Below are 144179 nucleotides of genomic sequence, written 5' to 3'. Positions count from 1 at the left end.
CCATGCGGGAAAAAGCAGAACAAACGGCGCGGTTGTTGCTTCCGATGATATCAATATCATCGGCGTACGCCAGGAGCTGTACACTCTTGTAGAAGATTGTACCTTCTCGGTTTAGCTCTGCAGCTCTTATAATTTTTTCCAGCATCAGGTTAAAGAAGTCGCACGATAGTGACCCTAACCAAATTAGGATTAGACAATTACAAGTTGCCTCTGATGTATTTTGAAAAATATCTACATAGTGAGAGCTGTATATTCGCATAGCATTATCTGAGCAGTTTTTGCCATAAAGCTTTTCCTAACTCGTCTTTGAGGTTACCTGCTTTTGACAGATCGGCTTCCTAGGGATATAAAGTGATCTTTACAGCAATACCATTACAAAATCAAAACCAGACTTCCACGCAACCAAATTCCGATAGCCACTGAACGCTTTTTCGCAAATTCTTACCGGAGAATGCAGCAAGTCAAATTCCTTTTTATGCAGACTAGACTTTGACATAAATCTATATTCCATTTTACTTAATAAATTTTAAATAGTCTTGTTATACAGTATTCCCGCCTGTTAAAGCCAGGGTCTTTTATATCGGCAGAAAACGATTCAGTTGTTTAACACAGGAAACAATTCTGTATAATTCTAACCATAGATCGCTTCAGACCGAAAGGTATTCTCAAGTTGAAACGATCGGTGGAGGTCTATAGAAGTTGGCAAATTACATTTGTCTACAAATGCTTGAATGACCACTCGGTTCTCGGATAAAATTGGACTCCTCAAAAAAAGATGATATTAGTTAATCATCTAGATCTCCTAGTTCGACTACTATGACTTGTATTACTATTCGAAAAAGTATACATATATTATATATACGAGTAATTTCCTTCAACTCCTCTTCTGCAATATATGTAGCATATTTTGTTTGTGAGGGGCATACAAATAAGACATATTCTGCGTGCTCGGCGTACTCTAGAAAAAAATTTACAAGTTGTACAAGCTTTTTAAAGAAGGTCAACAAGATGTAAAAGATGACGCTCACCCTGGTCGCCCCAGCAAATCAACAACCGTTGAAAATGCTGAGAAAGTGAACCGAATTACTATGGTGAATAGTTTAATCATTATTATAGAAGTTACTAAAGATGTCGGCATATCGGTTGGCTCATGTCATGTTTTTTTCCGTAAATTTTGGGCATGAAGCGTGTGACGTTTCGTTCGAAAATTGCTGAATTTTGACAAAAAAGTCGCATGAGGAATAGTTGAATGATGTCAGCGGCGACTCAGATTTGCTTAAGAGGGTCATAATTGATGGCGAATCATGGGTATATGGTTAAGACATGGAAACAAAAGTCTAATCGTCCCAATGGAAGAGCCAAGGCGAAAAAAACTACAACAAGTAAGGAAAGGCTAAGTTCGGGTACAATCGAACATTTTATACTCTCGCAATTTTTTGATATAGTTTTATTAAGATAACACACAATTTAACCCATATATTCGGCATAAAGTCCAATAGAAAAACGAAAATCATCATATATAGTATATAGGCTGAGGTAATTCCTGAACCGATTTCACTCATTTTCATCACCAACATACATTACATCTAAAGTTATATGCTCACTTATTTTGGCTAAGACACATATTAACCGATTTATAAGGTATATGGGAGCTTCCCCCAGCTTATGACCCGATTTTATACAATTTTTGCTACAGAGATATCTGACAGATTTACCGATATTTTCGGTGAAAAATTGCCCTTAGACACTGAGTTCTTAAAATTCGATATCAGGCATTCGGATTTTGACTCGTCTCGTCACCCTGATCATTTTGATATACATAACCCTATTTCTAACTCGTTTAGTTTTATGACTTACAAACAACCGTTATGTGAACAAAACTATAATACTCTCTTAACAACTTTTGTTGCGAGAGTATAAATATTTCTGACAGAATTCAAGAGCATACCAAAAAGTGCATATCAGAAGTTCTTCGAGGATTGGAAAAAAAGCTGGCCCAAGTGTATTATATCTGAAGGAGACTTCTTTGAATGGAACAAAATTCCTGAAAAATTACTAAATTAAATATATATTTTTTCGAAAAAAAAAAATGAAAATTCACCGTTTTTTATCACACACATATGTGAAGATAATACTGAAACTGACAACTTATGTAATTCTCGGGTCAGTTTGAATAGTGGATATATTTTTTTCTTTGTCAAAATTTCCTCTTTTCCACTACCTTTCAGGACGTCTTAAAGTATATCCTAACTGACACTTGCCTGCCCCTTAAATCACATTTCCAACAGAACTACCAACACCACCACAACCACAGTAAGCCAGCTGGGGGGCTATCCATCATCCATGCCGTAACGCTTACGCACCTATTTTGCTGTAGTTAGCAATGTGTATGAGTTGTGAGCATTTGCCTTTGCTTGTGTGCGTGTGAATCTATATGTTAGTGTGACTCTATGGATAGTATATGGTGATAACTAGTCAGTATGAGTGGTAGCTAGTTGCAGCAGATGGTTTTGGTGAAGCAGAAAGAGCATGAACTTCCTGCGCTCTAAATGGGAGAACCCATGTAGTTGCTGTTTGGGTGCGCGTGTATGTGCTATATGACATGGCGGCGGCAGTGGCTGAGCATGTGGACTCATTGAAATTGCATGCAGTTTGTTTGCATTTTGATAATAAATCAAAAACAGTTCATATAAATTGGGAAATATGCACACCAGCAGCAAAGCCAACACATGCAATAATAACAACAACAACAATTGGCTGTTGGCTGCTGTTGTGGCAGTGGCAGCAACGAAATTTGCCGACTACATTTATGCATGGCTGCATATTTCATTTGAGTTCCATACATATGGGTGTGTGTGTGTGTGTGTCGAATAAACATATTTATTGTGGGTTGAAGGCGGCTAGATAAATGTAGGCAAATATGCCAGAGCACAAACAAACAAGCAAACAAATAGCAAATGCTATTATAACAAAAACAACAACAACACCAATAATAGAACTATGAAAGATGCGTTAGCCCGACACGCGTATATTCCCATAGAATTTATGGGCTTTTCGAGCTATGGGCACAATTCACTACTCCATTCTCCATTGTTGTTGTTATTGCTGCTTCTGTTGCCATAACGAATGCTGGGAACTGCCACAGTTGGTGGTCGTACACTCGTACCACCGCCGCCATGGCATACTACCAAATTTACATACGCATTCAATCACATATGCAGAGCGCTCCAAAGTGCACAAACACATATGCACTTGTAGTATATATGTGTATGTGAGTTTGTGTTTTTGGAGTGGTATGCCTGACTATACCCTGTATAGTGCATATATTTGTTTATTAAAAATTTAAATTAATAAATATGAACCAACAACCAACCAGCTATTGAATGCCTTGCTGGGCATGGGGTTCTAACGTAGGTCTATATGGCACGGAAAATCGAAGCTTAGCAAATCCTTTGGGAACGTGTGTTTTATGCATGCGTAAATGTGAGTGCATAAAATTTTGTAGCACCTCCTCTCGCCTCAGTTAGTCGCATTTATTCGTATTTACTTACATATGCATATATGCATTTATGCACTTAAGTGCACACAAATCAATAAAATGCAAGCGAGTATGGGTGTGCGGCTCGATATTGAATTCAGGAATAATTTAGAGAGATTTATTTCTTCTTTTATGTTTTGCAAAGAAATATTCGAATTTCAAATATTTATTGTATTTGCTCAATAAAGAATATGAAATTACGAGTATTTATTTTTGGATTTTCGGAAAGTTTTGTTAACAATATGAGTGCTATTACTAGAAAATCTGAATTGTGTAGTGCATTTATTAAAAATGAAAAATAATAGTTTGGAGTAGCCAACTTCGGGTGCCTCACATTGGGTACAATATTTAAAGGATAACGAATCGATGTATTAGCGCATATCTACGTCAACTATTGGTATGTAAAGGGTGATTTTTTAAGAGCTTGATAACTTTTTAAAAAAAAAAAACGCATAAAATTTACAAAATCTCATCTGTTCTTTATTTGAAACGTTAGATTGGTTCATGACATTTACTTTTTGAAGATAATTTCATTTAAATGTTGACCGCGGCTGCGTCTTAGGTGGTCCATTCGGAAAGTCCAATTTTGGGCAACTTTTTCCAGCATTTCGGCCGGAATAGCCCGAATTTCTTCGGAAATGTTGTCTTCCAAAGCTGGAATAGTTGCTGGCTTATTTCTGTAGACTTTAGACTTGACGTAGCCCCACAAAAAATAGTCTAAAGGCGTTAAATCGCATGATCTTGGTGGCCAACTTACGGGTCCATTTCTTGAGATGAATTGTTCTCCGAAGTTTTCCCTCAAAATGGCCATAGAATCGCGAGCTGTGTGGCATGTAGCGCCATCTTGTTGAAACCACATGTCAACCAAGTTCAGTTCTTCCATTTTTGGCAACAAAAAGTTTGTTAGCATCGAACGATAGCGATCGCCATTCACCGTAACGTTGCGTCCAACAGCATCTTTGAAAAAATACGGTCCAATGATTCCACCAGCGTACAAACCACACCAAACAGTGCATTTTTCGGGATGCATGGGCAGTTCTTGAACGGCTTCTGGTTGCTCTTCACCCCAAATGCGGCAATTTTGCTTATTTACGTAGCCATTCAACCAGAAATGAGCCTCATCGCTGAACAAAATTTGTCGATAAAAAAGCGGATTTCACATTTCGAACCGAACACTGATTTTGGTAATAAAATTCAATGATTTGCAAGCGTTGCTCGTTAGTAAGTCTATTCATGATGAAATGTCAAAGCATACTGAGCATCTTTCTCTTTGACACCATGTCTGAAATCCCACGTGATCTGTCAAATACTAATGCATGAAAATCCTAACCTCAAAAAAATCACCCGTTATATTAAATGTGGTTTAAGAGAATGTATAGATCGATCTCATCGATTTGTGGTTTCAAAGCAAATATTGTCTCAGGTAAAATGTCCACCTAATGAAATGAAAATATCCATATATCAATAATTATATTCGGTAATAGACTAGAAAGTAGGCGACACGTTCTTTTATATGGGTGCAAGGACTGCATATTGGGTTTAAAAAACATATCCACCAAATTTTATTAAAATATGCCACATTCTAATCGATATATTGAAATTTATAAAGCAATTTTATTAGGCACATATATAGGGACTACTGAACCGTTTTCAAACAATATCAGTACACATTAGAAGAAATACCAGGAAGAAAATGCACTCAGATTTTTTTACAAAATGGAAAATGGGAGTGGCGTCCCCCACTTATGGGTCAAAAACCATATCTCAGATATGGTCGAACTACTCGACCGATTTCAATGAAATTCGATATACATATAATATTTTCTTGACACCCTGATGACACGTGTGGAAAATGAATGAAAGCGGTTCACAACCACGACTACTTTCCATATAACTCAATTTTGAATTCTTCTGATTCGTTCACTTTATAATATATACATTAGGAACCGATGAAGATCGCGGAATAAAACTTGTATTTGAACTGTTACATCACTGGTGAAAAAATTATCAAAATCGGACCGTGACTTTTCAAGATATCGAACATGAAGACTCAGAGCCTAAGGGTAATTTTTCACCGAAAATATAGGTAAACCTCTCAGATATTTTAATGTAATTAATTCCCTGTGAATTTTAACAATTTTTCTTATAAAGGGTGATTTTTTAAGAGCTTGATAACTTTTTAAAAAAAAAAAACGCATAAAATTTACAAAATCTCATCTGTTCTTTATTTGAAACGTTAGATTGGTTCATGACATTTACTTTTTGAAGATAATTTCATTTAAATGTTGACCGCGGCTGCGTCTTAGGTGGTCCATTCGGAAAGTCCAATTTTGGGCAACTTTTTCCAGCATTTCGGCCGGAATAGCCCGAATTTCTTCGGAAATGTTGTCTTCCAAAGCTGGAATAGTTGCTGGCTTATTTCTGTAGACTTTAGACTTGACGTAGCCCCACAAAAAATAGTCTAAAGGCGTTAAATCGCATGATCTTGGTGGCCAACTTACGGGTCCATTTCTTGAGATGAATTGTTCTCCGAAGTTTTCCCTCAAAATGGCCATAGAATCGCGAGCTGTGTGGCATGTAGCGCCATCTTGTTGAAACCACATGTCAACCAAGTTCAGTTCTTCCATTTTTGGCAACAAAAAGTTTGTTAGCATCGAACGATAGCGATCGCCATTCACCGTAACGTTGCGTCCAACAGCATCTTTGAAAAAATACGGTCCAATGATTCCACCAGCGTACAAACCACACCAAACAGTGCATTTTTCGGGATGCATGGGCAGTTCTTGAACGGCTTCTGGTTGCTCTTCACCCCAAATGCGGCAATTTTGCTTATTTACGTAGCCATTCAACCAGAAATGAGCCTCATCGCTGAACAAAATTTGTCGATAAAAAAGCGGATTTCACATTTCGAACCGAACACTGATTTTGGTAATAAAATTCAATGATTTGCAAGCGTTGCTCGTTAGTAAGTCTATTCATGATGAAATGTCAAAGCATACTGAGCATCTTTCTCTTTGACACCATGTCTGAAATCCCACGTGATCTGTCAAATACTAATGCATGAAAATCCTAACCTCAAAAAAATCACCCGTTAACAGTTTGTCTCTGTACCAAAAATGGTTAAAATCGGAAAATCATAACTTCCCCTAGATCCCATATACCTAATTATAGGTAATGCTCGTTTAATTTTGTATAGTTTTCGATATATTGTATCTTGGTGTTGAAAATGAGTGAAATCGGTTCAGGAATTACCTCAGTCCCCATATACCATTTATGATAATTTTCGTTATTCTATTGAACTTATATCGAATATATGGGTCAAATTGTGTGTTATCCTATTAAAAATTTAGCAATAAAATGTTCGGTTGCATCCGAGCTTAGCCTTTTACTTACTACTAAGAATTTCATATTTTTTACTCAATTAAGTTCTTGCTCATATTAAAATTCTTATTCTTGACTGACGTAGACACCGCTTACGCGGTTATAGCCGAGTCCACACCACAACAGCGCGCCAAGCATCTTTCCTTTTGGCAGTTTGGCGCCAATTGGTAATACCAAGCGAAGACAGTTCCTTCTCCACCTGGTCCTTCCATCGGAGTGGAGGCCTCCCTCTTCCTCGGCTTCCACCAGCGGGTACTGCATCGAACGCTTTCAGAGCTAGGGTATTTTCGTCCATTCGAACAACATGACCTAGCCAGCGTAGCCGTTGTCTTTTTATTCTCATCAGTTCATCACTCCATCTTCTGCGGTATTCGCCGTTGCAAATGTTTAAGGGACCATAAATCTTCCGCAAAACCTTTCTCTCGAAAACCCCAAGAGTCATCTCATCGGTTGTTGACATCGTCCATGCTTCTCCACCATAAAGTAGGACTGGATTGATGAGGGACTTGTAGAGTTTAGTTATGTGCATATAAAATTATATTTTTCTTGTCGAAATGTGAGTGAAAATGTTATGGATCATTCTCAATATTATAATATAACCAATTAGTAATTTGTCGGCCAACGATGGGTTGTAGATTGGCTTATTGGATAGAGTGTACACTGTTTTAGACTAGATTAGACTAAACAGAAAAGGCTAGTAAATTTTAAAGGTTTAATATTAACTTTATGTCTAGCATTAGGACTAGTAAGTGTTTAGCAGTAAGTATACAGAGAAAGATTTCACCTAGAATTCATGCAAATGATCTAATTTATTTAGGAAGTATAATTACTTTTTCATAGATTCTAACTAATCAGTATTTATAATTAGAGTTCCATACCACTGATCGACATCCTAAAGTAGACCTTACAAAAATAAGACTCCTGGTATGGTTATAGAATAAAATTCCTTCGATCTAAAAACATTTATTACAGCAATTACTTCTGATAGCCGTGAAAAAGGAAGGCTTCTGTATTAAAAAAAAATACCAACGGGAGTATAACATGCTGTTTCCACTACGCTTGCAAATGGAACCTAAAAGTAGCGTACTTTTGTGCATTAAGCCAAACCCCTCTTATTGTTGGAATAAAAAGCCAGATGGATGACGAACAAGCTGCCTGTAAGTATAAAACTAAACAGCACTTGCTTGAACAATTTACATTTATAGTAGGGTGATGTTGTCCATTTTGAACTCATAGCCATATCTATACAGGTAATTTCTTTAGCAAACTGCAAAGTCTATATATGTAAAAGACCATGTTATTGAGCGCAGTAAAGAGAAATGTATCACCACACGGAAAACAATAAAATTAAATAAGTAATTACTAGTCGTGACTGTTAAATTCACACAAAGTCAGGCCTTGATCATGATATTGTCGATGGAATACAACAAATATACATACATACATAGGACCATATATTGACTATGTCTACTTAGGTTAACACTTGCCCTGTTATGCATGAAAGATCAGTACTCTACAGCCGGCAAGGACTGATAATATAAATATGGAGCTAGAATATACATTCTATCAAAGCTGCGAACATTGAATGGATACGAAATGATCACATTGGAAACTACCAAAAGTGCGATAATCTTTTAGGGACTAACGTCTGAAAAGTTAAAATATACGAGTGGTCCTGTTGGTTAACTTGGATTAGTTAAAAAAGAGTGATATATTTTTAAAAGCGATAACTAAACTACCAATTATTATTTAGAAACAAAGCGATATGATTCAACTCCCATCCGAAGATGGTCGAAATCAAACTATACTTTTTCTAGAACCAAATACCTAATCGGTTTATGCTAGAACTATATATGATGGGTCACTACTTTTTGTTTGAATTTATGTCTTATATATTGGTCTATCGAAAGAGTTAATACAAGGTTGTCTAATATCTCCTTTTTATCTTTTGAAATTCGCGGCTATGAATATGGCTATGTCTTGGCATAACCTACAAAACGACGCTATGTATGATTAGTTTGGATATTGCGTTCAACAGTTATATACACGTAAACAAGGAGTTCACTAACGCCGAAAATTTCGATATTTTAAAGTTCCTTCGTCAAAAGCAAATCCGCTAGAGAAATGTTCCGTGAGATTAATGGTATTTTAGGGGATGGTAATCTATTACTTCGAATTGCGGAGGAATGGTTTCGACGATTCAGAGCGGGTGAAGACGACACCATACCGATCAAACCATGATAAATATCGAGTTAGAGTCGCCCAGGGGATGGGAGTTACACACCAAACCATTTTAAACCATCTGCAGAAGGCTGGATACACAAAAAAGCTTGATGTTTGGGTACCGCATGATTTGACACAAAAACCCTTCTGCACCGAATCAACGACTGCGATATGCTGCTGAAACGGACCGAACTCGACCGGTTACGCCCTTGGTGGTGTAAAGTTGAACTCAAAAGAGGCTTGTGAAAAATGGCTGACCGAGTTCTTCGCAAATAAGGAGGAGGGCTTCTACGAGGGGAATATTATGAAGTTGCCGTCTAGATGGAAACAGATTATCGAACGAAACGGCGTATATTTGAAAATGGCTCTTAAACTTGGGTCGTTTGGTAACCACCGTTTGGATTATTAATTAAAAATTAAATAATTATCTAGTTATCAATTTTAGTAATTAAATTTTAAACTGTTGACAACTCTATTTACCGAATATTTTTTTTTGGTATTTTATTATTTCCTACTTCTACACATTTAAAGGGGATCTTCAGTTCAGAGCTCTCAGAAAAGTCATAACATTGTCAATTTAATCTGACAATAAAAAAGAAGGAATTCATCGAAAATTGTGGCTACTTGGTCAATATTCGAAATCATCTTTTTCAAGACAAGGAAGCGTTTAAAGTTGTGCTAGTGCCGATCTTTGAATCTGTAATGAATTTGACCAATTTAATAAAGTTTTAGGGGACAAAAGTGTACTTTAAGCAAATAAATAGATTTTTTGAGAATCGTAGACTCGTCTGCCCTCTGTAAGGTAATCAGAACCAAGGTCTTATTTGATCGTTGGAGGGATATATGAATATCGAGAAATTGTGACAAGTAATTACCAAAATCGAAACTATGGTCAGCTGAGAGTTTCTACCATAAAAAAATCAGGATAGAGGTAACGAGTTGATGTAGAGTTTTTTGCGGAAAAGTTAAATTTCAAAATTAATGATTGTGTCGATGTTGTTCTTGTTTTTTAAAGGCGTTCTAGTATTTTTTTATATTTCTCAAAATCTACATCGAAATCAAGATTTTAGTAAGAACAAAATGAGCAGACATACATGCTCACTGTAGTGTATCTCTATAAAACAATGAACAATTTAGCTATAATAACCGCTTTCAGCCACTATGCGCCTCTCAGCGAAACGTGTTACATATATAGACTCAACCATTGAATGATCACCTGGTAAGGCTGCTGAAGTGGCAATGTTAAACAGAGCAAAGCAGCAAGCTTATGTACAAAATTCCTGGAAGATGTTAAATCATGGTCAGAGTATTTAACACAAAGGCTACACATACTCAACACAAACAACAACAACAACTGAGGAGTCACTGTAACAACAGAGAGCTGCCTAAAACAGCGAGCACATACGCGTACAATAAAATCAGCACATAATATCGTAGAAGGGGTCTGATGTTGGACCGGGGATGCGCGCACGATTCACCAGCAAAATCAGCGAGTAATGTTGGAAATTTTTCAGATTTTTGCTAAAGTTCTTAGTCACAGTCTTTACGGCGGTTGGCTTATACTAATACTTGTACGGGTGTGTAAGGTATGTGTTGATGTGTGTATGTTTGTATGTGTGAGTACGTGGGTACCCGTATTTAGTAAGCAAAGCACCACCGATTGCAGCCAACAACATGTTAACGAGTCTCTTAAGCAATAATATTTAAGACTAAATGCTGGACGGACGGACGGAAAATTGCTTGTATGCTGCCCGGCATGCCATATGTGAATGCGTGTGTGTATGTGTGTGTGTTTGTTGCCTTGCTGTCGGTGATAAAAATCCTTTTTTCGTGCTACTTATGCCACCAGCGCGAGTGCCAAGACATGGCCGTTGAGACAATTGCGGCTACAACATGCCGCTTGTGCCATAGTGGTGGCGTTGCGGCGGCTTGCAGCGGCATTGAAGCGCAATGCGACAGCATCTCTCATGCCTTTTGCTTATTGTGTGTCTGTTGCCCGGTACGTGTATAATTTATGTGCGCCTGCTATGCGGTTGACAGTAAAGTCAAGATAAGATCCGACTTTGTCGTTTAAATGTTGTCGCTTTTATTGTATTTCATGGCTACCTGTAATTCCAGTGATCATCGCACAATGGCTACTTATATTTACTACCTAAACCTTAAGTTACGTTACGTTTAGTTGCGCACACACATACCATACATATGTACATACAAATGCATATATTTTATTGCCTTCACATTCATAAGAATTTTGTGGGTTTTGTGGCATTTCGTTGAATTACCGATTTTCATATTTTATATTCGCTTTGCCGCTCAGCACGTCAGCTTTTAATTGCACTGTGAACATATTTCATATCTCATTCGCTTGATTTGCTCTTATTTTCATATTTTATAGCATTACTTGGTAAGCATTAACCTTAAGCCTTTGTGTCTGCGCATGTTGGCTTCTTTTTGCTATTTTTTTATTTGATTATCATCACGGCGTTTTTACAGCATCTTTCATCTTAAGTGGTCACGCGCTGACTGTAAAACATGTTGACGGAGTCACAGTGGATCGATGGCGTTAAGTGATAAACTTTAAGTGTCTGCTTTCTGTTGAAAGAGTGACCTTACTACGGCATATCACAGGGAAAGACTTAAACTGAAAAGTACAAAACATACAAGTTTACATAAGTATGTTTGTATGTGTGCAATGTCATTTGTTCCTGGAAATTTATTTTAAACAACGCTAGAGGAAATGTATGTATCAAGGAACATAGCTTAGAAAACAGTTATTATACTCTCGCAACAAATGTTGCTAAAGAGAGTATAATAGTTTTGTTCACATAACGGTTGTTTGTAACACCCAAAACTAAACGAGTCAGATATAGGGTTATATATACCAAAGTGATCAGGGTGAAGAGTGGAGTTCAAATCCGAATGTCTGTCTGTCCGTCCGTCCGTCCGTCCGTCCGTCTGTGCAAGCTGTAACTTGAGTAAAAATTATGATATCTTGATGAAACTTGGCACACTTATTTCTTGGCACCATAGGAAGGTTGCTTTCGAAAATGAGCAAAATCGGACCACTGCCACGCCCACAAAATGGCGAAAACCGAAAACACATAAAGTGCCATAACTAAGCCATAAATAAAGCTATGGAAATAAAATTTGGTATGAAGGATCGCATTATGAAGGGGCATATTTGGATGTAATTTTTTTGGGGAAGTGGCCCCGCCCCCTACTAAGACTTTTGTACATATCTCGCAAACCAATAGAGCTATATAAACCAAACTGTCTGCAGTCGTTTTTTTCAGCCACTTCCTAATACAGTCCAAAAATGAAAGAAATCAGATCATAACCACGCCCACCTCCCATACAAAAGTTAGGTTGAAAATTACTAAAAGTAGGTTAACTCACTAACGAAAAACGTCAGAAACACTAAATTTCACATAAGAAATGGCAGATGAAAGCTGCACTCAGATTTTTTTACAAAATGGAAAATGGGCGTGGCGTCGCCCACTTATGGGTCAAAAACCATATCTCAGGAACTACTAGACCGATTTCAATGAAATTTGGTTTGTAATAGTTTCCTTGCATCCCAATGATATGTTGTGAAAATAGGCCAAATCGCTTCACAACCACGCCTACTTCCTATATACCAGAACTTTGAAGACAATCTGAATCGTTTACTTTACAATATATAAAGTAAGTACTAGTGAAGATATCGGTGCAGACCTTTGCACAAATACTATGTTAATAGTGCGGCAGCCCCATTCTAAAAATCGCCGAAATCCGACCATAGGTGTTCAAGGCCCCATATATCGAACATGAGGACCTCGTTGCTTCTAACCTAATATTATGGTTTCCAACTTTCAATGGATTTTATACGAATATGTGGGTCAAATTGTGTATTATATAATATAAATTAATAATTTAATTTTAACTTTAAATATATAAATTGCGAGAGTATAAAATGTTCGGTTACACCCGAACATAGCCCTTCCTTACTTGTTTTAAAATTATAGTTGTCTGATTAGGCGAGTGGCATTACTTTGAGTGGAAACGAAGTATAATTACTATATTTTAAGAATGAGAGATGTCTTCACTAGAACGGTTTGATAATGGTTTTCGACAGCGATGATGTACACCAACAGCAATGATGTGCTTTCACTGAACATCGTTGTAGCTCAATATGTCTTCTGACAGATACTTTGGCGAGTTCATAGCAGAGAATACAGTAATCGAATATAGAAATACAGTGGCTCATAGCTTATTTCGTGTAAGCAACATTTTTGATAATACTGATATGAAATAATTTTTTTTTGCTCTGAACTAAATGAACGAATGATGCAATTATATTGATAATTTAGTTTTAAATACAAAACATGTAAACAAATTTACAAAAGTATTCAAATTCAATATTTTATAATAATAACTATAATTCTGCGCTTTGTACGTGAAAATCGCGTGCATAACAAGGGTCGAAAGGCTCCTAATAAAAATTTTAATGAAACGGATGAGAGGTGGATTTTAAAAAAGATTAAAAAAGAACCAATGTAGTGCTCCAGCGGTGACCAAAGATGTTGAAATGTTTCTCGGCAAAAAATGTCATCCAGAAACTGTGCGCAGAATATTAAGGGATTTCAATTTTCATGGGCGAACAGCACGGAATAAGCCTTTTATAAATAAGAAAAATAAAAAAGCCCATTTACAGTTCGCAAAAGACCATTTAAACAAGGACAATGCTTTTTGGAATACGGTTATTTTCGCCGATGAGAGCAAGTTTAATCTTTTTGCGTCAGATGGTAAAGCATACGTATGGCGGAAACCAAATACTGAGCTCCAAACAAAAAATTTACGCGCAACAGTAAAACATGGTGGCGGTCATGTAATGGTTTGGGGGTGTATGTCATCTGCAGGCGTTGGTCGATTGGAGTTTATAGACTCCACTATGAATAAAGAAGTGTACCTAGACTTAATGAAGCAAAATTTGCTTCAAAGTGCAGAAGACCTGGGTATACGTGACACTTCCACCAGGACAACGACCCTAAACATAAATCTGGTCTTGTACAAACTTGGCTCATTTGGAATTGTCCACACCTCGTCCAAACACCTGCACAGTCACCAGATTTGAACATTATCAATGCAAAACCGCATGAAAGCTGTAATCGAGCAAAAAGGCTTTTCCACAAAATATTGAAATATTATTTTTGTTTACTTTTTATAACTTTTTAGTAAGAATTTTTATACCACACGAAATAAGCTGTGTGACCCATGAATTATGAGTGTTTTTGGATTTTGTTTAATAAAATATTGAATTTGAATACTTTTGTAAATTTGTTTACATGTTTTGTATTTAAAACTAAATTATCAATATAATTGCATCATTCGTTCATTTAGTTCAGAGCAAAAAATATTAATTTCATAGCAGTATTATCAAAAATGTTGCTTACACGAAATAAGCTATGAGCCACTGTATATTTTTAATACCAGACCAACTCAACTACGAATACGTCTTTCGTCCTGTTCTACCACAAAATATCGTATTTTCATTGACGCGTACAATAAGTTAAGTTTATTTAAGTCTAATATATTTATTTTGTAATCTATATCTCTTCCGTTTCAGTATATTTATTTAACAGATACAGAAAATACATTAGTTCGTGATTACTTACCATGCTATTAACAGTAAGTTTCGTTTATGGCATAGCTTGTCATCTACTGCTATATAATTTTAAGGCACTTTAAAAATCGGCGATAAATAAATTAATTAATTAATTTCGTTAATTAACTCTACTATCAAAATAGTTTGTGGAACTACATCTTTTGGTTTGGTAAAAAGCAAAATATACACCTTTTGTCAAGACCATTAAAGATTATTAATGGAAGAGCAGCTTCTATTAGACTATTTGATTTGCCGATGCAAACAATACTGACTTTATCACAAATCAGTGTGAATTATATGTAACCGAACGAAATTTCTAATCAAAAGTCTCAATGAGTAAATTCGTAAATTTCACCATATGGGTTAGCTGAAGATCAATATTTTAAAGGAAGCTTAGGAAACCATCAACTAGAAACCATTATAAAAAACCATTGAAGGTTTTGCCTAGGAGTTTTTCGAATTAGTAGTATAATGTCAACTTCTTCTATTTTTCCAGAAAACCTGATAATAATGAAATGGCCCAATTTTAATGCAAGTACAATTGTTTTAATCTATGTCAGAAAAATGCTAAAAAATCACGAACTCAGTATGATTCAGAACAACCGATTAATTTATGATTTTTTAAATTTATTATTTTTCCAATTTTTGAAATAATTTACATTAAAACTGTTATATCCACCAATTGGTGTAGTTGATTTAATAGTTTATGCGATATGTACATAAGAGGTATTAAAGTAGAGATATTTCTCTTCTTCTTTTTCCTGACTAGCGTACACAACGCTTACGCGGTTATAGCCGAGACCACAACAGCGCGCCACGCATCTCTCCTTTTGTTAGTTTGGCGCCAATTGGTAACACCAAGTGAACACCAGGTCCTTCTCCACCTGGTTCTTCCATCGGAGTGGAGGTCTCCCTCTTCCTCGGCTTCCACCAGCGGGTACTGCACCGAACACTTTCAGAGCTGGAACATTTTCGTCCATTCGAATATTTCTCGAAAAATAAAGAAATCCTGTTTAGAATTAAAGTTTTTTAGGTTAATTGGAATTAGGTTAGGTTAGAATCAAAGGCTGACTCTCCAGATAGCTACAGGTGTCGCGATTTAAATAGCTAAAGATACTAGTCCGTTGTAATGCCAAACGACTCTTAAGTATGAGTTGCAGGGAAGACCCTTACGTATCGCCGAAGCGCTTTGAGCCTATCACAAATTTTATGAGTCGGCTAATATCTTCTCCGGCAAGTTTGCATGTTTCGCCAAAAGTATAGCTACCGAGATGTTCCAACCTCAGGATAGTGGAGGACGAAATGAGTTGGTTTTTAATTGCGTTCGGCAGGATCCCTGGCCTTATCGCATGTATACCTATACCTATTGCCAAGTGTGAATACTCCCACTGTTGCGGCACCGTTCTCTTGCTTTCCACTTTGTGCCAAAAGAATCTCGCAACCGAGCAGGTTTTTGTTGTTAACAATAGTTTCCCAAGCTCGCGAAAGGTCCATTGTTCCTGGAAGCTAGAGCACAAGAGGACAATGGCGCCCCGACTCGTTCCTAGCATGGTGAAATGGGACTACGGGTGTCCTTTCTTACGAGTTCATCCTCTCTGCAGTTCCCAGCGATTCCGCTGAGACCCGGCATCCAGATGAGTATAATAGTGATATAGATTAATTGGTATGCTGACAACATTTAGTTATGAATGGAATATCTCAATTAGGTGGGCGTCGCTGCATTCTAAACCTGCCCACCTCATTCTGATCCAGTCCTCCTAAGAGTGCCAAATTGTATCATGTTTCAAAGTTACCAAACTTCATCAAGCTATCTTCATTTTTATTCAAGTTTGAGTATAGTTTTAGGGGATTGGAATAACCATTAAGTAAAAACAATTATTATACTCTGTGTCAGAGCAAATAAATTCCAAAATGTGTGCTAACAACTCATAATATCAGCTTTTCAATACTTGCTTTTGTGATAATTAAGTATTTAGTGATAAAGCGCATACAAAATACCTACTACAAATACCATCGATTTACTTTCAATGTCATAACAGCCAGCGAAACGAAACAATCAGCGAAAAATCTAAAGCTGTTATGTTCAATATATTGACGTGTTCATTATGAGCTTACCGCATTTATAACAAATTGATTACCATTTTAAATAACTTATTCAAATATGCTCGTACATATGTAGGTTAGGTGCATTAACACCAAACACCGCCTAATCAAACCGTTTTTGCCATATTGTGTAATGCAAATCAAATAATAGTGATTTAACTACGCCATTCATTAAACAAAATCAAATTTAATGAAACGACTGCATGTATGTACAATGCTTGTTAGCATATTTTGCAATTTAAATATACACATACATATATGCGGTACTGTAGCCCTCTAATATAGTTTGTACATGTATGTATATGTGTGTGGGTATGTCTGCGTGTTAAATATTGCATTGTATTGGCTAATAGAATAATCATATTTTACATTTAAAATTAGCATGAATTTGCCATTTGTTTAAAATGTGGCTGCAAATTTATTAAAACGGTCGAACGCTCGCATAACTGACCAACTGTAAATATATAAATATGTTTGTTTGCAAGCCACACTGGTCGTAGGCATTAGAGCGTATGAGTTAATTAATTATTGCATTATGCAATAACAATAATAAACAACTATACAATATGAGTTTCACAATTTCACACAGTGCGCACCGCTATCGTACTCTAATTACACGCAAATATATATTGCAATGAGAATTGTTCATAATAAATACTCAATAAATACGAGCATGTTGCTAAATAAAAGCAAACACTTTTTGTTGTTGTACACATTTGTTGTTTTCATGTTTTGTATTTGTCGTAATTTCATTTATTTATTTATGCATATAAATATTGGTGCGGTCTAATGCCTTTGGTTTGCAGCGGATAGTCGATAAGTACGGTGTCATATAATTAAGGACACTAGTTGATATTTTGAAGTTTCGTTTTTTTTACTTTTTCAATGAAAATTGAATGCAGAAAATGTATTTTTGCATTTTAAAGTATTTATTTATAAATATTTTTCGGAACACCAAACCAAGAATCTGATAGTGTTATATAGTATTCTTTCATATTTGTCGTACATTATTGAATACTTTTTTGGAATATTTTCCTAATAACATTTCCAAAATCCCACTAACCGAGCTTTAATTGGTAAATAGCCGTTTCACACAGGGGTTAATTGATCAATTAACTCGACTTTGCTCAATTAAATCAGCGATTTTTTAGTTCGATTTACCATACAAAAAATAGTGTTATTTTACAACATTAATTTCTAATCGAATACGCTATACATTTCGTTGTGGATACTAATAAAATAGAAATCTTACTTATCAATTTCTTATGAACAACAGAGACCAAAGTGTATAAAAGCTGAGCGCTAATCGAGTAGCCGGCTGTGCGAAAGGCAAAACTTGATTTTTCAATTATAATATTATGTACTAAATTTATTTGACTGCTCGAAAGACAAACTTGGTTATAATCTTAATGTACTAAATTTATTTGGCTGTTCGAAAAGGCTATAATTCAGTCTATCATTACAAAAAAAAAGATAATTTTTATTTTTTTCAGAATGCATTTTTCAAATCGCGCGACGTTGGTACTCAAGAATCTGACGGTGAATCATCCACATATGACTTCATAATAATTTCAATAATTTCTTTATATAAATATTGGCCTATTATCTATAGTATCTCACGAAATGATGGTAGATAAAATCACGAAAATGTATGTATACCGAAGCAATATAATATTCAGCATGTTTTATAAGTCGTTTATAGGTAGATTTCATTGTTCAGAAGACATCAAAAAGTTTGAATTTGTACTCGGCACTACCAAATTACAATAATATTAAGAAGATACTGCTATAATCCACCGTTAATATAAGCTGTAAGCTCATAAAGTAACATCGGCGAAATTTTGAAATTGTGTTTAATTATTTGCCCACCACTGTATTTTGTTTTTTGCGCTCTGCTCTGACTCGTATTGCAATAAATTGCAATTGACACTACAATTGCTACCATAATTTCTGGCGCTGAGTGGTTTCGAAAAAATATATCTATGTAAGTGCATGCAATGCAATGCGCATAGCTTGTACAGCAATTGTCATACAACTAATGTCATGACACTCAATTAATTGTGCGCGAGTAGGTGTGTGGCACGAATTAAAATGTTTAATTGAGAATTTAATGCTTTGTATACTTACACGTATGGCATATTTGCTGGCAGTTTATGGCATTGTGGGCAACTTTCAATAAGAATTTCAAATTAATTACAATAATAATAATTAAATATGGGTTAGGTATGGATTATTGCTCATAAATTTACATATTGAGTCAATATATTTTCCTTTTTTATCGAGTAATAAAAATCTAAGTTATAGATAAGCATGTTTATTGCAATAGTTAATGTAACTTCGTTGAAATCTGTATATAATAGTACTTCGAAACGGTATAGAGGAAATCACTGAACATGTTCGAAAAATAAATCTCTGTAGATCCAGAGTAGCGTGGCAATTTTTCTTTCTCACAATAAGGATCTCACAAGATATACATTTTCTAATACGCATACATCAGATATATAGGAAAATATTCTCATCAGGAAGATCTTTAGTTCCCTCATCGAAAGTTTTTATATGACTCAAATCGTGTAGGGGCTCACTTGAACCTCAGGAACACTAACAAATTATAATTAGTTAAATTTGGCGAAATTAACTTTTATTTATTAGCAACTCAAAAATATAATATTTTGGGAAAATATTTAGTTCTAATGGTTCATAAAGAAAATCACCAGATGGGTAAAGTCCAATACCACCAGCGAGCATCCGCTAATAATTGACAAAATATTAAAGTTGGTGGCATTATCGACAAGCTCGTGCCATGACGGGGTTTCTGAAAGCCAAAAATCCCAAGAGAATGGAGTGGATAAAGTTCGAGTGAGCAACTGTTGACCCCAAATAATGCACTCTGCATATGAAACTTGCGGTACTGTGACAAGGGCCACAGGAGTTGTTTGGCAGTCCAACGCGTGGACATTAAATATGCATGAGAGAAAGACGTTATAAATAAATTTACGTACTTCTTAACACGTTTCACAATTGCTATGAGTTGTGCATTCGCTGCAGTTTTGCATTTATATTGAAACGAAGCCAGACGAAATGAAGCTCGAAGTGAAAGGTACAGCACATGGTTGACGGTTGGTGATTGTTCCGTGCCTATGTGCGAAGGATAGTGGCGTCGTGCAGTCGTGCTAAACAGGCAGGCGTGGCGATGAAAAACACAACAGTGGTAATAACAAGTAACAGTAAATGTTATAAGACCTCTTGTAATAAATGTTGCTTAAACAGCGTTTTATTCATACCACTCAAGGCTCATATAAGGGTATGGAATTTTTAAGAGAGTGACATTAATATCTGATCGGTTAAACAGATCTGTGGCTAGTATGTTTTTCAATAAAACACTAATTGTTCATCAGTGAGCTTTCGTAAACGTTATTTTTGGAATTCATTAGATACAATAGAAGATAAACTTCATAAGCTTTACTAACTTATAACTTCTTTATAGCGTTTTTAGGCAGGAGCTAATTGATCAATTAACCTACCACTGTTCGATTAAAAGGCTTATTAAGATCGATTTACCATACAAAATAAAAACCCCATTTAATTCTAATTGAATTTTAATCGACTCGAAAATGAAATGCAACTCTTCGATAAAGACGTACGATATACGTTCTTTGTCTGCGATTGGTTGAATTTTTTGATAAAAAAGTTACGGTAGAAGTCGCTGCTAAAAATATTAATCAAACAACTTACTAAAAAATTCAAAAAGGTTATTAAAGCTGTATATATGTATGTATTTCCTATACAATGATCTACGATTATTGAAAAGTATCAAAAATTAAATTGGAGTAGTTTTGAAAAATATATCGTTTTTTAAGGTAAAAAATGGCCTTCTTTTTAATGTCAAATTGACAATTTTCAACAAATCAAAAACATCGTCATTGTATACTAAATATATTCAAGAATACTCAGTTTTAAGTCGATCGGTAAATTTCTAGTTGAGTTATGATGTCAGCAGTTTTGAGAAATGCCCTGTTGGCGGTCGCTCATTAGAACGCTGCAATTTAAATACTATGAAATATACGACCTTAACGCTTTCACAGGATATTTTTATTTTTATTAGAATAAGCAAAAAAAATTGATTTTTTGAAAATGCCACACTAGTATAGCCCCTTAATTAGGCTGTCTAAAAACGCTATAACACTTTAGTCGACAACTGTATCCTGCTGCAGCCAGGCAGCTCTTATATAGTAGATGCTGGCAACTACGAATTCGGTCTCTTGATATCTCCAGCAAGTTATCGATTTCTATGTCGTTTTTGGCTTCTTTTTTGGTTTGAATACCATACACTTTCGTACAATATTTAAATATTGAGGATTTCGTTACAATGTTTAAACATTGAGGTATTGAGAATTTAAACACATTTTTCTTTAATTTAATTATGTTTTTAGGACTATAAATATTTTTTTGAAAATCATCCACTTACTTTTTAGCGAAACATACTGAACTTTAAAAAATTACAGAGTTTGTGCTGTCAATATTATTTTGCCGATCTCTTACAAGAATACAATGCAACGCTATAGCTGTCAAACTTGTACTTGACATTTACGGGTATATTCGGTGTAGTTTGGTAAAGTGTCATGTAAAAACATAAGTTCAACCTCGTTTTTAAAACAGTATAACTTAATTCTAAAATACATAAAAAAAAATGTATCTGCGTTCTGGAGTGGATAGTATGACAAAGGTTTGGGCCTTGACGAAAATTGGTCAATAATTTTTAAAGCTCCGATCCAAATAGAGAGCCAATCCGTCACTCCCTTTACTGGAACGAACTTTAAATAATTTGGTCTTATTAAATTCTGAGACATATTGTTCTAGAATGTCAATGTTTTAAATCGATCTTGGACATTTGTGTCAACATTAACCCAACAAAATATTTGTAGAGAACTGTTTGCATCCCAAACTTATTCTCAACTGAAAATGTCACTTTTTGAGCCGAATTCTCGACATTTGCGGGAAATTTTGCTTTTCTTTTTTAATTCCAAGAAAAGTGCGGCTGAGGCTCATGGACATTTGTAACAGTTTTTATACAAAAAAAATGTAAACAGAAACAGCTGATTCTGTCCAATTATATTCGAATTGAATTGAAAAATTGATTTGAATTATTTTTTAACGTAAGTTTTCAAATACATTTCAATATTTGTTGCAAAATAGTTAATAATTTAACTTCAATTGCACAATAAATCCATTGCTTTTGGTCTAGACTTTTCTTAGGGTGCGCAAATATTCCATGCTCCGAAGCTGGCACTATTTTTCATGCAAAAGGCTGTTATTTGGATGAGTGTTTGTTTTAACCAAGCTTTCTTCAGTGTGGCTTCATTGATAAGTTTGGTTTATGATTGACCAAAGAGTTATCAGCCTATCTATCCGATTCTGATGTCGAGATATCGACTGAAGCCTTTCAGACCTGATGCAAAGTATTTGGTTTGGTTTCACAACTCCATTAACTCTATATAGATGACAGGGTTATACCTAACCAAACAGGGAGTGCCGCGCGTAAATAAAGTTGATTGATAATCAAATGGCAGAGCCTATATATTCATTTTTCCATCCCTGATCCTCCATAGTCTTTTCCTCCCCCGCAAAGCCGTAGAATACTTCATAATATAATACATATACATATGTCCTTTATAATATATTTAAAACTGTTTGGAATGCAATTTTGATTTAGTTGGTTGTTATGTTTAGCTTCAGAAAAGTTCCTTTGGGGACTACGAAATCTAAACTTTGTTCTTTGAATATATATATATATATATATATGTATTTATATATATCCATAATAAAAATGTTATACAAAATTACTGACAGCAAATGTTAACATTCGAAGCGCACTGGTCCTCCCTGGGAGCATTCATTGACTACTCTAGAGTAAGTAAAAAATTTAAGCTTGGACGGTATAAACTTAAATTGTTTTCTCGTTAGTTATAAGCCACCCAACCAATCTTTCGATACGACTATCGCGGTTACTACTGAATGCCGTTACTCATCTTCGTTCTATTGTTAGCTTGCGCATGGATAGCTAACACAACCAGCAGCGCTACTGCCAACTTTGTGGCATGTGGCAAAATTGCATTGTGCACTGATGTTGAAGTGTTTTTGCTACCGCTTGGAGGCAGAAAAAAATTTTGTCAACCACACTCGAGTAAGCGTGAATTCACTTTTTCACGCTTTTCTTATTAATTCAGCGCAATGTTTCATGTATTGTATTATTTATTGATGTTGTTGTTATTATTGTTGCTAGATTTTTTTATAATTGCTTTATGCACGGTAGAGTAGAAAAACGGCTTTGTTTTCTATTTTGAATTTGACATTTTGCATGTTGTCAACAATCCCGACTGTTTGCCTGGCAGGCAGGTAGTAAAAAGTGTTGGCCTCGTTGGCCACCGTTCGGTGGTTGGGTTGCTTAGTTGACTAGATGTTTGGTTGTGCGGTTGCCCACCGCCACATTTCGTGTTGCGAATTAATAAATGCCACGATTTTGCGTGCTTCCAGCCACGTTTCCATGCAATGTACGTGAGTACATATGTATTTAGCCACACACACACACATACCCTCAAATCTGTATATGATTCTCGCAATTCATTTATTCTTTGCTTGTTTTTCTTGTTGTTATTTTCCACCTGAAAGACAGATGTAGTTGATGCTAATCTGTGTGGCATTTGCTGTATGGCACTCGTACGCACTGGACACTGTGGTCAACGGTCGCGAATTCGTGGCGGCAACCAGTTAACACTATCAGTTGGAACCATCTCAACAAATGCAAACACACCAGTACTTTCCATGCATGCACATGTGCAGACATAGAGACAGACAGACAGCCAGGCAGCCAAGTGACTACATCATACGATTTATGCCACAACTTGAGGCATGGTGACGGTCAGCATATTAATTGCACTACTAATATGAATGTAAAATGGTTATGTGCTGAAATTAAGGTGTGACTTAAATAATGTTCCTTGTTAGCATTCATATTAATATTTTTATGCATGTCAATATTTCTTTCGTGTTATTTTACACATTTCAACTGAATTTAATGTGAACGTGTCGCTGATGCGATCTTCCATTCGTATCAGATTACAAACTTGTATTATTCTTTGTTTATAAAATAACTTCATAATCGTTAGAGTTTATTTTCCTTAAAGTATGCTAAATTAATATTTTTATCTTAGTAAATGGATTCTGAAATCAGGTAGTCAATTGACCTATTTGAGTGTTCTAGAATATATTTACTATACATTGACCTACGACTTTTTTGATCGGTTGAAAATTGTCAATTTGCCATTAAAAAAGTTTTTTACCTAAAAAACGCAATTTTTTTCGAACTCCGGCATTTTGTTAATAAGGAAGGGTTAAGTTCGGGTGTAACCGAACATTTTATACTCTCGCAATGTATTTATTTTATTAATATAACACACAATTTGACCCACATATTCGTTATATATATGGTGTAAAGTCGATTGAAAGTTGGAAACCCTAATATTATATGGTGGAAGTTAGGTGAAGTTATGACCCGTATTTTAGTCACGGAGACATATTATTAAATGAAACATATTTCCTATGAATTTCTTCAAAATATCTGAGAGACTTACCTATATTTCCGGTTAGAAAGTTAGAAGCCCTGATGTCCTCATGTTCAATATATGGGGCTTTGAAAATTGTCCGATTTCGACGAATTTTAGAAGGGCGATGTAGTATTTATGCAAAGTTTTGTTCCGATATCTTCACTAGTGCTTACTTTATATATTGTATTGTGTATTCAGATCGTCTCTCAATTATATGGGATGCAAGAAAAATATTACAAACCGAATTTCATTGAAATTGGTTGAGTAGTTTCGGAGATATATATAACCACGCCCCTTTTATATTTTGTATACCACAGCTCTTGTTTTACAGCTCTTCTGCACCTTCCTTATAATGAAATTTAAGTTTTCTATTGGTTTTTCTTTCTGAATTAAAGCCTTTTTAGTAGGTTTCAACATAACCTTAGTATGGGAGGTGGGCGTGGTTATAATCCGATTTCCTTATTTAAGCTTAGCTTTAGTAGTTTATGAGATATGTACAAAAAACTTAGTAAAGGGCGGGTCCACGCCCACTTCCTCAGAAAAATTACATCCAAGTATGCCCCTTCATAGTGCGATCTTTCATGCCAAATTTTATTTTCATAGCTTTTTTTATGGCTTAGTTATAGCTCTTTATGTGTTTTCGGTTATCGCCATTTTGTTGGCGTGGCAGTGGTCCGATTCCGCTCATTTTCGAACTTAACCTTCTTATGATGCCAAGGAACACGTGTTCTAAGTTTCATTAAGATATCTCAATTTTTCAAGTTACAGCTTGCACGGACGGATAGACGGACGGACGGACAGACGGACGGACAGACATACATCCGGATTTGAACTTTACTCGTCATCCTGATCACTTTGGTATATATAACCTTATATCTAACTCGTTTAGTTTTAGGACTTACAAACAACCGTATAAAAAATCGTACGTCATTGTTTATGAAATACTTTCAGCTTCAAAACCTTTTAGAATTTTTTGGTTTCAGCTACTCATTCGGTCGGAATCATGTCAGTAGTTGGGGAACTTTTTTTTGGCACCTCTGAAGACATAACTCCAATATTTTTGTAAAAAAATAAATAGCTGAATATATACCTTATTATATCCAAAAAAAACTTCGAATTAGTCGATCTATTACTTTCTTTAAAAAAATAATGAAAATCGCCTAAATTTTTATGGATTACACTGGTATAGCCCCTTAAGATATTGAAACTGAGTTTCGACAGTTATAGATCACAATCTTTTGCGATAAGAAAAAACACGTAAAAAGCACGTATATATACAGAAAGGAAATGTTAACTTCGGTTGAAACAAGTTTCGTAGTTTAAGAGATCTGCATGAGTGCTTTTCAAATTTTATAAACCATTGGATATACTCCTACTGTGATCTGTACAAAGGTGAAGTTATGTAGATTCGACTCGAGTTTCTGTCCCACGATTTCTTCAAGTGGGAAACGCAAACCCGATTCTGGAGAAAACGAGTATACGCTTATATTAGATATATTGTCCAAAGTTAGAAAATGAGCTTTTTTAATAACTTTTTTCCCAATATTTCATGTAGGATAAGACCCACGCGGTTTTGGTGGTGACTGTCACAGTTTTAATTGATGGGTTGCTAATACTAGATCGCAAACTCCTGATGCGTTAACCACTGTGGAGGGCGGAGAGAAGGATATATGTGTAGTGGAAATGCATTTCAATGCACATTATCGCTCTTCAGAAATAGGTCCAGATAGAAAATTATGCTTTAGCGCTCACACAGACTGTATTCAAACACCTTACTTCCCCTTGTTACACTAACCTATTCGAACAAATCGAACTAGTAGTATTGATTATTATTTGCAGTTTCATAGCATACAATTAGCGTTTTGCATTTATATAATACTTAGAACCGATCAAATTTGCATGAAAACCACATGCAATATGTACATATGTCGGCAATGACTTGAGACATTTACCGCCAGACGTACACTGTCAACTTTGCAAAAGACAGTGTCAAAGTGACTATAAACACTCACGTTCGCAATAACAGCGTTCGATCATTATTTATTGCGGTAAATATTAGCAAGAACAAGCTTAAATTAGCAGGAAGCGTTGACAGGCGACAAGCATTCACTCGATGTCGGTTGGCGGACTCTTGTTACCGAACAGTGACGACAGCAAAGCCACCCAAAGTCTGAACTTTGCAGAAACAAATGTGCGTGAATTGCTAGCGAAATGCGTACACCATAACGGACTACTGACGGCAAAGCAGGGTTGCATAGAAACTGCAACATATTCACGTTGCCGCAAAACATTTGAATTATCATAAGCACGTTGCAGTCTGTCAACATGCCTTAACATTGCAACATGTTGCATGTGTTTTAAAAATGGCGAAATTCATCGAGTACTATGTATTCATGCCCGATGAACTTTTTGATTGACACAAACGTGCAACTGACGCTATGCAACGCGAAACGAACGCAACAGCAGCAACTCTGGCTTATTAAAATGTCATAAACAGACATTGCGGCAGGCGGCAATTTATAATAAAGTGTGCGTTTGTTTTTCTTGCAAACAGACGCCTGATAAAAAATAAAAGAAATTACCGCAAAGCGTGGAGAATTTGCAAAAATAATTGTTTAAATATGCAACATAAAAACAACGCGTAACTGCCCTGAAGAAATTACTGCACTGTGTGGTATTTGTTCTTAATTAAGGCTGTATCGTGTTGTAAAGTCTGAGATCATTTTTCGGTTGCACCGGAAACACACATTGCCTTCTTCTTTTCGCTATTTCTCTGTTCGCACTCCTTTAGCTTGCTAGCAATGTTTGCTGATTTTCGACCAGTTTTACTACTGTGACCAGCCAGTGTAATTCTACGGAACAAGAAATTGTTTCCAATGTTAAAGGTAAAGAGTTTTGGAAACATGTTTCGTAGGTTCTACTGTACTGAAATCTATGATTTTGAGTAGTAATAAATATAAAATGCAAAAGAATTTTACAAAAAATTTCGTTTTTTGTAATAAGTAGATATAGGAACTCAGAAGATTTCTTAGGTTTCGATTCAGCGTAATGTCGTTAATGAAAAGCTTGGATCACAAAAGAGTTGTTTGCTGACATAGCTTACTCCACTTTCGTCATTACTGGTGTTGCGGCATTTTACTTTTGAACAGCAGTCGAAAATTCAGTTTCTTCCAAAAATGATGATATAGTACAACTTTAATAAATTTGAAGAGCTGGAGTGAACGATATAGAATATCAGTTGGCAGTTTTGATGCGTCTTCGTGAATAAATTTGGTTGTCAAATATCGCCTTTTTTCCTATTGAATTTCGTGGCTATGTATAAAGCGCTTCAGAGCTCGTATCTGGCAATACTATAAATCTTTGAAAGGTTTTGACATAACGTACAAAAATCCGTTAGAAAAACGTTCCGTGAGATTAATGGTGTTTTGGGGGAAGGTACTCTATTACTTCGAACTGTGGAGGAATGTTTTCGACGATTCAGAGCGGGTGAAAACGACACCATAGATAAGTCTACCGGCGGCAGACCTGTGACGATGAATACCGATCAAATCATGGATTTGACGCAAAAAAAAAATTCTTGGCCGAATCAACACCTGCGATGTGCTGCTGAAACGGAACGAACTCGACCCATTTTTGAGCGGATGGTGTGTTGGCGACGAAAAATGGATCACATACGACAATATCAAGCGAAAACGGTCGTGGTCGAATGCCGGTGAATCGTCCCAAACAGTGGCCAAGCCGGAATTGACGGCCAGGAAGGTTTTGCTGTGTGTTTGGTGGGATTGTAAGGGAATCATCCATTATGAGCTGCTCCCATATGGCCAGACGCTTAATTCTACCAACTACAGTGAACAACTGGACCGCTTGAAGCAGGTGATCGACCAGAAGCGTCCATAATTGGCCAACAGGAAGGGTATTGTGTTTCACCAGGACAACGCCAGACCACACACTTCGTTGATGACTCGTCAGAAGCTACGGAAGCTCGGATGGGAGGTTTTATCGCATCCACGATATAGCCCGGACATAGCGGGAGATATTTGATAACCTAAGATATTTCCGGGATGGATTGATCGATTTTCCGCATATGTCCTCTTCGTTCAACTGACACTGAATCACAACTTTATAGATTAGATAGATTCAAGGTTTCGAGATTGTTGTCAAGCTTATCATGATATGCTAATACAGCGATCACAAAATACTTGAAATTGGGGGTACCACTGGCAAATATATATTTCTCGTAATGGTTACTTGAATTAAATGTGGAAAGAACAGAAAAGTGCACTCTGTGAAAGTAAATATATAAGGATGTTAGTTGTAGCGCCAAATAGCTTCTTGACCGCTTAAAAATCCGGGTTAGTCCTGATTATGTAGATCCGATTCTCTTGTAAACCGAGGGAATCGATACTATCTGTTGTGCGTGTTCAAAAGTTCAGGCGTTCTAGAAAATTATATTCCCAGATATCTAAAAACGGGATCTATGTACATATATCGAAAATATAATATCAAAATTATAATATTGAATGTTTTTTTCTAAAATATGTCATATCATACCCTTACATTGAAATAAATCAATTTTTGAACCGAGTATATATGTACTTATTAAAATGAATAATAAAGAGTAACCACATTTTCTATTATCTCACACCACTGTAATAATTGTTGCCACATTTAAAGTGCAACTCATGTGCGTATTAGTTATGTTTGCCGTGGAGACCTCACAAATCGTTTGGCACTAATTGCGATTTGCACTTGGTAAAACACCGTCAAGGATCCCTTTCTCCTCCTCCATTTATTTTGGACGCATTTCTATGCATGTATGTGCTCAGCATTTCTAGCACTTGCTGCCGCCTCAGCAGCGTCAACATCGTGGCTGCCACATGACATTTTCGTAATTAGTCAAGCGTATTGCATGCATTTGCTGCACGGTTGCATTAATGTTATTTGCGATGGCGCGATTGTCACGCCCCGCATATGTTGTTGCTGATGGTGTCGCTGATGTGGTTGGTCGCCATTCATTCGCGCATTGCCACTTTGAAACATTACTGAGCATTGCAAGTTGCTGATGACTATCGGTATTATTGGTGTTCTACAATATGTTTCAAGTGCGTGTACATGTTATTGCTGCTTTGAAATAATACATATTTATGTTGTTGTTTGCTATCGATTTTATTGATAAAAAAAATATTTGCTTGTACGTTTTAATTCGAAGTAAAACATATGCATGGTCTAATTGCAGTTGCCTACTTTTTCTTAATATTTTACTCAGATTCCGTTCTTGAAATATTCAAATAAATCTATATTGTAGAAAATATAGATTCTTGCTCAAATTAGTTTCCATTATATTGGTTCCAGCAATTTGTTTCGTCTTTCTATATTATTAATTCTTCCATTGAGACACACGGATGACTGGTCCCTCCAACGGAGTGGAGGCCTTCCCCTTCCTCGGCTTCCTCCGGCGGGTACTGCATCGAACACTTTCAGAGCTGGAAAGTTTTCGTCCATTCGGACAACATGACCTAGCCAGCGTAGCCGCTGTCTTTTTATTCGCTGAACTATGTCAATGTCGTCGTGGCACCTGTTGGCAAAAGTGATTTTGCGCTGGATTTCGAGGCTGACATTGTTGGTGTTGTTGATGCTGGTTTCCAGGTATACGAAATTATCTACGACTTCGAAGTTGTGACTATTAACAATGTCGTGGGAGCCAAGACGCGAATGCGCTGACTGTTTGTTTGATGACAGGAGATATTTCGTCTTGTCCTCATTCACCTCCAGACCCATTCGCTTCGCTTCCTTATCCAAGCGGGAAAATGCAGAACTAACTTGCGGTTGTTGCTTCCGATAATATCAATATCACCGGATGTATTGTGCTTTAGATTAGAGGGAGGAGGGCATACTTATGGCCGGACTGACAAAACTATACTGGTTCTATGTTCAATATGAATCTGTATAGTAGTGTATGCGTATCAAACGATTGTAGTTCAAATTTATGATCATTGATAGAAGAAGAATTTGAGACCAGTAAGCCAAAAATATAACTCAATAATTTTTTGCATAAAAACGTTTGGGATATCTTTCATACATTCGAATTCTAAAATATTGATAAGCATTCAAGCCTTCCCTTTGTATGTATATACAGTGGAACTTCCATAACTCGAACTTCTATAACTCGAAGGTCTCCATAACTCGAATTTTTGAATTTTCAATAGAAGTCAAATTTCATTCAACCAGGGGCTTTTTGCTTATAGTGTGTTCGACAAAATTATGTATTCCCTATGAATGTAAACACAAAATTTATTATATCTTTTAAGCAGTGAAATTTATAGGTTTGATTGTTTTGCTTATGGGTATATTGCATTAAAAAAATTAAATTTAATATTGTACATTGTTAGTTACAGCCAAAAGACTTTGAGACATGCTGTCTACCAATGTCAATCTATTTAAAATGTCTCATTTACTGGGATGACAAGAATATCGGACGAGCTTATCGTTCAAATATACTTAATAGGATTTAAGTCAGAGGTTTTGGAAGGTCATAGTGGGAGCCTTATCGATTTTTGACCGAAATATTCTTTCGTAACCCGACTTGTATGTTTGGGTTCATTGTCTCCCACTGGTATATTGAGTTATCTTCTAAGTCCATTTTTTGTGCTGAGGGCTCTAAATTTGTACTCAGCATCACTCCGTAGTACTCTCCCGTCATGTGCCTTCGATTAATACCAGATTTGATACACACCTGTAGCTACAACAACCCCAAACTAAATCATTTCCACCTCCGAACTTAATGGTGCGTTGGATGTACTTACTTTGGAGCCTTTCATGAATATTTTGTCAAGCTTTCTGACTGCCTTTCGAATTTTTTAATTAAAGCTTACGCGCATTACTCCAAATTAGTATTTCCCAAAAACTTTGGCGGCATTTGATAACACTTTTTGGCAAATTCAAATCAAGAAATATTCAAATAATAGTAAAAAATGTGATGAGGTATCCATAATTTTGTCGTATACTGTATAAGTAAGTTCAAATATGCTTGGAAAATATTAAAGGGTGCTTTGGATTCGTCAAAGATAAGAAACAATTCCGAGAATGGAGAATCAAACTCTTTTGGAGATAGAGTGACAAAAGGTTCTCGCTTTCATTCAGTTCAAATGGAAACTATTGGCGATAGTAGAGATTCAACTTAGCAAATTGAGGTCAATCGAACACAACATTAATTAATGAGACCACCTAATATGAACAAATTAGCAAAGTCTTAATCAATATTATCTTTTCTATTTGAAAAAAAAAAAAAATAAATTTTTTGATTTCTTAGACATGTAAATCGGTTGGCGAATCGAACACCGCATGTCCATTTTATAAATTTACTGGCTGTTCGGAACAAATTACAACCAAAAATATTTGTGCACCATAATTACTGAAAGATTCCGTACGAAGGCACCACTACTGAATACTTTCTTTTGGGAGAAAAAATCTGACTCACCTTTTTCTACTTCATTAAATAAATATTCTACGATATGTTTTGTTTGAAATATTTTAATATTTGACGTGGTTTTATTGTTTCTTTGATGATGACTTAATTGAATCTTAAATTATGTTTATTTGTAATTTAATTACATTTGTGGTTTACACTTTAAAATATACAACAACGCTGCTTCGGCTTATGATTTGACATTTGGATTATACATACATACAATTTATTTTATTCATTATTTCCTTTGATAAAATTTTTAATTAGTTTAGTTAATAAAATAAATAATTCTTCTTTTATTTATTGCAAACGCTCTTTACAATTACGATAATTACTTTAATTACTTTATTATAATTACATGCAGTACAAATATTAGCATGCTCTATTTTATACATATGTACATATACATATGTGCATACATAACACACGTACCATAAATTACATCACTAGTACTTTAGGCGGCTTATGAATCGCGCCATTTACATTTACAATATTTCCCTCCGGTTTGAGGAATTATCAGCGTGAGGACATTCAATGTCAAAATTGACTGAAGTTATTAAGAATATGTGATACATTCAGCAAAACCTGCCCACTTACTTCAAATGCGTTCTGTAGACTTCGCGCGTTCTTCCGCTAACGGCCTCCTACTATGGATGGGACGAACCCATGCGCGGCGGTCCGTATAGAGAATAGGGCGCGAAGTATTGCGCTAGCGCCGCATGTGGCGGCATTGGCAGGCCACTCAAAGCGCCAGGTGCCGAAGCTAGCGGTGGCGGCAGCATGGAGGGTTTGCCGTAAGGATGATAGCGTGCCGCAGAGAGGGGACTCAATGGTGGCGTTGGGTAGGTGCGCTGAAAGAGTGGATGCGTTGGTGGTATGCCGCCTGCTGCAGCAGCGCTCAGCACTGAATCAGGCAGCGATGCGGTATGCGTACGCAAGTGTTGGAACAGTTCATCGGACGTGCCGAAACGCTTGCCACAGTACGCCGCGTCCGCGCTGATCCACGAACAAACGTACGGCATTTGTGAGGCGGCGGCCAGCGCAGCCAATTGTGCATGATATGATGAGGCAGCCGCTGCGGCGACTGCAGCTGCTGCCGAAGAACCACCACCACCCAGCGACGATGATTTGCCGGCGTTACTCTCACACTGTGGACAACCAGCCGGGCATGGTTGGCCAGCGGCTTTGTTGAGAAAATGTGGCGAGGATGGACAGCCGGTGCAGTAGGGATCCCGACAGATATTCGGTGTCATCAAAGCGGCCGGATCGATGCCCTTCAGACGCGCGTAATTCAAGTAGGGATGCATTGCGGCCGCCTTGAACATCGGATGATGTTGTGACATGAGCGCACTAGCAGTCATTACGTCCATGGGATAAGACAAGCCACTCGTTGGATTGCCACCCGGATAGCCAGCATAGTAAGCGGCACTTCCTGGCAGCGAACCCGCGCTCGTTGTGGGCACGCCCGCCGCTGCGGCTGCAGCATGCAATGCCTTCACATAGTTCGCCTCTTTGGCTGCAGCTATAGCAGAGTCGGTAGCGGACTGCAGACGTGAATGGCTGGCAGCAGCTGCCGCAGCCGCAGCGCTAGGACTAATCTGTGCGCTACTGATACTATGACTTAACGCTGCCGATTCTTTAGATGACGCGCGTTGTTGTGGACTACTACTATTACTAATGCGTTGCTGCAGATCCATAACTGCGCTAGCCGTACCTATTGGTGAACTCTTTCGCAAACCATTGATGCCAGTCGCTGGCGAGTCTCGTTGTGAGGTGGCACTTTGGTTTGAATCACAACGTTGTTGCTGCTGCAGTTGTGCTGCATGCTGTTGGCCATTCAATAGCATTATGCCACCGCTGCCATTACTCTTTGGTGTACGCACTCGGCCGCCATTACCGATGAGATTTGAATTGTTCGCTGACGCGCTCGTACTTAGATTGGTGGCGCGCTCCGTTTCTGCTTCAAGTCTCTCTCGCATATGGTTATTGTTGGTTAAATTATTATTCGACTCATACGGCTTAAAGCTGGACTTGATGTGTTCGACGGACCCGGTTGATACGGACGATGATTGACTGCTCACTGGCGAAGATTTATCGCGTCCATCAGCACCGCTGGACTTCAATGTAGATTTGGTTGATTTCTCAATATTGGCAGCAAGCAATTTGGGATTGGTTGTGTCCGCACCGATTGCGCTACACGTCTGCGCCAGCAAAGCTAGCGGGCTGCTTTTGGCGTCCAGCTGTAGGAAGAAAGGGAAAGAAAATAATCATAAATAAGTGCTTCTGTATTGGAAATATATTATTTATTTTAATAATGTTGAAGTCGATTAGAGCTGTTAAGAGACAATACACTAAGTTAGACTTTTTGGATAACCAAGATAATAGAGAGAGTTCTGAGTTCTTATGAAACTAGTTCATTGAAAGTTAAGAAAGACTAACCCCATTTGTAAACCAATCGCTATAGAGAGATCGGAAAAGGAGCCAATATAAGCTCAATCGACTTTTTTTGTGAACCTGATGTCTATATAATTGTCAAGAATAAGTGTGCAGTGCGCCAAGTGAGGTCTTCGTTACTTAGTTATGTTTTCTTAGTTATGTTTTCTTTTGCTAGAATAATTTGGAGTTTCTAATAGGTTTTGAAAATGCTGAAGCGAGTAGGTAGATTCCACTTTCAATTTCACAAATAATTTTGAGGAATGTTGCCAAGTTGACAGTTCTTGGCTTGATATAAATCCAGGTCCTGTTAATTAGACCCCACTATTGTAGGAACCCAGGTTTTTATTGCCTAGTCACTCTGAGCAAAAGTGTCTATTCGTGTTGCATAATATACCGGGCATGATTCCCAATTATGCATAATGCTAGAATTTTTGACTCATCTTAAAGCTAGGAAACTTTCAGTTCTCAAAAAGATTTCAGTAATAATTGTGACTGGGTGGGCAGTCAGTAAGCGCAAGATTTCGCAGTAAGCAAGTTGCAAGTGGCGTAAAAATTAACGACATAAAATCTAAAGATAAACTAAATAAAAACGGAAGTAAATCGAGTGCTGTAAGACGTCGCTACACATACAAACATACAGAGACATAACCACTGAAATATTTATGGGCAAAACATCGTTACCGCGCCAGACTGTGAAAACGATCCAAAGGGGGAAATTTTAATGCGTAATGCATGCGTTTTCGCATCAGATAAGCAAAGAAGCAATAAAGCCGGAAAGTAAATGTCGGAAACTCACTCGCTGGCATCTATGTGTTCGTGCGTGTGAGTGTGTTCGTACTAACAGCATATAAAAACCACATAAAAATTGCACATTGTGGTTTGTTTAAAGACGGCAACAAAAATGTCATAAAATAAATATGCGAGTAAATATACAGGGTGTAACGAATTGAATGGATTTACTATATATATATAGTACAAGTACATATATGTACAAAGAATTGATATGGGAAAACAAAAATTCTCGAATGATTTGCTATTAAGGAAAACGTAGACGCCATAGATCAAAGACTTTTAAAATGTAAACCATACCCGTCCGTAACTTTTCTGGATGTTAAAGAGTTAGGAATGCCTGTTCAAATTGAATTTATTTACTTCAGTTGGATGGCATTGCTTTTCCGAAACTTTAAATAAAATTAGAAGTAAACTAACTAAGTGACCCTATATATAGAAAAGCCGCCAACAAGATGGCCGATAGCACTCACTATAGCTATAGTCTGCTCTCTCTGAGTTAAGTTTAGAAATATGTATATGTATTCATGTTTTTATAAATAGAATGACATCGTTAAGTGAACTAAGTGACTTTAATATTTCGTTGAATTTCTCAACTCTAAGCTGTTATGCCCATAGAGTTACTGATAATTAATTTCTCCTTTATAGTCAATATTCAGTTTTTTGAACAGTTTCGATAAGTTTTTTTTAACAGAAGGCATCTGTCAAATATTTATTCTTTATTTCATTGTGAACCGAAGGCTAAATACGCTCTGGATGTTCTACGAGCTTCTGGCCACATATATATATACATAGTCTGGTATAAGTTTGCTCTAAACATGTTACTTGTTAACTAAACATAAGTACTTATATGTAAAAGCTCCTTTTTGTACTGAGACCATCATATATGGTACATAAAGTGAGTATATTCTGTTTTACGATTCAGCAACTTAAGTGACCGAATGTGACTTTACTAATCGACATATTTGTATCCTCGAAACATGGCAAATATAATACTAACAAAAGAATATATGTATGTGCTCTTGAAGTCGATTAGGAGTATGAGCTGACAGTGCGTACATTCGCTCAATTCAAGTCATTTGGCTAAATGACAATTGCAATACAACAAAACTGTTGCGCAATGAAAAACGTGCGAGAACACTACAAAGAGTAAAGTGTGTTTTTGGACCGACAAATATAAGAATCTGTACGAGTATGAGGTAAAAGTAGGCGGGGAGAAGTTAAGTTAGTAAGTAATAAGTCAACATAATGTTTATGACTTTTAACGTTTTCGGTGTTGGCAATATATATGGATGTTGTGTATGTGTACACTGACTCTCAATTGAATAGGTTCACAGTTTGTTAATTAAATCTTGGTCTCAAATTTCAGCTTGTTCTGCAATTTTTTTTTACGTATTGTATTGAAATGAAGTGAACTCATCAAAGCAGTATGAAGTATGAGGTATTAATACTGATATCTTTATTTGAAATTAAAAGGATTTAGTGGTTTGTTAGAAATGTATGCTAGAAAACCAACTCGAAATTTCTACCAAAATCGTACAACATGAAGCTGCGTCCCAAAGATCTGTATTAACAGCTTTATAATCTTTTCGCACAGGAGTTAATTGATCACTTAACGGGCCTTTGCTCGATTAAAGCACTGACTTCGACTTAAGATAGGTTGTAAGGCTGTTTCCCAAAGGGAAACACATGTAGACTTTATAATACAGTCTTTTGTGTAGCCTGGATCCCTCCTAGATTAGCAATTAGGAGTCGAATAAGCGCTCTGAACCTACATTTTCTTTTTTTTATATTCTATATTCTTCTATATTCGCTATTTCGCGATCCTGCTCGAAAAAGTGAGATCCATGAAATCTCTTTCTTGATCTCGCAAAGGCGGGACATTTCAGAAGAAAGTGATGAGATGATTTCACCACATCCTCCTCTATGCAGCTTCTACAGCTAGCGCCCGGTAAGATTTTTAATCATACAGTGTGGATCCCGATGAGACAATGGCCAGTAGGAATCCCCACGAGTAAGGAGAGGTAAGGTTTATTGAGGGCGAAGAGCTCGGTAGACCTACGCAATAGGACAACGGTACTCCTACATGCTTCAATGCTTCTAATAGTGAGTCTGATGTTCTTGACCTTGCAAGCTCATCAGCCTTACAATTCCTCGAGTTTCCACAGTGGCCAGGAATCCCGACTAATATAATTGAAAATTATAACAGTACCACCGACAGTGAGGATAGGCATTCCTTAACCAACCTTGAGCGCTTAGTCAGTGAACTCAGGGCTAGTATCGCCGCTCTACGATACAAAATAAAAATCTAATTTTTGACCGGGAAGCATTTGTTCTGCGGACTGCATATGTTTCATCAAATGCTATAATGAAGGGAAATTTTTTAAATCCCCAAATTTGTGATTCTTCTTAACCTTGTAGAAAAATATGTATCTCATGAAAATCGTCAATTTGTTTTAAATGTCACAACCATTTAAATTTCTGACAATCCATGCGCCTATTCACTTGATCCACAGCGTATGTATCGGCCAAAAGCAATGAAAAACTGCCACTGCTACTCCTTGCAATTGCCGCAATGTGTTGTTCATTGCTCTTATATAATTGCTCACCGTCATCGTCATGTGGTTTACGCAATATTCATTGTCATCTGCGAAAGCCAGTTGTCTTTGTTTTTGTTACGTCTGTGAGATGCGATAAGAATTTATGATTTTGTTAATGTCTTTTTAGTTTCCTTTCGCGCTCCTGCTCGGCGTTTGGTGATTTCGAATTGCTTGCCTTTGTTGTACACATTTGGTGTTTTATTTATTTGCTTTATTTATTTATGGTTCGCGTTTTTTTGCTTGCGCATTCTTAATGTTGCCACTTTTGTTTGCACATTTGTGCATACTTAGGGATGTGGCATGCAATCTGCACTGCCAGCCGCCACAAAGATAAGATATTTACGAGTGTTCCATTGCGTTTCATAAGCTTTCGCGTTGGCAAATCTCATTTGCTGCATATAATTCTTACTTAATGTGTTTGGTGTTGCAAATTTTCTTTTTTGCTTTTGTATTTTTATTGCCCACAATTGCTGGCGGCTAGCGGGAAAAGTGTATGTGTGTGTATGTGCAGCGTTACAATGCTGCCACATTAGCGGTTATGCCGCTGCCGGCTCTATGCCACATTGGGTGGCGCGCGCAATATTATTTTGGCTAATTTATGGCGCAATTATTCTTGCGAAGTGTTGAATGTTGTGGATATTCATAAAACTCTACAAATGTTTGCTTGTTTAAGATTGCGCGCTTATTTTGGCCTGCTTTTTAGTGCCCAATTTCGCCTCAATAGAGTGTGCAAATAGACATCGCCAATTGCGCTTTCACTTTTCTTGGAGAAAACTTGAAAATCTGATATATGAGCATTTAGTTTGTCGAGGAATTACTTTACTTTTCAGAAAAATTTTACTATTAGATTTTTTAAGAATTTTCGAAAACTGAATTTTATACTCTAACAATATTTTGCACACCAGTGTGATAATTTCCGTCAAAATACAGTGGAACTTCTCTAACTCGAATCACCATAATCCACAAAAAACTTCGAGTTAGAGAGACTTCAAGTTAACATGTATTCTGTAATTTTGTTTGATTGGCTTTTGACGTATGTATGTCCCTTGCCTTTGTTACATGATTATCGTTTTACATGATAATCATATATTTAATATATATTTTGTTCGCCTCCATATGATGTAGAGACTCCTTTAAAATTTCCCGTCCATAGCAAAATTTTAAATTTTGTATTATGCCCTGGTCGAAAAGTTCGATTTATGGAAGAAAATTTGTAGGCAATTTGACTTCTATTGCCAATTAAAAAGTTCGAGTTATAGAGATCTTCGAGTTATAGAAGTTCGAGTTATGGAAGTTCCACTGTATTTCATAATGAAAAATTTACTTAAATGTTTTAAAATATATTATAAATTGTTCCAGACATCCGGCAAAATGTGATGATATCTCCAGATCTCATAAGTGAAAATCAATCCTACTTAATTAATCGAATAGAATTCGTGAATCTAAAATAGAAGATGCAAACTGAAGCAAATAAAGGCAGAAATTTAAGATAAGAACAGATAATATAAGAGAGAAATCCCTGATACATATGATAAAAGGTGCCGTTGATAAAGCTGTTGTAAAAGCAATCCTCGGACCATGGAAGAACTGAATACAATAACTTGTACCGAAATAAAGCCTGTGCCATTGATGATGCTCCAAAAAGAAAAGGAAAAGGTCGAAACAAATACAAATAGAAAGCAAAGCTTCGCTAAATGTAGTGATTTTAGGATATACTTTGGTGCCATTAGACCATTTTAGATGAGTTTAACTGTTGTGACAGACTTAAGTAATTATTTAAGATTTTTTAATTGATGGATGCTGGCTCATAAAGTCTGTTTGCTACAGAGTTCAACAAGTCAACAAGTGGGCACGACCGGCAACACTGGATCATCTGGATTAAAAATATGTGCCTTTGCCTATCAAAATTATCGAATTTGACTCCTCGCCCATTTATTGGGTTATTGGAGTACTCTGATCATGGAGGAGCTGAAAACAATTATTCGTGCCGAGCTCAAAGCTATGTCACCCGTCGAAAAAATAAATATATTTACATATTTGTTAATAGAAACATTTTCGTGGAGCTGAATTGAATATCTGGTGCTATTTGCCGTGGAAAGAGCCAGTTATATGATTCTATGTTTCAACAGCTGAGATAATTTGTTCGATTCACTACTCTCTAACGCTTGACGAATCAAATTAGCGTATATATTTAAAAATAATTAAAAAAAAAATTTTATCTTCTTGAGAGATACAAATTCAAAAATTATCTAGATATTTCCAGCTGGATTTATCATATATGTTGCTGGTTATAAAACCATTTAGTAATTAGCGATATAAAATTTATAAGCAGCTAAAAATAGACGCCACTACTATATCAACTTCAAAGCAATATAATGCAACTTGCCGACACTGATTTCGCAAGACGTAATAAATTTCTATGGTTTATGTGTGCAACAATAAAATATTTTATGAGGTTATTGCACGGCTAATTTTAATAGGCGTCTTCGAATTCGCAAAGCATTGAAAGTGCACAGAAGACTACAGCAAACCAATTAGTGGCACACTATGTATACCATATACAACAGTTGATATATATGTATGGACGAGTATGTATGTATGTGCTAAGCTGTGAAATTCTTTGTTTGTATGCATGTAATTACTCATAAATTACTCGTCATAACGATTATGCCCATAAAAAGCAATAGTAAAATTCAATCATAAATTTAATTACAAAATTGCATGCAATTTAGGTCATAAAAGAGGAACCAATATTGCCACGAAGTGAACAGAATAGCGTCAAACGGACATACTCATACATTTGTATATGTATGTAGTAATAAATGTATGTAATAATGTCTGTCTATAATAACAAATCTACTTTTACTTTTTTAGTTTTGTTGTTTGATAAGTGAACTTTTCTATTTTTTCCATTTTATACTAATCTCCAGAATTTTTATTGCACACCATCGTACCAACGATATGAGTGCGGCCCTTCCGGGCTCAATTAGCACTAGATGCGCAATTAATGTGTCCTATTATATACGACATTAGCATAGATCAGTTGTGAGCTTCACACCGCCAATATTACAGTAAGATTCATATCTCAGAAACACTTGTCTTTGGCTTTTGTATTTTTATACCATTAACTAAATTTTTTGTTTATATTTGAGATTTTAAAGTGAGTTTTGTTCAGTTTCATCTTCCTCTTATTAAAAAAAACACAGGTAATAAATATTGTTATGATCTCTCGTTGAAACATCTTTCCAGAGAATTGGTGTGATTGTTTGCTGAGTAGTTCGATTTGAATCAAAATAGCAACATAGTTTTGAACTGGTGCTGTGCCTGACTAGACTGATTTATCATTGAAGGTTACTTAGACAATTTTGAAAAAATAGTTAGCAGATCATACATTCCTGTTTAACATACATACTTATATTTAAACTCTATATGTGCAAGCAATTCATTACCCATGCAGACTGACTGTCTGTCTGTCACAGCTGAACTTCACATGTTCACATCTTTTTACAGCTTCATTTTCATTCTCTGTTGCAGTTTATGCCATAAAACCAGCTGTTGCAATAAAACCGATTTCGCCGCACGCTATAAATTATACGATGCTATAGTATGCCAAATACACTCATAACTCATAGGTATCATATTATATAAAAAAACTGCTATAGATCAAGCGCGCAGTTGGAGACGCCAAACGAAGCAGCAAATAGAGCGCGAACGCCCGGTTATACAAAACTTATCAGGGTATAACACAGTTAACGTAGCGAAATTTCTCAAGTGTCTACATGTAATAATTATGACGAGTGTGATATATGACACTTATGAGTACCACTCATATATTTACTAGGGCTCATATATTTTTCGTGGAACTTATGGCAACATTAGCACGCCCTCTGCGCCTCTCGCCTTGCAAACACGGGACCAATTTGAGAGCCCAAGCAACGCGTAGTGACAGTCAAGCCACCGACCACTCAACCATTCCGTGAGGGTTGCCATAAGTCATCGCAGCAGTATGTATGTATGTGTTTGTGTGTATGTTTGCCTTCTTTACGGCACACAATGGCCTATTATAAATTAAATGGTGTGATATGGTAGTAGATTGCAGCGACAGCTATCATAAAAAAGAATAGTGACCGTCATAAAAGAGTTTTTTTAAATCGTGGTAGTAAACAAGCTTGCGAAATACACATCACGTATGTGTACCATCATAATTTTGTGACTAAATTGTCAAATAAAGTAATTTAGTTATAAATATCACAGCTGACATACTGTTTGTGTGCATATACTAAATTTCCGTACACTTCACTTTTGACTGAAAATTAGTCATGATATATGTATAATAAGGCATAAATTTATTTGTGTGTGCTAATGAAATGCTTGCTAATAAAACTGTATATTTTTTTTTTTTTTGGTATTCAAATTTTAATTACGTGGTAACAAATATTTCTGAAGAAGTATAAAATTCGTGGGTGTTTGAGTGTTTTTGGAAAATTCTCCGTGGAAAAACAAGTCAGTTTATATTTGATATGGCTATGAGTATTCATTTTTCGAAATATTTTCAAAACATTTTTGTGCGTCTAAATAGACTTATTTTTAGTGAGATCTCAAATTGAGGTTACCTAATTGAATGGTAAATGACAGGGTCTCTTGAGAATTTAAAGAAACTTATGAGATCCGAAATTTTACGAAACACCCGACATTTGAAAAAGTGCTTTTCTATGGGGCAATATCGAGGTAATAAAGTACCACATATTTTTTGTTCTGAAATCAAATTCCAGTGAGTTCATTCATATAGGCATTTCGATTAGAGTACCGGACATTTTATTTGTACTCCGCACCAGGGTTTTATTTTAGGATGATTATAAAATTCATTTGACACTCGTGAGAATAACGATAAACCTTATAGAACGTCTTCGACATATAGTGTATGAATATTTGACTATACTAAAGCACTATACAAATTGGGTGCCGCTAGAGCTCGTCATCTACAAGAAACCACGATGATTCTGCAGTGTTTGGAGATGTTCAAACATAGTAAACTCGAAACTTGTCGACCATATATGAAAATAGATGAATCAAGGCTTCCAGTGGTCATTCAATTTTTTCTGTCTTCGTACTTCAGAGGTATACTCGCTGGAAATAAAATTTGCTGCAGCGAAGAGGTAATCTCCAAGCTCGAGGTCTATTTCGAAGCAAATGGCAAATTATGACAAAAGCGGAATCGAAAAGTTGTAAGATCGCTGTAATCGACATTATAAAATGGCATCCAAGATGGAAACGATATATGAAACTCAACTGGTTTTATGATCAGTAATCCAACTTAAGTCAATATTATATAATTATTAGTTTCATATTATAAGTTTTTTTGTATAAAAACGGTTACAAATGTCGATGAGCCTCAGCCGCACTTTTCTTGGAATTAAAAAAGAAAAGCAAAATTTACAATTCAATACAAGAGAGTATGTAGATTCCGCACTAAAGTGACTTTCTTGCTGTACAATTACTATTTGGTTATACCAATTCATTTCATTTATACCAGTTGCCCTTTTGATTTGCTACTCTGCAATTTTCGACGAATTGAAACATTCTTTTTTGTATAAAAGTAAGCATTTTTAAAAATACACTAAAATTTAAGACGAGTTTAAGGCTGAAGCAAGAAAAAAATATTATCATATATAAATTTTATTGAGTTATGGAATACTGAAATTGTACTTCGCTACAGCACTCCCACTCCTTTCGCTTTCTACACCCACCGCGTTAATCCCTGCCAATTTGTTACACTCTCCCAAATAATGAAATAAAAACTTTCGTATGTGCATGCAAAAAATTTAATTTCATATGCATTTGCATAAAAAAGAGATGCGCGAACGAGACGCGCCATAAAAAAATAATGCTGCAAAATACAATAATAATAAAAATGAAGAAATACAAGCCAACATGCGCACTTATGCAAAAATATTTGGCATAATCAAAATCATAAATGCCATTAAATTTCCATAAACGATTTTGTCTGCGAGAGTCAAGGCAACAGAGCGGTGGTGGTGAGCATGCACACATAGTGCCTCGAAAAAACGCCCCACTAGTAAGGCGCTGAGCCGTTTGCGCGACGGTTATAATATGAAAACATTTTTTACGACACATGCACACACACACACACACACAACTATACAAATTTATATTTTATTTTTGCTCTTTTTATGAGTGAAATTGTTTTTCGCTTTTCATAGCCGGATCCCTCCCCCCCCTCGTCGCGGCAGTGAAGACACAACTGCCAACGTTCGCTGCAATTTCACTCTTTTAATGCGATTTTATCGGTTATTCTATAATTCCAACTCAGTTTTTTTGCAGTGCGGAAGCAAAAGCGTAGGAAATAAAACCGAATACATAAAAAGCGCTATCGTCTGAGCTTAAAAAGTGAGTTTATGTTTTCGCCTCCTTGAGTTCGCTTGCAATGCGCCGGTGACAAGGGCATGTGTGAGTCGACTTTGGCGTGTCTTCAAGGGTGTTCTACAAATAAATATATGTGCAGAAAAGTGTATGAAAAGAAGTGCGCAGTAACGCTGCTGCTCCTTCTAGTTCCAATGAATACATTGGTGTATATGTATGTGTGTGCGACTTGTTTATATCGTTGCAGATATTTAAAGACACAATTTCCGTTTTTATGCTTATCCTGTAATTCATATTTATAGCAGCTATTTTTTGCGATAATGTAACACCCTCACCAATCTGCAACAAAGCCACCCACACGCCCACACTTGCTTGACAGCATCAGCATTTTCCTTGCATTTCTTAATTTTCGTTTCATCCGTTCTCAGCCGCTTTCCGTAACAAAGAAATGCTTTTCGGGGGGTGGTGTGTTTTGCATGGCATTTCGAAATGCAAAACGTACACAAGCGTAGATTAAATGTTGTTGTTTATTTGTATATTTATAAGCATTTTTGAATCTTCAAATTTTATGATTAGTTTTATTAGCTGTTCGAAAAAGTGAATTTTCCAGAATTTTTTCTGAGAAAACTTTTTAATTTATTGATCCAAAAATTTATACACATATTATGGTATCTTTTAACTGTATTTTAAGACTTAGTTTTATTAAAAATATTTATTTGAAAAAGAGCTACAGCTGATCTCCAGGAGCTCCTCTCAAAAAAGACGGAACTGGATCATCCGAAATTAAAAAACCAAACAGATTTCGTTAAAATAATGTTAAATCTAGTAATTAATCGAAGGAATAAGCAAAATAAAATTTTTTGACAAAATGGCGGTTTCTAAAAAAAAAAATCGATTTTTCACCGAAATTTCGGCCTTAAATTGTTTATAAAAAAAAAATATTTATCGGAGAGAAAAAATCTTCGAATAATTACTAAAAAATATATTTAAGAAGGTCGTGTTAAAATTTGAGACTAATCGGTCTAGCCGTTTTCGAGTAATGTTGGTCACCGACTTTGAAAACACCATTTTGAGAAAAACGCGTTTAAAGTTTGGACCTTGTACTTAAAAGCACTCTGAAATGCCTTTTCAAATTTTTCATTTGCTTGTAACTTTGAAAATATTCACCGGAACGATATGAAATTTTCTGTGTGTATTCTTAAATATATGTACATTAAGAAAATGAAATAAAAAAAATCGATTTTTTGAAAATTCTAACTGTATATAACCCCTTAATATAAAGTGGTAATATATTTTCCTCATTTCCTGAAACCAGTTTTAAAGCCATCAATATTATTAGTAAGCAGACGTGCAAGAGGACTAACTAAAAAGAGATTTATCGAACTTCTTAAGATTTTAAGATCGATATTGAGTAAGTTCATCGTGGGATAGAGCCTCAAAGCATCATTAAGAACTTATAACACATGCAGTGTGATAAATCTTACTGAGACGGTCTTGAATGGATAAAAACAATTCCTCTTAATTCCTGCACTCGATCTTAGAAAAACTAACGTTCTTAATCTGGAACATTTAAAATGAAAAGGATGTTGAAATTGGTTTGAATTGGACCTGCATTCACCACATTATCCAGATATGACCCCAGCGACATTTTTCTATCCTAAGGCCTCAAAAAATTAGTTGCAAGAAATAGATCGCCGATATTTAGGCTTATTATAAAGCATGAAGCATCGTAACATTGTCAAAATGTTGGAATACCGCTTTCAACAAGCTAAACGAATTTTGGAAAAGTAATTTATTTGTATTTAAACAGAAAATTGCACTTTTTTCTTTAATACTAAATAAATAACAACGATTTCCGACCTCTTTTTTTAAGCCTTCTTAAATACGAAATTAGTTCCTTTGCCCCTCACCCACCTCCAGTTTAACTAACCTCAAACTTTTGGAATATTTTTTTATATTTAATTCAACATTTCTTTTACCAGCTTTGATTTCCAGAAATTGCAATTGACAGAATCACATATTATATGTCCATATATATAAACATACCATATGTAGTCAAGTTTCTTGCTAACCGCACATATTGAGTGGAGCTGTCAAACTGAAAGCACTATTTCAGCTTTAAAATCAACTCTTACACCTCGATAAATTTGTATATATGGATATTGCCACTGCTTGTTTTATATGTTTTGTACTCTTTGTGGTGGACGGCTGACTTCAGTTCAACATTTCTAATGAAATTCAATCCAATTAACCACTTCAGTTGTCATTCAATTTGCCATAAGTATTTGCATAACATTTCCACATGTCAAAAGTGTCAAAGTGCAGAGCCGTAAAAGCAGCGCTTTTTTGTTGAGTCGCAACGCTGTTTGAACATTTTGTTGTTTTGACGGCGCGTTTCTTTTCGATGTGTCACTTAATCACTCATATTGACAGCGGGCAGAAAATGGCGTGCACTGACCGATAAATCCTATGGCATAAACGCAGTGCAATTTTTCTCAAGTGGGGTATATTTGTTGGCGAGATTTTATCGTGCATATAATAAAATAATATTAAAAATATATTTAGGCAAAAATTTTAAATTTATTTCGTATATTGTAGGTTTTCGCGCCATTTAAAATATTTTTGTTTTAATATCTACTATAATCAAAGAGACCGCCATCAACAAAACGTCAGCCTTAGAAACTGTCAGTTACTTAGTAGATTTGACGTGTGAAGCTATCCACTTGAGAAATCATTCGTTGGCGGTCGAAATGAAAAACCAAAATCGTTTGTAATGACAAAACAACTTGTTTTAAGTTGCTCGCTAACAAATTGACCAACAATCTTCATTTGATAACTGACAGTTCAGTGCAATAACAGAGTAGACGTGTAAACGAGTGTGACTCAGCTCAATGGGCTAAGTGCATATGAAATGCAATCCGTTGGAGCGTTAGGTGTTCGAGTGAGCACGTGAATAATTTTTTTTTGTTGTTTGCTCTTTGATCTGTTTCCGCGCTTCACTAGTGGAGTTATATCGATGTTAAATTATTTGAATACCGGAAAATGAGTAAACGAGAGCTCAAATTTAGTTTCTTTACATATTTAGTAAATAAGTTAATGTATTTTTGAACCAAAACTCAATATTCTAATTGTTATCAAACTAAATATATTACAAAAAAGATTTTTAATATGGGTTTCTTTAAAAAAAATTATTTATATTTAATAAAAAAATATTTACTTTATATTTTTTTTTTAAATCTGGCATTGTCATCAATTAAGCGACAGAGAAATTTCCTAAGTAGTAGTCAAAAATATTAGTTTAATGTATGGATATAAGTCTGAAGTTGAATTTATAGTTTAAATTGTTTTTTTTTTTTTGGTAGGGTAATAAAATAGAAAAGTTAAAAAAGTGTATCAATGGAATGGAATTTCAGGAGTGGTGCCATCTGTTTAATTTTTCAAATCGAATTATTCAAATAAAAGAAATGTTACTTTGAGAGAAATAAGGTAAGGAAAGATTTACTTAGGATATATTTTTTAAGAATGTTTAAAAAATATTAAGAAATAAATATATTTAAATTTACAATATTATTATACATTAACAATATGTGTTCGAACAAGTGTAGTATATCTGGTCGTGGTCGAATTAACAGGACTTAAAAAAAATTACTTTTGATATATTATTAGACTGTATGCTAAAATAAAATGAATTATAACGGGTGATTTTTTTGAGGTTAGGATTTTCATGCATTAGTATTTGACAGATCACGTGGGATTTCAGACATGGTGTCAAAGAGAAAGATGCTCAGTATGCTTTGACATTTCATCATGAATAGACTTACTAACGAGCAACGCTTGCAAATCATTGAATTTTATTACCAAAATCAGTGTTCGGTTCGAAATGTGTTTCGCGCTTTACGTCCGATTTATGGTCTACATAATCGACCAAGTGAGCAAACAATTAATGCGATTGTGACCAAGTTTCGCACTCAGTTTACTTTATTGGACATTAAACCAACCACACGAATGCGTACAGTGCGTACAGAAGAGAATATTGCGTCTGTTTCTGAGAGTGTGGCTGAAGACCGTGAAATGTCGATTCGTCGCCGTTCGCAGCAATTGGGTTTGTGTTATTCGACCACATGGAAGATTTTACGCAAAGATCTTGGTGTAAAACCGTATAAAATACAGCTCGTGCAAGAACTGAAGCCGAACGATCTGCCACAACGTCGAATTTTCAGTGAATGGGCCCTAGAAAAGTTGGCAGAAAATCCGCTTTTTTATCGACAAATTTTGTTCAGCGATGAGGCTCATTTCTGGTTGAATGGCTACGTAAATAAGCAAAATTGCCGCATTTGGGGTGAAGAGCAACCAGAAGCCGTTCAAGAACTGCCCATGCATCCCGAAAAATGCACTGTTTGGTGTGGTTTGTACGCTGGTGGAATCATTGGACCGTATTTTTTCAAAGATGCTGTTGGACGCAACGTTACGGTGAATGGCGATCGCTATCGTTCGATGCTAACAAACTTTTTGTTGCCAAAAATGGAAGAACTGAACTTGGTTGACATGTGGTTTCAACAAGATGGCGCTACATGCCACACAGCTCGCGATTCTATGGCCATTTTGAGGGAAAACTTCGGAGAACAATTCATCTCAAGAAATGGACCCGTAAGTTGGCCACCAAGATCATGCGATTTAACGCCTTTAGACTATTTTTTGTGGGGCTACGTCAAGTCTAAAGTCTACAGAAATAAGCCAGCAACTATTCCAGCTTTGGAAGACAACATTTCCGAAGAAATTCGGGCTATTCCGGCCGAAATGCTCGAAAAAGTTGCCCAAAATTGGACTTTCCGAATGGACCACCTAAGACGCAGCCGCGGTCAACATTTAAATGAAATTATCTTCAAAAAGTAAATGTCATGAACCAATCTAACGTTTCAAATAAAGAACCGATGAGATTTTGCAAATTTTATGCCTTTTTTTTTTTAAAAAAGTTATCAAGCTCTTAAAAAATCACCCTTTACAATGTGAGTTGGCAAAAAAAAATGTTATACAAAACCTATAAGTTTTGATAATTTTTTAAAATATGGCCAGTTACTAATTTTTTTTCGGGGGCGGAAAAACAAGCATATTAGCGCAAGGTTGTACCGCCATTTGCTGACAGACTGTTTGAATAGCTGGTATAGTTTGTTCGCTTCACTGCTATCTAACGCTTGGCGAATTATAGACAGTTATTAATTTAAATTTTAGTTATTCCAAACTCCTTGTTTGCATAACTAAAACAATTAAATACGCAATAATATTAAATATTTGCGGTAATAACTTCACCATACGCAGCTGCAATTTCCTAGTGAAGACATAACAACTATTTTTAGCGCAAATATAGATTATTATTGTCACAATATTTTCGTATTGAAATAAACTCGGTTTTAGTGTGCTTTGGTATTCATAAACAGTTGTGCAAACAATTAATTTTAAATAATTCCCAAATTAGTATTACCAAGGCTTAGGTTTATCAGAGAAGTTGGTTTAAAATGCACAAAATATGTTAAAATTTGTATGTTTATTTAATTTTACTTTATTGTATTTATTAATAGCGGTTGCTAACCCTTTTTTCCAAAAGAAAAATTTGACTTTGTCGAATTCAAATGCTACTAAACAGCATGCTAACATAATTTGTAAAGCTATTAGGCAATAATATAATTAAATAAAACACTTTAATTCCAATTATAAATAACAGCAAAGACCAGTGTAAAGTCGACAACTAAATAAGTGCCATAAAAAGTGTAAAAAAAAATTGTTTTCACTCGACCGTAATAATGTCAAAAGTAAATATGTACACGTTTAAGCATACATAAGTGTACAATTGTGTATATAATTTTATTTATTTTTATGATTATTTTTTTTTTTTTTTTCATTTTCATGGCAATTCAAGCACTTGTATAAGGAATAAATACAAACTGTGCAAATAGCAAAACAAACTAATTGTCATAAGTTGACTAATAAGAAAAGCAGTGAATTGTAGCGGCCATATCTACAAAGAATGCAAATAACTAAATAAACTGTGTGCATGAAAGTGAGTAGTCAAGTGAAAAAGAAAGACGTGGAACGCCAAAGAAAACAACACAATTTAAATAGGGCTTGAGCAAATAACCGTGTGCCTGTCTGAGTAACTTTATAGAGTGGCATGATATTCGTGTCACTGCTGATAAGTTCCTATATACTACATAGGGTATATTATATATTGCTTTAAGTGATTTGTGAGATATAGTAGATTGTGTTAAAACTGAACTTTTAAAACCTTTCAATACCGTATTTCATTATTTGTTTTACTACCGTATTCTAGACATGCTAAGAAAGCAATTTATGCTAAAAGAAAAATATTTATTTTTTAGCCCATCACATGGGATGACTCCCTTAAGAAGTTTAACCTTCACTCCCCGATCTTTTCTTTCACAATCAAATTTAGTTCATAAACTAGATTTGCCACTGAATTTTATTTTTATTTCATAGATGTGAAAAAAGACGTTGAGAAATCCCTGAAACATTAATTATATATAAATATATTTTCACACATTAAAGTTAGAATAAGCGCTGAGTTGGCAGCTGGAAACATTGAACGCGTTTTTCTCAAAATTGAGTGTTTCAAACTTGCATCAACTTGAAATTTGTTGGGTGCATTCATCACAGATAAACGCATGGAACGCTCTATTATCAATCAAATTCTCAAAAAACTAAAAAAATCGATTTTTTTTTCAAATGTTCACTAAAACATCAATTTTTGGTATATCGCAGGTATTAAAACGCCGCCAATCAGCCGGTGGATCGTGGAGAAAGTGCGAGCCCATGTTTTCGAGGCGGTGTTGTTCAGAACGCTGTAACACAATGCTCATGTTCTACACAATATTTTTAGCTTAACATTTTTATTTATACCGTATAAATATATGTTAATAAATGATAATAAATTTAAAGTTCTATCTATTTACTAATCGAAGAAAAAATACCTAAAGGCAGACCGATTGAGTGAACTTTTTGCAAGTTTGTTCCAGCACTCGGGTGGTCTATGACAAAAAACATATTGAAAACTCTTGAAAATTTGTAATTTACAAGGAAATAAAATTTAGAGAATCTGAAATACAGTAGTTTTCCGAACTGCTTATAACGAACAAGATTAAATAACGAACATCGGGGATTTGTAAGTACTCGGTTTAACGAACAACATGAAGAGACATGTATTGAAATCGTCCATTTTGGAAGAATATACTAGTCTATAGAAATTTACGAGTATTAGTAATAAAAAAATAATTTGATATATGTCAATTGTTCTGTTATGTCTTTTTGACAAATTATTTACTAAAACAATTTTCGGATATTTAACCCACTTTAATTGAAAATCGTACCCTTAAGTGAGTACTCGAATTAACGAAAAAATGTATTCGTTATTTCGGAATACCGCTGTACTATATTTTGGTTTAAAAATAGTTATAGCTTAAAATATTTTTTGTAGAAGAGAGTTTTATAAGATACTTGCAAAGTGTTTAAATGCATAAAGTCTTTCAAAAGAATTTATAAGATAAACGAATTATTACATTTGAGTATAAAACTAATGAGTTTTAAGAAGGTGCATATTGCAATCTTACTCTTTTTTAAATAAATTCCACTCTGTATCTATTATTTACTTAATTATTAAAATAAAATTTATTCTTCCGACATGTTGCAACTCCAGTTAACATTCTTTTTATTTCCATCTTTTTTAATAAATTTCTGATATAATATTTGTTCTAGTCATTATTTAACTATCAAAAAAAAGTATTGAAATAAGTGGCAACTCCATCAAAAATATTTGTATATCTAATATTATATTCCTTCGCGTCCACTCGACATATATTTTTTTTACCTATTAAAATAATGCTTGCTTTAATCAAGTGGCAACTCTGTTTAGATAATATATACCATAACAAAACAATCTTCTAGTTTTAGTGAAGCTATAATAAAGACGTCAACAAAATCGGTGAGCTGATTTCGGCGTCTATAACTATACCTCCATACACGTTCAAATAGAACTAATTTTCAAGCACCTCATAATATGATAACACATGCTATACATTTTTACCACATATGCCACAGTCAAGAAAATTCGTCACGTTTAAAAATTATACGCTCTTTCACTCCTCGAAAAGGCCGAAAATAAACACAAATTAATGCATGTAAATACAATAAAGTTTAATAAAAACAAAATGTACGCAACAATAATCATAAAATAAGGCAAACTAATAAAAGCAGCAAATAAGCCAAGTCGTAGAACACACGTTGCGTAAATACACAAAACGGCTAAGTGCCAACAATAAACCGACAACGCATATGAGTAGTTGCAAGTGCGACTTAAGAGCTAAATAAGCGACGCACGGCATACACGCATAAATAAATAAATAGGGATGCGTGTGTGAGTGTGCGTGTGTGCGTTTGCTGTACAAATTAAAACTCCGGCAATAACTGCTTGCGCAAACAATGACACAGCCAATGTGAGTACCTCTGTGAGTATGTGTGTGTCATTTCGTATGTCGTAACTCATAAAAGCGATGAGATGCCGAAGCCAAAGCAAATAAATAGCAGCGACACTCAATATAGCAGCGGTAAACAACACGCTGTCAGCTTATTTGGCATTTAGGCGCGCCACAACACATTTCTCTCGCCCCCTTCCTACTTGTTGTTGCATCTTTTTTATTTTACTCTGCAAGTTGTTGTTGTTGTTTGTGTGTATGTGCTACATCTTGGCGGTAGCTAGCATCCATCAAATATGCTGACAATGACATATTTTGACAGTGACAGCATGACATGGCATATGCCGCTGTGACATTTACACGACTTCACTTCACTTCACTGGATGACTCCATTGTTGGCAGAGGAGGGCGCAAAAAGTACATACATGCATACATACTTGTGTGTGCATAATCAATAGATTGTTGGCGGCGAAATCATTAACAAACCCACATTTGGTATGATTTTCGTGTTAACGCCAATATTTGCTAATGTTATTGCATTGTTATTTCCCTTGAATGCCAATGTGTTTTCCATTTTTTCTATTTATTCCGAAATTTGTTACTGTTTAGGCAGCATTTATATTATCACCTATTAGCAGCGTACTAATAAGTGCTTTCGTAAATGACTTACTTGAGTTATCAAATGTTGGATATTTTGAGCGCGCGGTTCTGTTAAATCTAACATGTGGTTTACATTAGCAATTAGCGCTGCCTACAAAGGTGCAGTTAAAAATATTTTTATCACAATTTATTTGGAATTAGTATTTATTTAAAAAGGAGCATATTTGTTCAAAAGATGTGTATAAATGAAAATGTTTTTCGTTTATTTGTATAAGAAATTAATGCACTTGGACAAAACTGTCATGTGGCTGGAAGAGTAAATCTTTGAAAATTAAATTAATAAAATTTATTAAAATATTTCGAAAGTGTGTGAAGTAAAAAAACAAAATACATAAGTATAACTTAAGCTATACAAACTGTCGTCACACAAAGGTCGTCAAAAATCAGTTGTTGTTCCGGAAACTATTGAGACAATTATAGACATTTGTGAGATCAGCATACATTCAATATTGCATGAACATTTCATTGTAAAAACAATGGTTTCTCGTTGAATACCACACGATTTGTTAATCGCTCAAAAAAGGCTCGTGTGGATTGGTCGAGAGAAATGTTAAACAATGCGATAGCGATGCTTCGAAACATGTCAACATATTGACCAGTGATGAATGGTGAATTTACGCGTTTGAGCCCGAAAGTTAACCGCAATCTGTCTGTATGGGTGTTTCAAGATGACCCGAATCCAACAAAAGTTGTTCACGCTCGAAGCACTTCCGAGCAAATGGGTGCCTGTTTTTTTGGAAAAACTGGACATTGGCATTGGTCGGCCAGTTGTCTTTCAAGAAATCAGGAAAACGTAGAAGACGTATCACCCTTCACAGCGACAATGTGAGCTATTACACATCGACTGGAACAACAGCAGTTTTGAGCATCAAAACATCGATTTGACGAATAATACACCGCATAGTCCTGACTCGGCACCGAAATGTGGGTTCTTTTTGTTTCTGTACGCAAAAAATATACTTACAGGTCAACTTTTTTTGACACCTGAAGAGGCGGATGGTTGCGGAACGCATGTTTTGGAGATAACTCTATCATAGTGACAAAAGTGCTTCGATAATTTTTTCAAAGATATTTAAAAGTGCATAGATCTTAATGGAGAATAATTTAAAAACAATAAAGCGATTTTTGATTTGATCTACAAGTAGCCTCCAAGGAGAATTTTAATTTTATGTTTGCTGCTTAAGGTACATATAAAATTGAATCTAAGTTATATCAACTATTTGAGCTAAGCGCAGGATTATTTCTCTTACGATCTACCCACTAAAAAATTATTACGAAAGCTTATTTTATAACATACATATAATATAGTCAACAATCTTAAAAAATATATTCGTAATGAATATTATGCCAAATTATTATTGTTCACTGGTCTACTTCAACGCCCTTTACAGTCAAAATCCACTATCTTAAAAAAAATTGAAACCCCGTAAACCAGGTTACTCAGCTGTATCTAATGTAAGAGTTTACATATATGAATGTCTTTAAAGTAATATAAACTTATATAACCTTATTATACCAGTATATTTAATTTATACCAGTTGTTCGTTCGCTTCGCCACTCTGTAGGCTTTGTTGAAATTCTTTTACGAGTTAAGTCAATTTCTACTGTTGTTGTAAGTATTATTTAATCAAAGTGAAGAATGAAGGATTCTATGTTATATTTCCCATAGTGCAGGCTTTACCCTGGGCACCGCCTAATGGATAGATTAGCGTAATAATATTATACATGCAATAAATGAAATATCATTAGATAGTGTATTTAAGCACGAAAACGTTTCAATATACTCTACGAAAGTTATGAAATTGTGTTTGATTAAGTTGTAGTTATGAATTAAGCACCAGATCTTAAACATACTGAAACTCTTTTAAAAATAGTAAGTCAAAAGATGGACAACGAAGTATTCTCAGTCACTGATATATAGTTTGTGAAAATGCAAAATGACTGGAAATCTATTCAGTAAAAATTTATTATCGACTTGAGTTTGTATACTACTTATTAAAATTTTACTCTCAGCATTTTATTGTTACATTTTTAGGCTGTCTAAAATTCATAGAATTCTATACTTATAAAATTTATGCTTGCTATTAATACATATTATAATGGCTTGTGAATTTTATATGGTGTTAATATTTTGATTTTAATCAAGTAACTAATTAAAAATAATATTAAAGAATATTTTCTATAAAATAAGATTTTCTTAACTTGGTCATCACTCTACTACATATATACATATATGTAAATTAATTTGCATTAATTCAATATAAGTACACATTATATACAAAATCACATCACAAAAGTTGATCAATATAAACAAAATCATATGCATGCATGACAGTCATACGGACTTTTTCTAGTTATGTATAATTGTCAAAGTTATCGAGCATATTTTTAACTTTCCTCTCTTTTTGTTTTTTTTTTTTTGCTACTAGCGCACAACCATTACTCAAACCTATCACAAGGCTAAAAACCAATATTTTTCTTTTATTACTTGTTGTTGAAAAAAGAGAGCCCACATATCAAACTAAATGACATTCGAACATGAAAAAACAAATATTCAATGAAATATGTCAAAAACACTAGGCTAAAAGCAACAAATCAACGCAAAGCCAACCAAAACCAAACACACAAACGTATGCATGTACAACAACAACAACAATAAGTGCAGACATAAATCTACACTTATGGATATACGATTGTACTATATAGTACATCAATTTCGTATAACCGATGACGTATGCGTGTGTGTCGCATTGCTTTTTGGCAACAACAAAATGCTGTCTAAAATACATACAAGAATAACAAAAGCGCGCCGTCACAGCCGCTGACATACCTCAAACTGACAAGTGAAAAGTGCAAAAACATCACATCAATCAGCCAACAAATGAAAATGGAAATGAAAATAAGAATGAAATGAAATGAAATGGCTGCGAAAGCGCGCTGAAATAAATCGATGAGCGGGTGGTGAAGGGGCGCGCACATCTAGGAGTATACTAAGTCTACACAAACATACCAACACATACATACGAATGCGCACAGTGTTGATGTAAATTTTAGCAACAAAATATTGCTACAGCTTTATTATTTTCCTTTTTCTGTTGGCGTGTTTTATGCCACAGCTCGTATTTCATGCGCGTGGAAATTACTAAACATATTTCTTCGCCTTATTATATGAGTAAGTGCAAATGTTGTTGTAGTCTGCCACACTGAGTACAATGTATGTATGTATGTGTACATTTGGTGGAAAAAATGTGACTTTTGAAAAAATGAATTACTGCCGCGAAAAAATTCGTACATTGATAAATGGCATCATGAAAATATCGAAAAGAAAATGCAAACCGTCCGTAAGACTGACAGACGGCGAAAAGAACAAGCATTCATAATAGCCAAAAAGCAGCGGGAGCTGACATACAAATGAGTGATTGAAAGGTCACTGTAGCGACAGAGATGAGCGACGTCGAGTCGGTTTGTAGTGCTGCTGCAACAAGGTAAATGGCCAGCTGCATGAAGGTTGCACAAGTCAGCGCGAAGTGAGGTTTCAATAGCCACAAGACGTTAACGGAGAGTGCAAACAAACAAAAAGGAACAACAACAAACGTACAAAACAATGGTGTAGGAAGCAGCGGAAATGTCACACAGTTAACAGACACCTAGCTGACGTCTGAAGAAACAAATTGGAAATAAAAATATTTGAAAGGTGTGAATTGTAAATATTGAAAGGAAAGGAACAGGTAAATGAAAGCGAAGTGGTGTCAAGAATTTTACATTTCCGTTGTGTTGACAGACGATAATATACACATGTCTATTATATTATCTTGTATATTTTATATGGAGGTGGATATTGAGCTGATTATTTAATCTAAATGGTCGGACAGTCTAGGCTATTTTTTTTAAGTACATTTTAGGGCCCTTGAAACATTAATAATACAGTAGAATATTAAAAAAATGTTTTCGATCTCCGATTCGCGCTAGTATTGAAGCGTTCGAGGCACTGAGGTAGAATTTTTCCCTCGAACCTGTTTTTTTAAATCGGAAACTCGGGAACTATTTCAAGTCGCCAATTGTTTTAAATCCAGATTTGTATTATTGCAACATTATTTTGATAACAATTTAGTTTTTTTGTAGTTGTATGTCTATTAGAATATATTTTTTATGTTGTTTCAGATAGTTCGAGTTTTATATGTGATCATGTTTAATAAAGCCTGAGAAAGATTACTAATAGGTTATAATAATGTAGTTCTGGAGGGCTCTAGAACGGCCTAAATCTATAATTTCACAAATTGAATTGCCTTTCATATTGGATGCTAAACGCTTGATAGATTCCCAATATAACCTATTATCTTATCTATAGTATAATGTTTCATGTACGAAACGTATCAATTGGGCATGGCGTATGAGTAACTTTTTACTGAGAATTGTTCCTATATGAATTTGGAGTATATTTCGAATTCTGTGAAGAAACACTAACTCAAAAAATATTTCCGATTATAAAATACCGTAAAATCACCAGAAAGTAAAACATAGCAACCTAAAAATATTTATAAGAAAGTTACTTCAAGAACATCAGTCATAAATAATATTTGGTGTATCAGTCCTTTGAAACAGCTGTATTATCAATTATTGCTAAAAAACCTAATTCGTTAATAGTATAAACATTAAAATTTCTCCTATCAGCGATTGCCATTTAAATAAAAATATGCATACACATTTCTATGCTTCAGCCATTACGTTACAGTTTGTCATGCGAATATTGCGGTAATTACTGTCAACCTTAGCTCAAATATGATTTTTTTTTAATTTTCGTTGTGGTAATATTTGAGTTCATCGGTCAAAATTTGTTGCATTTGCTTTTGGTTTTTATTAATTTGGCAAGTGAACAGCAGCCAAATTGCGCATTTTAATAGTTTATTTGCTTTCGCATATGACACATGTCAACACAGCAAGGTTGACGGCTGTCAAACTGACTGACCTTCAGACAAGCTGTTTGAGTGGTAAATTGCGTTTTGCTGCTTGATGCAATAAACAAAAAATTGTGTGTTTTTACAGATGGGTTGTTGGTTGTCCTTATATAAAAAAATGTATACAAAAAATACAAAAAATATACAAAAAATACATATATAATTTATAGGCAGATGTCTATTTATTGTTATATTTTTTCACATATAGAAAGTATAATATTGTTGTAAATGAATAATCGCTGCTCATTTTGCTTTCAATCACGCGTAGATTAGTCAAATGATGTTTTGTTACCAACACAATTTATTTTGTTGACAGCAAAACAATAAATAATACAACAAACAATGGTGTTTATCTAACAATTAAAAGATTGATGTGTTTGATACTTTTTTGGAGAAACCGGTGTGTATTGTAGTGGGCGATAATGAATGATGAGATATCATTGTCTCCTAAAAGTATACCTTTTAGTTTACGAAAAAATGTAAAAATAAATACTATTTTTATTGAAAGACATATTTGGCGCTCATATACTAAAAAAAAGACCAAAAGTTATAATTTTAATATACATGCCAGGTTGAAACATCATATTTCATAAATAGAAAAAAGTAGAACTAAGTTGAATTCAATAGAGATTTTATATTGCTTTTAAAAACAAAAAAATAATAATAATGGGATTAAAATGTTTATAAATGAATAATTGACAGGTACAGCGAAATTGAACAATTCCTACTGATATGTTATTTATGATTTTTTTTGCTGTTTGATTGAGAATCAGTCAAGCTTTCATTGCTTTCCGATTCGGTTTCTAAATATAATAGAGCCGCTTTGCTTGATAGATCACATCATCAATGACCTTTTAGGGTCAAGAAGGTTCCACCTATAAATAACTACAATCTCGAAATGATTTAAAATAAAGATCTCTAATTCTGATCTCTTCACATTAGGAATCAGAATATTGTAGTTTATTCTTTAATTAAATCGACTTTATTTAATATGAAATTGAAAACTCCAAACTTCCTCATAGAAAATATTATGGTTTCTCTGAGATATATTTCAAATCCTATCTTCCGATGATTTTATCATATCATACACATATGTATGTAATATACCAGTTTACAACTAAGAATTTCATGTCTAAAACCCAAATAGACAAAAACGCTTCTGGCAATTATAAAATAATTTCTTAACCGGGTAAGTATATAAACAATTTCATAATCCAACTTGAAATTTATTTGCTAATTTCTTGAAATGGTATAAAGAGCTCAGTATTCTGAATGAAATCTGACAATTTTCATCTCATAGAAAACTTGTTGTTTACACTAAAAAAGTTGATAACTAGTATTATAGATTTGACTGAATGATCCATAGAGAACTACATAGGAAACTATAATTACAAAAAATATCGTATTTCAAAACTATTTAATTTCCTTTTTTCGGGTACAGGTAAAGGACTGGACTATTGAGTATGTATTAAATTGAGTCCAAAATTATATGGTGATCATTGGCATTCTCTGATCTTCAAAGTTAACTTCAAAAATCGAAATACAGTGGAACTTCTCTAACTCGAATCACCATAACCCACAAAAAAACTTCGAGTTATAGAAATTTTCATTAAAACATAATTTTTTCAAACAGCTATAAAATATAGATTTATACTCAGTTCTATTTATTTACTTCGCATAAAGTTTTATGTTTATACGTTAAAACATGTATTCTGTAATTTTGTTTGTTGAAGTTTGCTATTGTTTGGCTCTTGAAGTCTAAATTCCATGCCTTTGTTATACGATTTATGTAATCCATAAGTATAATATCATATTTTTTTTAGCCTCCATTCGATATAGAGAAACTTTTTTAAAATACTGCCTCGGTAGTAAACTTTTAAATTTTTTATTATCCTGTGGTCGAAAAGTTCAATTTATGGAATGAATTTTGTATGAAATTTTACTTCTATTGCCATTTCAAGAGTTCGAGTTATGGAGAACTTCGAGTTACAGAAGTTCGAGTTGTGGAAGGAAATTTGTATGATATTTGATTTCTAAACGCTATTGCCAATTCAAAAGTTCAGTTTATAGCGACCTTCGACCTATAGAAGTTCGAGTTATGGAAGTTCCACTGTATTTGGTTTCGAAGTTCGAAAAAAACCTTTTTTTTAAATAATTTTTGCTAATTACAATAAATAGTTACTAAACAATCCAAAATATGGATTCAATCTACATTTTTCTACTAATTTAAGGGTGTTCTAAAATTTGGCTTATGAAGAGTCAAAGTTAGATCATCGAAAAAAAATAAGTTTTATTTTTATTTTTGGATATTTGATATTGGCATCTGTGATCTTGTCCCTATGATTTTTGTTTCCAAATATAAATTTCAGTAAATAGTCATCAAAATAATTTGTTTAATTTTCGTCCAATAATTTTAAATCATTTTCTTTTCAAAAAGCTCAGGGTAACTCTAATTTTATGATTATTACACAATACAAACAGTTTTTTATTTTTCTTAACATTTTCCACTTATGCCGTTTTTGCAGTTAACATGTAACTTTGAGATTGTGCTCTCGCATGTAAATGTACCAATTGCTTGTAGGTGCTAGACTTCATATCAAGCGAGTTGCAAACACATTGTCTCCTTGTCAATTCATTTAAGGTTGATTGACAATTCAAAAGAATTCGCTGACAACTTGTATATTGCTTTTGTACTTCACGCCGCTTTGTGTTCGATTCACCGGGGTATTGTGTGTGTTGCGATTTGTCTAGCGGGTGGCTGCGCTACTAAGTCACATTCAGAAGAAATACAAAGAAGTAGACACATATGTATACGAGAACATGTAGAATTGTAGAAGTTGTGTTGTGTTTGCAAGTGTTTTGCATGCTTCTGTTTGTATTATATTTCATGTGCGCTAAAATAAAGCAATTTAATGGTGTTGGCGCCATTTTGACAGCGCGTGGAAATCGTGTGCTTTGAAGTTGCGCAAATGTACATTTGTATTTAGTTAAGGTGAGCGAGCGCACTTTGACAAGGTGAGGAAAACAAAAACAAAACAAAAGGAAATTAATGTTTGAAATTTGTACAAACAACAAAGCAGCAATTGTGCGGTAAATAATAAATTTGATATGTTTTTCAAATTGAAAAATGTGGCAATTTCTGCGCTGACAGCCGTTGAACGCAATTCGTTGTGGGTGAGCACTTCGTGGATGTACAGAAATATACAAACATGTATTTAATTCTTAATTTTTCTGTGTCTGTCAAAAAAGTGTTGGCTTCTTTTTTTCTGGAAATTATTTAATTGATTGCATACAATATTGAACATGCATAATTACTTTTGATTGATATTGACGCGCTTCGTTGTTACGCCAGCGCAAAAGTTGTCAAATTATACACATTTCACAACACTGTTTTTTGTTGTTTTTTTTTTTTGTGAAAACAAAAACATTTATTTGTACATATGTTTTCCAGTAATACATACATACATGAGTTGTTAATTCGTTAACTTGTTTTTTCTGCAGAATTTTTGTCATTACTCAAGCTGTCAGAAACACTCGTTTTGACGTAATTACTCGTTAGGTCGCATGCTCGGTCTTTTATGCGAGTAGATACCAACATATATATGTATGCATAAAGCACATTTGTGTATGTGTACATATGCAAAAAAACCTACGCAGCTCTGTGTTCGAGGGACAAATTGACATGACATGCCAGCTGTCTGCCGCGTCTGTCAAAATTGCACAAGCCACATAAAAATGTCATGGCGTTTCCTTGATTAGACGATTGAGAGTTGCTGTCGTATATTACTAAACCACCGTTACTTATGATATGTATATACATATATGTATATGTATACATGCAGATATGCCAGCTTACAGCTTTGAGTATAATTAGTGTTTTATTAAGCGCATAAATTATATGCTGAACAAAGACTTCTGTCATCTCTGTGTATGTATTTAGCATATATTTAGTAGAACGCTTTGTCTAAGCAACTGTAGCGTGTCAATTAACCCCAACGCTCTACTAATATGCGCTCTTTAGCTCTTTTATACATAATTCCTTTTAAAACTTATTTTTACCTCAAGTGGCACGTCACTTTTAATTAGTGTTAAAATTTTATCGCCACAATTGCAATTTGCACACACATTTGTATTTAAATGTAAATTAAATATATAAACTGTATGGCAATGACAGCAATGAAAGGCAACTAGTTTAAATAACTGTTAACCACTTGTACATCTGTCAGTTTCACTATATATGCTATTACCAGCAACTGACAGGTACTGCAAGGTGGTTTCTACTTGCTATTGCAGGAAATTATTAAATTTATTATACCATTACAGATAACCAATTTTATATTTGCAATGAAAGAAGAGACCAATCTATTTGATACTTTTATTGTTCTTTAATTTCTATAGTGTTTACTGTATAATTCTAGACAAATTTAGATCACTTCCTATATTACATTATTCCAAGTGAAGACCAATTCGGCAAATCTAACATAACCAAAAACGGTTCAGTCGTTTCTAAGTTATAAATATGTAAGTAACCCTATTGTTTCTAGATTTAGGAATACTATGAGAAGAGTCCAAATTTGAAGTATAAAAGCTTCATTCGAACATAAGATAGTCGCTTTTGTTGACTGTTTTCTAGACAGCACAATCTCAAAGAAATTTTTTTCGTAAATCAACAGCAGGCGGCATAAGCAATTCTTGAACATACATATGTATGTTGTGGTACTCTCTGACAATTGTGTTCCTTAGAGAGTTCGAAATAACTGCTTCATTCGTTCGTGCCCTCAAGTTCCAAAGAAACATATTTTTTTGTTACACATTTTAATGTAAAATTCATAGTGAAGAACTATTTTGAGTGAAGATGTCGGCACAAAACTTTGCAAAAATACTGAATTTCTAGCATGACATAGCCCGTACAAAATTCACCGAAATCGGACTCTTCAAGGCCCCAAAGATCAAAGTTTGCGGCTAATTTTTTTGTTGAAAATATTGGTGAATCTCTCAGATATTTTAAAGAAATTCAAAGGAGATGTGTACCCTTTAATAGTGTGCCTCTGTGCAAAAACATGGGCAAAATCTGGACAACAGTTCCTCTAGCCCCAATACACCTCATATACGAGTTTTCCGGAGGTATTTATATCGTATACATCGCTTAATATCTAAGCAAAATAAAGTGAACGTAAAATGTAGCTGGATGACCAAAATAGTTAAATCGTTACTTTATTTCATTTCATTTCATTTCATTTCATTTTATTTCATTTCATTTCATTTCATTTCATTTTATTTCATTTCATTTCATTTCATTTCATTTCATTTCATTTCATTTCATTTCATTTCATTTCATTTCATTTCATTTCATTTCATTTCATTTCATTTCATTTCATTTCATTTCATTTCATTTCATTTCATTTCATTTCATTTCATTTCATTTCATTTTATTTTATTTTATTTTATTTTATTTTATTTTATTTTATTTTATTTTATTTTATTTTATTTTATTTTATTTTATTTTATTTTATTTTATTTTATTTTATTTTATTTTATTTTATTTTATTTTATTTTATTTTATTTTATTTCAACTTCAAAATGAATTATTTAATTCAAAATTTAATATTTATTTCACAATCTCTCCGCTTCTCCTCTCTCTCTCTCTAAAAATCTCATGCAAATTGAAAAGACACAACTTATTAATTATAAATACTTTTGTGTCGTGTCTACGATGTTCCTGGCATTTGCATGAGTAATACTTTCATTATGACATTTTAGTCACTTAGCTTTAGCTGCTTATGGATAAGTGACAATATTTCAAACGAACTTCTGTCAAACCAATCAGACGAGTTGAACATTTTATAAAGCCTAAGAAACTAATATACACCTTATACATAAATGACTTTCTATATTCATTTACATAAATATAAACTTGCATGTACATATATATCTAATATGTAGATACACGTAGGTGCATGTAAGTGTTGCCGCCTTAATTTTCCACTGTAGTTGTTGCTGTCTATTATATCTTACTGCTGTCTGTTGTCACCCAGACAAAACGTGGCACATTAATCAACCTCAAAATTTTGACAGCTGCAACTTTGCATGCGGCGGTAGCAAAATGTCAACAAAATTGTGTAAAATTACTACAAATACAAGTATGATGGGTGGTACGATATGGACGTGTAGGAAATTATTATACTTCAAATGAAATATCTAAATATTAATTTAACAAATACTAATAGGAAGACTGCCGAGAAATAACGTTTCAACTTGATTTACTTAAGTTTTTTAGCATTCCATTAACATTGTTCTTTTAAAAAATATTAATAATATATTTTAACACAAATATAATTAAATATTTTGTTTCATTATACTCGTATTATTCATTTAAACCACAACAATCAAATACTATACTACTAATACCACTCTTTCCCAACATCCGTTCCTCCTCTTCACAAATTCCAACTGGGTCATTACCAGTTCAACTACCATTTCACGTGGGCTTTTCTCCTTGTAAAGCGTGTCGCATGTCCACTCACTGCCTTATGTAGTAGTCATTTAACATGAAGTTGACTGGTTACTGTATGCTGTTATTACTGATTTATAGAAGTCATAATTTATGCGGTGACAAATGTTGCAGCAAATGATTACAAATGTTGTCTAGGTACAAGCATATATAATTTGTAGGGAAAAAACGCTATCTTGTCAGTGCTGACTGACAGGTAGTTTTGCTGTAAATTACTATCATTAAAATGAGTCAATGTACCGTGCAGTATTTTTGGGAAGTTATGTCTCTGCAGTTGTCAAAAAAGCGAGTCAACTTAAAATTACACGTTACTATTTCTGAGGAAAGTTTAATCTTTACGAATAATAATATTATTTTACATATTTTTCGTTGTTAAATATTTAATTTGAGGCATCATAACAACTTTTAATCAAACATAACTTACATACATACCAACATTTAAGTTGTATTTGAACAAGACTCACCTGGAAAGAGTATAAAATTTTAGATTATTTAGATTTTATTATAATGTTTTATAGTTGTATAAATCATAGCGTATTAAGAATTACATATTAATTTAGACTTTGAAGAACTAAAGAGGTTGCATGACAGACACCTGAATTGAGACAACTGATATTTCGAAAGGTATTTGAGAAATCTTGGTCTCTAATTGGGGAGGTTTTGTTTTATGTGATGGGTCCCAAGCCTTCGCACAACCGCAGAAGCGGGCTACGCCTTCGCACTTTAGCTCGCCTCCAAACGGATATCTGTTAGCTACCCAGGGGATATTTGGTCTAAAACCGGAAGTCGTGAACTGCTTGAGTGAGATGCAAAAGAATCGCTCCTGGCCACTCCAAAGTGAATGACAATCAGAAACATTCCTTACTTGCGTGAACTTCTACTCATGACCCCATCACACCGCGTCCTGATTTATGCCGCTGAAGCGTGGACGATGACAACAACCGATGAGACGACCCTTGGGGTTTTCGAGTGAAAGGTTTTGCGCAAGATTTATGGTCCTCTAAACATTGGCAACGGCGAATACCGTAGGCGATGGAATGATGAGCTGTACGATTTATACAACGACATTGACATAGTTCAGCGAATAAAAAGACCGCGACTACGCTGGTCAGGTGATGTTGTACGAATGGATGAAAACACTCCAGCTCTGAAAGTGTTCGATGCAGTACCCGCTGTAGGAAGCCGCGAAATAGGACTACATCCACTCCGTTGGAAGGACCAGGTAAAAAGTGACCTGGTTTCTATTGGTATTTCCAATTGGCGACAAACAGCAAAACAGATCAATGAGTGGCGCGCTCTGGTGGATTCGGCTATAATCGCTTAAAGCTGTTCCTAGGCCAAATATATATATATTTTAGAAATATTCCTTGTATATAGAGAAATGTTTACAAATATCTGATGCCCTGATCCATAGCATCGACATATTAATAATCTTAAACGATCGTTTAAAGTTAGAGAAATTCATGCTGTGGCATGCCAATAAGCCAAAGAGAAGAGTGAGACAGTCCATAGAAACTGAACTGAACGGCTGAAATTTCTCAGAGTAGAAACCCATATGTACTTGATTTATCTCTGCTATATTAATATAATATACTTTTGGATATACGGAATATCTGGATGGAGAACAGATATTTAGTCATAAAACATTTCATCAATCCACCAACATATAACTTTACAAGTTCTTTTCGACTCTTACTGATCAATCCGCTTTCACAATATTTCAAAGATAGAAGATTATTTTAATTTGTGAAGCCTCAAAAACTTCTCTTATATCTAACTTAATGGAACTAGCTTCCAGTATGAACATAATTCGAACTCATAATGACTTAGTCACATGCGTCACTGAGCGTATACTAGGAAAAGTTGTGACAAATTAATTCACACTTTTTAACCAAATGAAAATTATTAAATTATAAAATTCAATAGAAATGTAAAAATGAATGTTAATGAAGCAATTAAATATACAATAACACATGCGGAGCCCATACAAACACAACAAAATACACATTAACATATTTATTTACATACAGCGAAGTGGACAACAATTTAGGTGCTAATTTCATCCAAATGCCATTATTGCCATCATAAATTTGTGTTAAATCGGCGCACCTCACTTTTGAAATTTCCAATGCGCGACGCAACATTTTAGCTGGTTAGCTGGAGTGTCGCTTATTCACGTAGTATTTACGTATTTACGTGGCCTATTGAAATTGTCACTCAAATGGAAACATTAAATATTTGTGCATATTGACTTTTTAATTAGCTGTTAGCGCAACAATTGCGGCGAGCAGCTAAAACGTTTTGTGGTCGACTAACAAATAAACGTGCGCATATTTATTTACTTGACATAAATACACGCTATTTGCATATGAGTAACGGATTAAGCCCAACAGTAAATCCGATTAACGACAAATGTGTGTGGCCAAAGTAGACCGATTATGAGCATCAATAGTGATCCGTTGGTTTAAATGCTTAGAAAAGATAGAGTTAACTGATTTACTTTATCGGTTTATTGCTAGAGGTAATTTTAATAATAATATCTAAGAACTCTATAAATTTATATGGTTTAGAGCCCATATAAAATACAAGGTGAGCCATCATCTATATATGCCGGTATTGAATAACTTTAAAGGAAAATAATATTTGCAAATTATCTGGAATATTTTTCTTATAAAATATCAATCAAGTTTTTAGCGTTTTCTTTGGGTATTTCTGCTGAGTTGCTTTCTTTATCGATCAGCTCGGTCGGCATAGTGATGAATACCACAGAAAATAAGTTCAACAAGAAACAAAGAAGGAAGTCAGTGGTGTTCAAATCTGGAGATCTGGAGGATTAGTCAATGTTACCTCGTGTCGACCTACATAACCTCAAAAATTCTTTCAAAAGTGGAACATGACAATTCTACGGTAAAGACCTTTTTCTTGATCATAGTCGACAGCTCAAACGATCACTTCTGGAACATGCAAAGTCGTTTTATGGATATTGCACTGATTTTCTGATCTCAAAATAAGACAATTTTACTTTATAATGTTGCCAGATATCCGGAGCTGAAATTAATTTCAGAAATCATAGTAAAGTTCTAATTCACTTGACTACGTTACTCTTGTGGAACTTGGCCAACACTCTTTCGGTCAGCTTCATTCTGTCTCCCCCCTTTTTCCCACTATTCACGTTATTTTTTGAATTTCGACTTAACTATACCGATAGAAATGGTGCAAAGTGATGGCAGGGTTCACTTGACTTAAAATTTTGGTCCTCCTTTTCTTTATAGGAAGGACTTCAATAAAAAATAAAAAATATATTGATTTCATGATTCTCTGCTCGCTATCTTTAGAATAATATTTTTCTTAACAAAAGCAAATCAAGGCGAGTTTAATTTGAGGCAAGAGAGTAAGCGGATATCTTACTTATAGGCTAATCTTAATTACTTTCAAAATGGACAACTGGTATAATGTGTTCGATTCGCTACTCTCTTTCGTTTGTTGATTTGAAATAGTTTATACAGATATTTCGTCATTAATTTTATATATCTTTATATCTTTAGCCTTTTGGCACAAGAATGAATTGATCAATTAACCAGCTTTTGCTCGGTTAAACGCGGATTCAGATCAATTTATCATACAAAAGACAAATCTTATTTTCTACATTAATTTTTAATCGAATACAAATCGAGTTGAAAATGGTTGTTGTCTACGCTGTAAATTTGGCTGTGTTTATTGATAAAATAGCAATTCGCTGTTGAAATTTACCAACTTATAATGAACAGCAAAACCAAAAAATTATAACATCTGAGAGTTAATCGAGCAGCCGGCAGTGCGAAGCGAAAAGCCGGGTTTCTCAATTATATTCATAATGTATTAAATTAATTCGGCTGTGCGAAAAGGCTATTACACTCTTACAATTTTTAGTCACCAACATTTAACACCACCTTAATGCATTTCCTCGCTGATTTTAGTCACAATATGAAAATATCAATACCACTTCATGCATGCAATCGAACTGACAAATTGACCGATCAGCTAATTATTGCTAAAAAGTCATTTTTCATTGCTTTTGTTGTGTTTATTAAAGCTGTCACAACGCGACTTAATAAATGCGAACATTTCCACTAATAAAGTGTCGGACCATTGATGTGTCCAACAACAACAACAACCAATTACTTTTGTATAACGACTCTAATGTGTATTCCCCAGCCAGCCAAACCAATTTTGCATGCTAATTTCAATTTAATTTTCAAATTGATTTTCAAATCACAACATGCACACGAACGCATTATATTTGTGTATAAATAAGTGAGCACGTCAGCTGAATTCAGCTGGAACGCAGCGTTGGCGACACGATAAGCAAATTAATATAACAATTTTTTATTTGTATTCATCAACAATTGGCAGGCAGATAGACAATTTGTGGTAGCCAACCAACCAACTAGTTTGCATATAAACAGGTGTGCGTGTGTGTATGTTTGTGTTTTTGTTAGCTTAAATTTGCATGTGTTTAACGGTTTTGCCATGTAGATATATTAATTTATGAATGCACTTATAATATGTACAACGCATGCAAATTGTAGCAACAGTCAACTGCTCAAATGGTGTTAAGGCGTAAAAGCTCGAAGGCATTGAGCGGCATTTAAGCGTTTTTGCGCTTAAAATCAATTCAATTGGCGCGGCGCGGTTAAATCATTTAAATCGACCGCGTTGTGGCTCTAATGGCTTCCATTATAGTTAAGTGGTTATTGCAGCTTTAATGATACTCGATAGATGAGTGTTAAATATATGGCGCTTTAGTAAGTTAATGGTTTTGTGGAGGCTGTTTTAGAGAGCTTTCATGTATATTTTTGAAGCTGTGAATGAAGTAATCAATAGGTTGTTGCTCAATTTTAGATATGAAAGTGTATTATTTGATGAGTTCATTTACTAGGAGTCAGCATAAAGCTTTTAGCGGAGCTTTCAAAGGAAGTTCAGAGGTCATCATAGTGTTTGCTGGTTCGTAGTTTCTAATATCTACCAAGGTATAATCGGTAAATCAAAACTTTGATACGAAGTTTCATTTTTCTACGAAGGTGGGTTTTTAAAAAGCTTCCATTTTCTCAATAATTAATTATTAAGTGATATTCACGAAATGTTTCTAGATCACTCCCGCTTTATTTGGAGTTGAAGTTTCGACGATCTCAACATAAAAGTTGTGAAATAAACACTCCACTTCTAGTAAAATGTGGTCATGAAAGTGTAGGGTAAAGTTCGTTGCAGTGAATACGAGAAAACGTTCGTTTAGTTCATATGTTTGGTATTAAAATACGGCTGGTTATACTATTGCTATGATTAGTAATTGGTTGCTTGGTTGAATTCGGAGGTCGAAAGTATTTCTAATCCCAAGCGGACGCACTTAAGTCACTAGTAAACTCAGTGTGCTCATCAGTAAACACCAAGAAAAGACAATTTATCTGGGTAGTCGCAGCTAATGCTTCATTACACATACCCAGTTTCTGAAAATGAGACTATAAAGTACATATATGTATAGTCTGCCATATAGATATGTATAGTCTGCCACCTGCCACCCAAATTCCGTTCTATACAAAAATACATTTTTGGAACGACAAGTATTGGTCTTTTTTCAAAACAAGAAGTTCTCTTCTATAAGCTCCCAATAAAATACTAGAAAAGAGCTTGAAGATAATTATATTTAATATTTTTTCTAGGGTTTACAAAAGATATAAGTCAATGAACCGGATACTGAAAGATGATATCGAGTGTACCATATTCCAAATAATTTATGAGAATGAATGAAATAAAAATGATTTTAACGATTGGATTTCCAGCAAAACTTTTGAGCCATTCAGGGCCCGTTTTTATTAAAAACGATAACCTTAAATAGTAAAAAGGCGTTGAACCATAATATTATCTCGTTGTTATATTTCGTTAAAAAAAAACCGAGATCCTTTTTGTCCGCAATGGAACGGAAATGGTCCTTCGAGCAGCTTTCTCTTACCAAGATCCATCTGGACGCTATTAAAGTTTTACTTACTGGATACAGTCCGATAGGTACACATGCGGTGAGACTGCCAAATCTGCTTGAAGGAAAGCGGTGTGGCATCATCTAACCATTTCCTTCTCTAATGCCCAGCAGCTTTGGTAGACAAACCTTCGGCGAATCTAGCGAAGAGTGTCTTTCTGATTCATTAGAAGATTTTTGGTACCACAAAGGACAGTCCAAGTGAAATTTTCTGCATATGCATAGATCTGCCTTTTAAGCTAATATAATCTAACCTAACACATTTCGTTCAGCTCTATATATTATATATCTCTGCTAAGATCCGTGAACGCAGTGGAAAACTAAATCTCTTATTATGGTATTCATAAATTAATGTTTACTATTGTGCATTTCCGCAAAGTGTCAGTACAACCTGTAAACATTTCAAAATAATTGCAGGCGCTCGCCTCCTTTGACGTTTAAAGCTGTCAAAATACACACACACAGGCATTGCAAATTGAAAGCGACACGATAAATTTGCGTCGACAACTTTCTCTCACCCATCGGAATGCAATGCTGTTGCGCGAACGCGAATTCCCACCATTCCTTCCGCGACAACTTGACACAGCAGCAGCGGAAGTTGCCACTTTGTCTTGTGCGAAATAATGCAAATGGCAAAAGCGTTGTGAAGTAAATAAATTGTTGCATTTCACGCTGAGCTTGTTGACATGATTATACCATTTTTTCTCCATTTGGTCTTTGGTATTGTTGCCTTTGTTGTTGTTATTACACTCAACCAACAACAACACGCGGTGGCGACAAATGAATGCGTAAACGAATGTAATTTTATTGCTGCAATTGCACATTTGCATTAACTTTTCATTTTCGCGAAAGATTTTTGACATTTACCGCAACACACAATCCCACCCATCATCCCAGTCGCGGCTGCCGTCGCTTCTCCTCACATTTAGCGCTGTTGTCGTTGTTGTTGTTGTTGATCTTGCATGTTGTCGCTGACATCAGTTGTCAACGCATGTGTTGTGCTTAATTATAAATAAAATGTAATTAACGCCTGGCACCCCGAAATGAGAGCAACCGCAACTGTCGTAGACAGCCAAATACAACACTGTATGTGTGTGTCATATCTGTACAAGCAGTAGCGACAGTGACAGCGACAGCGTCAGCAAATGTTGCAGCCGTGTTGACAAGTGGCAATTGCAAATTATGCATTGCTGATTTGTGCACGTTGAGTGCGTTGGCTGACAGTGAATACGCGCGGATTTGTCATGACTTAAGTAAAGATACACATTGAGAAAATATTTACAACACATCGGCTGTCACTTTGCTTGCGTGACATGTGAGTGTGTGAATACAAACGTAACATTTTTATTTGTATTTACGCAAAGGAGTGGATTTGAATGGCATACATAGAGATAGAAGATATGTAAAATACTTCATAACAGTGTAGTACAAACATTTTGTGTCCAAAATTTATATACGGAGCACAGTTATATATTCTCAACGCCCTTATTTACTAACCTAACAGACTGTACCACAATATTTTTGACGTTGACCCCAAAATACTGACAATTAAGAATTCAATGTTGACTTTGACACTCTAGATATTATGTTTCATCATTCTATATAGGGAAACAAAAATATCTTCAAATCGTTAGCCGCTAACAGTCCAAGACGCAAAAAAAAAAATTGATGTTGTTGGCCACTTATATGCTCACCTGGATCTAGCAGTACACAGTTGAGGAGACAATAAGCCCATTATAATACCGAAATACGAACAATAAAAAATGTTGAGGTTTTCTGAAGAATATCTGCCCATGAGGCTCGTATGCTTTCGATGAAAAACTCTTGTCAGATCCTGTTTGAAGAGTATCCACTTCATGGGAACAAACGAGAGGTCTTCTCCGCAATATGTTGAACAAATCAACCATTTCATTTATCAGACTTCGGGCGAGACGCAAATCCGGCATGAACTGACGCGTAAGCACTACAGAGCCATTATCACACTGGAAATGCAAAAAAGGTCATCAACTGGTCACTGGCGAATGACACGCGTGACGTTTTGCTCCAATGCTTGAATCGAAAAAGGGTATTGAAAAAACTACCTCTGCTTGGATCACCCGATATTAGGTCACAAGACTACTCAAGCTCATATTTTGTTATGGAAAGCAAGTGATCCTCCCAGTGAAACCTATTCGTCTAACACCTCCTTCCATAAGGTAGGAGTCGATCGAGATATGTAACTCGTTTCTCGTTTGAAATATCATTTTCCATCATAGAAAGTGGGAGATATTCGACGGTTACATGAGACCTAGTAATATTCATTTAATTTTGAAATGGTCATGGTGGAAAATCCACCGAAAAGTAAAAAAAAAAGTAGGTCGGATTACACTATTAGTTTCAACATATTCTTAAATATATAAATAAATATTAAAATGTCCTTTAATCTACTTAATCTACTACAGTTGAGAACCACTGCAACTACAGCGCACACATTTCCGAACGCGCATCTATCTGATAGACATGTTGGTGCTGGTAATTAACAGCATTTTTTCGCACATTGCAAGTGCCACTTCCCATAGCCGCCATCCATGCATACGCATTTACATATTTTCGTGAAATTGCATTAACATAAGAAAAAGTTGCAGCAACCTTGTCAACGTGGAAGATGTACAAATGTCATGCAATGCGCACGCAACAAAACGAAGCAAACACACACACACACAGCCACGCGAACACAGATTCGAATTCGCATTCAATGCAGCAGGCAGTCAGGCAGGCGAGTCAGCCGTCAATTTAAATGAGTGGCGTGGATGGGTGAGTATGCGAAAGGCAGGCAACAGCACACAGCAAGTGACAGCATCTAAGGCAGGCAGCTGCAACAACAACAACACGAAACAACCAACAACAACAACTTAAGCGACAGTGTCAGTGGCGTGTACAGAATATTCATTAGCGTTGACAGTTGAAATGCTAATTATTGTCAAATTAATTTAGCCAGCTGTCAGCTTAAATGCATTAAGCGCACAAACGCGCACAAGTGAAATAAAATGCACTCGCATACATATGTATGTGTATACGTAAGTGCGCTTGCATGAGTGTGTGTGTGTGTGCTCGCTTTGCGTTATGAGAAGGAGCGAAATAAAATTCAATAAAATTGCTCGTACTCATATATAATTAAGTGAGCACAACACATAAGAAAATGAAATAAAATAACTAAATGCCAGCAATAAAATGTGTGAAATAATTGCAGGCAAGCGAAAATATATTTCACATACATACATACATAAATGTATATATATGTATATTTGTATGAGTTGCCTTTTGCTTGGAGGGCGTATATACTCACGACTGTGTGACGCAGCTCAAAAAATCAACTTTGATATACAAAAACAAAAAATGTAAAAATCCACACGCTCATAAGCAAGCAACAGGGCGCGGTCGTTCGTCCGCTTGACTGGCGTTTGACACGTTTCGCGCCAACTAACTGCAAATTAATGCAACTGACGAGCCGCCGCAATACCGCACTAGCCGTGCACCGGAACTGTGGGCGGCGTAGTAAGGCAGCTTTTGAACGCATATTGAATACCTTGCAGCGTCAAACAAATTCATATATGTACAGTCGTGTTCATATTAATAGCAGTGAGAGATCGGAAAAAGAACAAATTAGCAATGGAAATGAATATGTAACCCAAACATAAATAGATTAATTACTGTTAAAAAACACAAAAAGAAATATTTACTACAGAAGCAGGAGTCAAGGAACTTCAAAAAATAATTGGTGTTCCACGAAAGTGGTGTCAAGCTGGTTCAAATTGGAAATATGTGACTTAAAAGAATAGATGAAAAATAAACTGAACGAAAAAATCATTAAATTACTCGAATATTAGCTCTAGGAGGCCTAATAATGAGTTAAATAAAATTTAAAGCAGGGTCAATCAAAGGACAGTTGTTAGATTCGAATCTTAAAGCCAGAAGCATACAAAAGATACTGCTTTTAGTCAAAGTGAAAGAGTCTTATAAAATGATATTTTGCAGCTTCAAATAATGTGAAAAATCTAGAGGTAGGCCTTGAAATATACTGTTAAGACCGAAAAGCATGCCATAGTTTAGTGCTCCTTAACATACAAAAGGTGTATGATCAATATATGGAAAAACTCATATATATTGAAATATAAAATGTATACATAAGCCGAATAAGGGCTCAATCTGTCTTGAAATATAACCGGAAGTGCGTAAAGTATTTCGTAAGTGGCAAGAATATTTATGAAAAACAGTAGCTTGATGAATACCTAGACTTGGACCCCATTTAAAATTTATGGGGAAATATAAAGCAAAATATTTTTTAGAAAATATAGGAATTGTCCGAATAAAACTATATGGAAATTATATCAAAATCCCACATACATATAAATTATATTCTACATTGTGATCGGTAGATGCAGGGATTTAATTGACTCTATGTTGGGTCGATTTGTTTAAACAAATTTTATTCTACTAAACATTGCATTAATTATTTCTTTCATTTTAGTTAGTAATTCAAATATTTGGATTCTTAGTGAATTTTAAAATTTTGGAATACATATTTTCACCCAATTTGACCATTTATCAAATAACATAAATAAATTTCACATAACTTAAATATTCAACTTTTTTTTTGCATTGAATTGAACTAATGATTTAAGCAAAATTTTTGTTTTTTCACAAACAGCTCTGAGCACTGCTACTTTTATACACACAACTGTATGTAGGAATATACACTTGCTTGTGTACGCAGTAAATATTTCTTCCACCAACTTACGTGTACATCAAGCGTTGACCGCATTTTGAGTGCGCGCTCGTAAAAAACTAATCAAACGCCACTCCATGCTACACACGGTTAACTAATGAATTTCGCGTATGACAGGTACTACCTGCTGCCATAGCTCCACTGCCATGCTGTTGCAACTCAAGTGGGCGTTAATGAATGTGTAAACGCAAAAAGGTAGCTTAAACGCCTTTTTTCATATTTTGCGTTTGATTGAGTTGACATGTTTAGCTTTTTAATAGAAACAATCAGTGATTTTGTAAATGATTTCAAAAGTTGTGACACCTACGCGAGTTTTCTGAATAGTTTTTTTACGCTTGGAATTAATTATGCGTTAACCAAGTTTAAGATTTTGTAAGGCGTGTTACAGTTTTGAACACATTTATATAAAATACATAAGTACATATTGTGTAGTTCATAAAAATGTGCTTATGCGAAAGCTTGGTGCCAAGATGATGCGAAAGCTCTTGTTGAAATTCGCACTAGACCAATTTACCTTGTAACAAATCGATGAAAAAGCAAAATATACTTCGAATGACTTACCACTGTCTTCTCCTGATCGAACTCTCAGTGATATATGACTATTTTCAGACCTCAAAAGAATAAACTCGGGAAAAAATGACGAGGGTTAGGCATGTTTTGAAGAGCGCTGTATTGATGTAATGCCATCAATTTTTGTAATTTTTTTTTTAATGTGTTATTCTCTTGAGGCATTGTGTCTTTACTGGAGTTACTTTCATAAAATTATTCAAAATTTTAGAAAATTTGATTAGATATTTAGTTTTACTGGTGGTCTATAACATTCATTGAATGTCCTGAGTTCTCGGAAAGTTACCATCACCAACGGTAACATCGAAGAAATTAAGAAATTAAAGTCATACCAGCTAATGATGATAGTGTTCTGATGTATTAAAATTATACAAATTTGAGATATTTGGGAAATTTGTAATATGTAATATTTTATTTGTTTGCTAGCTTTTCATAATAAAGTTTCTTATTAAATATCAAAACTACTTAATCCAAAAAAGTTTAATTATTTATAACTTTGATCGTATTGTAGAGACTATCACGTCACTGGAAACGCCTCAAAGAAGTCTTCCTATTTCTTATTAAATTATTATTATGATGAGTTACGCTCATTTCCGCTCTCTTTGGTATGATTTCAAAGTAGCAAGTGGGATATATCATATTATAGTGATATATCTTTATAAAGGATTAGCCTTTTATGCTCGCTATGTTTGAGCTATGCTCTCTTGTCAACAAATTTATATGTAAGGTAACTTATGGATACCTAATTTAAGGGGCTATACCAGTGTGATTTTTTTTATACTCTCGCAGCAAATGTTGCTAAAGAGAGTATTATAGTTTTGTTCACATAACGGTTGTTTGTAACACCCAAAACTAAACGAGTTAGATATAGGGTTATATATACCAAAGTGATCAGGGTGAAGAGTGGAGTTCAAATCCGAATGTCTGTCTGTCCGTCCGTCCGTCTGTCTGTGCAAGCTGTAACTTGAGTAAAAATTAAGATATCTTGATGAAACTTGGCACACTTATTTCTCGGCACCATAGGAAAATGAGCAAAATCGGACCACTGCCACGCCCACAAAATGGCGAAAACCGAAAACACATAAAGTGCCATAACTAAGCCATACATAAAGCTATGGAAATAAAATTTGGTATGAAGGATCGTACTATTAAGGGGCATATCTGGATGTAATTTTTTTGGGGAAGTGGGCGTGGCCCCGCCCCCTACTAAGTTTTTTGTACATATCTCGCAAGCCAATAGAGCTATATAAACCAAACTTTCTGGAGTTCGTTCTTTTTAGCCACTTCTTTATACAGTCCGAAAATGAAAGAAATCGGATCATAACCACGCCCACCTCCCACACAAAAGAAAATTACTAAAAGTGGGTTAACTCACTAAAGAAAAACGTCAGAAACACTAAATTTCACATAAGAAATGGCAGATGGCAGATGGAAGCTGCACTCAGATTTTTTTACAAAATGGAAAATGGGCGTGGCGTCGCCCACTTATGGGTCAAAAACCATATCTCAGGAACTACTCGACCGATTTCAATGAAACTTGGTTTGTAATAGTTTCGTTACATCCCAATGATATGTTGTGAAAATAGGCCAAATCGCTTCACAACCACGCCTATTTCCTATATACGAGAACTTTGAAGACGATCTGAATCGCTTACTTTACAATATATAAAGTAAGTACTAGTGAAGATATCGGTGCAGAACTTTGCACAAATACTATGTTAATAGTGCGGCAGCCCCATTCTAAAAATCGCCGAAATCCGACCATAGGTGTTCAAGGCCCCATATATCGAACATGAGGACTTCGGTGCTTCTAACCTAATATTAGGGTTTCCAACTTTCAATGGACTTTATACAATATATATGACGAATATGTGGGTCAAATTGTGTATAATATAATAGAGTTAAATAAATAAATTGCGACAGTATAAAATGTTCGGTTACACCCGAACTTAGCCCTTCCTTACTTGTTTTATTTTTTGTTTATTCGATAGTTTATACTTTCAAAAATATCCAGTGAAAGCGTTAAGGTCGTATCTTGAATAGTATTTAAATGGCAGCGTACTAAAGAGCGACGGCTCGCAAGTTCGCTATGGTCGAAACTTTAAACGCGTTTTTCTCTTTTGTAAAAAAAAAAATTATGTATAGCTGAAAATATACTTTATTATGTGCAAAAAAACTTCGACACAATCAATTGAGTACTATATTTTAAAAAAATCCACTAAAATCGCCAAACTTTTTCATGGTTTACACTGGTATAGCCCCATAAGTTCCGTGTTAGGATAAGTTTGTTACCGATTATTGGCTCGATTTGTCAATCTCAAATGTTTGAAAGTAATACATTTTTATGTCTGAGCGCTATATAGAGAGCAGAATAGAATTAACATTGTCTTCCATCTAAAGCTTTAATATATGTATGTATGTAAATATAAGTATTACATTAGACCAGTAAAGTTTGGAGGATCTTTTTTATTAAGAGTTTGTTTTATTTCTAGAAGATAAAAACAGCAAAAATTTCAAAAATGTATTAGAAATACCTGGATTATTTATATTACGGTTACATTTTAGATTATTTTCTATCTTAGCTAGACTAGTCTTATATGGCAGCTAAGAAACTGACCTACGATGAACTGCTCCCTAGAGCTGACAACAAATTTATTTATAAATTTCTAGTTAGGCAAATAATTTATGCTACACTGCGTATATACATACAATATTTACACACACTCATGTATCAATATACATACATACGTATTCTGTCCGAATCATAAACTTTGTAACATCAAAAATTTGTCACATGCAAATATGTTGTGCCGCACGAGCAGCGCAGTAAGAGGTAAAACATATTTTCTTAACATCCATCAAGTGTGTCAACATAAAAATTTTGGTTTATGCGTACACAAAAGTTTTGCCTCTATGATGAATGAATGAATGAGTGATATGTGGTAACAAAGCAAAAAACATAAATTTGTATGAATATATTTTTAGCTGCAGATTCCACAGAGCTAAAATTCATGAAATGTTTACACTTGCCAGCGAAGCATACTTTCGTACATAAGTAAGCATTATAAATTATGTACATATGTTTATGTAGTGTATACTTATGTGCATGCGTACATATGTTTGCGCCTTTGACAAATATGTTTTATGTATTTAATTTTTTGTTTTTGCCATCACATTGGCATATTTTCACTGACAACAAGTTTGAATTTTCAACGCAAGCCATATTAGTTAAGACACAAAAAACAAAAACACAAAACCAACAAACACACTAAATAAACAAGCAGGCCTGCGAGCAAATACACTCTGCCATTGCCACCCATTAACTGTCAACTCAATTTTAAATGGCACTTGCCACATTGACAAGTGACAGCATCATTTTGCTGCCACACCGAAAAAGACAATTATGTACACACACACACACACATACACAGAGAGAGACACAAATACAAGCAAATAAGAATGACAAAAGCGGCACAGTAAATGATGAATGCCGGAATATGCTTGCATTGGTATGTGTGGATGGCAAACAGTGTGGTTGAATGACTGACTGAAGTGAAATATGAAATGCATGAGGGAATGCGTGACTGGTTAAATACAATGAGATTTTACATTTTCATATACATAGCTATACTAATATACAAATAGTTGTTGTACCATCTACATACATACAAGTGGCCATTGGAATAGTCACGAGTTTTTCGGAATTTAATCAGCTAAAAATTGGTACTACAGAGAGGTTCAGAGATGCCATAGTAATAAAACGGATGATAATTATCACTCGAATGTTTTTGAAACCTAAGATGCCAATTATATACAATTGAACTTCCCTAATTCGAATCACCATAATCTACAAAAAAAACTAAGGATTATGAAAGGTAATTTTTATGAAATTTTATTTATATCACCAATTGAAGAGTTCGAGTTATGGAAGTTCTACTGTATATTCATACATATATATGAGTACGTTTGTTTCCATGTTGACCTCATCGTATAAAAGATATATTTTTTCAGGGAGCCTATTTTTGTTTCAGGAAAAGATAAGTAGTCACTGAGGCCTAGATCTGGCGACACCTCTTGGTCTGACAAAGGCCTTTTCAGCCCATGTGATAAATTATTTCTATCAACAAATTACATCAAAATATACTCGATTTATCGAAGTACAGACAAAAGAAAGATTTTCGGTAGGACAACTACCTGAAAAGTGAACGTCGATATAATCTAGTGTACAAACCTTTCTAAAATACGAACAGAGGAATTGGTGGTACAGGTGACATGTATATAAAAATTTACTATGAGCCAGAAATAAACATAAGGTGTCTTCGATTCGTCAAGCCTTAGAGAGTAGCAAAACGAATAAATTATACAGTTGTTCTAACAGAGAAAACTGTCTGAAATTAACAATACAAAACTAGAATAGAAGAAAACAGTTATACCACTTTATACCCCATTCTCTCGCGTAACGAATTCAGCTCGCTAGTTTTGTTCTTACGTTTACATGTAGAATTTCGGCCAAAGCCGAACAGAGACAGGTCAATACCAAAGATGTGGTGAGTCGATTTTATCTTAAATTTCATTGAAATAATATATAGTCCTTAGAACCACACTTTAAGAGCAAAATTTGCTTGAATACCATTCAGACCACCCTACTGCAAGTGTGGTAATATTGTTAACAAATGCTAGCTAAGAAAAAAAAAAACAACAAACAATTATACATGCAACAGAAGCGTCAAGAATAACAATGCACGTATGAGTAATAGCGGCTGTGTCAATGCGGCAGTTATACCCTTCATCAACAAGCCAACTACATTTCCCTTTTCCACATACTAAAATTCCCCTTTCACTATATTACAAAACCCTCTTTATTTACAGTATAACATCCCTGTCCTCACTTAAGCCACCACTGCATAATTACACTGCAATTTTATTCCACTAGCACATTTCAACCGCCCACAAGTCCCCAGTCAACGAGCCCGAGTGCCAGCCCTCGAATTCACAGGTACCATCGTCATTGTCTCGTTTATTTGTTATTTTCTTGACAGCTGCTGCTATGCACTGCCGTTATTGTTATTTTTATTGCAATCGCATGCGTTGAGTGACATATTAATGCCATTTTCATATTTTAGTTGTCGTGTCGCGGGCCGCTCTCATGCCACTTAAAGGGTTAAATGCTGGTTGGTGACCACCATAAATGCCTTGTTATTGGCGAATATGTATGAAATATTACGTGAGTGTAATTGCACACTTTTTGCTCTTGCCAATTTATGGGTCAAACAATGCTAACTTGTTGTTGAAGCAGTGTGATTTGACAGCTGTCAAATTAATTGATGTTATGTAAAGGCGGAAAGAAAATATTTTCAGTTGTCGAGTTAGGTATTATATACTTAAATATATCGTATGTACATAGTCATTTCGTTTCTCTATTGTTTATTGGTGGATATGTCTTGTTAAAGCATACGAGAGAGAGAGAGTATCCGACTCCGATATATCGGTATAAAGTCAGTCATAGGCATTGAGGTTCTCAAATGAGGTTGAAAATTGGGCTATGGAGGCCAGAAAAGATCCAATGGTCCGATTTCGATCCCTTATAAAAGAGTGGTCGTAAGTATAACCCCAATATGTAGTTTTCTTTATTTGAGTAGAGTACGAGATTCTGATGGAAATTTCCTAATTGTTATCTAAGTATGTCAAGATGCTGTTTTATATGAAAAATTGGTTCAAATTGGTCTAGTAGGTGCTTAGATAGTATGTGATTTCGGCTGTATGCAGGCGGTGCAACATACGTATAAATGTTGGATGAGGGGTGGACGTGGTTATAATCCGATTTTCATTCTTATATTCTAATCTATCTTATCTTCTTTACGGCCTCCTATATATATACGCTTAACTGCGTTCCAAATTTATTCACTCAATCTTTAACTGAAGCCTGTTAATATTTCCCTCACCAAATACTACCTTTTTTATAAAATCATTTAATCTAAGCTTCACTTTCTTTGGCATGTCTTTCAACTACATTTCAACCAGCTTGCTGCCCTAACTACCAAGAGTAATTTCCTTTTCATATGTCAAATTTGTTGGTTTAACTGCAAATTGTACTGTGCCACAAGAAGTGCCACTGCGGGGTGGCACTATGCGAATACAGACATCTTTTAAACACTTATCAGGACCATCTACACAGTGCTGTCTATCTGACTGTCTGTCCGTCTGTCTATCTCTTTTGCATATTCGCTTTTGAATTACACTAGATTTCTACGTTCACCTGTATACACTTCTAAAAAATTGCATTTCTACATTGTGCTATGGTATGTACTCTATATGTGGATCAATAGTAACCCAGTAGTAGGAGTTGAGAATGAAGGTAGAACGAGTAACTATTAATTGTCCAAGGCGACTAATTTATTTAGAGGTAAGTGGAGAAATCGGTGCATTTTTAAATTCATTCTAATTTTGTTGCTTTAGAAGACAATTCGAGAAGATTCCTCAGATATTAAATTTGAATATTTTGTTTTATACTCAATATACTGGACATAGGTTAGGTTAGCTTAATATGCAGATCTCTGCGTATGCAGGAAGATCTCACTTAGATAGTTTTGAGCGCTGTCATTTATGATACCAATATACTCCTAATGGATCAAAGACCCTTAAAATTCAGCAAAACGCTTGGAATCTGTTACGAAATTATTTACTCTGCTAATATTAATTCTAGCCGAACTAGAACTCACTGTTATCGATTTCAATGCTAGTACTGCCGCTCTGCTATTGGAATTTACTGGACATAAGGGAATAAAATGGAGATAATCTGGGTTATTTGGGTTATTTGGGCCTCAGGAGTATTCGAATATAACTGCAACCTACATAAAGTTGGACGTAAGAATTTCAAACTATCTATTTTGAAGATATTTGTGTCTCAGGGACAATACTGGTGACTATTCATATATAATATGGGTACACTCTCTCACTCCAAAAATTGAATTTGATACGTAATACCGACCTTGAAACATTAACTAGTCGGTACACTGATTTTATTAGATCCACAATAGCAAGGTTCTGTTGAGTTTTATGGTGGGATACATACCTTTACTTGCATTTACATGTCTGTCAGTGGCTGTATTGCATTAGAAAAGCCTCAACACAATAGCTTTGGAGCAGCAGCAAAATTGCCAAAAGATTCTTCACGCCGATAGCTGAGCTAAAGCGAGAAATGTATTACTCAAGGCGAAATGGGTGAGCAGATAGCACGGGAGTAGCACATAGAGCAGTGCAATTTTAAATTACAACTACAATATTTGGTACGAGTTAGCGCCAGCGGCGATGAGACAAAGGTGAGCTGACTATATGTATGTAGGTGCTGTGCACCGGGGAAAGGCAGACTCGCGCCAACACCTTGCAAGGTGTTGCTGTCCATTGATTATACTCTTTAGATAAGCGCAACATGGAAATGAAAAGCGTTCAAAAGGAAAAGTGCAAACACAACAAAACGTGATCAAAACGAAAGCAAAAGAAATGCAAAAGGCAACAAAACAAAAAGAAAAATGTGGCACCCAAAAGAAAATAAAGCAGAGGTTGTGTGTGCGGAAGGAAAGCGTCGGTTGCAACGGCAAATACGAAATTTAAATTGCAAATGCGAAGTGTATGCATACACAAAAGAAAAGCCTTAAACACGTGTATCGTATCAACACAACTCTCAACTCAACTATGTGTGTGTGTTTGTGCGCGCTTTACATACCACTGGCAACAAAGTGGCAGTGCTTATACGATTGGGAAAACAAGTGGCAACGCTGCTGCGACTGCTACAGTGCTATCAGAGGAAGTGCGGCGTGTTGTTATGAGTGTGTATGGAAAAATCGCTTCAATGGCTCCGCAACACCCGCTCGCAACGCTGCGCTTGTTCTGTCCTATTTAATTGTGTTGTTGTTGTTAGAGTTGGCTGGGTGCCTGCGCACAAGTACCGCTGAAGTCGCAAAAGCTCTCACTCCACACACAGTAACCCATTGCTTGCATTCTCATTGCTTGCCTTTCCGCGTCTTTCGTCTTGCCTCAACTCCCCACCAACCCCAGCAAGCTATTGTTGCAGCAGCAGCGCTTACAAATTGCACTTTTGTTAATGCTACAGAATTGCAACGTTGTTGCCAGATTACATTGTTGTTATTGTTGTTGTTGGCGCTTGCTTGTTGGTGCCACCAAAGCCATTGTTGCCGTCATTGTTATACAGTTTGAAGTGTGTTGCAAATGAAAAGGAAGTTGCAATGCAATTTGCTGCTTTTGCTTTTACATTATTTGTGTGTTTTGTTGTATTTCCTTTTATTTCGGCTCTTCATTCGTGCATTTGCTTTCGTTTTTTGCGCAGCGTCTGTTGTTGTTGTTGTTCTTGCGCCGCATGTGTGTGGGTGTTGGTCGCTGTGTGATAATTTCAACTCTGTGGCATTGAAGTTGCTGTCGGTTTGCAGTGACTTCAAATGTGGTTTTCAACGCATAAATAGCGGAAGTGGGGCGTTAAAAGCAACACATTTATTCCGGCAACTTCAAAGGGCACGAAAATTTGCGATTATTTGACTGTAAATGGGTATATAACGGCACATAAACACATACAGTTACTTAGAATGTATATAAGTTTACATTCCTCGGCCTCGTTTGTACAGTTATACACTTTTATCTGCACTCAAATTTGCAAATGAGTGTGGCGTGTCAAAATGAGCCATAAAAGCTGGTAATTAGAGGAAGTTTTGTTTTTATTAAAGTTAAGTTGAGGCAACTATGGCAGTCATTATGTAATAAAACTTATGTGCCACTCATGTGGTGAGGAGTGGGGAGTGAGAAATTATAATTATATTACCGCAATCAGTGTTTTGTAAGAGTGTAGGTATTTGTATTAATGTGGTTATCTTTTAAAAGATATATGTATTTACATAATTGAGGCAAAAGTTAAAAAATGCAATAAATTAAATTAAATAATAAATTTTATAACTTTACGTTTTTAAATAGTCTTTCGTAATCAAAAATATTAATTAATATAATGAACCACTTAAGCCACCTTGACTATGGGTCAAAACTATACTAATTTTTAACAAAGAATGGTAAGCTGGATATAGAAAATTTTCAGGAAATTATACTCGTACATATATTAAAAGCAGAAACACTGAGTTTCATATAAAATTAAAACCGCCTTTTAGTAAGGAAGTGACAAAAAAGAGAAGAATCCCGGAAGAGATAAATCGGAACTGACTACTCTAAAATTATCTACATATTATTGATAATTCTGTACCTTTATTGGATATTGGATACCCTGCAACCTACATATGAATGGAAGGTAATACAAAAGGTCACTAATTTCTGAAACTTTTCTGAAACTAAGTACGATCCACTCCATCAACCCTAGTTTCAGGCTAGCAGACCACAACAGATGTGTCCGCCATTGAACAGTATTATGTACTAGAATAAATTAGATTAAGACATTGAGAACTGCGACCTATGCTCTATTCTACTTCTCCTATACATTTTATTCAACCATTATGACGGCTACATAGCCCCCATTACCTGACACTTAAGAGATGCTCAAGTGTTTCCGATTATAGGTAACTCAGAATCAGATGGCTCCTTAGTCTTCTGTGGCCAGTACATAATGCCACTATTTGTCTTAGTTTGTTTCTTGGTACCCAAAAAGAAACGTTACCCGTTCCACTTCTTGTAGGCGATTTCTAAGGACATGTCGACCAACTGCAATGAAAATGCCTTTTTTACCAGTTGGTCCGCAAATTCGTTGCTTTGAATGCCTGTGTGTCATGGCACCCAGACCAAGGTTATACTGTTGTTGCTACCGACTCTGTTGAGTTTTTCGAGACAGTCCAGAACCAGTTCCTAATTTATTTCAAAATATGATATTGCGGGGAGAGCCGCTTGACTATCACTAATTATGACGATACGTTCAACGTAGTATTTTCTGTTAAATATGACCTCAATACACTTGATAATGGCATAGCATGAAAAATTTAGAAATATGTAATACGTTTAAATGGATTCGCTAATATAAGGGGGTCTGACTGATGTTTCAGCTGTCTAAGTGGGACTTTTCTCCCATACAATTTTAATACGTTCTCAAGATTTGTATACCGAACTTATTTCTTTTTCGAAAATATGTGCCATGCCATTTATAGCCGAGAAGGATCAGAAAGTTCTTTTAAACAATTTTACAACAATAATATCGGTGTAGTTGAAAATTAAATAAATATTACCTTTTATATTTTAATCAATTATTATTTATGTTGGTAACCTCTATTAAAATTTGCAATAATTTTTACTAACACGCCCGTTGTATTTTTTTCGCAACACTGTAGTCATTTTCCACCGGCAAAAAATAAAAGCACTCTCATAACAGCGTCTTAACCCGTCTGAGTGAGCGCCAGCCATAATGCTGCTGCAATAAAACAAATGAGCGCTAATGCCTGACACTGTGCAATCAACATCAACACAACGCCAGTGCAGTTAAGGCACAGCAAACAGTTAAAGCTACGTACATAAATTGTCATATGAGTATATGTAAAAGTATATATTATAATGGGTTCAAAAGTAGGTAAGTATGTGCAAACAACTGCTTTTTTACTTTTTACACACACATGTCTGAGTGTGTGTGTTTGTGTGCGTGAATGAGCGCAGTTTATAAATCGCGTGACAATGCAAACAGCAATTCCGTGGCTGGTTGCTGTCAGTTGAGGCATTAAAATCTTGCGCGATTCACACGAACGTACAAAAACAACAATTACAAAAAAAACTGGAAATAATAATAATATGTAGTACTATCAACAGCAATCGTGAGTAGTAGCAAAAGTTCAACAATGCGACAATTTCCAGGCTCATAGCCTTGCACGTGTTTGTGTGTGAATGTGGGTTTGATAGTAACGCGGTGGACGGCAGCAGGCAACGCTGCAACGGACAGGTCGAGTGACACATGCACTACCAGTCGGCGACATGACATTAAAATATGGCAAGCTGTCATGGTGGCAACTTGTTGGCGGTTCCGAGTGCAATTAAGCAAAAAAATAAAAATAATAAAACAATGTGTAAATGAGGAGGATTAAGGAGAGAGTCCACACTGTAACTAATGTATATAAAACCATATAGGGTGGTGCAGAACTCAAATCGAACCCATTATTAGACATTGTCATGCCTTATAAGAATTTTAAAAATATTAAAATCTCTGAAATGTCAGAATCCGATACTTCTTACGAAAAAAGGACAAAATAGTGCGACATTTTAAAGTATTAGTTTGGCAAATATCTTCCTTCCGCTTTTTTGCTTTTTATTCAATGCTTTATAAAAAGTGCTGCAGTGATCGGATTCAACTTCCTTATTTGCGAAGAACTCGGACAGCTACTTTTCACAAGCCTCTTTTGAGTTCAACTTTACACCACCAAGGGCGTTCGCCATGGACAAGAGCAGGTGGTAATAACTTGACGTTATATCCGGCCTATACGGTGGATGCGATAAAACATCCCATCCGAGCACTCGTAGCTTCTGACGAGTCATCAACAAAGTGTGTGGTCTGGCGTTGTTGGTGGAACACTACACCCTTCCTGTTGGCCAATTCTGGACGCTTCTGGTCGATCGCCTGCTTCAAGCGGTCCAGTTGTTCACAGTAGATGGTAGAATTAAGCGTCTGGCCATAATGGAGCAGCTCATCGTGAATGATTTACTTCCAATCGCACTAAACACACAGCAAAACTTTCCTGGCCGTCAATCCCGGCTTAGCCACTGTTTGGGACGATTCACAGTCCTTCGACCACGACCGTTATCGCTTGATATTGTCCTATGTGATCCATTTTTCGTTGAGGGTCGAGTTCGTTTCGTTTCAGCAGCATATCGGAGATGTTGATTCGGTTCAGAAGGTTTTTTTTTTTGCGTCACGAGATGCCACATGCCTGTCTAACTCGATGTTTTCCATGATTTGATCGGTATTCGTCGCCACAGGTCTTTCGCCGGCGCGCTTATCCATGGTGGCGTTAGTGAACTCCATGTTTACACGTCTATAACTGTTGAACGCAATATCCAAACTAATCATGCATAGCGTCGTTTTGTATAATAGGTTATGTCAAGACCTTTCAAAGATGTATAGTAATGCGAAATTCAAAAGACAAAAAGGCGGATGGGAGATATTTGCCAAAGTAATATGTGGAAGGCCGATTTCGTTTGGTTTTAGAGACACTTAATTTCACATCAGGGTTGCCATGTTTGTTCAATTTTGTTTGTCAATATAACTTTCGTTCTAAAAACAATTCATGCATTAAACGTGTCTGAAAGCTAAAAAAATTATTTTGTTGGACTACCCTGATGCATACATTTTGTATGCCCACAGTGGATACAAGCCAGTCCTTTTCAGAAAAAAATTGGATTTTCCTAATTATAACAAATGTTATGTTACCGGAAGTTATCTTTGAGGTAATTTTGTCAATAAGATATACAATGCCTTATATGATACATTCAAAAGAATTTAAGTTATTACACAAAAACTGGATCTGTTTAAATTCCATACATCATAATAGTGTATATGAAAAGCATAGGTGTTCTCAACATGTTCTAAGATGAATATTATATTTTCTGGAATACGTTTTGAAATTATAACTTTAGACTACTTTGAATTGTTCTGGAACAGACTGGAAAACAGATGATTACTAATCCCTCCAGTTGCTAGAAATGGTGGTGACTAAACTTTACTACATGGTCTGGAAAGTCTGAACAGTCCTGGTATGGAGACTTTGGATGACTGTTTCAATAAAAGCATAACTCTAGACGGAGATTATGTCGAAGGATAAATTCACATTTTGATGAAAAGTCATTTTCTTTGGTTGATACACCAATAACTCTTCAGTTAATGTAGTGTGAAATCCTCCATTTATTAGTTAGAATATTTAGACTCTCTCTAGTAAGGGCCAAGCCTTGCCAACCATTAAAAAAATTGTTTGCATCTCTTAAATATTAAATAAATATAATGATTAAGTTATACTCAATGCTAATTTCTAAAACACTTATGTATGTATATACCTTAGCAGAGTAAGAAAAAACAGAATTCACTGAAATTAAACCCGCGAAAAATACAAACCCGAATAAAATATTTGAACAGCTAAAAATTGTTGTTTTTTTCACCCGAGCATTTCAGTGGAACAAATGGGTTTTTCACAAAACTATTTCGCGATATACACAATTCTTTATTTTCCCAACCGCATAAGCTTTTTTTGACTCTTTGTATGGTGTGCTACAAGCGCGCGCCCAACATTTCACGCTTTGCCACTGCCGTTGTCAGCAGCAGCGTTGGCTGATGTCGCGCAGCTGTACATTTTATTTGTTGTGAGTGACGCGGCGACTGCCTGCTAGTCAGACACAAGCCTAGTGAGTGCAAAAAGACTGCAGCGACAAGTGCAAAAATGTGACTTCCGACACCGACGATATTGCGGCGAACGGTAACAAAGGCAAGCCAACAGCAATAATAACAACAAAAGAATTGTCTTTGGCAACAAAAAGCGCAGCAAACGCGCGACAATAGCGGTGGCATGACAGTGACAGCTTGCCGTCACACAGTTGCAATTGTAAAATCGTACAAATGCTGGCATTGCCGAAGCGAGCACGGCGGCGACAAGCGGGGGCGGCTGGGCCGATGGGGCTTATGATGGCTAACTGTGTGTATGCTTGTATGTGTGCAGCAAGCAGGACGCCGCTCGGTTTAGCGTGAACGACACGGACATGGACATGACAGGCGACAGCAAAAGTATTTTGCAATGCGCATTTAAAACTCTGATTGTCAGGGTCTTGCACTATTTTTCATAGCGTTTTGTTGTCAGCATGTTTTTTATACACACAATTCAGCGCGCCAAGAGAGCGTGAATGTTGTGGCTGTTTCATTATTTCTTATTTACATATTTAGCATAGTGTTGCCACAGTTCAAGTCACTATGTGTAAGCATGTTGGCACTAGTTAGTTAGCGCTGTTGTTGTTGTTGGCGCTATTTGTTAAAGACATATTATGGTTTCTTCAAGCTGTGCAATTACTTTTTGTTTGTTTTGACTTGAGTTTTTTCTTTATGCCAAAAAAATTACTTTTTTGTTTTTGTATATAGTTGGCAACGCGCTGCCTCGCATTATCAATGCCGCAAAAATTGTCTTGTATACGCCTTAGCGCTCTCTTCGCCACAGTCTTCAACGCACTTTTGTTCCACTCAGCACATTTCAACCCAACTCAATTCAACTCAACTCAGCTGTAACCGCTCCGCCATGTTGTTGTCAGTCAGTCAGTCCTGGCTTGCACGACCATTTCAGTTGGCTGACATTTGCTCTGATTGTCCTTGTTGACGTTGATATTTTGCTGTCATTGTTGTTGTTGATCTACTATTTACAATGTTGCGGTATTTTTGTAGTTTACTAGTCTTTCACACACACACAAACATATATTTCTACCCAAAGTTTCTTTCCTTGCTTTAGTGTACCGTTATTTTTGCTATGCGTCAAATGTTATGTCAGTCGTTTATTGCTTAACATTTGACATGACAGCCAAATGCAGCACTACTGGTTTTGAGTGAGTGACTAGCCGACTGAATACCTAAGTGACAGACAGACAAGTAAATAGGCAAACAGAAAAAAAAAATAAATCTAACAAAGATACGATATCATAAAATGAAAAAAAAAGATGTGCAGAAGTAAGTGCGACAGACGTAAGTGTAATATTTTCAGCTGTCATTTCGCTAAATGTCTACACAACTGAGACATACCATCAGGGAAATATATGTATCTAACAAAAGTACCTTCTACCGTCCACCTGTTCCACCTGACTTATAAGCCAACGACCTAAGTGGCTCTGCAACACCCAAGGCACTGCCAACGTTCCAGCACTCAGCCCGCAAAGTGACTGCACATACACACACACAACGCACCTCCATGACCCGTTGAGAGTGTCAGCCTTGTATGACAGCGCACTCATGTCATAGCGCACGCTTACAGTTAAATGCCATGGGAATGAGCGTAGGGCACTAACACGCACGCAGTGATTTATATTTTCACCATTATTATTGTTGTTGTGTTTATGTACTCGTTTGTTTGTTCGTTTGAAATTGGAATTGCGTTCGTTCTAAACTGACAATCAGCGTCAAGTTGAATTTGACATAGTAAGTCATTTCACACTTTTGATATGAACCTCGTGACAGTTGTGAAAATCAGAGGAAATTGGGCAACGGTGGTTGTCTGAGGTGTGAGGGTACATATTTATATATATTTCAATGTATATTAATAAATAAATACAAATAAACATAGTCAGATAAAATTGCACAGAATGAGTTGCGAAACTTATTAATTATATTTTAATTTATGATTTATTGTGAAAGCTTTAGTAATTAAAAAAGATAAGCCATAAGCAATAATTATTATTGTGAATATTTTTAACGTATTCAATAAAAACTATATCTCTTATTAAAATTTGAAACACTTTTAGACATGTTTTAGTATATTTCGATATAGGGTAGCTGAAAAAGATCGAATTGATTCCATTTATTTGTATAAAATATAGCACTTAAGAGACACATTTATAGATTTTATTTAAAATTTCAATGATAAGGAATTTCTAGTGTTAATGAAAAACAGTATTTAAAAGAAAGTAATGTTGCTTTTACCATGTAGGCGTCTTGATGAATACTATCCATGTTCTGCGTTTACTGAACCAATTTTTCGAAAGAATCTTGCATGAATGTCATACAAACCAATGACGAAAGCATCAAAATAATGCTCGAAATTATTTTGCTTGATCGAAAAATTAGTTAATCGAGCAACTGAAGCTTTAAAAATATCAAAGAAGCGAATTAGAGACAACTTCCATGATGTATGGGTACTACATGGTTCTACTAAGGGATTTCATAATGGACCAAAGATATATATTTATATGAAGGTTTTCAAGACTGCAATCTCGTTTGAAGCAGAAGAAGGTAAAAAGTCTATGAAGATGAAAATTTAGTGTCAATAAAACATGAATTTGCCAATAAATGGAATTTTCTTTAAACTATAGTGCATTAAAAAATTGAAATTTTGTTTTCATTGATAATAACAAAAAATACTAAATAATTTCGGGGGATTTTTGATACCAATCAGTAAACAATCATTAAATGATTGAGTGATATTTATAACGAGGACTTATTATATATATATCATAAATACAAGGAGAAATGACATTTTAAGCGTAATTCCCACTTAAGTGCCACAGAAAAAACATCATAAAATATATTATTTTTATATATTATATTTATATATGTATATTTATTATACCTATTTATTTTATGATGTTTTTTCTGTGGCACTTAAGCCAATTTGACTTTAACCCTGAACTAGAAGAAACTAACTACCACATATGCAAATTATTACTATTGACCGAATAATTTTTTTTTTTTTGATTCTGTGTTTAATATCTTGCGCAGATTCACAATAAACTTCGTTTTTGTTTCAATTATTTCATTAAAATCTACTAGAAATATCTTACCAGAATAAGCATTTGACCAATTCATGGTTGTAATACAAAACTCACCTGAAAATAAAGAAGAAATCATGTAATTAAATGTATATTAAATAATTGCTGATAAAATGTTCTTATGCTAAGATAATCTTACTAAAATTAGATTTATTGATTACACAGCCACACAAAATATAATTTTTATCATGACCTGGTGGTCCTTCTATGTGTGCCTTATATTTTTGGGATCGCTGAATCCGATATGCCGGACGTTATTTTGAAAATTCGCCATATTGCAACCGCCATTTTCAATTTTGAAAAACCGACAGTGGATTCCCTGGTCATGACAAACATTTTTATACTCTCGCAACAAAAGTTGCTAAGAGAGTATTATAGTTTTGTTCACCTAACGGTTGTTTGTAAGTCATAAAACTAAACGAGTTAGATATAGGGTTATGTATATCAAAATGATCAGGGTGACGAGACGAGTCAAAATCCGAATGTCTGTATGTCCGTCCGTCCGTACGTCCGTCCGTGCAACGGATAACTTGAGTAAAAATTGAGATAACTTAACGAAACTTGGAACACGTATTCCTTGGCACCCTGCTTTCGCAAATGGACAACATCGGTCCACTGCCACGCCCACAAAATGGCGAAAACCAAAAACTTATAAAGTGTCATAACTAAGCCATAAATAAAGTTATGAAAATAAAATTTGCAACATAGGATCGTATTAGGGAGGGGCACATTTGGATGTAATTGTTTTGGAAAAGTGGGTGTGACCCCGCCCTCAAATAGGTTTTTTGTATATAACTCGCAAACCAATAAAGCTATATAAACCAAACTTTCTGCAGTCATTTCTTTTAGACGTTTCCTTAAACAGTCCAAAAATGAAAGAAATCGGATAAGAACCACGCCCACCTCCCATACAAAGGTTAGGTTGAAAATGACTAAAAGTGGGTTAACTCACTAACGAAAAACGTCAGAAACACTAAATTTCACATAAGAAATGGCAGAAGGAAGCTGCACTCAGATTTTTTTACAAAATGAAAAATGGGTGTGGCATCTCCCACTTATGGGTCAAAAACCATATCTCAGGAACTACTCGACCGATTTCAATGAATTCGGTATATAATACTTTCTTGACACCCTGATGACATATGTGAAAAATGGATGAAATCGGTTTATAACCACGACAACTTCCCATATAACTCAATTTTGAATTCCATCTGATTCATTCACTTTATAATGTATACATAAGGAACCAATGAAGATAGCGGAATAAAACTTTAGACAAATAGTACAAATCATCTCTGGCTTCACTTGAGAAAAAATTGTCGAAAACGGACTATAACTTTTCAAGGCCCCTGTTATCGAACATGTTGAACTCCGCGCCTAAGGGTAAATTTTAACCGAAAATATGGATAAATCTCTCTGATAATTTAATGTAATTCAGAGGAAATTGTTTATTCTAATAGTGTGTCTCGGTTCCAAAAATTATTAAAATCGGATAATAACATCTCCTAGCTCCCATATACCTAATTATAGGTTTTTCAAAAATACGGTGGGCTTTAATCTCCATATATATATTGATTAATATGTGAGATATCTTAGCGAAATTAAGTGAGTGTATAGTCTTGGATATAGTGTACCTTGCTGGTAAAATTAATGAAATCGGTTCAGGAATTTCTTCAGCCCTCATATACTATATAGGACGATTTTCGTTATTCTATTAAACTTTGTGTCGAATTTATAGGTAAATTTGGGTGTTATCTTAATAAAATTTCTTCAATAAATTGCGAGAGTATAAAATTTTCGGTAGCACCCGAACTTAGCCTTTCCTTACTTGTTTGATGTGGCTGTGTTATTCATTCGTATTCAATTTATTTCTATTTTAGCCCCCGAAGTCCCCTTACACGTGACTGAAATAAACTACATAACTGAAGATATGTATATTGTAATATTTTCAGGTATATACAATTGTAATTATTTTTCTATTTAAAAACTAATTCGGCTCCAAGCTTACGAGTATTCATGTTCCTATTGTAATTTTTCTAGTCAGGGTACAGAAGTGTTGGAACGCTAATCCTAACGTAATAAAATATAAATTTAAAACTCTAAAGGTGCTGTGATTTTCGTTCGGTTAAAAATTTTTAAATTCTCCTTCCGAAATTTGGCTCTGAACATATTAATGTTCTTGTTATACGGCTTACAAAGGTCAGGTCAGGCTAGAGCACTACTGTGAATTTAATCAATTATTAGAAAATTTAAAATCTGAAGCAGAAACTTAACAAGAGGCGCTTACAAGGAACCTGTAAATTTTTGGACATATTATTAAATCGAAGAATCTATTAATATATTCTACAAAAGTGTATTTTTGAATCAAATAAGTTTCTCAAACAACGCATCAAGTATTGGAAAAGGCTTAAATATATAGGACGGTAAAATAAAATAATAATTCATCCCAAACAACAGCACATCATCAAGGTGTTCCGCAGCTTAAAGCCTGTTTCAATGTAATCTGGAAAGAATTTCATTCAGGCGTATGAGAATAAATTATTTTTCATTATGAATGAAGATTAAAAAAATGTATTTAAAAAAAATAAATAAATCTTGCTTTATGAGGTTGACAACTCATCGTTTGATATATGAATTTATTTTCACAATATTTCAACTGGACATAAAACAAAATTTCTGCCACATATCATAACTGCCCGCGAATGCCGTAAATCATGCCCACACAAATTCATTATTACCACTTGTTTCATTGTATCAATGCTAATTTATAGATTTTGTCTAAATTGCAAAATAACCTTTTGACACATTTTACCAAAAATAAACACGCTGTTACACACACTCACATACACAAGTATACAATAATGTGTATTAGACGCCAAGAGTTGGTAGCACAAAATTTATAGCGACAAAATTAGCTTTTGCGAAAACCACAAAAATGATAAATATAAAATACAGACCAAATGGCAAAATAATAATGCAAATATATTAAACTGTCACATACATACAGATATACTAACATAGTATAAGCACTGAAGGCTCGAAATGAAAACCGCAAATCAAAAATGAAAGTACGCGCCACACACGCATACACAGGCAAGTATATTTGTATGAGTAATTGTGTGCGCGCTGTGCTCGACTCTCCTGACCCGTCAGCCATATTTTATAATAAAAATGTATACTTAAGTGTGCTATAAAATGCTTTAAAGCAGCCATAAATTTAACGATCAATTTCATTAATAAGCGGGCAATAAATTAAAAACGCACCAACGGGCACAAAGCAACAACAACAATTACAACAAAAACAAAATATATTAAAAATGAATTCAAAATAAAATAATAATAACGTGTACAAGTCAGCGAGTGATCGTCAATACTGAGTTGGGCGCGAAAAAATTGCAAAGGCGAGCAAGCGATCGAGCGTTCGAACCAGCAAGCGTTCAAGCGAGCGGCATTTCTATATGTGTATGTGTGTGTGTGCGTCCCAGCTGAAATTTATGCCCGCGTCAGCGAGGGCAAATTCATTTCATTTAGAAAGCATTTATATTAATAATTTTTGCATTAAAAAAAAAAAAAACAAAAAAATATATGCGTCTCGAAACACTTAGCAATCATAATAAAAATATCAAATAAAATTACAAAAACAACAACAGCAACAACAACAAAATTTAATTGTGGCGAAAAATTAATGGGTGAAATTCAATGAATACATTTTGCATGCACGTGCGGCATAACAGCACAATAATAATAACAATTTGTACAACAACAACAACAATAAAGCGCAGCCACTGGCAATGGGCACCAACTAAACAACAACAACAAATAACCACATTTAACTACAAATTACCCAACTGGCAATCGACCAGTATGTCAAATCGACGAATATGTCAAAGTATTGAATAAATAAGACGCTAAAAGGAACGCTTGAAAGGCACAAAGCGCCAACAACAGTAACAACAACAACTACAACAAATGTATGGGCGTTTGTGCAGCAGCACGCTAAAGTAAGCGTGGGGCGCATATAGGCACACCAGACCGTTTCATCGAGCGCATATGGAAAACACGTATTGGCAACCACACCAACAACAGCAACAACAACAATTCGCATGCAACCCACGAAAAAGCTGTGAACACAGGCGCTGGCTTTGATGAGCGTTGACGATGCGGCAAGTGGCAGTGGAGCGAAAGCGACGTACAGCGGCACAGCTGCAAGTGTTGAAAATATACAAATACAACAAAAATCACAAAAATCAAGGCAAAAATTGCAAAAACAACAATACTCATATATATCATACATACAAATGTCTTATATAGCTGTAATGCGAAATTCCCAAATCAAAACGAACACTCCTCAACAATAATCGCTAACAAATTAGCCCATAAATTACAGGCGGGTAATAAGCGTTTTGCGCGATTTTATGCGCATACATACATACATACGTACAGCTTATAGTTGTACTCGTACGCTTGTCTTTTTGTATGCGCGTAATGGTAATGAGTCGTTGAAATTTTGTGAAAAATGGCAAAAATGCCATGCAATCAAAATCAAAACAAATTTACGAATACAATGCAAATATGTTAGCCGTAATATACGATCAAGCGAATCGCAATTTTACAGTGCGCTGCAAAAGTATGTTTCATTAAAAAATTGTTTACCCTAAAAAATTTTTAATTTGATTTTTTTTACAAAGTTTTTGAGAATATATAGTCCGATTTGGATCATTTTTATTTATGTTCGACCTTTTTGACCCATTGAAACCATGACTCGAACCTAGTTTTATTCTTATATCTTCCCTGACGCTTGATTTATATATTAATTTTTAGAAAGAAAGCATCCAGAGAAGTTTAAAATCGTGTCATATGTGAAGAAGGAGCGGTTGTAGTCCGATTTTCATTATGTGAAATAAGAATATCAAGAAACTCTTATGCAGACAATTTTCTTCATGTTGATCGAGTAGTTGCTGAGTATGGACGGTCACCTAAAAGTGGATGGTGCCACACTCATTATATACATTTATTCATGGAACGTTTGGGCAGACAGACATACGAAATATAGTTTTTCTCCATTTCCCGTTCTGAGCATTTTGATATGTATAACTACTTATATATCTAACTCTTTTAGGGGGTCTCAATGGAAGAAGAAATATAAAGTTGTGATATCACAAAAGATCAAGATCGGTATTTCAACTCACCAAGGACTACCGTGACTAAATTGTTTGCGGATCAAATCCTAATCTAACGTTATAGAGTTGTATTTAATGTAACTTTCTAAAATCTGGATTTATGATAAAAGTAGACAGCGGCTTGTTATTCTAACTCGGTTTGGGTATTCAATTTGATTTATTTTAATTTATACCAGCTGTCCATTTAATTCGGCATTCTCTAAGGTTCGAACTTATCATAAAAATATTCAACATTTTTTCAACCATTCCCATTACTTGGTTATTAGCGTGCTAATTATGAGTAACCTCAATATCAGTTGAGTGCATTTATAAAACTGCTTAACTTTCGTTCCATAACTATTTTATGCCACTGTATGCAATTACACTGCTCTAGCTATTAGCTGTCTGCTGAAGTATTGCCTGTTGTAGTGTGTAATAAAATATAACATTTAACCTCGTTGTCAGTGTACAAAGAAACAGCAAACAAAATTAATGTTGTAGTTTTAACTTTTTTTCACAACGGTTTTGTGGGGGAAATGTGATAAAAATGAAAATTTAATAAACTGTTGAAATGGCGCACAAACGGAATAATAAACTACTCATGCAATAGAAAGGCGAAATAATTGGATTAAACACATAAAGTTGAGCGTTAACATGCGCCACACAAAATTACACTTATATATTTACATGTTTGCGAATACCCAGTCATAAGAGCAACTAGTTATGAGCTACTTTGAAAGTAGTAAGAACCGAACTAGGCAGCCGATTGTTTTACTTTTATGCAGGCAACTAGTGGCTTTTACTTTTTGATATCGGGATATCAGTTGCCAGATTTTTGTCAGAAATATATTAGTTTTATTCAAATTCAAGATAGTTACATGTCAGTCTAGTTATATATATTTCTCACGAACTGCCAGTATTTAATACTGACCGTATGATTAACAAATGGTTATCTCCTCTAAGCCAACCACCCAAAATATTGGCATAAGCCTTATAATTGCTGAACAATTATAAGTTATTTTTTATGTATTTAAGACTTGGAAGCTGGTATTATTCAAGTCTGCGATTTAAAAAATATAATTTTTAACTTAAAGGCGCCTAAGATATCAATAAATAGAATGATCAAAACACTTATTTGCAGGTACCAAAAAACCTTATTGAAGCATGAAGAAGGTCAAGGCCTTTTTTGAGGCCTCTGAACTGGCATAACTGTTTAAGTAGAGTGTACGTTGACATATCATGTTCTGAGTAACACTTGAAAATCCAATTTATATCCAATCCTTTAAAGTTTCATCTTTCTCAGCTCTGGCCCTTCTCTCAATCACAATTTTCCTAGTTTCCGAAGGTGAGATTTCTACAATATTTGCACGATATCTGCATTCATTAAATATTTAAAGCGTCAATTTCTTCTCACTGTCTTTATAATCCTAAATTCAAATATATGTACGTCGCTTTAGTTTATTTCTGTCCGCCAATATTTTTATCTAACTTGTATTTCTTTAATTTAAAATGTTGTTAGTTAGGTCGTTTAGCGCGATGACCATTTATTTAACTCATCGCCCGCTGTTCGAGCATTTATGACCCCTACAGCGCTAAATAGCTATGCTGCTGTGAAATAGCCGACTCACTAGGAGTCAAAGCACTGGGCGAAGAAGGGTTTGATGGAGAGTTTTTTAAACTTCGTAATTTTGTGATGTTTTTTTTATATTTAAAAACATTTTAACTTATTATGACTTATACTAGGTGTAACTAGAGTATTAAAGTGTTTAGTTTCATTAGGCATTCGGGATATTATAAAAAAGGATTTGAGTTTAGAGTTTTTAAAAGAGATTTACCTCTGGTTTTATTCCTGAATAATTCTTGTACGACTTCAGTAACAATTTCGTCAAGGTTTACAAAAATTAATTTTTTTATATTTTTCAAATATTCTCGTTCAAATGCCAATAATTTTCAACAACGTCACACTATTTGCTTAATTCAATGATATTTTTTATACTCTACTTTGGCTAAAGACCTAAAGGTAAAGGAATCGTCTTGGTTTCGTCATTTTATTTTATTATTTCTTATGATGTGAAAAATAGAATTAGCGAGCTGAATTAAATAAGAGAGAGAGAGAAACTCACTAAAATGGTATAACCGCTTTCTTTAATGATAGAATTTATTATGATTTAGCAAATGCTAATCATTTACATTTAACTTTTTTATTTTACCTAAAAATTGTTTCCCAAATATTGCAATTATTAACTTTCCTTAATTTCTTTCCTCAGCAATACCAGTACATATGTTTGTATATGCTTCGAATATTTGAAAAATTAGCTGACATTAATTTATGGCTCTGTTTGTCATTGCTTTTGCAGTCGTTATGTTTCGGTGAGTGGTCTTCGTGTTGTCAGTTGTACTGTTTTATGTTAATTTATATTTTATTTTTGTCGTTAAGTGTTATTGTCTTTAAATGGTTGCGTGTTGCTTGTAAAAATGTGATTTGACTAATGTTCGGATGTCTCGTCTATTTGTTTCTATGAGTGTATGAAAACGTATAGTGTCGTGTGATGAATGCCAGAAAGTGTTGTGGATATTTTGGCAAAATTGCTTAGATATTATTAAAATTTAGAATTATTATGGCTTGTTTTAAAATATAATATATCTTTTGCTTTGAGTATAAATAGGTTTTAAGAAACTACCGTATTTCCCTTCTTCAAAAATAAAAAAAAAAAAAACAGAATAAACATTCATCATTCACAATTTCTTGCCAACTCTCACAATTTCTTGCCAACTCTCCAACTACCAGTTAATCTGAATCAGAAAATATTTTTGGTAATTCTTTAATACCGCATTTAAGCCTACAAAGCTCCACGTGTCTTTGCCGTCAACGCGATTTTTTTACTATAATCCATACGAATTTTTCACATAAATAACTTTGAATCAGCAAACAATTTAGTTAGATTACGATTTTTTTTTAATTTTCCACACCCACAAAATCTTCCAAATCTCACGTCAATTTATAGCTGGCTCTTAAAACCGTAAATTACAAAAATATGCGCGACAAAGCTGCTCACTTATCCAACGACATCAAAGCAGCTGTTTTGTGGCCTGTCATGACGCCAACAACAACGCTGCCAATGAATTGAGTTGTTTGTGTGCTGCTGGATTATTGAGGTTTAGTGTGGTAGAAGCTTATATAGTTATATGTAAGTATTTAAAAAAGTCGAAATCGAGGAATAACTGATTTCCTACAACTCATAAACGGCGGATAAAGGAGCTAAGGCTGTTTACTGTCAGTTCGATACGTCAGATCTGAGAAGCTGGCGAAACGAACAAGCAACTGGTATAATATTATACCAATTTAATAAAAAATGTATATTGTTGTTATTGCTTTTATGGCAGTAAACGTTTCGAATCCCTTCGAAGAGCGTGTCAAATTGACAGCCTATGATTGTACAATTCACTTCTGATTGGGTAGACCTGACTATCGTGGGAACAGTCTTTGATAAACAAACCAGATACTCTCTATAATTGAATTCAATTAAATATTTTATTATTACTTTCACATGTACATTTTTGTTAAGAGAGCAGAGCTCAAAATAAGCAAGCGGAGCGCTGACAAATCGTATGTATATGACCTTAGTATAAACTTAGTTATGTTCTCAAATATTTAGTCTCGTTGCTTTTTTATTTATAGTCGAAAAGCTTATTTGTCATGCCATAAAAAATTTCAGAAGCTATTCCACCCTCCTCAAATATTTTATGTTGCTTTTACCCTGACTTTATGTAAATCATCTTCAGCGCAGCTCATAAACAACAATCAACGAAGTCGTTGGCTCCAAAAATCATACTGACCACTATATTACCCATAGTTAGTTTTCAAGCGCTTTGTCGGTGGGTGCGCGTAAGTAGCCATTGCCACACAAGAGTTCAGCGCTATAACTCTTTGTTGCCATTGTTAAAGTGAAATATTAAAATTTAGAATCTTCTGTCGGTGCCAACGAAACGTAACCAAAAGGGATATTAATATTAATATGCGAAAAAGCACAGAAGTCCGACTAACTACTGCACATTTGTAATAAAAATAAGAAAAAAAATTCTCCAAAAGAATATTAAAGAAACACAAAAAATGTGGCAACGCCAGCTAACCCAGCAGCGCTTACAGACAAACACACAGATACAGTACAGCTAACGGCTAAACAACAAACAAATGCGTTATTTACGATGCTGAAAGTTGTAAATCATAAAGTAATAACAGCAACGCCGTGAACAACGAGCGAAAAGCAATTCCATTGTTTATATGTTGGCATATATACATATATGTATGCATAGGTGAGTGTATTTGTGTATTTGCACAATTGTAAATTTTTGCAAAAACCAAAGAAGATGCCATAAATAAACAGAAAAAGTAATAGAAGAGATAAACATATCTATGTATGTATGTATTTATATCGAGTGTTATGCAGTTATGCAAGTCACACATAAATTATGTGCTCAGCCATAATTCTTTAAAAGCCGGTCTACATAGACTCTAAAGTTATATTTACACAAAATACTAACAGATTTCATTAAGCATGAGTCTTTAAAAAGAAAATAGATAAATAAAGTAAATCAAAAATACTTTAACTCCGATCACTAGCGGTGATCATCAAATGGGACTGAAGTATGAACCTTCATCAATTCGCTATTTCTCTGCTCGCTTTCTTTAGGAGGTAATCCTTTTTAAATTTTAAATGTGAAAGCCACCGGAAAATTAGAGTTAGAAGGAGTTTTTTAATTTTATTTTTTGAATATACGTATGATGAAAATTTGACCAAAAAGTAAGTGTTATTGTTAAAATTCTGTCAAAAATTCAAAATTTTAATATTTTATCTTTTTTTTCGTACATTAACTAAATTTATCCATGTACTGTCGAAATTTTTCTGTTATATTGATTTTAGATGAACCAATAATGAGTTATGCTGTCCAAGGAATGACCTTTGTCTTTTACATATCATGGGAGCTGAGGAACCAACGGCTGAATTTTCGGAATTTTTAAATAAAAATTTAACAAACTACTGACCCGTTAATTTGGTATGACATCAATATTAAATGGTACCAAGTTTTATTTTTTACAGAGTTTAGACCAATTGTTCCATTGTGGATGGCTCAAAATAAAACAAAATTTATTGCTACACGAAGATTATTTATTTGTTGATTTTACTTGCAACATAATTATTTTAATAGAAGTCTAAATAATGAAGCAAGCTCTAAGGCACTGTGTTAATATTGTGATATTTAACACAAAAATAATATATATATCTTCACCAAAGAGAGAAAGTATATAATAGTAGGTCTCAATCTGACTTAATAACTGATAGAGTAGTTTGTTTGATTTGACATCCTTTAATAGTTATCTTATATTTCATACCAGTATATAACAATTTTACTAGAGATCTCTCTATTAAATCTATAGATAGAACTAGCGTTAGTTTGGAGACTATAACTTATAATAGGAAAATATACTGGTTATGAACGTGGGAAGTTCCACTAAAAAAGAACCCTTTGCAGTAACATTTAAAAGATAATGAATTGCAACTACTAGAAGTTACTCGAAACCTTCAAAAAATATGTGAAGTTATTTACATTAAATACTTAAATCTCTGGAATTTTCCATGAGTTATGTATTCTAGAAATAATGACACAATTTAAAATATCTTATAGAATGATAAATGAAATAATTTTCAATTTAAAATACACGCTAACAATTGTTTGTTTGATCTGTACTTTTTTGTTGTTCTATAATTGCAGTAGATATAAAATTAATTACCCACAGGTGATCTCTAGTAGGATGATTTGCGTTGAGATATGTATAGTTGTAAGAAGTAGCGGTTTTTTACAGCAGAGTTTGATTTACCAGTGTCTAATAAATCAAATTCAGCACACAGTAGTCGATTACTGTTCCCACTGTTATATTTGTTTTCAAAAAGTTTTGAAGTTACATAAATTGTAATCAACATGTAACCATAAATTTGGACAGCTTTTCTCTAACAAAAATATGACAAATTAAATATACAAATATATATAAATACATAAATTAATCATGATTTGAATTTGATGGTATTAAGTTGTCACTAAATATAATACAAATCTTTCACTCAAAGTCATTGTACGAATGTCATAAAAAGTGGCCTCAAAGTGTTGCTGCTGTCATGTGAAAAGGCGAAATAAAACGAATACTAAATCAAACTGAAGTGTAAAAAATATACAATTAACCTTAATTTTTTAATATGCAAAACTTTTTTTGTTTTTGTATATTAATAATAAATACCACATGTAAAAAGAAAACAACAGAGTACCCTACCTACATGGTGAGCTGGCGTGTTTTTAAATGATTTATGATGTCTGTGAATAATTAATTTTAATAAAAATCAAATAAACTAGACTTGACAGCTGTCAGTGTCATCATTTGTTTGCGCATTGCAATGCGAAAACGCGCACACACCGAAAATCGCGGGCAAAGCAGATAAAGACGCGACTCGCGATGAGTGAGCGCACGACCAGCGCGGGACGGATCCGCTGGTTACAACAACAGCATTATTAAAATGCTAATGTATCGTACATGACAGCCGAGTGGCTACAACAAAAGCGATGGTCGGCAGAAATCATCATCAACGCGCCGTTAAATTACAGCTTGTTGATAATTTGCTGTCAGAAAGCGTATGAAAAATTGGACGGACGAACACCAGCTGGCCGCGAGTATACGTATTTATTATAATTTCAGAAGTCGTCAAAGAAGAAATTAAAAAATACATTACACAAACAAAATGCTATAGAATGGTACAAAAAGCAGAAATTAATTTCAATTTTTTGAAAATGACATATCAAAACGCTGGAAAGGCAGTAAGTAATAAAGAACGCAAATAATGCTAATTGACAGACAGCTTAAATAGCTGTGCCAGCGAGTCAATAAGAGACAAAACACAACAATAACGCACGCTATGACAGCAAAGGCAGCAACAATTGTTGATGTGGACTCATGTGAGCATACAAAGTGCAAATGTCAGCTGACTGCAGGAATCATTAATATAATTAAAACTGTCAGTTTACTATCAGAGCAAGTTCTTGTTGAATTGCATGCAATTATGAACTGCGTGCCAATAAAAAAGGAAACACCCTCTTTTTAATGGATTAGCTACGCCTATTTGCTGTCAAATCATAACTTTTATTTTTTAGGTTAAACGCGTGTGCTTAAGTTTGTTAATAAAAAATCATACATGGAAATAAGTCAAATGTAAAATTGCATTTGATATAACTCCAAGTGGGTGGGTAGTCCGTCGTGCACTTGTGCTGAACGCACTGACTTCAAGTGAGCTCGTCAAACGCTGTACAACAACCAAAACCTATGCAGTAGCGAAGTTCTGACCCGTAATGGATCAAAAAAGGCCCTTCCACCTGCTATTACTTATGAAGGCACATCTCACCGCAATCATTGGTGTTCTTACATGCGATCAGACTAGGGATCAAGCCAGTCGCTAGTTGCCAAAGCTGCTTTGGGGAACGCGAAGAGAAATCATCCAAGCACTTCCTCATTAAAGGTCCAGCATTTGTCAAGCTAAGTTTAAACCACCTCGGTAGGCATACATAACTACGACGAAGCCAGCGAAGTGATTGGAATCGTCATTAGCCGATTTAAGTACTTTATAATTTAGTCCAAGCGCTTTGTCGAAACAGAAGGGTCTACGCGATCCGTTAGGAGTTTTTGAGTGTCACAAAGGGCTGTCAAAGCTGTCTACGTGAAACTCTCAGCAGCTCTGGAGATCTACGCCTTGACCTAACCTAATCTAACCTAACTCCATGTAAATTTTTTTAATTCACTAGAGAGTCATCGAATCGCATTGTTTGACCAAAAAGTAACTCTTAGAAAAGGTGGTTCTGATCGAAATAAACGAAACATTTGAAGGAATTCGGTATTGGTTCATTATATCAAATGAATGATGAAGATCTAGACAGTTCTGGTACCGTCAATACTGATCACGCAGGAACTTCTGATATCAAAAATTGGTGACATTGATTGGCTTCCTAGAGCTCCTGATTTAACACACCCAAAATGTATCCTAGCAATTCTTGAACCTTTGAGGAAGTTGAGGCAAATTCCCATACAAAAATCATCACTTTTGGCGTACGAGATGATAAATTGTCAAAACGCAATGCAATTGCTTAACATCTCTTAAATATGTATTTATCAGTCTACAACATCACCATTCCATATACTACATCCTGAATGGAATAATGGTTTGAAGTGAAAATTCACAAGCCATTTATGACCTCAGTAAATTATATACGAAATTATGCAATAGAAGTTCACTGAACTTTTTTACAAGTCTTCTTATTATCATCGTTATAATCGATGTCATAATCATCATCATAAAAAATCATTGACTGAACAAGTGCATACAAAACATATAACCGTCAAATATACATGTACGTCGTATTCAATAATTTCTTTCCATCTTTCGGTCACAAAATATTATGGTATACCATATATTATCATCCGCCCTTGCTGCCTCTTTGCCATAAATCGCGGCTACGCCTCTGAAGTACAGCCATATAAATAACCATAAATGATAGCTTTCGAAAGTGCACCATTCTCTGCATTAGTCATTATTATAAGAAAACACACACAAATGGATAATAAATAAATGTATGTAAGCTGACAGCTGTAAAAGGTCTCACGAAAATATTGAATATCTATCACCAACTATTAATTAATACCACACAATGAATGTGTCATTAACACCTTTTCGCCTTCTTTGTTGTTGAGTGGTTTTTGCTTTTGTCTATTTCGAATCTATAATGCCTTCTTTTCACATTTCGTTTCGTAATAGCATTTGTGGCGTTCACGCGAACTCAGTCGCTTGATTTCTGGCTGCTTAAATTATTTGCTGCTGACGCTCAGTCTCTTTCATGTAGCAACTAAGTATCTCATTAACGGTGGCTGTGAAACGATGAGGCTGACCATAAGTGACTTTGGTGTGCCGCATTATCGAACCAAAGAGTGTATATTTGAGTGTTGGAAACAGGGTGTAAGCCATTAAGGTGGATTAATGCAGAATTTTTGTTTATGTTTAGTTTGTCAAGCATCCGTTTTGGAACATTAAAGGCAAGCTTAAACTTTTATTTGTTTTAAAAGAGTATAGTTGAGATCAAGGCGATGTACTGACTTTAGCAATCCTCCTGATGGGATCAGAAAAAGTCGCTTTTGTTTCATACTAATCGTTTTTGTATGTCCACTGGGTCATAGAATTCGAGTTACACTCCAAAAACCCTTTATGTTTATATCAGCCTTATTCTATTTCCCACAAAAATACAGTGCATTAGTGGTTTAATAAACCAAATTAATTTTTATCGTCATTTGTCAGTCATCTCTTTCGGTACTGTCTGTCTATTTCATTCGAGATCCGAGTCTGTCTATTTCATCCGATTTACATAGCATTTCCTTAAGTTCTGAGAGCAGCAAAAACCTTCGCTTGATCTGATCTAGAATGCGATAGCCATTCGAAACTAAACTCATGAATTGCCGTCACATTCATTGATTTGTGACGGAATGAATTTTCAGACTGAGACTTCGCGCGGCTCCCATTTTACACAGAGCTTTGGGATATCTCAAATTTCATGAACGATATGGCCGCTACCTGCCGCTGGTATGAATAGAGTATCAACCATTGCGAAATACTTCATTTCACTGTAAATTAACATCATTTTAAACCTCTTTTGGACCTGACGTAGAGCTCAGGTAATAAACTCAAAATACTATTATATCTCACGAACATATTGTCTGAGAGCTGTGAAATGTAGACCTGATTTTGAAATTTATGTTTGACTTCAAAGTACATGGATTCAATTTTTGTCTTAAGGAAATTTTTCTTTCATCCTGAAGGTTATTCATTTGTTCAGCAACTCGTTTTGGAAATACATTATTTTCTATTTATATAGCTATAAATACCTTTGGTATAACGACCTCACGACCATCTCTAATACATTTATTTTTCTCAAATACTTGTGGTTACGATAAAGTAGACTTTTCTAATTACATTTATCTGAACTTATTGGTTTTTCTGACTTTAGAACTGCTAGTAAGTCTATATTAAGGTATACACCAGTCCGAAGACTGAGTAGATTAGATATATTGAGGATTAGAAGTGCTCTTCTGTCTCCGCTACCAAATCGCAAAATCGGCAGAGATCCGACGAGTAGATTTCCAGTTTGTGCAGATGACACCGTAGTCTAGAGACCTATTAGTTGTTCCAGTTTGTTCCTGGGGAGCGCATTTAACTGTTTGAATGTTTTCAGATTGTATCCTCCGAGAAACGGTTTGGAGTGGCGAAGTCCTTGCATGTGCAGCCAGCAGCGATTCCTGCTTGCCAATTCCTCTGACTGAGTACAAAGTTAGTTCAGTATTTAAGTAAATTTTAAATCATGACATTGAACTTAAACTTTGCTTTGATCCATAATAATTATCCAACGAGTTTGACTTCTATCCTATTTTAATTGATTATTCAAATGAGAAAACCAACCCTGCAACCGAGTTTGGGGGCCCGGCTACAGCGGAATCGCAGTAATTACAAAGCTGATGAGCTTGCTAGGCAGTGTCACCTACAGAGGAATGGGACTCTTCAACTTCAGTAAGGTCAATCTCTCCCTAGTCATAGGGGTTCTAACTGGCCATTGTGCCATCGGAATTCACGCAGTCAAACTAAACATTTTATCGGATGCTAGCTGCAGAAACTGATTGGAGGAGGTTGAGGTTGTAGGTAGGGTTATAAATATCGTAAAAGCTTGATAAACCCTTTCCTATCGGTGATAAAAGAGCACAATTATTCTCTTCAAAGGTATCTTTGAACAGTTCGTTCCATCTAAAAAGGTCAAATGTGAAATAATACCTACATTCCTTTGCAACTACTCAGGGACTCATTCCGAACTAGACGCATTTTTTTTGCAAGACACATGCATTTATAAACTTTTAAAACATATTAGGTGGATTAAAAAAATTGCGCGAGTTACACGAGAACTCGTTGTGCCATTTACAGTGAAATGTCATTTTTGACACTTACAAGCACATTTGAGTGCTTATGTTGTTCGCGCAGACAAACAACAAACAAGCAATTCGTAAATACGCATTTCTTGCGTGAAATAAAAAAACTTATTTGGAAAGTTGCATTTTGTCGTACACGTCGTAATGTTGCTGATAATGGCACAGCAACAAGACACGCGCATATCAGCAACATGCGACAGCCATTTAAAGTTATAAAGTGTCTGCGAGTATGTGTGTGTTTGTGTGTGTGCTCGTGTCGGTGCTTTATAACAAAAGTGACTGCTGTCAATACATCATTGACTGCAGTGCGAGTCGTCGAGTCGTTATTGAGTACTTGACGACGGCTATATCGTGCATGTTGTTGTTGTGTTGTAGTAGTAGTGGTGGTGGTGGCACGTAAAATCGTAGACGTTAAACTTTAGTTGACTAACAACAACAAGTCAACAATAGCAACAACAATTAAGACAGCCAATGTGTGGAGAAAAACATTATAAATAGCAATAGCAACAAATGGTGACAGCAACAGCAACATAAGCGTTGCCTGTTGACAGCAAACAGTGACATGAAAGACGACGACGACAATGACAACAACGACAATGCTGATGTTGATGACGCTGACGATGATGCTTGGCACTGTTGTTACATTATTGCTATTGCCATTGCCATTGTTTAATGTTTATTGTTATTGCTATTATTGTTGTTGCTGTTGTTAGCTATTGATGTTCACTAAATGCTGACGATGACGTTGACGACAAAAAACCGAAACAAGAGAAACAACAAAACACTTTAACATCAACAGCAGCGACATGACAGCACAAACTGTGCATTACACACGTGTACTCGCCGCTACTCGATGTACACAGTAATGAATACTGGTATTGGAAGTCGCAAGTATACGCATACGGCAAGTAATTTACTGACTTTGACAGCTGTCAGACTGATATGCGCCTTTTCATCTTGCACCGCGCGCTACTTCTCGGTAAACCACTCAATTTGACTTCTACTTATATTAAATCGCTTTTCGTGTACTCGTATTTCGGCGTTTTTCACTATAACTGTTTATGTTTTTAACTGTTTTCTAATTCGAAACTTAATTTAGCTATTGGCAATGCGACAGCTGACATGCGCTCTTGTCACATGCAGTCTATAAGTGCACATTTAGAAGGCTTACTCCACCTACAACTACAACAACTGTCAGCCCATATTTATGTAAGTTTTTATTGCGCCGCTGTCACTCCTTTTTCCATAGCTTACGCTTTTATATGTTATCAACTATAATCCACGTACATTTCATTTACTGATTTATGTCAGTGTGCACCCTTTGTCACCTCGTCCATAACGCCATCTCGGTGCCTTTGAGGTGTGTCACAACAATAATGTGACAGCTCAAATGTATTTAAATGCCGCGCTATTCATTTGATAAGTCACATAAGTAAGTATATGTATATGTATGTACTCCTATGTATATACCTACATGACCAGATTGGGTGTATTAAAAATGATGAATCGGTTTGTTGGATTATTTGTGATTGCTAGGGGTTCACATACTTATATCGCGCATGTCATATGTACTGTGAATTTTAATGCAGACGTTTTTTTCAACAGAAGCGTTCGTAGATTTTTTTTATAATAGAATTTTCGTTATAGATTGTTCACATCCATTTATTACTAAGAATTTAGTATTTATGTTATTTTAGGCTCCAACCGTGATATTATTTTATTGCTTAAGCGAATTTTTTATGACCTCAGACTACTTATGACGTATTTCACAGAGAGTAGTGTAAGTTAGCCATAACATTCAACATTTTGCAAATAAATTTGCTTACTATGCTTTGTATTTCGTCATAACCCCTTTTCGATGGTTTTCAGAAATCTGGGGTGGTGTCACGAATCTGTCCACGACCCTTTCGTATTCAGAACATAGATTAATTCGGCTGATGCACAAGGATTTTGATGAAAAATAGCATGTATGTTAGGCGCAATATCCTTAATTAGAGGAGAAAAGAGAGAATAAAAGACTAGGACTAAATTTTTATTCTCACATTCCTCACTTTTTGCTCTCAGTTACTCAAATAAATAAGATAAACAAATTTTTTTGGAAATTCTGAAATTTTTAAACCCACTTAAAAAACAAGTAAGGAAGGGATTAGTTCGGGTGTAACCGAACATTTTATACTCTCGCAATTTATTTATTTAATTTTATTAATATAACACACAATTTGACCTACATATTCGTCATATGTATAAGTCCATTGAAATTTGGAAACCCTATTATTAGATATACGGGATCTAGGTGAAGTTATAACTCGATTTTACCCATTTTTGGCACGGAGACAAATTATTAGAAGAAAAATATTCCCTCTGAATTTCTTCAAAATATCTACTCTAGTGCTTATTGTATATATTGTTAAGTACACGCTTCAGATCGACTTCAAAGTTCTGAATTAAGGCTTCGTAGTTTTCAACATAACCTTTGTATGGGAGGTGAGCGTGGTTTAATTTTTGGACTATATAAAGTAGTATATAAAAGAAATCGACTCTAGAAAGTTTGGTTGATATAGCTTTAGTAGTTAACGAGATATGTACAAAAAACTAAATAGTAGGCGGGGCCACGCCCACTTTCCCAAAAAACTTACATCCAAATATGCCCCTTCCTAGTGCGATCCTTTGTACCAAATTTCTGTTTCGCCATTTTGTGGGCGTGGCAGTAGACCGATTTCACCCATCTTCGAAAGCAACTCTCTTAGCAACTTTGTTGCGAGAGTATAATAACTGATGGGAGAGAGAATATGCTATATGTATCTCTCTAAAACATTTCATATTTTGTTTATTGCATAATATTTCAGATTTTAATGCTCATTCGACTATCTCCAGTAATCACTGATTATTAAACTAAGTACTGGATTATAATTCTTAGATGAAAAAAATATTGATTATCTTAACTTTACAGACGTTTCGATTTCAGCGCTTTATTCGTCCAACATTTCCCTCAACTTGAAAGGTGCTGAATGTAGAGATCATGGAAAGTTTTATATGTGGTTGACCTTTAGGGTTTAAAAGAACATTTGGCACTTGTACCTTCCATCTTTATGTCTTGATATATTAAACAACATGTATGGTATTGAATGATTAAGGTCACTTGTCACTTTAATTGCCTGTATGAGTGAATGGCAGTATACTTTGGACAGTAACTTCTTGCCAGGCATTCAACGCTCTATTCAGCTATCTTTCTCGTATCCTGGAATAAGTGCCGATCAGAAAAATTGGAAAATAAGGTTCTACATATTTTACTGCCAACGTAGTGTTGCTATTTTACGAAAATAGTCAGAAGAGCTGCAAGTCCTACTAAACTATTGAGCTGAACTCGCATTCAGCGCTTTATTCAGCTATCATTCTCTTAAACTGCATAAGTGCTGGGAGTCATAGGCCCTGAAAAGTATGCTATGGATTATGGAAACCTTACATATAACATTAATAAGCTTTGATGTTTCTAGGTTACTAAAAAATTACTCTCATGTACCGAAGCCCTAACATAGTAGTAGTTATGTGTGACAAATAGTTACTAACATTATTGGTTGAAATTGAAAAATAATGAAAATGCAATTGGAAAATAATGACATTAATCTAGTACAAAAGAACAAATCACAATGTCGATTGCAACTAAAAGACAAGTAAATTACGCCGTCATCAACTCACCCAAAGAAATTGGTGTGTAGAAATTAAATTTCTATCAAAATATTGAACAATTATGTCTATCAAAGTGACGAACTTTTCGATATCGAGGGCAGAGTACATACTTACTATAATCATCTTCAAAAAATTGAAAATTCAACAGATGTCAAAACATCAAGCGCATGCGCGCCCAAGCAAACGCCAGTAAATAATAAAAGCAAAATCAATTATTATTATTGTTGTTGTAATGGCACATAAGAAGCTCAATTTGATGAACAATGCTCCGTTATACAATTGACTTAAAAACTATAAAGTCTCTGTGTTCCATATGGCTGATAAAGAGGCGGGGCAGCGGCATGGCAATATGTAAAACAATAACGCAACGCTTCTGCAATAAAAAAGTAGGCGGACAAGCGGACGCGAGCTTTACATGAGTCTATGTATGTACATGAAAGTACGTTTATGGGTTTACAAAGTTCACAACTACATATGTACATATGTACTCGTATGAATTTGTACATATGTATGTATGTATGTATATGTATGTTAAAGTAGTTGTATTTTTTATTGTCGTACGTTTGTGGCAATATAACATGCTATGAAATCGCTTGTAATTGATGTGATTGAGATTGATTGTCATCTAAGTCCAAGCGCATAACAATTAGTTGCTCACACAAACACAAGCACAAACAAAAGCGCTTGTGCGCAAACAAACCGCAATTTATCTACACATACATACACATAAATTTGTAGTAAAAAAGCTGTTCATTTGTGATATATTGTATGGTGAAAATATCGTTAAATTGTTTGAGTGTTTTTTTTTTATTGCGCTACAGTTATAACACTATTACTGCTGTTGTTGCTGTGTTTGTACATACATAAATGAGTTTGATTGTTCGCTTGACAGTCGCAATGTGCTACCCATTTTTATTATGTTTAGCTGGTTTTGAAAGGGTTTTTAATAGCTTTCAATATTTTGTTCATTTTGAAGTGTTTATATGGCTATTTTGTCTCTGTGTATGTATGTATGCTTACTTGAATTGTCCGTTTATGTGTTGTTCATTTGTTATTGCTTTCAAGTTGATTTTACTGCAGCTTTATTGCATTGTGTAACTTTTGTTTAGGCACAGTTGAATGGATAAAAAGAGCGGCTTTACGGCGCCAGCGTCAAATAATTGTCAATAGAAATGCTTTCAGCTTATTTTTAGACTATTCAACGAAATGCATATTTATTGTCTATAAATTTAACAATAAATATTCGAGACTATTAATTTACTGAAAATATTTTTAAAAATTGTTTGTAAAGATAAATATGTATTTATGTACGTAGCCGCTCTCGACTAATAGCGGCGTGAGAAATAGCAAGAGCAAGCTTTTGGAAAAAGTAATAAGCTTCATTTTCTTATACGCGATCCTGAAAGGGAATGAAATTCTATGAAAAACAGCCTAAAAGAGAAAACTCACAGCATTATATCACCCACGAGAGAACGGGTTCATTAACGGGTTTCCGGTTTCCTACGATATCGGATGAAGCAGCTTTCATTTCTCTACATTGGAGTGGACTCGAGATCTGCCATACGCAGTTATGATGATAGAAGTTTGGGAATTATTGCTGAAAAAGGGGAATACTCTTTGGAATGAGCCCTGAAATAAGTATGTAGATGTTTAGAACGAAGTCCTAGAAGCACTGATTTTTTTTCGGGCTCAGTATACTGGAATCACCTAAATACAGAGATTCGGTATTTTGCCAGTACTGTATTCTGTTCAATCTTTTGTACAAACAAAGAACTGTATGGATCTTGTATGCCCAAAAACGCTGCAGAGACCGATTATTGGAAAATAAATTAGATGGTGCAGTATGTAGAAAATTTCCAACATATAATTTACCACTTCTTTAGGCATCAATATAATAAACGAGGATCCGCTGCTAACTTCGAAATGAAATAATTTACTATAAAAATATTTAATAACACTGGATCACAAATTTGAATTTGTTTTTTGTTCCACGGATGCCACTATCCATTTTGTATGTGAAATGGCTCGCTGATTTCGAAAATCTAATTTTTTTTTCTATGGATACGTTTTTGAGATATTTGCAATTTACCGTTATTCGACCAAAAAAAGGGTGTCTTCACTTAATCATGTATATCTCACTGACCAGTTGAGCAATCTTACTGCAAATTATAGAAAATAAAAGTGAATGAAATTTCCTAAAAATATTGCCTACTCCATTTTTCCATAGGCCTTATAATTTCTGAGAAATTGATTAATAACTTCGAGTTTTTAAATTTTTTTATGAAAAAATTGAAAAAAATAAACTTTGGCAAGAAAAAAATTTTAAAACAAAAGATATTTTTAAATTTTTTTTATTTCATATGAAGTCCTGTTTCTTTAGAAAAAAATAAGCTAACAACGAACAAAATCCATGGATAAATAGGAAAGTTATACATGATCAAATAAATATATCCAAGTCGCGCAAAGTCAATGTATACGTATATGCGTATGTAGTGTGTAAAGTAGGGGTGGGATATCTGGCTATGCGCTGTTTCTGTTAAGTAAAAAGTCAATTTTCATGTCGGTTTTAGTTTTTATAAACTCATTTATTTATATATTGGTAATATATATTAAAACAATGTGTTATTTTTGTCTTATGTTGATGTGATTACATTATAGTCGAAATGATTATGTGTTTTGTTTTGTCGTTTATTTAGTTTAGGATCGGTTTCTCTTATGAGAAACCAACAGTAGTCACCCATCATACCGACGTCCCAGAAACCTTGGTATCGATTCTCAATTAATTGCATTTGCTGGTGAAACCTTTCGCCATGCTCGTCACTTTCGTGTATATGTATTAAATTGATAATTTGAACCCTATAAATTCTAATAAATTGTTATATTATTGTCCTATTAGTGCAACGGAATTCAATCCTACACTTTTTTTGTTGGGAAGAACACATTTGCGCTAATTTGTAAACATTCTAAATTTTTTGCTTAAGCTCAGCGCAAATTTATTATATTATTGTTGACGTCTCAAGTCTTATCAAATGAAATTAATAACATTTATAAATAAATTAGCAAGTCAGTCACGTAAATATCAAACGTCCGTCAAATGATTAAAACTGACCCCACAATCAATCAAATTGTGATTGAATTATTAATTGACATGTTTTCATATCCGAGTACAACACGTTATTCGAGCGAATTATTTACGACTTGATTCATGGGTGTTTCATATAGTAAATATTATAAAGGGATTTCACATGTACCGGGTGTGCCATCTTTTATGTATAGAAGTATATGATAACTGTGAAAAAAGACAACCACATTTTTCTACTTGAGATATTATGATTCTTTGGACTAATTTCGGTTTTTTGAATACAACTCAAGTCTTCATGTTAAATTTTCAATTACTTCCTCGAGCAATTCGGGGGTTAAAGCGATGGTTTCGAATGTTTGCTAAGAACTCGACGAAAGTTCGATGATTCCTGGCGTACAGTTTTCAAAGGATCTAATGAAATATCCAGGGCTCGTTAGATCTGTCGATCTGGCAGCCCAGCCTTTGGACCTATGATGTCTATGGACTATGCAACACCAAGTAAATAAATTACATAAGGCTTAGTTTTATAAGTTCTTTTGCAAAGCTCAGGTATTAACGTTCAGGCCTAACTTCATAGCAAACCGATGCTTACGAAGGTTCATCTCGTGCAATCACTGATGTACTTACTAGTAATTGTCCAATAGGAACGATTCTTGGCGATCCGTCAGTAGTATTTGGGTGTCACAAAGGACAGTCAAAGCTGACTAAGTGAGACTCTCTGCAGTGTCCCCTTGACCTAACCTAACCTACAAAAACATTCATTCCGGTGGAAAATTACCATAAAATCAGTCTGACCTAGCTGGATTGACATTTTAACTGAGAATAAACAAACGAAGGAATACTACAAGTCAAGCATTAGACTTGTGGTTCTAAAGTATTTTCTTTACATTGAGCTTTCACCACTGATACTGTGATGCCTTTTACTTGGTAGCTTGTTTTCAAAACTATGGGTATGTTGACCGGACCTGACCGGTCGACTGGAGTTTTTCTGAAATCGTCGTTCACGAGAAGAACAGTAAATTGATTATATTAAGACAAGGTATTACCAACATAATATTTTGATATGACTATTTATATAAAACAGCTCTCTCTAAGTCTCCTTCCAAATTAAATGTAGTGAGCTTTAAGAAGAATGTATCTGAATCTAAAGTATTAAATGCAAGAGAAATTCAAAAATCGCTTCAATTGAATACTCTTTTCCTCATTATAATTCACATAATATATGTATCTTATATGTATATACGAGTACTTACCGCATTCGGTGCGGCCAGATAATCTGGCCGCAAATATTGATTGCTGGATTGCAGCAATTTATTATAATTTGTTAAATCCACTTTGAGGCTTTGGTTTGCAAACGCCGGACGAAGCGATGATAAGTAAAACTGCAAATTTTACCAGTTGCAGCGGCGTTGAACAGCTGGCAACTCTTTACGATTAACTAAGAACAGCAAAAGTGCACTAAACGACGGGAGAGTGCCGTGAGCAGCGCAAATGAGCGCGAGGGCCGAAGTATGCGCACGCGTGCGATAAACACTAGTATATGTGGGCAATGTTGCTGTGGTTATAGCTCCCACTAGTGTTGCTGCTGCTGCTCTTTCACTGCCAAATGCAGCCGTTCAACAACAACAGTTGTTGCACGCTTTGTATTAGAGTGTTGATGGCGCATGCGCATGCGTGATGAATGCAACGCGTTTCGCTGTACGCTGCCACGTTATTTGTAGCAAATTTACAATAACGGTATTTTTTCCCTGTGCCGCACTTGATTAATGTGTTTTAATTAGCGTTCGCAATGCGTTTATTTCACCTTTTTGCTGTTACAAATAATAGTTTGTGTTGTTTTTCTTCACGCAAGGCTGCGCGGCAATTTTTTCCGTTTTATATTTACAAATGCTGTTTATTGCGTGTTTATTTTGTATTAATTATTTATTTTGTTTTAGTGAGTATGGCAGACAATTTACGCATTTATTAGCGCTTTCATAGCATCACATCACTTGTTTCTGCAACATAAAAATAACATTACATTTTATAGCTTTCAATATATGTATGTATGTAGATATATGTATGTATTTGTGTGACTTTATGGCTGCGAGCATATTTCTGCGATAGGAGTGGGCGGTGTGCTTATTGCGCGCGTTATTAATTTATATGAGCTTTCATTAATTTTACACAAGTTGCACAATATTTTCGTCACGATCAGTGTGTTCAAAGTTGTTGTTCTTTTTGTTGCTGCTATTGCATTCGCAGTTTACATTTATTTATTGCTGCAACATTTGCCTATATTTCATCGCGACGTAGCAGACGGCATTGGTTGACTGACGTGCGGCTGCTTCACAATTATTTGCACTAATTGAGCAATAAATTATAATTTGTTTTATAAACTTTTGTTGCACTTTTCAGTTATGCAGTTGTTTATGCAAATTAAATGAATTTAAATCACGTTATATACGTTAGTGGAAAGCTATAAATTCTCTAGAATAGTTTTTATTATTAAAAGTTCTCAGTTTGAGTTGTCAATTGAACAAGGTTTATTGGCATACAATCAAAATAGTAATGCTTAAATGGAAATTTACGTGCGTTTATATTTAAATACCGATTTTATATAAAATGTACCGATTTCAGATATAAAGTATCGACTTTAGATACAAAGTACCGATTTTAGGTAATATGTACTGATTTTAGGTAAAATGTACCGACTTTAGATACAAAGTACCGATTTTAGATAAATTTACCGATTTTAGATATAAAGTACCGACTTTTAGTAAAATACCGGCATAATTTCTCCAATTTATTTCCCGCTAAAAATTTAATATGCCTTAAAGCATTCCATTTCGAACTACTCCGAACACAAAACTCGACTTAGTATTTTTTAAAATATTTTTGAAGAACGTAGAACCTGTTTTTGATCACTCTGCTCACCGCACTTCCTATAAATTATCAAATAACTGTTCCAAGGTCAGCGTTGTTATGGCATGTTTCATTTATACTCGAAATTTAATTAAAACTTCATATTTTTTGGAATTACACTAGTTCAAAATACCGTCCTACAAAGAGCCAGCAATTACAAAGCAAATGCTTCGTATCAGTCATCGAAATCTTTCTAATCCAACCCATTGCTTATCCTCTATGATACCTATGCTACTTAAACGTAACGGAGAGAGCGGTTCTCAAGAGGGAGTTGTTATGCTTATGGTATCTTAAACATTCTGTATGAGCATGAGTATCATGACTTTATCATTCATCAGTTTTGGGTGTGAAGTCAATACCCCGACTAAAGCTGTTCCTACTTTGAAACAAGGTAGTGTTATCAGCAATGCAGGCCACTACTAAGATTTCACTGTAGTGAAATTATATATTTTTTACACATAGATTCCGGTTTAAGGTAAAAGGCTCCAAATCTAAAGCAACAGTTTTTCAATGGATTTGTGGCATCCAGTTTCTCTAAAGTTTTTAAAACTTTTCTTGTTTTCAGATTTTGTTTTAGATATTTTAGATTCGCAGATACTACAAACAAAAATATTCGATGCAATGAGAGCTTAAAAGCGCTCTCAATTGAAATTATGTACCACAGGGGATTTACGTATACCTACATATTTGACATTTTTACGCCTTCTGAAACCTTTAAGCTGGATGTTCTGTAAAAACATTGGACAGAACTTACTGCTGGATCTTAGCTCTAACCGTTTGAAAAAAACAATTCTCAAGAAGTGTGAATATACTTTCAGAGTGTAGTGCTAGAGCTTTCTTCTGACAGTTTTTGAGCTTAACCGTTATAGAGTATCACATAGAAGAGATTTGAGCGAACACTTTCATCTCAAACGCCTTCATTTGCCTTTTCTTATGTATACTTTTTATAGAGAAGCGCCCAAGAGAGCTTCCATTTCTGCTTAGGAGCTTTGTTAAGCTTCACATTTGCAACTTTCTACTGACTTGTTTAGATTTATTGGTCTAAAGAGCATAACAAAATTAGTAAATTTTACAATAAAAATGTTAGAATTGTAGGCACCATGTGAAGAAGTTTGCATACTAACTCTTAGTACACTAGGTTAAAGTGTTAAAAAGTTTATGCGAAACCATAAACACAAGCCTGTCTACTCAGCCTGTCTGCTTAATATTTTTAATCTTCCATAACACTCAAACCTAGCAACCAATGCGCTGTTGCTTAATAGTCTGGACACGCTTGCTTGACAGCGTCTATATGCTAACGTCCTCTTAGTCGTATAAATAAATCGTCGACATTACCGTTACTCGTACGCCACATACAAATATTACTATATATTAGCGGACACACACACATACACAGTTGTCAGATGTGTAGTTTGGTGTGAGCGCCCGCGCTTTGGATTCAAACTCATAAATCATAATTTGCTGCCACTAGCTTGAGTGCCTGCTGTTTATTATTTTAATATTTTCCACACTAGTTTTTTTTTTTGCTTTTGTGTTTTTATTGTAATTTCTGTTACACTCATAATGCTTTTTATGAGCGGCGCGCATTTTAATATGCATACATACGTACATATATATATATATGTGTTTGTATGTGTCTGTGTATGTTTAGCTAGGCAATTTGTTTGTTTTTGTTTTTGCGTTTTTAATTTTATTATGAAATGTGGCATTTAATTTATTATGAACACGTATAGCGGATGTGGTAAGAGATGCGGGTCGGCACACACGCACACTTATAGATACGTATGTATAAGTATACACCAACGCCCACTAATACATGCGAATATATGTGAGCATTAAGTTATGGGTAAAGTGGTATGTTTGTGTATAGGAAGTGGGCGCGCGCAAATTCTAAAAATTACCAAATCATACCGTTAACCGCACAGCGGATACGACAAAACGTTTTGTGGCAAGAAAACATGCGATATTATGGAATGTGTGTGTGTGTGTGTGACAGTGTATTTTTGTGGGAAGTCTTTGTGGCCGACTTCGTCAGCAATAAATACATACTACTGCACTAATGTGTATGTCTGTATGTATTAATGGAGTATATTTATGTAGTAGCCGCTAGTGCATGTGGGTGTTGCTTTGTATGCCACTCTCATACAGCCTGTCGCGCCACTTCATGCGTCTCACTGACGTTTCTTTTTTTGGCGAAAAAAAATATTGCGTCAATAATTGCTTATGTTTTTCAATTAAAACGAATTTGCGCTGCCACCACAGTATTATGGCGTACTGTGAAACAGTAAATTTACCGTAATTAAATTTGTATTAAATTATAAACACACACACATACTGTTATACAGACACTGCACCATATAAGCACTATCATCACACTTTATTGCACAATATTTGCGTGAAATATAATTACGGCCGTGTAATGAGCTGGTAATTGGTGCATTTTAGCATGGCATTAACAACTTTTTATTCGATTAAGCGCGTAAAATCCAATTTGAAATTAAATTTTCGAAAGTTTATTACGCTCATGGCGTGCGCTTTTTTATGCATTTTTTATTGTTGTCAAGGTAATGGAAACCGTTGAAAGATTGTTTCAAGTAAATGTGTTGTTTTTTATCGCGTAAATTTGTATAATAAGCTGTGTTACCACTTTATAAAATAATACTTTAATTATTTTATTTTGTAACTTTATGCGTTTTTTTTCTTGTTTTTGCTGTCATTAATACTTCCTCTGCGTTGTTTTTCATAAACAAATTAAATTGTCTTACTTATTATATGAACCACTAACAAAGTGTGCAATTTCTATGCATAGACCGTTGTCACATTTTATTGCCGCCAATAATTGCTGTGCTACAATTTACACTGTATTTAAATGGCACTACTGCGTGCTGACAGCTTTTTCTGTGCGTCAGCTTTTGCTCTTTGCATTTTTTGCCTTTTCGCAATTATTACTTAGGTGGCAACATCCGGCAGTTAACAACCATAATAATTTCCATAAATATTCAATGATTTTTAATTAATTTATCACTTCCGTTGCACATTTGTAAAGCACTTACACTATACGTCTACTACGTGCAACAATGTTTTTCAGCAACAATTGCATACCGTTGGTTAATTGCACAGCCGTAAACAAGTTTGTCGCCAAGAAAAACTGTCGTTAAACAATTATTAAAAGGTTTAGAAATTATATGTCAGTTCACTGATAATAAAAATTAATCACTTTTTTTTGTATAAACGCGCCACTCCAAACGCTTCCGTTATATGCTGCAACTAACTGTAGCACCTACCACTTGCTTGCCACTAGCACGCTTCCATACGATTTACACTAAACACCTAGTGAATTATATGCCTTAATATGTTTTGTTGTTGTTGTTTTTATTATTTTTGTTGTTACAATTTTCGACACAATTTATTCGTTATAAGAAACGTCACGATTTGATTTCATTTAATTTGCTAGAGCGGCGGCCCGCGCGCGCCACTTTGTACGTGAAATAACAAAATTCGACTGAAAATCTATAAACATTCGCCACAATGCTGTGTTGGTAGTAGTAGTAGTGGTAGTGGTGGCAGCGGCAGCGGCGGCGGCGGCGGCATTGAATGCTACCCAAATGCGATAGTGTGTCGAGCGGCTGTGGCGGCAGCGGATTCTCCCATAGTCATCGTCGCATGCCACACACCAACGGCAACGGTAACGATTACGATTACGACTGCTACGACGACGCCAACAACAACACAAACGACGATGACAAAAACATCTTCGGCAGCGGTTGAGTTTTGTATAACAAACGACACAAATAATTGAGAAAAAAATTTATGATACAATAACAAGCAAATAACACAACTACAAAAGCAAACAACAACAAAAACACAACAAGTAAACTGCTACTAAATTAGTGTTGCCATTTGCCTTTGACCACTTTATGCCGCCAACTGCACTCATATCTTTGGTATTGTTGCTATTTTTGTTGTCGCTTTCAACAAGTGCGCCGACAACTCTTTAACAGCTCACTAGCGCTCACCTAGCGCGCATTGTTCACAAACGCTAATTGCCGTCAGCCACTCTTTGGCACTCCACCACACTCATTGTGCCTGGTGTTTTAGCTTTGTTGGTTTCCCAAAAGCTCAGTGGCGCTCCAATATGGCCGTACTTGCGCAGCAGTCGGTGCTCTCTTTGTGGGTAATAAATAAACGCCGCCAACATTTGTATTGTACTCTATTTATTTGTCTCTTGCTATTAGTTTGGGAAAACAAGTTATTGCATTGCGCTGCTCATTTGGTTTGTGTCGCACTCAGCGCTGAGAGAAGTCACGCGGCTGTGGGAGACCTGAGAGCGGCATTATTTATGAGTACGAAAAATGTATCAGATTTGTGGTGAGATAGTAGTAGCACGCGGTGTAATTGTCAGGCAGCGCGAAAAGCGTAGCAGAAGGAGGTAAATAGTACTAACTTCGATTTCGGATATATTCCATCCATAAAATAGGTCGTTTTATCAAAAAATGTTGGAAAAAAATCCAATGAAAAGTTCTGTCGAAAAGTAGGAGCAAATAATTAATAAATTGGACACAATTCGATGATTTCATATTATAAATGCTGATTTCGCGAAGTTTGCACCAGACCAACAGCTATATCTATGTATTATATATATATAATATTTCAACCTACTATGCTAAATGTTCCGGTTATTGATATTCCTCTTGGAAGCCTTCCAAGCACTGTACGATAGTTAATCTATGATATTTCGACCCACCTACTAATCATCAAAAAATTCTCTGGATTTGATAAAATTTCTGAGGCATTTCACCTTAGGTTGCCTATTTCCTTTGATTGGAGAATTGAGAGCTGTCGTCTCAAACGGTTGAAGGCTGAGTTACATCATACCCCGTATTCTGCCTATTCCAGTTTACCTAGTTTATGAAGGTGGGATCTTAGATTTATGTATAAGGACCCATAGTACATTACTCAGTGCTAAAATTTCTATAATTAAAAGACTGACTGCCAACCGTTAGTTTGTTTTAATAGCAAGATAAAACGTTCCCAAAATTATTCGGAGAGATGTTGCCAAGTTGACAGTCCTTAGCCGGATAAAAATCTGGTCCCGTTCCGGTTATATAGACCCGACAGTCGTGGTAATGTAGTAGTGGTCTAGCTTTAATGCGCTCCTCTTCTAGATACATTGCTTCAAAAAGCTTTTGATAAAGCTGAACGGTCTGACTCAACTTCTGGCTAGTCTTTTCCTAAATTGATAAAAAAATAATTTTGGTATTTCTTTCAATAATCAGATTGCGTTTTGTGTAAAGGATCTCTATCCTTTGTTCGGTTAGAACATCTGTTTTTTGCAAGAAAATTTGAATTTTATTTAAAATTTATTTAATAAATTTGATGTTTTAAGAGTTTTTATACCAGAAATCCTCTTAGAGGTTTAATAGTATCATAAAATCTTAACTGTAATTTCATCTGGGAACCAGCATCAACAACAACAACAATGTCAGCCTCGAAATCCACCGCAGGATCACTCTTGTCAACAGGTTCTACTTTGGACTGAGTAGGCAATTGAAAAGTAAAGTCCTCTCTCGACGAACCAAAATCAAACTCCACAAGTCGCTCATCATTCCCATCCTGCTTTATGATGCAGAAGCTTGGACGATGTCAACATCAGATAAGACGATATTAGAAGTTTTCGAGAGGAAAATTTTGCGCAAGATTTATGGTCCTCAAAACATTGCAACTGCGAATACCACAGACGATGGAACGACGAGCTGTACGAGTTATACGACGACATTGATATAGTCAGAGAATAAAAAGACAGCGGCTACGCTGGTTAGGTCCTGTTATACGAATGGACGAAAACACTCCAGCTCTGAAAGTGTTCGATGCAGTACCCGCCGGTGGAAGCAGAGAAAAGAGGAGGGCCTCTACTCCGTTGGATAGACCAGGTGGAAAGCGACTAGGTTACACTTGGGATTTTCAACTGGCACCGAACTGCGATAGAAAGAGTAGAATGGTGCGCTTATCGATTCGTCTATAATCGGATAACCGGTTACTATGCAAAATACATACATACATACATATCTGTAATAAGAGACAAATGCAAAATATACATCTTTTCTGAGCCTTTTAATAAATTTTACAGTTATTTGGTCTACAGATCACACTTATAGAAATAAATTATAATAGATTTTGAAGACTTGCGCATTTTGCATTTTTATAAGTACAAACATATGGCAACTCTATAAATTGCATACGTAAATCAATTTAATTGTATTAATGCTACCTCCTACATATCCTATTGATAGAGACGCTCTATCAGCCCGTTATAGATGACCTTATGGTATGCGCTTGTAGACTTGACGCAAACTTTGACACTGTGGCACCATAATGCCACACTTCCGAAATTCTTACCTCTGAATGCGCATAAATAATGCCAAAAAACGGCGCACGCCTTATGCTTTTCACATCCGTTCGAATGCTCTCCATAACTTTCAATTTGCTCACGGCGAACTCACTATTTACATAAGTTTGAGAGCATGTACACGCTTCGCTGCCCACTCACTTTGTCGGCCATAATTATTTACACGCCACAACGCCTTCCGCTATGTCAGCCATGACTGCGCGAGTATGCGTAGGCTTTGTCGATTGCTCTCTCCTGCATACACTCCTATATCGGAGCTCGTCACTCGTTCGTTGCTTGCATGTAGTGGTGGTATAAGTCACGAACGACAATATGTCGAACGGAAATGCGACGTAATGCGAAATGTATCGTGAGCGCATACTGATACAGTTGATGGTAAACACAAAACAGCTGTTTTCAAGGCTGAGCGCGTTAAAATATTCGCAAGCCACTATGCTCGTGTAGGTGAGAGCACTCTAATATATCATATGTATAAGTATATATGTGTGAATAAGTGGCTTGTAAAGCTGCAGAAGCATATGAAAAATTGACGCCAACATGATTAAAAGAATGCGCCATTTTTATGGCAGAGCGGCAGCCAGAGAGCGACAATGAGCGATGTGTTTGCGTAACTTAAGTTTTGCGAAAGGGTGTGGAGTGGCAGTGAAATGAAATTTATGGACTTAAGGCACATGCGTTTTAGTTTCGCAGACATTTCACTTTGTTGTTTTGTTCGTTTTAACTTTCGGTTGAATTTATGTCGACAGGATATGAAAGGACGCTTTTTAGCGAGTGAGTTGAAATACGATTGAGTAATAAAAATATGAGGCATTATGTATGAGTAATATTTTACAGAATATACAAAGTATTGTGTATGAAGCTGAAATGTCACTTTATAACCGAGTGAGGCTTAGGAACTACCAAATTAGATATACATATCTAAATATGTATAATGGGAAACTAGGGTTCATCCACAAATATATCTGTAGTGTTTAGCATTCGAAGTTTATATAGTTTCTATAAGACCTTGCAATTCAATCCATATATTTTGTAGACACTTGTAAAATCTTACCGCCGTCGGACATTAAGATAAGATTACATTCCTTAAGTGAATAATTTTGAGAATATAAACTGTGTAAGAATTGTTCAAAACGGCTGATGGTCTTAAGACCGTATCTAAAAGGTAATCATATTCATGATACTTGACTGTGTGACTATGATCAATCACAACAAGACCGATGTTTTGGTTCGCTTAGAGAGAATGCAGTTCAATTGGTAGTCTTCCGAGAGACTGCCAAAGAAAATGCTTTTCTACAAACTTTCCAGCTTGTCTGGCATATTAATGGAATATACTCGGTTAGAGAAATTAAACTGTAAAATATTTTGCGCTGAATGATTGACGATTACTTTTATGTGGCAAATGTTTGAAGGAGGCATCCAACTCATTTGGAGATCCAGTTTTTTGCAATATGGATATGAATGACTGTTGCGCAAACACAAGAATTGACTAGCTGACTTACAATAACTAAATTATATTTAAATAATGAATTAAAATGTTTTTTTTTTTTCAAACCCAAATTAAATATGGTAGGAATAAAAATTAAACAAGCATGTGCTGCAAATCGCCCGATTTAATTTTGACACCGAAATCGCAAATCGCACGAATTGATTTGAGGTGTGACGAAATTCAAACGATTTTGGTTCGAACTTAAATTCGAAACAGCTAATAGACAAACAACTGACATTCAACAACAATTTTGTGTGAAATATTTTTCTTAATATGAGCGTTTTTATTGTTTCTGCTTATTTAATATACCGAATTGAAGCAAATATTATGAACAATATACTTAATGAAGCCAACGACCAGAGCTGTTAAGCTGAAATTAGCAGCACGTTGAAATTTTTTGCGGAAAGGGGATTTCAGAGATCCAGCGGTTGATAGAACATGTGTGCTGTGCTGGCCACAACATAGTACGTCGTCTTAATATTTTAGATTCGATGCAAAAACTATTCAAGATGAATCAGCCGGTCAGAAGCCGCACTCTGATTCGGCAAATTACAAATAATTTAATGAGAATAATTTAAATTTTAGTGTGTTAATTTATTAATTAATTAAACTAAACTAATTAGTTTAAATAACTAAATCATCAAAATTTTATCAAATTTTTCGCTATCAAATATATGATTCGCACGCACACGGCGGACCGATTTCAAACCGGAAAAAATGTCGATTTTGATTTCTGGCACATGTTAAATCGTTACGATTTGATGTTCGAAAACGAAAACGGAACAGTGAATTCACCACATGACATCAAGTTTTCGTTGACAATTTCATGCGAAAACAAATTGCAGCCTGAAAATTCCAAAGTGTGCCCCAGATTCATGCATGGAAGGAAGCTGTAGTTGAAGTACAGAAAACTTTAATTTAATAAAATAGCGTTGTCACTCATCGAAAACACGGAAAGTGAGTAAATTTTGTTAAATATGTCTTAAAAGTTTACAAAAACTCTTATGGTAGTGAGTAACCCCATTTAAGCGAGAGAGTAGTGTTCCAATTTTGAAGTTATGATGAAGTTGATTTTCGAATAAAATCACTAATTGCAAAAAAAGTAAAAGTATGTGAAATATTATAAGTTCTGTAACAGAATGGAGTTTGAGGAAGTACATATATCGAACAAGTAAGGAAGGGCTAAGTTCGGGTGTAACCGACATTATATACTCTCGCAATTTATTTATTTAACTTTATTTATATTATATAATACACAATTTGACCCACATATTCGTCATATATATTGTATACAGTCCATTGAAAGTTGGAAACCATAATATTAGGTTAGAAGCACCGAGGTCGTCGTGTTCGATATATGGGGTCTTAAAAACCTATAGTCCGATTTCGGCGATTTTTAGAATGGGGCTGCCACACTATAAACATAGTATTTGTGCAAATTCTGCACCGATATCTTCACTAGTGCTTACTTTATACATTGTAAAGTAACCGATTCAGATGAGATATGGTTTTTTACCTATAAGTGGGCGACGCCACGCCCATTTTCCATTTTGTAAAAAAAATCTGAATGCAGCTTCCTTCTGCCATTTCTTATGTGAAATTTAGTGCTTCTGATGTGAGTTAACCCACTTTTAGTAATTTTCAACCTAACCTTTGTATGGGAGGTGTACGTGGTTATTAGCTGATTTCTTTCATTTTTGGACTGTACTAAGAAGTGGCTAAAACAAACGACTGCAGAAAGTTTGGTTTATATAGCTCTATTGGTTTCCGAGATATGTACAAAAACCTATTTGGGGGCGGGGCTACCTCCACCTCCCCAATTACATCCAAATATGCCCCTTCATAGCGCGATCCTTCATACCAAATTTTATTTCCATAGCTTTATTCATGGCTTAGTTATGGCACTTTATGTGTTTCCGGTTTTCTCCATTTTGTGGGCGTGGCAGTGGTGCGATTTTGCTCATGCGAAAGCAACCTTCCTATGGTGCCAAGAAATAAGTGTGCCCAGTTTCATTAAGATATCTTAATTTTTACTCAAGTTGCAGCTTGCACAGACGAACGGACGGACGGACGGACGAACAGACAGACATTCGGATTGGAACTCCACTCTTCACCATGATCACTTTGGTATATATAACCCTATATCTAACTCGTTTAGTTTTGAGTGTTACAAACAACCGTTATGTGAACAAAACTATAATACTCAGTTGCGAGAGTATAAAAATATTCGAGCCCTTAATTTAGAAAGAGTTACCACCTATGAAAAAAATTTAAGGAAGCAGTAAGGTATTACAAAAGTGAAGTTTTTAAGTCCTATCCCAGAAATTTGATCAATTCCAGCGCCCAATTGGAAGAAAATGATGGGTATGGTTTAAAAAAAAAATTTTTCATAATTAAAATAATATTATTAATTAATAATTTATTAATAATTTATTTGTTTATTTAATCAATCATATTATTTCATAAAGAAATATTTTTACTACTTTTTGTCAGTTCAACGGCTAATTGATCTAAAATGAGTTTAGCATTTGTACTTATGTGTGTACTTATGTGTGTTCCAAAACATTCTTTTTACGATTCATGGGGGTACAATTTAATTCCCCATCAATTTACAATATATTTTTTCAAAACCACAATCCACCGAATCCGATTTGGCTTTATATGTACATATAAATAGGTATTTCTGCTACCCCCTTAAGCAAAAGCGGACAAATTAAAAGCTTACGCACTATTTTCAAATCAATAACGCCGATTTTACTACATTTGAAAATATTAACCATAAACACTTAATTAAATTCAAAATACGCTTTGCGCATTCGTAATATTTATTTATATGAATTTACATGTGTGCCGCCGCTCAGCCTCAATTCAACTCCACTCCATTGTGCTGTGAAAATCATTAAATGCAAAATTTATTTGTTTATTTTATGCATTTGACATACCAAAGTCCCACGACGACACTCAATTAACAAAACATTAATTTTTGTGATGTGCCATGATAATTTTATGTCTTTTTGTTGTTTCAACGTTTTATTTTATTATTATGGACACATTGATTAAATTTCAATTTTTTTATTTCCATTAACGTTTTCTCTACGTGCACAGCCACAGATATGTGTTTGTGTGTATATATTTTTATCGCATGACACAAATTCAACAAATGTCAAATTTCGAAGTGAGGCATTAAAAATACATACATACACACATATGTACATATTGACATATGCAAACGAAATTGAAATGCTTGCGGATGACAAAAATTCAAAGTAAGGTGTATAAATAAAATTTTAGTGACTCAAATTATGCATACATACACACATACAAATATACAGTCGTTTATAGCTAGCTGTAGCGTAAAATTTAATTTGAATGCATAGAAATTGGTAAATCACAAAACGGTATTCGGCGAAAAAGCCGCTTAAAATATGGCTATTTTATTAATAAAATGGCAGTAATCGTAAAAAGTCAACGAAATTATTGCCATTATTGTAAAATTATGCAAGCGCAAATGCCGAAATGACCTGTTGAGTGGCTTTTGAGTTGTATGTCGACAACTTTTGTATTGCTTTGTTGCTCATTTATAGTTTTTCATCGCTTTCTAGTGATATTATATTGTGGTTATGTATATGCATATTTATGGAACACTAATTAATTTTTTTAATATTTGCAGTTTCGCTTTAATTTAAGTGGCTTTATGGTTTAAGATAAGTATTTTCAAAATTTAGACAGTTGAAATAAGGATATGATATCAAATTGAAGCATAATGTTAAGCAGAAATAAGCATTGACGTGAGAATAGAAAATGTGTGCTGTAGGAAGAAACTTCAAAGTTGGGAGAAGTATGTATATGTATATAATTGTACACAAGTTTACCCTGTACAACCGAGCGACTAGCAATGCAATTCCACAGACTTCTAATAGCTGATCATCGAGAAAGACGATCATTGCTATAGGAAGACTGCAGACCATTACAAGAGCATAGTGTTAGCTTGTGTTATGAGAGTCGCTCTCAAAAAAACTAGTCGAGACTCGAATTGTAACATTAATCAATATCAATATAATGGCTTTTATCACTTTGATGAACGACATACAACAATAGTGAGGATGTATTAAATCTTTTTAGTTCCCCTATGAATCTGTGAACTCCGGACCACATATTTATTCATTCTTATTTGTTTATTTCACGGATAAGCAAAGAAATGTTAGCTTTTAACTAACGAAAATAATCAAGTTACAACAGGATAATTCGGTGATGACAGAAGTAAGCTAATCTACAATAATATGTATGTGAGTGGCGTAGAAACCGTTTAGCCGGTTATAGTCGAATCGATGGTAGTGCGCCACCTCTCTCTCTCTCCTTCGCAGTTCGGCGCCAGTTGGAGATCCCAAGTGTAACCAGGTCGCTCTCCACCTGGTCCCTCCAACGGAGTGGAGGCCTTCCCCTTCTTCGGCTTCCTTCGGCAAGTACTGCATCGAACACTTTCAGAGCTGGAGTGTTTTCGTCCATTCGGACAACATAACCTAGCCAGCGTAGCCGCTGTCTTTTTATTCGCTGAACTATGTTAATGTCGTTGTATAACTCGTACAGATCATAGTTCCATCGTCTGCGGTATTCGCCTCTCGAAAACTCCAAGTGTCGTCTCATCTGATGTTGACATCGTCCACGATTCTGCACCATAACGCAGGACGGGAATGATAAACGACTTGTAGAGTTTGATTTTGGTTCGTCGAGAGAGGACTTTACTTTTCAATTGCCTACTCAGTCCAAAGTAGCACCTTTTTCGAGTCTGACATTGTGGTATTGTTGATGCTGTTTCCCAGGTAAACGAAATTATCTACGACTTCGATGTTATGACTGTGAACAGTTAAGGTTGGAGCCAAGACGGGATTGCGCCGACTGTTTGTTTGATGACAGGAGATATTTCGTTTTGTCCTATTAACATCCAGACCCATTCGCTTCGCTTCCTTATCCAGGCGGAAAAAAGGATGATATCAATATCATCGGCATACGCCAGCAGCTGTACACTCTTGTAGAAGATTGTACCTTCTTTATTTAGCTCTGCAGCTCGTATTATTTGCTCCAGCATCAGGTTAAAGAAGTGACACGATAGTAAGTCACCTTGTCTGAAACCTCGTTTGGTATCGAACGGCTCGAAGAGGTCATTCCCAACCATGACGGAGCTTTTGGTGTTGCTCAAATTCAGCTTACACAGCCGTATCAATTTTGCAGGGATACCAAATTCAGACAACGCGGTATAGAGGCAACTCCTTTTCGTGCTGTCGAAAGCAGCTTTAAAATCGACAAAAAGGTGGTTTGTGTCGATCCTCTTTTCACGGGTCTTCTCCAAAATTTGGCACATGGTGAATATCTGGTCATTTGTGGATTTTCCAGGTCTAAAGCCACAATGATAAGGTCAATCTACAATAATCTGGAGCTATAAAATATAAATATAAATGCACTTAGACATCACAAAGGACCGACGTCTGTATCAGTCCCAGTGGGTTCCTTCGCAAAACTTGTCGCGATAGCTTAACACCTATTTAATACTTAAGTGCATATTGTACCAAAAACAAAAAAATATAACAACTCCATTACAACTTCGCACATATAGTATTTGGATCGTGACAATTCAGCTGACAGCTCCCATGCCTTCAGCGTTTTGCAGCTACATACTTTTTTACAGCGACAGGCAGCTGCTTTGAGGCGGCAACAACTGTAAGTGTCACAGTAATGTTGACTGCGTTGGTGGCAGCGACAAAGTCACTGACAGCACTTTTAAGATATATGAATATATTCAAATGCAGAAATGCAAAACTACGAGCACATTTGCGTTATAGAATCAACATAAAGCAGCAGCAGGAGTAATATACTGACAGACATATGTACATATATTTGCAAGCATAAATGTAAGTGAGTCGCATAGGCTGCAGCAGCGTCATGTATTCAGCAACAGGCAACTACACTCACACATACAAACACAAACGCAGTGCAAATGTGCCAGCTCATACACGGATAGACACTTTGCCGCTGGTTGGCAGGAACAGCTGTCGTACAATAAAATTTCGCGCGCCAACTCATAAATGCAAAAATTTCATATATTTGCGCTGACAGCGAGTGTCCGCCTCGCCCTCGCACTTCCCTTTCGCACTGTCATTTTACCATGTATGTGCTCTTAGTCTTTTTGCCATTCTTTGTATGCATGTTGCATGCAATGTCTAGTGTGTGTGGTGTGGCGGTGTGGCTGACTGCACTTTAACAGCGCTCAGCGACAGTTGCTGTTGTCACATGCGCGAACGCATCTGAAATTTATATGCAAATGAAAAATTATAAATTATGATAAACGTCAACAGTTGTCCCGGCTTTGCCATGTTGGCAAGCATGAATTGACAGCGACAACAAAAACAACAACAACAGTAGTACCATAGTAATAGCAACAAACAGCGCTAGTAAAAATAATAACAGCAACAAACAGTGGCAGTTGCGTTGCAGTGTCACTGCAGTTGCATACATTTGTTATGTTGCATGCAACAAAGCACATGTGAGCGAGCGCACTCGTTAAACTGAGAGTGAGTAGCAAAGCATAAAACTCTCCTCTTGTTTGGCGGCCAGAATTATGCGCACACAACAATAATAATAATAATAATTTTGTACATACGCATTACAACAACAGCGTAAGTGTCGCCTACAGCTAAGTCAGCGCAATGTATCATGGCGTTATGAATACCCTGTGAGAAAAAATAAAAATAACTTTTTTAGTATTTTATGAAGTCTTTGTGTTCGCTATAGCCGGAATTTTCCTATTCTTGAAAACTTAAGAAATATACCACAATCCTCAGTGCGATTTTTTCAGAAATATTTTAACCTTCTGATAGCCGCTTTTTTCTTATTTTTGACTTCCTCAAAGTTCTTTGGGAAGAACGGCCAAGAAAAAATTCAAAATTTTGAATTGTATGAGATATATACATAACTTTCAGTTAGATCTTTTGACCCATCTAAACTTTTCTTCTAGGGAAGACTCGAGCCATTTTGAAGAAAATCAAATTGTTTCATGAGCTTGAGTCTGTTAATCAATAAGTTGACGCATTAGGTCTCAGTTTCAGCGGTTAACTCTTTATTCGGTTAAATTTTTTCTCTTAAAATCTATGAATAGGAAAAAGTCGAAAGAGTCCACGAGTCAATCATTTTCATTGATTAGTGATACTTTGATTCGGATTGAGCTCCCGCGTCAGCTAATGTACTTTGCATTTACATTCCTGTGATATCTTTACATGATTTTATAGTAAAACATTTACAAATCCTTATTTAGTTTGAAGCTATACCTATATACGCTAAAAATTCAATATTTCATGTATCAACATTTTTTTTCAAAATACTCTCAAAATCTTGCGTCGGTAAAAATATTATAATCCACGATCCAAGAGACGATAACAATTTCTTATCTGGCTGAAAAACATATTGCTCCAGTTGCAATATCTTTTCCTACAGGGAGTCGATGCGTGTAAAGTGTTGCCAAATAATTGCATATCCGCAATTTATATGCTTTTTTTCATTACCGCATTTATCCTTGCATACTCTGATTAATGTAATTAATAGCAGGAAGCGGAATGTTGACGCTGGTAGTAAAATAATTGGCATGGTTAATTGTATTCCGATGCATTCCAAGCACATAAAGTATTTTATTGCAGCGATATTTAATTGATATAAACACTTATGAAAATGAAGGGAAAAATATTAAGAGAGCAGCAAATGATCATAATTAAAGATAAGTAAAACAGGTTTTTCCACAAAACAGAGACCTCTTCGAAAAATTTAAGACTGAATAATCTTAACGTATAAATTCCAGGTGTCTATTTACACATTAGGTCGGTCAATAAGTAATTCTATATTTTTGGTGCAATTTAAATTATATTTTTTTATTGTGTTTTTAATCCTTGCAGCCAAAAAATTGGTCCTCATTGAGATGAAGGTTCACCCATTCAAAAAATTGTCCAGAGACCTGAGCAGGTAAATGCAGAATATGGTGGGGGTGGTAGAACATTCAAATCAAGCAAATACTTTTGGCGATTCAGGAAACTTGTAGAAGGTCTCGCATTATTCAGGTGAAATAATACAGCTTTTCTTATGATCAATTGTGGCCTCTTCTGTTTGAAGGCATCACTCAATTTGTCTAGCTGATCAAAATACACTTCAGAATTAATCGTGGTATTGTCGGCAAAAACTGAAAATATACAATCTCTTTGAAATCCCACCAAAGAGACAACATAACCTTTTTTTGATGACAATCGGACAATAGGCCTTCGAAGTGGTTTTATCTGGTTCAGCCTTCTTTGGGCATAATCTATTGTGCTTTATATTGTTGTAAAGAACCCCCTTTTCGTTGCCAGTAACAATGGTCGTCAAAAATAGATTACTTCTTTGACGTGTGATAAGTAAATCACAGTCGTTAATGCGACGAATCAAATTTCGTTTTGTAAGAACATGAAGAATCCACATGTCAAGCTACGAATTTAATTCTAGGCGTTTCATGTGCTTGGGAATGGACAAATATAATCTCTCAGAAATCTCTCAAGTTATCATTCGGGGATTTTCATCGACCAATGACTCTATCTTATCCACATCGGCTTCAAGAAGACTTCGAATAAGTGGTGGATTCTCAAGATCGCTGTAACGTAATTTTGCAAATTAATTTTGGCATTGGTGTTCAGTTAGTATATCTTCTCTGTACTCATCACATAAGTTGCGTTTTGCTTGAATTGCGGTTATACCCTATTGATAGTAAAACAGTAAAACATGTATACGGAAATGCGAAAAAATTCAATAAGATCAGCAGTCGTCATCAAGCTAAATTATTTAGAGAACGATCCAAATTATAAACTGACTGCCGATTCACTGACATTGATTAGAGACTAATAAAAGCTGTAATGCTTGAGTACGACGATGATCTTTAAATATATTATGATTTATACAGGTACTATTATGTTTTACATACCATCACATTGCTTAAATTAATTAAAAACAAAATTTTGAAAGCATTATAATAGGAATATTCTTCCTTGGCCCCTGAAAGTATGCTACATTTATGAAATATCGTTTTAACCCAAAAAAAAAATCACACTGTCTGCCGCCCAGGGTAACCGGGTACCCGTACGCAAATTCGTGCGTATAAGTGCGTTATACGTAAAAATAATTGAGTGCATTCTATCAGAATATATTTAGTGACATCATAGAAAGGTATTTCTGCTTGAAAGTACCATATAAATTATGTACAGACACCTTCATAGTCCTAAATCAGGAATAAAATGCGCGCTGCTCTAACGTAAATTTCTCGATTCTGCGAAGGCCAGTTCCGAGTGAATTCGAGTGGTGGGGAAACAGGTCGTTCTCTGAATTGGTTTGTACTTCAGGAACGTTCGATAATGCTGTGAAACGAATATAAGCTGTATAGTTCAGTTTCTGTCATTGACTCGAAGATGCCAGACGTATCGCTGTTTGGATAGTTCTTTAGCGTGTAATTGTATTTTATTTATATACCTCAGATAAATAAAATGATGGAGGAGTTATCGAAAGCGCAGTTTTTGAGGTAACGTAAAAACAATAAATACACGATTTATTTACCATGATGGGTTTTTAATTTTATCGAATCAGCAAATAATGCGAAACCACTCTACCAAAATCGCAGTCGAAAGTGTCTTTGAAAGGCCAATAGTGGAGGTGGTACTCAGAAATGACCAACGTCGAGACGCCACTGGGAGAAGAGCTTTTGTGGGTCTTATTACATCTGTAACGAGCAGCCTATTCGCAAACGCCGAAAGACACGGAAATCCTGCGTTGAGTGCGATAAGCCCGTATGCGATCAGCATTCGGTGAACATTTAAATGTTTACATTGCAATAAGTAATTTTTAATTTTTCTTAGTTTTTTAATTAATTCTTAAAATATAATAATAATATTATTATTATTTTGCGACATGAAGTTAAAAAAATGAATGAATTTTTTGCTTTTTGCATAGTGAAATATAAGTAATAATTTGAAAAAAAAAAAATGAATAAAATATCAATAGATAATTAAAAATGAACATAATTTGTTATAGTTAGCATATAGATACATATTTACTCTTTTTAGATATAAAATAAAATTATAATCATAATGTATTACACGAACTGCGCCGAACTTCTATCGGGGTACTCGGGTGGCTGAGACGTGTTCTTACTTTCAAATGCAGCATTTCTGAAGTTAGAAAAAAATTTAAACTATGTATAATGGGCAATTCGCTAGATAATCGATTAAACCATGGGGATCCAAGAGGATTCTTTTTAGAAAAAATATTATTCAACAAAATACACTCCGGTGGGTGCCCGGTTGGCAACACAAGGGTTACCCAAGCTGAAATAGTTTATAAGCTAGGAAAATCGCTTTAATTAAATTTGAATAAAGTTTCTATAGAAATTGTTAATATTGTATAGAATTGTTAATATGTTAAGACCACTTTATACAAATTAATTCAGTGACAATGCGCTGGATTATATTTATATGAAACATGTGCAATCTATAGGCTCCCATATTCACCATAATATTAATTAAGTGAAACCAAATTTTATTGGTAAAGCAAAAGCTACACAACATTTAGTTAAATATAACAACAACAAAACAATTTAACAACCCACATGACATAACTAAACGCATGACCACAACACAACCAGTAAAAGAGCATGCAACTTAAAAACAACAGCCAACGCTTACTCATACGCAGTGGTGTACCACGTGGCCAACGAGAGTTGTTGTTAGGCTTGTTGACGATAGTGTAAACAAAACTATTCAATTATGCGACCCAGCAATAGAGAATACATATATGCAAATGAATGTATGTATGTATGTGCTATGTCAGCTCGATAAATTTAAAGCGTCATACAGTAACAACAATAATAGCAGCAATTAATTTTGATCTAAAACACATGTGAAACATTTGTCAATGTTAACAACAACACACAGTGACCTTACACATATGCAAGGCACACATACATACGCACACACGCTCAAAAAGGACACTCGAAACCCCTCGACCTTAATTGAGCACCACAAAATGAAGTGGCCGGCGAACAATTTTGAAAGCATATTAAAATTTGAACAGTAACAAAATTTACAACAACCACAAACACAAGTGCTATTAGACTATGCTGAGGGTATATGTCCATTTATGACTGCAAGTATGTACATACATGCATATGTGCCTCTAACAATGAGAACAATTTTTATTCTCTGAAGGGACATGGAAATTTACTGCAAATTCAAATAAAAGTAACCCGAGTGCTCATACCAATAAACTGGCTAAAATAACTGAGCGCTTAAAGTTACACACAAAATGCGAAAATAGCAACGAAAACAGGGCAACAATGTATGAAATACCAAAAATTTTGGCTTGAACAGCGTCAAATATGCAAGTCTGCCGACTCTCTAATATTAGTAATGTGCCACAGAGTACATTTCGAAGTGTGTTTTACAAGCTTCCAAACTTGCTGGCAGTAGCTCACACGCACAAAACACAAGTGTTTTGTATATACAAAAACGCATGTGTTCACATATTCATTTGAGGTTGCCCAACCGAAAAAGGGCAACTGCGGTTGCCACTGTAGCGACCACTTTGGCCACACACAGTTGTTTGTTACTTTTCACTTTGTCCCGGTTGGTTTGCCTACGAAAAGGACATGTTAAATATTTATTATTTGGCATTGCTGTTGTTGATTTTATAATTTGTTTTTGTCTGAAGTACGCAAACCCACAAGCATAGGCCACTCCACACAGCACCTGACCTTCCACTCCCACTGCTGGAAAGATTCAAAGTAAATTTTTGTGGTCATTTAATGTGGTTAACATGGATTTGCGTACCAAAATACCAGTTAATGAAATGTTAAGAGAGTATACATGAGTAGGGAGTATAAAAGTTGAAATAATTTCGACAGTTCATAAGCGCTTTGGTGTCAGTTTTTGTGTTGTTAAAAATTTAATGAGGTTTAAGTGAGAAAAATTCAAAAGCAAACGCGCCAGAATTGCGTGGCTTCAAAAACAATATATGAATTTCGAAAATATTACTCTATGCAAAATAAAAATTTGGAGTTCAACTTTTTTTTTCATTCATGCATCTGTATCCCAAATGGAGCTGTTTACTGATGAAACCTACAAAATATCTTTTCTGAAAAATCATCACGGCACTGCTTTTAAAAAATATAACTTTGCCGTCTAGAGATCGGGAATCTTAGAATCGGAAAAGGGAAACAATAAGCCGTGAAGTAGTAATAAAAACCGTCCACTTAAAATGAATTTGGTCGAACAAGTCAAGATATATATGTATTTGTTATGATCCATAAATATTAAATACGGTTGATATATGCGAATAAATCATAATGATTCTCGCATTTGATCGGTATTGAAACCGAAGTGGGAACTGGGATTTTAACTATTGTACAACATAGGCACGAAAGTTTTTCGTTTCTTTAGGTCTTTTTAAACGTCATTGAGATCTCGACCTGTTCGAAATTCAAATTCGAATTTAGTTTTATAATTCAGAAATCGTTATTCAACTCCGAATTGAACAGAATTCTGATATTTAATTTTAATTGTATCAGTAATATATATTAGAATATGGATGACTCCTTCAACAACAATAAAAGTTGCTAAGAGAGTATTATAGTTTTGTTCACATAACGGTTGTTTGTAAGTCATAAAACTAAACGAGTTAGATATACGGTTATATTTTCCAAAATGTTTAGGATGTATGTCTGTCCGTCCGTCCGTCCGTCTGTGCAAGCTGTAACTTGAGTAAAAATTAAGATATCTTGATGAAACTTGGCACACTTGTTTCTTGGCACTATAGAAAGGTTGCTTTCAAAAATACGCCATGGAAAATCGGACCACTGCCACGCCCACAAAATGGCGAAAACCGAAAACACATAAAGTGCCATAACTAAGCCATAAATAAAGCTATGGAAATAAAATTTTGTACAAAGGATCGCACAATGAAGGGGCATATTTGGATGTAATTTTTTTGGGGAAGTGGGCGTGGCCCCGCCCCCAAAAATGTTTTTTTGTACATATCTCTCAAACCAATAAAGCTATATAAACTAAACTTTCTGCAGTCTGTTTTTTTAGCCATTTCTTAAAACAGTCCAAAAATTAAAGAAATCGGATCATAACCACGCCCACCTCCCATACAAAGGTTAGGTTGAAAATTGCTTAAAGTGCGTTATCTCACTAACGAAACACGTCAGAAATACTAAATTTTACATGAGAAATGACAGAAGGAAGCTGCACTCAGATATTTTTTACAAAATGGAAAAATGGGCGTGGCATCGCCCACTTATGGGTCAAAAACCATATCTCAGGAACTACTCTACAGATTTCAATGGAATTCGGTATATATCATTTTCTTGACACCCTGATGACACGTGTGCAAAATGGATGAAATGGGTATACAACTACGACAACTTCCCATATAACACAATTTTGAATTCCATCTGATTCCTTCACTTTATAAGATATACATTAGGATCCAATGAAGATAGCGAAATAAAAGTTTACACAAATACTGTATATGATACGTGACATCACTTGTTAAAAAATTATCGAAATCGGACTATAACTTTTCAATGCCCCAGATATCGAATATGAAGAACTCAGTGCCTTATGGTAATTTTTCACCGAAAATATCGGTAAATCTCTCAGATATCTTAATTTAATTCAGAGGAAATCTTTTTCTTCTAATAGTGTGTCTCTGTACCGGAAATGGTTAAAATCAGATCATAACTTCCCCTAGCTCTCATATAGCTAATTATAGGATTTTTGAAAATACGATGGGCTTAATAGCTTATAAATCGGTTAATATATGAAATTTCTTAGCCAAATTAGATATAATGTTTGTTGGTGATGAAAATGAGTTTAATCTGCTCAGGAACTACCTCAGCCTATATACCATATATGACGATTTTCGTTTTTCTATTGGACCCTATACTGTATATATGGGTCAAATTGTGTCTTATGTTAATAAAAATATAGCAATAAATTGCGAGAGTATAAAATGTTCGGTTGCATCCGAGCTTAGCCTTTCCTTAATTGTTTTTATTTAAAATATTTTTCTAGAATATGGAAAATTTCATAACGATATCTCAACGGGAAGTATTTATGGCAGCGCCTTCATGCCTCCGAACCAAGAACAAGAATATAAACATATTTTTGAAACTTTGAAAAAATGTATCTTAATTTTCTAAAATAGATATCAAAGGCATTTGAAGTAACAGACAATTTTGGAAGCAGGCTTCCATATTACAGGTGAAAATGTTAAAATCCCTGGATGAGTATTTCACCAAATGTTTTGATAGAAAATCAATAGATCTTATCATGAATTAAAAGAATTTGTGTCGCCTTCAAAAGTTTGGCATTGAACTCAAACGCAATATATTGGAGTTCTGTTTTATCTCGGTGTTCTAAAATTACTCCTATTAAAGATTCCTTAGTCCGCAGAGTTATTGCAATTTAAAACTCTTTATTTAGAAATGAATTTCAATAGCTAAGCAGTGCCTTCTGAGTTGAAAAAATGTGAGAGAGGGTCTTATGAGAATAAATTTGAAATCTTTCATAATTTCATATGTACTTGTGCGTTGGTTATCATTTTGTTGAGTTGAACCAATTTGAAATTGCGTTGGTTATCGTTTTGTTGAGTTGAACCAATTTGAAATTGCAGATGTTGGAGCGCACACGAAAAAAGTAAATGGAGCTCTTATTGTCGCCTGAACACATGAGAGGAGTAAATCTTTCGAACATTTTGATAGAAGCGTTAAAAGTTAACCACCGCTAGAGGAAGTGCTGCAAGCATTTGAGTGTTCTTTAACCAAATCTTAAGCACCCTCATCATATAATCACCAAAGTTCGGTCCTGGTAGCTCAATAAACAGTGCACAAGTTTATACCTACATCTGGTAATGCGAAACGCTACGATCAAAACGGGCACTAAGTTGTGGTAGTTATGGAGTATACAAAGGTGGGATCCATGGAATAAATACCTCAAGTGTGGTGTTCCTCTTTGCTGTAACAACAGAAACTATTTTTTAAGTTTTCACACAAAAAATATGAAATGAAACATAAAACAACAATAAAATCTCCGTTTTATAAAATAAAATTTTTATTATTTATTTTAAATAAACTATTTGGCTTAATACTTTTTTTACTAACAAAATTTCTGCTTCCGTCGTTAAATATATTGTATGATTCAGTATCTAGCTATATAAGACTCTGGATCTATACAAGTATATATTTATAATTTCTCAAACATCTACCACTTTGTAATATGCATTAATTATTCCTGCTTTAACTTATAATTAGCACTTTCCGATAAATATTAGAATCACACATGAAACGTATAATAATTACATGCAATCCAACCAGATGTGACAAATGTTCGATTAGTTAAATATTTTACATTGAATTCACGTAATTTCGGCTTACGGTCAAACCCTAATTAATATTTTATGGTCCACGCAGAGTCACAAAAAAAAAAAAAAAAAAAAAAACAAACCAATAAAGCAACAAAAAACGAAGCGGCAACAAATTAGAAATATATGTAAATGAAAATTTATGAAATGGCCTTTGTCACCGCCTCGCTTCAACTTGTTAACTCGTAAATATCAAATGCATTAATAGTCATTTGCGCACGGCTTAGTCGGCGAATTAATTAAAAAATTAACTTGAAATTTTGTTAAATTGCGGGCTACAATTTAAGCGCGTTTGTTTTTATTAACCGCTTTTCAGCGAAAAAAACACAAAGCGGTAATACACACCTGCATATCTGTATTCGGAGGAATATTAATGACTGCTTATTATTATTTAAAATATTTTATGTTTTCTGTGACTTCCAGCTACACTTTTCAAAAGCAGAAATTATCGGCTTTTGTCTAATACTTATGGGAAATCTACATATATACATATATAATTGATAGCCATAAAATTTTATTACTCATGTTGCACATTAGTATATGCTTCTCCGAATTAGTACTCAATTTTAACGTTTGAAGATTTGCATAGGTTAACGCCAATAGATGCATAGATACAGGGTGGGTATTAGATGGTGAGCACTGTATTTGTTTGTGCGAGTACAGTTTAAATAGAATACACTCGGAGTACTCTGTATGGGGTAAAATTTGGAAAAAATTGTATAAAGTATTTTTCATCATCCCATTGTATTCTAGTAACTATACTACCGGGCCTTTGGAAAAATATTAAAAGAAAATGTTTTTTAAGAAAAAATTGGTGTACTCTTCGACATAATCCCCATTTAGAGTTATGAATTTCGATATCAGTTCGATTGTGTGAATCTTGGACGTCTTCAAAATAGGCGTTCAACCTTGGTCGTCTCATATGAATACAATTTTAAACCAGCGAGTCACTTTTTAAATCTGATTGCTGGGGATCTAGTCTGGCGAAGTCCTTTAAGTTATCTATCGGATCACAAGCTAAATGAGTGAAATATTAAATAGTATGTATATTCAAAGATGGCTTCTCGATCAGGCCAAAGACTTTTCAGTCATGAAAAAGGGGAAATAATTGTACTATATCTTTATCTTACACTCTTCAACCATGCGAAACGCATGAAATTATTGAATAGTGACGAAACTCATCTCTCAAAATTTAAGAAATACATTACAACTGATTTACAAAGCACACCCTGTATATTAGCGGACAGTATGTAGATATGTACAACAACTTAACATTTTTGATAATTTTCTAATTTAGTAGGTGTGTTTGCTATGTTAAAATACACACTCATTAGCGGCCCATGTTAAAGTGGCAAATCGTTAGGCGCTCTCCCCTTGCCGCTAACCCCTTAATGGCTTAAAGTGTTGATGAGCTGCTGGTTATGCGCCTTTTGTCGCTGTTATACTCTTAGCGTTTTCGTATTGTTACTTCTCTACATATTTTCCACTGACCGTTTGTTAGTGACATCATTTATTGATTAATTGTTATTATTTATTTTTGATATTCATTAGTTTTTGATTGAAATTTATGTGCACGTCTGTTTTCAGTAACTTGCCATTTATTATCAACAACATACACTTGAAAGCCGCCTAATAAGTTGGTTGTTGGCTGTTGCTGTCACAATTCAGCTGTCGACATATTTTTTAAGTTTTAATGCTTACTGAATTGAGTCAGGTTCCGCCAGTCCAAATAAATTCATATACATATCTACATATAAAGAGTGTTATGCTGTTTTTTATCAGTTGCGTCAAGATGTCGCATTTGTCAATGTTCTCAATTATGAAATTCCTTTTCTGTATTAACATATATTTATTCTAATTTTTGTTTCCAAAATTTATTGTCACTGATTATTTAATATGCTTGTTTGTTATCTTAAAAAGAGTTCATTAATATTAAATTGTGTCTTTCATGGAGGTGTTCTTTTAAAAGATTCACACTCAGGTGTGTGGTGAGTTCTTTATTATAGAAACAACTTTGACTATTTTTGGTGAAACTGCTACCTGTTGTTTTCCATATAGGGTATGAAACAGATTGGATAAACATTTTTCATTACTACGCATATCGCAGCATTTGTAGTATTATACTCCAGTTGCGTGCTATACGAGATTAAATCTATTCTTATAAATCTTGCTCTAAAAAAAGTTTAAACTTTCGAATAATAAATATGGATAAAGACTTATAATTAGACATTCCATTTATCTAAGTATATAAATACATATAATGGAGATATGTTCGTTAGATTCACAAAAATTTGGAATGCAGAACTGGTTTTCTATAATAATTGTAGT

General features: G+C 35.1%; 1 protein-coding gene and 1 long non-coding RNA gene across 4 annotated transcripts; both read right to left on the bottom strand.

Moving 5' to 3' along the window:
• Positions 1-32306: 32306 nt before the first annotated feature.
• LOC105212558 (zinc finger protein Elbow) lies at positions 32307-122479 on the bottom strand. Of its 3 annotated transcripts, none has more exons than XM_029040347.2 (4): positions 121767-122479; positions 116832-117575; positions 92607-92651; positions 32307-34195 (listed from the first exon to the last, which is right to left on the bottom strand). In XM_029040347.2, the coding sequence occupies exons 3-4, from the start codon at positions 92616-92618 to the stop codon at positions 32603-32605; spliced, it is 1605 nt and encodes a 534-aa protein (XP_028896180.1). In that variant the 5' UTR covers positions 92619-92651; positions 116832-117575; positions 121767-122479; the 3' UTR covers positions 32307-32602. The 3 variants fall into 3 exon arrangements, with proteins under 3 accessions (XP_028896180.1, XP_054082481.1, XP_028896182.1); XM_054226506.1 differs by lacking the exon at positions 92607-92651 and adding an exon at positions 65200-65231 and having other exon boundaries at positions 121767-122478; XM_029040349.2 differs by lacking the exon at positions 121767-122479 and adding an exon at positions 121536-121753.
• Positions 122480-129160: 6681 nt separating this feature from the next.
• LOC128920490 (uncharacterized) lies at positions 129161-129559 on the bottom strand. The gene is made up of 2 exons (XR_008470554.1): positions 129317-129559; positions 129161-129261 (listed from the first exon to the last, which is right to left on the bottom strand). It is a non-coding gene; the product is annotated as an uncharacterized LOC128920490 (long non-coding RNA).
• Between the last annotated feature and the right edge of the window lie 14620 nt (positions 129560-144179).

Source organism: Zeugodacus cucurbitae, chromosome 3, assembly GCF_028554725.1.
Source record: "Zeugodacus cucurbitae isolate PBARC_wt_2022May chromosome 3, idZeuCucr1.2, whole genome shotgun sequence".
NCBI classification, from domain to species: Eukaryota; Metazoa; Arthropoda; class Insecta; order Diptera; family Tephritidae; genus Zeugodacus; species Zeugodacus cucurbitae.
This window is presented reverse-complemented; position numbering and strand designations above follow the sequence as displayed.